The following is a 144,179-nucleotide window of genomic DNA, read 5'->3' on the forward strand; positions in this document are numbered from 1 at the left end:
TTCCATTGGCACCAAAGTCGCCCATTGTATTGATATATTTTTTTCCCTTTTTAAGGCCAAAGTGTTTTTAACAGACGTGTTTAGCTTTTGTGTCTGTGCTGTGATTGTGCACCGCTGCCGATGTAGCAGTTACATCGCAACGTGATTTGTCAACGTCGACAGACGTTAGCGTAGACGACCTTTTCACATTCGCCTATACACAGAGACTCGGCAACCCGCGGCTCTCTTAAAGGAGCTGCTTCGTGACGTCATTTATTAAGGACCCCCCCCCCCCCCACCGTCTCGTATTCACCACTTGCTTGCACCTTTGGAAATAATGAGTTTCTTTAAAACTTAATTCGAAAAAAATTTTCTTATTGTTATTTTAGTTGCTGAACCCTGGTCTATACGGTACCACAGTTTCTAGTGAATTGGACGTGCAAGTTTTGACTTAAAACTTTCGTGACTGCGGGAATTAATATGATTTGGTTCTTTCGGTAAAGTCACGTTGATAGAAAAATAACAACAAAAAAGAAAGTCATTTTAAAAAATGTAGACTGTAGCCTGGTTCTTAATCGGCGTGAGTGTACTGGCAATCTATAATGTAGACTGTAGCCTGGTTATTAATAACCATTGCTACAATTTACATTATAGACTACCAGTACACTCATTCCGATTAAGAACCAGTCTAAAGTCCACATTATAGACTGTATGTACACTCAATCCGATTAAGAACCAGGCTACAGTCTACATTATAGACTGCCAGTACACTCACCAAACGTAATAACCAGGCTACAGTCTACATAATAGACTGCCAGTACCCTCACCAAACTTAATAACCAGGCTACAGTCTACATTATAGACTGCCAGTACACTCACCAATCTTAATAACCAGGCTTCAGTCTACATTTTTTTATTCACTTTATTTTGTATTATTTCTCTATCTACGTGACTTTACCGAAAGAAACAAAGAATACGGATATCGGATCACTGTCAAATTACTGAATAGTGCACAACTTAAAAAAACACCAATTATATACCGTGTACATATCTTGAACTCTGACCAAGGTGAATGCATAAGACTGCCACAGCTGTGAGAGTTAAACGTGTTAATGTTTTACATAATCGCCGTTGTTCATGCAAATTGCATCTTGCACAATCGCTGGGGAAACTACAGATTATCTGGAAGGCCCCCAGGCGGTGAGCTGGCGTGACCAACACTTTCCCCCAGCTCTGCAGTCCTCTATATATTATGATGTTTTCAGCCAATTAATGTGTCTATGCGTGTACGGAATGAGCGCATTGTCATAGCATCAAGAAAACAATGTGTCCCCTAAAAAAATGCGATCTGATAAACCGTATTCTTAGGTTTTTTCGGTAAAGTCACGTAGGTAAAAAAAATAAATTAATAAAAAGTTAAATAAAAATAAAATAAAAATAACGACGTTTTCAGGTGGAACCGTCACAGCACGATAGCTGTATCATTTGATATGAATCCTTGCAGTCACGAAAGCTTCAAATCTAGAACTGATAAACCGTGTTCCACACATTATGTTTTTTTTTGGGATGTTAAATCTGTAAGGAATTGAACAGAAACGTGTATACATTTGAAAGAGTAATGAAGCCCAGGAGTTGAAGGGGGCGCAGAGCAACAGCGTTGAATCGCTTGCCGGCTGCGTCTCCACGCTGTGTCAGCTGGAATGTCACCCGCCAGCGCAGATTCAGTCTTAGGGCCGCGCAGCAGTGCGGTGACCCTCGTTTTGTTTAGGGGGCCGTCCATAAATGACGTCACGCGATTTTGGACGATTTTTTACGCCCCCCCCCCCCTCGTCACACGGCGTCACAAAAAGTCAGACCCTCCCCCCCTCAAAAATGACGTCACAAAGCTCTGCCCCCCCCCCCCAATTTTTTTTAAAACATGCTTCAAATCGCTTTAAACTATTGTCATTGTAGTGCGTATTTAATGTGGCGCTGCACTCTGATGTTGTAGGAGAAAACATTTATTAAAAAGTCTATTTAAATAAGTAGAACGTGTTGTCTATATTTATTTAAAGTCACACATCGTCGCAAATGTCTGACCCCCTCCCCCTCTAGGTGCGTGACGTCATTTATGGACGGCCCCTTACTATTTTAAACAACAAACTCGTTAATACACGAAATGCTCAAGACAGTGAATCGCTATCTGCAGCCCTACCATTAAACAAGTGGTGGACCTAACAAAACATTCATCTCCGAGTCATTGACTGCGCGGCAGATACAGCGGCGCTATCGTTTTCATAAGTGCACGTTTTATTTTGAGATAAAAGTGCTCTTCAGCATCACAGAACGTACAGCTGCACCGATGATGAGATGTGTGGCTGGGCCTTGCTCGTACGATACAGCAAAGCACACAAAAAAACAAATCAACAAAAAGTTTAAAAGCTATTATAAAGTAATGGGAAACTGATAACTCTATAATGAAATTGTCGTTACATATGACATTGTAATAATCATTTCACCGCCCCGTATCTTATCACGAAAATTATGGCACCGCTGAAACTCTGCTTGAGAGCGTGTCTGGGTATTTCCGACCATCCAGACCTCGTGATTAACATTTCTGAGTGAAGACATTCAAATTTGCATGTGGGGACATTTCAGCTATGCCCAATTCATACGAAACAGTCAACAAAGTCGGACAAACACCCAAGTATTACGAAAGAGATATCGACAATGCCAATCTGTCTTCACATGTCCCAGAAACACCACGGCCACTTCCTGTTGGCCAGTCATTCGCAGTGTTCAATATGGGGGTATAAGGGTCCTGTCGTTTCGTTTTTTTCGAGGAAATAATTTGTATTTCTGTTTGGACACGTGGCAATGTGTCGATTCGTCGATGACAATGGAATCATCGCTCCAGTAAAACATAGTTACGCGTGCGAGAACATATTGCGTCTGATGAATGAACAGGATATGCAAATTACGTGCGACGTTTAGAATCGGGGTTTTATGAAGCGGAACAAAAGATAAAATGACTGCGCAGATGACAACTGCAACGCGAACAAGATCACGACGCTGCACCGTGATAGTTCATAGACTTTCCGAGGTGACGGAATAGTGACACCACGTGGTCGGAATGCTTCAAAAGTTTGAAGGGTTCAGGATCACCTACGATGGAAGTTGTGTCGCAAAGCTTGGTGGTGTCTACAATCCAGTCTAGGTACATTTAGCAACAAAATATGAAAGTACTTTTCCGGATCTGTATATTCAAAATGAAATGTTTCAGTCTTTGGCAAATTCTGGCTGCATATTTTAATCGTCGTAGACTTTCATTTGCGGGCAGTTGATCATCCAATGTTCGTGTGCTCATGTTGAGGTTGCCGGCTGAGCCAGTGGCCGTCTTCAGGAGAAGCCACGTGGTGACGATTTGACACACGGCTGTCGGCGAGCGATATATTCCGATGGAGATCCGGCGTCAAGGAGCATGAACCATCATCACGCGAACTCCGCTCATCCTCGCCGCAGCGGCTTTGGCCGGCCATCGAACAAAAACGGTGGTCACCGCATCGCGTGCTTTCAAATATGCTTCTGCGGCCGTCTGGAACGCTCTTCCTTCCGATATTAGGAAGTCAGTGGAGCTGTCCACTTTTAAATCATCTAGTTTGAAAACTATTTTTTTTAGAACTGCTTTATGTGTTTAGTTCGTTGCCCTTCCCCCGCGCCTCCAATGATCACAGTTGGCTACGTACGGTGGGAAAAAAATTCAACATACACATACATCATTCCGAGGTGATTCTGAGCAAGTGGGCGAGTACATACTCTTAGGTTTTGTCGGTAAAAGTCACGTAAGTAAAAAATAAAATAAAAGTTAATAAAAGTAATAATGGAAATAACATAAAATAATAAATCACGACGTTTCGGAGGCAACACAAGTCTCCGTCATCAGGTGGGACCGTCACAGCTAAAATTACTGCATCAAGTGAGGAAAATTCCAAAAGACCAGCCCTTAAATACAAGTTAAGGGGGGAGGGGCTTATCTGAATGTGGTAACCAGGGAATGGAATGTGGGGGTGGTGGGCGGAGCTACAAGAGAAATTGGCGAGTACTCCATGGCCAAGTCTTGAGCTGCCACCACTGGGATTTTTCGGGTTTGAGTCGGGGTTCGTCCGCACGTGATTAAGCTGGGTTCTCAAGTGTAGCGAGCTGATCGTCTCAACCCTGTCTGCAATGACTTTGCGCAACAAACACATCAGTAAAGTCACGTAGGTGAAAATGAAAATAATAATAAAAAATAATAAAACAATAAAAATAAAATACAAATTAAAATAACTTAATAAAATCACGACGAAATAATTTTCAAATGATTCCTTGCTGTGGCTGTCCTACCTGATGACGGAGGCTTGTGTTGCTTCCAAAACGTCGTGATTTAATTTAGTTATTTTCATTTAATTTTATTACTTTTTATTATTTTTTTTTATTTTCACCTACGTGACTTTATCGAAAGAACCAAAGAGTATGGATCATTGCGGTCACGAAGACTTAAAATCTAGAACAAACACATCGCCCAACATTTGGTTTTGCAAATAATTTGGATAAATCCCCAGCTCTAAAAATCAAGTGTGTAGGTTCGTCACGTGACGGGCGTTGCCCTTGATGGCAGAGCGGGTGGCAAAGATACTGCCCCATACTGCAGGGATTCTTCATCTCGTGAAGAGGAGACCGAGAGCACAATCGGTACACATTTGCGGAATGGATGATCGGTAAATGTTTGTGTGATAGAAAATCGGTACATGTTTGTGTAATAGAAAATCGGTACATGTTTGTGTGATAGAAAATCGGTACATGTTTGTGTAATAGATTATCGGTACACGTTTGTGAAATAGATAAGCGGTACATATTTGCGGAATAGATAATCGCTACACATTTGCGGATTAGATAATCGGTGCACATTTGCGGAATAGATAATCGGTACACATTTGCGGAATAGATAATCGGTACACATTTGCGGATTAGTTAATCGATACACATTTGCGGATTAGATAATCGGTACACTTTGTGGAGTTAAGTTTTTAAACGTAAAAAGAAAGAGCCGATGTTTGACGCCTCCTGTCCATGGCCACTGCCAACTGGGGCTGTGGCTCGTGGTGCCGGGACCAGTTGGAGCCCACGAGTCCACGTTTACCAGGGGCCATCCCTGGCACGGGCCAAATACGTAAATGTTGCAAATTAGTGGAGTAATGTAACGTAGGTGATACTTTCCAATTAACCGTGTCACATTCTGCTTAGATGCAAGTTACAAATAAGGATAGGGTTGCAATATATATGCCAATTACACACCTGATTAAATTACGTATTTTAATCACACGTAGTAATAGGTTTTTACCCTTTCAACTGGTACAAAAACTGACACCTTTATACAAGGCATCATGTTTGCAATAACCACAACACAAGCAGTCAAAATGCAAAAAAAACAACTCTGATGATGATAATGATATGCACTGTCCTTGAAGTTGATTGGTCCACACCCGAGACAGCTTTTCTTAGAGCCTAGTCTCCATCACACGTAATTTAGATACAAGCTACCAATTAATTTGAGGTGTGTAAGTTATATCAATTACCAATGTAATGAACTTCAACATTTAAATTACGTGTAAGGGGCCGTCCATAAATGACGTCACGCGATTTTGGACGATTTTGGACCCACCCCCCCCCCCTTCGTCACACGGCGTCACAAAAAGTCAGACCCTCCCTCAAATATGACGTCACAAAGCTCTGCCCCCCCCCAAACCATTTTTCCATTTTGTAAATAAAACATGCTTCAAATCGCTTTAAACGATTGTCATTGTAGTGCGTATTTAATATGGCGCTGCACTCTAATGTTGTAGGGGGAATCATTTATTATTTAATTAAGTAGAACGTGTTGTTAAAGTTGCGCATTTTTTTTCATGTGACGTCACATTTCTCACCCCCCCCCCCTCATCACACATCGTCACATTTCTCAACCCGCCCCCCTTAAGTGCGTGACGTCATTTATGGACGGTCCCTAATTTGAATATTGATGATCTCTCCAGGTCATGTCAGTTCTCCAGTGGTGAACCTATACGAAGCGAGGTTGACAGCTCAGCCCACGGGCACAGTTACCAAGCCGTGCCGTAGATCTTAACCTGGGCTGACTCCTGGAAGTCAGGGATCAGAGGTCATCGTTAAATGGGGATACATGTGCAACCGACGCATCGCCTCCAATTAGAAGTTCAACGTACATACGTCACACGCTCAGCTCCACCTCCCAAATGCTTTTGCGCGAAAAAAAACCAGGCTGCATGAAATAATTACGATTACAATAACAATTCGACACAATAGATTCTAACTTAGCCTTAAATAATAATAGGGGTTTTCCCATTTTTTTCTGGCAACAAAACTGAAACCTTTTTACAAGGATTCATCTCTGCATTAACCACAATACTTGCAGTCAAATGCAAACAAAAACACACTATGATAATAAATGCATTGTCCTTGAAACTGATTGGTCCACACCAGAGACAGCTTTCTTTTGAGCCTCGACCCAATTGGTGCTCGACCAGAGGACGCCAAAAGGCGTCCACAGCTCAAAGACAACGTCACTATCAAAGTAATGAGGGCTCGGGGTGAGCATCTACATCATTAGACCTCCTTTGCCAGTACCAAAATATAATAATAGGGTTTTCCCCATTTTTTCTGCCAAACAAAACTGAAACCTTTTTCACAAAGATTCATTAGCCTTACATGTACCTAATGTACCTAATTTGACCCGAGGGAAATGGAGCAACAAAAAATAAATCTGAAAAAGTGCACACACGATCACTGAGGGCCAGGAAGTGCAACAGGTGAGAACATACACCAGGTAGTGGCATCGTCCTGACAGCTACATACTATTAACACGCCTTCCCTTTATTAATGTTACCCCTATCCCCTCCCTTTGATGCTGCTAATCCTGCATAATGCACGGACATAATATGACTTTGAAACCCCCCGCACACCTCCTACGCATTTCACAAGTAGTGACTAATCCCATATCTGCATTGCCCATAAATATGCTAAATTCCTCTTGATATGCACATTCTTTTGTCAAGGCGCTCTTCCCCCTCCAACCCAGCTTAAATATACGCTCCAAGCCTGGGGTGTTTCATTCAGACGCTGTCTTCCCGACAAACCTGTTCTTCACCTGAGGACGGCTGCTTGCGTTGTGGCCGAAACGTCGTGATAATTATTTAATTATGTTTTATTTTTATTATTTTATTATTTCCCTTCTACGTGACTTTACCGAAAGAACCAAGAAGATCGTCCTGCCCGTCAAGGAAAGTGGGCTTGGGAATCATGTGGCACGAGAAGCGATGATCACCGGTGGTCAAGACTAACGGCAGAGTGGCGGTCGAAGGAGGGAAGGCCGTGATGGTGGTGATGACAATGATGGGGATGATGATGGTGATGATGATGACGATGAGATCAACTCGTGTGCCCAAGCCAGATGACTTCTTATATCGTGTGACACTGAGGGATGATGATGATGGCATGGGGAAGGATTTCATCAAGCGGTGGATAAAACAAAATAAACGCTGGTAATGATAGTGGTGAATATTTAAACTTCATAAATAAACACTTTTTTTTTTAAGATAGCTTGCTGACACGCAGGAGAGACCAAGAACACGGAGCCTCATCGCTCGTTAATAAGGCCACAGTTTTGTTGCAGTAATCTTTTGTAAAATTCACGAGGTACGTGAGAAAAAAACAAGAATTCACAAACAACGACAAAAAGTTGCTAATGTAACGTGTTGGTCTACAGCCATTTCTATGATTTTTAAATTCACGATTTCCATGACCTACATGGCTAAATCGTAGCTTTCCGCATTGCTCATGGAGCTTGTAGCTCACACAAACTGCGGTCAACCTCACAGCAGCGGCTTTTGGCTAACTATCGAACAAAGAAGGTCACTGCATCACATGCTTTGGAGATGGGTTTCTGCGGCGGTCTGGAATACCCTTCCGATATTAGGAAGCAACTGGCGTTATGCACTTTTAAATCTAGATTGAAAACTCATTTTTTTTGAACTGCTTTTTGTGTTAAGTTTGTTGTCTTTCCCCCCGCACCTACGATTAGCACCGTTGGCTACGTACGGTGCGAAATAAGTTCAACATACAGTACATCCAACCAGACCCAGGCGTTGGTGCTAATCCTAAGAACTGGGCTTTTCCGGGGGCCAGCAGAGCCTGGTGCCGAGCGATTGTCATCAGTCCGGCATGGTCTCCACGTGAGTGATCGGTCTGTCCACCCTTGGTCGGGAACGGGGGACAAAGTAGAGCAGGGGATTGAGCACACAGTTGAGGCTACAGAAGGGACGCGTGATCTTGTATGATTTGGAAACGATGGCGGCTTGGCAGTCTCCGTACATCCGGTCATATACAACGTAAACCAATTTGGTCGTGCTGTACGGCAGGTGGCAGATCACGAATATGGTGAGAACCACAACGATGGTGTAGACGGCCTTTCTCCGATTGATGGCCGACCCCGCTTGCACGTTCGACCCGGCAGCCCTCATGGACATTCTCAAGGTGTGGATGATCCTGGCATAGAACACCAAGATGGCAACGAACGGAATCAGAAAGCCCGTGAGAACAATTACGATTCCGTACGGCAGGTGCTGATTGGTGAGATCGGGCACGAAGTCAAAGCAGTCGGCCTGCCCGCCGGCGTGCTCCAAAGTTCCCGCGAAGTATAGGTACGGAGCCGTCTCGGCCAGCAGGCACAACCAGACGGTCATGCAGATGGCGAAGGTGACCCTACGCCTGTGCCAGCTACGCGTGGACAGCGGGTGGCAGATGCCCAGGTAGCGGTAGAGGCTCATGCACCCGAGGAACAGGATGCTGCCGTAGAGGTTGAAGTAGAAGAGAAAGCGCACGATGCGGCACATGAAGTCCCCGAATATCCAGACGTCTTCGTTCACGTAGCTGTGGACCAGGAACATTAGCGAGAGGGCGTAGAGGAAGTCTGCGACCGCCAAGTTGATCATGAATATCGAGGTGGAATTCCACTTTTTGGTTCTGAGTGTCAGTTTCCACAGCACAAAGCCGTTGAGGATTATCCCGCAGAAAGCGCAGATTGAGTAGGCAACCGGCAAGTAAATGTACTTGTATTGCTCGTCGACTACGCACGGGGAACTGACATTCGAACCGTTGGTGGAGTTATTCATCTTCCGTTGTTGGTGAGCGACGACGGAGTTGCACAGACATTTGCCACGACGAAACAACTGAAGGAGCTAATATCATTGAGCGGCGTTTTTCATGTCCTCGGGTCTCTGCAAGAAAGCACACCTCTTAACGATACAGCCGTGGTGTCATCTCTGGTAGTAATGGTACAGCCATTTGTCGGTTCCCTGTTAAGCACTACACCGTATTTCCCCACACTGGTCAATGTGGGTTGGTGAAGGGGGGTGGGGAGGGAGTCCTAGGACCAATTCAGATATCGCCCGCCGCCGCTGTTAGCCAGGTCGTATGGGAGTAGGGGGGGGGCAAGAAAAAAGTGATTGTGAATATGCTTTACCCTCCTGGCAATAACACGGGAGGTTTTAAGATGTTCAATCACCAAATAGATATCTTTTGCAAGGCACCGAGTCTGCATTAAACACATGTGCTTGTGGCAAAACATGCAAACAAGCATGCACTGATATTATATGAATTGTCCTTGAAACTGATTGACTTACACCAACTGCTGGAGCCGAGCTTTAAGTGTTGTGATACTTACATTGTCTTTGTACTCTTCGCTTTTCGGCGTTCTCTGGTCTAACACTGGCAGTGAGACAAGGCCACGAATAAGGCCGTCTCTGGTGTCGGCCAATCAGTTTGGTGGTTAATGCAGACTTGAGGCCTTGCAAACGGTTTCTATGTTGGTGTTTGGACATCTTAACACATGTTTTATTGCCAGGAAGGTTGAACCTATTCTTATTTTTTATCATTTTGGATACTGGCAAAATGGTCTCAGAGGTTAAATAAAAAAATATAAAAACTTACTTTAAAAAAAACACGCTTTAATGAAATGTACTGTCCGAGCTGCCCCTCCCCCTGCCCTCTTCCCCCATCGCCCCTCCCCTCCTTCCACATCCCCCGCTCCTGGGTGTGGCTCCCCTCGGCTTGCCGTAACATAAGGGACCGTGGTGATTTACAGCCAACGTGAGTTGAACGTGGATAATTATAGTCGTAAAAAATATTTTTTTAAATATATATTTTTAAATTTTAATGATAGAATATAGTATTGTCATCAGTATGACATACCTATACAAAGTTTGCATTCGATAGCATATTGGGAAGTTGGTAAAAATTGAATTACAAGATTTTTTGAGGATACGACAACAGACGGAGTGAGTGAAATAAAAGCGTCTAAAAAGTGATTCACCACCAAGGAGTGCAGGGTCAACACCACCGCTCCACCCCATATCACAAATCGATAGCAAAACAATTCGAGATGTGCTTTCTAATCGCGTATACTCGGATTGCCCATTTGCAATGGACATGAATGTGTTCAGTTTGTCGTCCTTCGCCCACACCTGCGTTGAGCACAGTTGGCTACAAAGGGCGCGAGATAAGTTCAACATACATATGGTAAATTGCGAGTTAAAGCTTTCGGGACTGCAGGGTTTCATCTTCTTGGTTCTTTCGGTAAAGTCACGTAGAAGGGAAATAATAAAATAATAATTTTTTTACATCATAAAATACAATTCTCACGACGTTTCGGCCACAACGCAAGCTGCCGTCATCAGGTGAAGAACAGGTCTGTCGGAAAGACAGCGTCTTATTAAAGACAGCGTCTTTCCGACAGATGTTTCGGCCACAACGCAAGCAGCCATCCTCAGGTGAAGAACAGGGCTGTCGGAAAGACAGCGTCTTATTAAAGACAGCGTCTTTCCGACAGATGTTTCGGCCACAACGCAAGCAGCCGTCCTCAGGTGAAGAACATGTCTGTCGGAAAGACAGCGTCTTATTAAAGACAGCGTCTTTCCGACAGATGTTTCGGCCACAACGCAAGCAGCCATCCTCAGGTGAAGAACAGGGCTGTCGGAAAGACAGCGTCTTATTAAAGACAGCGTCTTTCCGACAGATGTTTCGGCCACAACGCAAGCAGCCGTCCTCAGGTGAAGAACATGTCTGTCGGAAAGACAGCGTCTTATTAAAGACAGCGTCTTTCCGACAGATGTTTCGGCCACAACGCAAGCAGCCATCCTCAGGTGAAGAACAGGTCTGTCGGAAAGACGCGTCTGAATGGGACGCTGTTTTTCAGACAGACCTGTTCTTCACCTGAGGACGGCTGCTTGCGTTGTGGCCGAAACGTCGTGAGAATTGTATTTGATTATGTAAAATTTTTATTATTTTATTATTTCCCTTCTACGTGACTTTACCGAAATAACCAAGAAGATACATATGGTGCATACAAAAATGAGATATTAATCACTACGGAACGCTATACTACGTAAAATAATCATGCGTAGGTGAGCCCCACTTAATTTTCGTTTCATATATATAAATCTCAAGTTAAACATAGAAGTAGGATTTGACAAGATATAAAACAGGGATAATGAGACGAAATTTACGTGTAACTACTCACTTGCTACGAACGCGCGCCCGCAAACTTCCGAGTCTTTGACAATTGTAGAAACCAAGCCAGCGTATGATAGAACGACGGCACGGCTTGCAACCAAGCATCAGCCGTCGACCAGGATGCGAGCTGGACAAGAGAACGATGCAGAGTGCGGAGCGAGTCGAGTAAGAGAAGCAAATTAACAAGACCCTGACACCTCCAAAGAAGGATTTACATTTTTCACGCTGTCAAATGTTTTCCCGTGAAAGCCGAGAATCATCGCATTAGAATGTGCGTGTGTGCACCACAGCGGGGTAAAGGGACACATGAGGGCATCACTACAGCGCAGAGGTCGCAACCGGGTACCCGATACCCGTACCCTACCCGATACCCGGCTACCCGTACCCGGCCAGGTACGGGTACGGGTACCCGTTTGCGACCCTGGTGCGGCCCGGTACGGGTACGGGTAGGCCGTGAGTCACTGGTGAGTAGCCGTTTGTCACTCATTTCGGGTAGGGTACGGGTACGGGTAGGGAACGGGTACCCGTACTCGGCCGGGTACGGGTACGGGTACCCATTTGCGACCCTGGTGCGGCTGAGTACGGGTAAGGAATCAAAACCCGTTTGCGACCTCTGCTACAGCGAGCGCACACACACAAAAGCCCCCATAACATGAAAGCAAGCTTTGGTTTGCAAAGATGCACACGCCTGCATGGTGTAGCATGCGCTATATTTCACATGATGAAGTATTCTCCTCTTACACAAACCCATAGTCTCTATCCACCAAACTGAAGTTGTAAAGCACAAAGCTAAATCTGTCATCTGGGATTTTTTGATACCTGTAAATAGACAGGTTATCAAAACATGATGATGAAAATATATGATGATAAAATGTTACGCTTGGAGAATACCTGACACAACACATGATGCACTATGAATTGTACTTCACATGACGGTTTATACGGAGTCTAACTTTGGTCAACAGCAGTTACATCTGATGCAAAATATTTCCCAACGGTAATAAAATAAGTAAAGTCAATGTCTCCTCCATATATCCGTCTGTCCACGTAATATGTATATGTCTTACACACAACCCATTTGCCATATGGCCTTCTGGGAGTGCACCATTTTTAAATCCTTTATATTAAGTTCGCTTGCTTGCTTAGGACCGTGCAAATCTTTCGGTCGTTTTTTAACCCACTTCCCGTGATCCAATCGAGCTGACATTTTTCACACAGACTCGTTGTGCGTGACAATTAATGTTCATGAAAATGTTTTCCAAAATTTTACACTTTTTAGGACAAAAATATTATATTTAATTACCAATTGCTTAATGGTGCAATGCAATCATCTGACCCATAGGTGGCAGCCATCTCAAGCTAGAGGACGAGAGGACTCTAGCCGCCACGCATATAAAGGATTTATAGTGAAAAACTTAGTTTTTACGGGTTATACTTATTGCAGCATTTATTTTAAGACAGGCACACTCTGGACGATTTTAGACATCAACAGTGGTGAACTACCAGTCTTACAGACAAGGCCCCTCTCGTTATGATTTGCATGCTAGTTTGACGCAAAATTATATATCACTCAAAATAAATAATTGTGATAAGATGAGGCTGCAAAGATAAGAGGTCACAACCACAGTTGACGAGAGATGTCACAACTGCTGTTGACTAAAGATAAGCAGTCACAACCACGGTTGCCTAGAGATAAAAGGTCACAATCGCTGTTGACTAAAGCTAAGAGTTCACAACCGCTGTTGACTAGAGTTCGACTCCACTCCAGTGATTTGATATCAACATTCACATGCATTAAGCATCCATTGTGCACCGTGTACATTTCACAGTTAAACCAATATTTAAAATGATCAGATCTGAGATTTTTGATAAATTAAATGTAACACCAAATGTAATATTCTTGTTATTGTGCAGCCATCGATGCACAGAATGTAATTTATTGTTAGGGGGATTTTTATTTCAATCATTGCTGACTGGGCTAAAAGCATCAACTCACTACACTTGAATATCCAGTGTCATCATCAGTGACTCGCATCTAGAATACAACTCAGGATCTTGCTGCTTGGTGGTTCATTCTGATCTATAAGCCACTGCCAATTAAACATCATGCTATGGGCAAGAATATATGAACAAAAATCTATTTTTTTCACATATGACGTAATTTGTGTGTTTTGGATAATCGGCTATCCAGACCAATATCATCCGGCAGCATTTGTTTAAGCAAGAAACTTCTGGGCTGGATTCAACTGTCTTGGTCTCATCAGTGGCCAGGCTGCTGAAACAAATGCTGCTTGATTGCAGATGTTATTCTGGCACAATTTAAATGCAAACATCAGCATTGTACACGAACTTACGAAGCGTTGTTGTGGGGGATTATGGGTAAGCATGATAGAACCTTCTTCTTCTTTAGTGCTGTCTAACGGCGTGTGCGACTTCACGATGATATTGGTCCCGGTCTAGCACGGCGTGTAGAGTTTGTGCTGTTGTTAATTGTAGCCATGTTTTGATGTTACTGAGCCATGTCGTTTTTGGCCGTCCTGGTCGTTTTTTCCCTTCGATTTTTCCTTCCAGGATTTGCTTTAATAGCTGGTATTTGTGGTCGTTTCGGGCAATGTGGCCTAGGTAGTAACACTTCCTGCTAACGATTGTCTTCAGCAGTTGCCTTGCCAACAACATCTGGCAATCCAGCAGCATTTTTGGAACAAGCCTGATTCTGGGGGTGAGACCCAGAGGGTTGAAACCAGTCCACCCCCTCTCCTCCCCCCTCAACTCGCTTTTGAGGGATTACATCTTGAATCATTGCCTCACTTGATGCAGCTGATCTGGCTGTGACTGTCCCACCTGATGACGGAGACTTGTGTTGCCTCCGAAACGTCGTGATCTTTATTTTATTTTATTATTTTTATTAATTTTGATGTTTTACCTACGTGACTTTACCGAAAACACCTAAGAATACGTTTAATATGCTTTAAAAAGAAATTGCCGCTGGACAATTATGTGTCAATACCAATACCCACCATTCGCCACTAAGTGGCGGTTACATCAACACGGCGCCTGTGCCAGGCAAGGTGCACTTTGAGGTCACCTCGAGTGTCGAAGGCTCGCTGACAGGTGCCATGGGTTGTCTGACTGAGATGACTGGCACCAGCTGTACCCGCAAGGGGGTGCACTTGTACCACGCCCCTCCTGACACGTGAGCTGGGATGGGCGTGGCCAGACACAGCCAAACACCGCGTCTGATTGGGAGACGTGAAGCGTCACAGCACGATTGCTATATCAAGTAAAGATAAATGATCAAGTAAAGATAAATTATCTTTACTTGATACAGCAATCGTGCTGTGACGGTTCCACCTGAAGACGGAAGCTTGTGTTGCCTCCGAAACGTCGTGATTTTTATTTTTATTTTGTGACTTTACCGAAAAAAACTAAGAGTATGAATCCTTGCAGTCACGAAAGCTTCAAATCTAGAACGCTACCAAACATAAGCGGTCGACGAGGATTTGCGAACGGGACAGGAGCGCACTGCAGAGTGCGGAACGAGCCGGGTAGATACATCAACAAGGCCCTGACACCTTCACGTTATCAGGTCTTTCCCCGTGAATTCCAGAATGAGTACATTTGAATGTGCGTGCACATACCGCAGCAAGGCACCGGAACATATGAGGGCAAGTTTGCATATACTGTATAGACATACGGTGTGCATCGTGTGGCATATACAGGGTGCGTCAAAAAATTGATACAACTTCTGAGAATTTGCAACAATGCCACGAGAAATGTACCTCTGGGTTTGAAGTTTTCGTGACTGCAAGGATCCATACTCTTTGGTTCTTTCGGTAAAGTCACGTAGGTAAAAACAAGTAAATTAAATCACGACGTTTCGATTGCAACACAAGCAATCATCATCAGGTGTGGAAATCACAGCTAGAAATGTTCACACCTGATGATGATTGCTAGTGTTGCAATCGAAACGTCGTGATTTAATCGACTTTTATTTATTATTTATTTATGTTTGTATTTATTATACATATTTTTTTCATTAGTTTTGTTTATTTACATTTTTTACCTACGTGACTTTACCGAAAGAACCAAAGAGCATGTGCCTCTGGGCTCTGGAGACCACCTGGATTCCAGGCACGTGTTGACAATGATGGCGACCAAGTGGAGGCTCTTTGATTTTTTGAAGATATTAACATGCATTTGTTACCATGTTAAAGTGTATATCCGTTCTTTTTCCATTAAAAACGATAGTCCCATAACACTGGTCAACACACTTTTTCTGGCATAAGGTATTCCAAGGGGTTTAAGGTAATTTTGGGGTGTTGATTCCAAATCTGGCATCAGTTTTTGAGAAATCAAATATTGAATTTTCAATTAAAACTGCAGAAGAAAACTATTAAATAAATGTGGATATCTACATAAAATGATATTATAAACACACTATCCTAAAAATACAGCACCATATTTTAACACTAAAGCAGTCACTGACTCGCAACAACTTGCAATCATAAGTGACAGGGTTAATTTCGGGTAAAATCAATGAAAATGGGGTATGCCGGTAGCATAAAAATTTGGAATCAGCACCCTGAAATTAGTCTAGAACAGCTGCAAAATTCCAGGCCAGAAAAAAATGTTTTTTTGTTGTTGACCAGTGTAATAAGTGTTAACATGTTTTTGAAGCACCCTGTATATGATGAAGTATTCTCCTCTTACACAAACCGTTAGTTTCTATCCGCCAAACTTGAAGTTCTCTAGTCAGGACTCAATGTCGGAACTCGGTATTGTTTTTCATTGAAAGTTTTGACCACAGATCCAGTGGACTATCAATGTCAATCATTCAGCTACTGTATGCTGATGTGGTTTGTTTGGAAGAAAGGCACTTGCAAAATATCGTTTTAATGCAGACATACGGCAGATTTGCACCACGTGGGCCTCATAAAAAAACTTGTAATCTCATAATCCGCGAGTTTATTGTGGATTAATTTTACCGCAAAAAGCAGTTCTACGATCTGCAGATGTTTCGTGGATTGATAGCATCACGCGGCTCTTTTTACCGGACATCTGTGAAAAAGATCTTCATAGCTCATCGGATTTTTCCAGTCTAAATTAAGATTCTGATTCCAATTTTTTTCTCCCATAATCCACGCCACAGCTTGGTGGCATGAAACTATTTTTGCCTGATTATTTTGGTGAGCCTTCGCGATGCACTACAGGTTACAGGATTCCCCGAGGAATTCCCCAAGGAAGTCCCCCCCCCATCCCCACAAACTCCTGCATATCAGGTGAGGTAGTAAACATTTCGCTCCAGCAAAACGAAGCTATCCGTGTCAATGGAGCAACAGCCCCAAATGCCTTAAACGTCCAGTAACACAAAACTAAGCACACAAAGACAAACGCGATGGCCGATTTCCACTCAAGTTACCTCCATGACTCAAAGGGGTAGACAGACAGCGTTATGATTCCGGGAAACTGCCGTCTCGTTTGTCTCTATGTTGAACTTCTTTCGCACCGTACGTAGCCAATCGCGTTATTCACTTCAATCACCTTGTGCTTACACAGGGCAAGAGAGTAACACGTTTTGGTTTTTCAGTTATTTGTCACTGTTCTCCAAGAGGGTCATACACACGCATATTTTTTTTGCGGAGTACATTTTTAAAGCGTCATCTACACCGAGACGATTGTTACATCATTCTTCTTTGCGGCAAAAAAGATCGTTTCCTTCACGGATATTCATTCGCATGTCCCTCTCCACTTCTCTCTGCCCGTTGCTACATCTTTTACGTGAGATGACGTGTCCAGACGACTTAACGCGTAGCAGGAGGCTTCCACAATCAATATTATTCGTAATAAAGGTTTTTGTTGGGTTAGATCTCGTAAATAACAGGTCCCTGCGGGGTGGGCTGGTAGAAACGAACAAATGAATGGCTATAATAAAATGAAATAGCGGGGGTACGATACGAAGGGAGAGTTTGGGGCCTAGTTCTAGGCTTTAGGCCTAGCTGTAGGCTTTAGGCCGTTGTGAGTAAATTTTTTATTTAAATGTTTTAATTAAAAACTATCTCAGGGAATTATAAGGGAATGTTACACTTGTTTAGCCAGGAAAGCCTCACTGAGTCTAAATGTTTTTGTAGGGTCCTGCCAAGTGTTTGCAGTAGGGGGCGATGTTGCTACACCTAATCGGACATCGGACGGACGGACGATATAATCTATTGTAGGCTGGTTCACTTCGTTCCTACCAGTATAAATGTATCGTTAACCCACCACCGCCCGACACAGCCAATTCGTCAGGTTTGTCACGTGAACAAAACGTGCCAATGAAGCTCTTCAGCACATCAGTGTGATGGCGAGTAAATTCACAATTGAGTACGACGTTTCGCTGGTGATTACAACCAGCTTCATCAGGCGAATTGCCAGAATTTTAGCGTTAAATTTCGATTTAAAGCTTTCGTGACTGCAGGGATTCGTCTTCTTGGTTCTTTCGGTAAATAATAATAATAAAATAAAACATAATAAAATAATTCTCACTATTGTGAGAATTATTTTATTATGTTTTATTTTTATTATTTTATTATTTCCCTTCTACGTGACTTTACCGAAAGAACCAAGAAGATTTAGCGGTAAAGTTCGACAGAAATTAGTTTTCTATCTAGATTATAAAGTGCATAGCTCCAGTGGCATAATGACGTGGTGGTGATGATGATGACCACGTGGTGATGATGATTAAGTGGTGATGGCAATCTTGATTTGAAGCTTTCGTGGCTGCAGGAATCCATACTCGTTGATTCTTTCGGTAAAGTCACGTAGGTAGAAAATAAAATAAATCACGACGTTTCGGGCGCAGCACAAGCGTCCGTCATCAGGTGGGAAAACGTGGTCTGCTGCTGAGGCAGACTGCGCCCGAAACATTGTGATTTTTTTTATTTTATTCCTACGTGACTTTACCGAAAGAACCAAAGAGTATGGTGATGACATGTGTGTTGAACTTCTTTCGCCCGGTACGTAGCCAACCGTGCTAATCGGAGGTGCGGGGGAAGGACAACGAACTAAACATAATGTGAGCCATGCACCTTGGGACGTCCACTCAAGTCTGGGAGCCCGCATTGATGACTGCACGTGAAGAACAATAAGCCACAGTCTTTCTCTCGCACTGGCCACGTTGCCCGTTGTGCAAGTGCTGATCTGATCAATTTGTTTGGAAAAGCACAACAGAAATTACGCGTTCGAATTTTTCTCAATTGCCTAGCCACGACTGCTACATTAGCCAAGTGTAGGAAATATTAAATTCCGCGATTGCAATGCTCTCTTGATCTAATTTGCTGCATTCAACTCGATGCATGGAATGGCACTATTTATCGCTTACTCCAATTATCCTTTTCTCATCACAAAAAAATAAAAAGTAAATATCTATATAGTATATATATTTACACTCATTTGTGACGTTCACTTTTTTGGTCTTATTCCGAGATATGGAAAACCCACAGGGCACGGTGGTTAAGAGATGTTAACTACCTCGCCTGGTGTACAGGAGGTCGTGGGTTCGATCTCGACTCTTACACCTGATGTATATTTGGAGTTTGCGTGTCTCTTTCTCTCTCTCTCATCATCAGTACGGTGGCTAGGGGATGTTAACTACCTCGCCTCGTATACAGGAGGTCGTGGGTTCGATCTCGACTCTTACACCTGATGTATATTTGGAGTTTGCGTGTCTCTTTCTCTCTCTCTCATCATCAGTACGGTGGCTAGGGGATGTTAACTACCTCGCCTCGTATACAGGAGGTCGTGGGTTCGATCCCGACCCTGACACCTGATGTATATTTGGAGTTTGCGTATCTCTCTCTCTCATCATCAGTACGGTGGCTACGAGATGTTAACTACCTCGCATCGTATACAGGTGGTCGTGGGTTGGATCCCGACCCTGACACCTGCTGTATATGTGGAGTTTGTGTGTGTCTCTCTCTCTCATCATCAGTACGGTTGCTAAGAGATGTTGACTCCCTCGCCTGGTGTACAGGAGGTCGTGGGTTCGATCCCGACCCTGACACCTGCTGTATATGTGGAGTTTGTGTGTGTCTCTCTCTCTCATCATCAGTACGGTTGCTAAGAGATGTTAACTCCCTCGCCTGGTATACAGGAGGTCGTGGGTTCGAGCCCGACCCTGACACCTGATGTATATTTGGAGTTTGCGTGTTTCTCTCTCTCATCATCAGTACGGTGGCTAAAAGATGTTAACTACCTCGCCTCGTATACAGGAGGTCGTGGGTTCGATCCCGACCCTGACACCTGTTGTATATTTGGAGTTTGCGTGTCTCTCTTTCTCTCATCATCAGTACGGTGGCTAGGAGATGTTAACTTCCTCGCCAGGTATACAGGAGATCGTGGGTTCGAGCCCGACCCTGATACCTGCGGTATATTTGGAGTTTGCGTGTCTCTCTCTCTCATCATCAGTACGGTGGCTAAAAGATGTTAACTACCTCGCCTCGTATACAGGAGGTCGTGGGTTCGAGCCCGACCCTGACACCTGATGTATATTTGGAGTTTGCGTATCTCTCTCTCATCATCAGTACGGTGGCTACGAGATGTTAACTCCCTCGCCTGGTATACAGGTGGTCGTGGGTTCGATCCCGACCCTGACACCTGCTGTATATTCGGAGTTTGCGTGTCTCTCTCTCTCTCATCATCAGTATGGTAGATAAGAGATGTTAACCACCTCGTCTGGTGTACAGGAGGTCGTGGGTTCGATCCCGACTCTAACACCTGATGTATATTTGGAGTTTGCGTGTCTCTTTTTCTCTCTCTCTCTCATCAGTACGGTGGCTAGGAGATGTTAACTACCTCGCCTCGTATACAGGAGGTCGTGGGTTCGATCCCGACCCTGACACCTGCTGTATATTTGTAGTTTGCGTGTCTCTCTCTCTCTCTCATCATCAGTACGGTGTATACGAGATGTTAATTCCCTCGCCTGGCATACAGGAGGTCGTTGGTTCGATCCCGACCCTGACACCTGCTGTATATGTGGAGTTTGCGTGTCTCTCTCCCCGTTGTCGCGCGGAGTTTTCTCCGGGCCCTCCAGTTTTTCCCTCCACATTTAGAATCACCGTCACGCGTTTCGAGCATTTTGGCTGCTATACATTTCCACGTGATGATAAGGAACTTCATTGAGCTATAATTTGTGTCTTCTTGTTTCTTTCGGTAAAGTCACGTAGAAGGGAAATAATAAAATAATAAAAATAGTAGGAGACTTGCAGCGGAGCAAAGGATCCATTCCCTGCGGAGTCAATGCCAGTGCCTTCCAATGATTGCTGAGAAGGAAATCAATCTTCTCGGTTGAAATTGTCTCTGTGTTTGTATATGTGGATCGCCTCATGAACGAATCTCTCATGGTAGCCGGATGGCTTGCAGAGAACCTCTGTCTTGGAGAAGTCAATGTCATGTGAGCCCACTGAATTGTAACTGTGATCTGCCACAATTCAGTGGGCTCACATGACATTGACTTTTCCAAGACAGAGGTTCTCTGCAAGCCATCCGGCTACCATGAGAGATTCGTTCATGAGGCGATCCACATATACAAACACAGAGAAAATTTCAACCGAGAAGATGGATTCTGGCTCAGCAATCATTGGAAGGCACTGGCATTGACTCCGCAGGGAATGGATCCTTTGCTCCGCTGCAAGTCTCCTACTATTTTTATTATTTTATTACTTCCCTTCTACGTGACTTTACCGAAAGAACCAAGAAGATGAATCCCTGCAGTCACGAAAGCTTTAAATCGAAAACTATAATTTGTGGTCGCCAGATCGCTTCTGAAAAAGAGCTACGTATCTCAGTGGGGCTTTGATGGTCAAATACAAATTGTTTAGTTAAACTTACGCCGCCAAGAATTGTCCAATCTCTGTGGGCCTACATTGGGATCTTTGGCGAACTGTATTAATAAGTTTCGATTTAAAGCTTTCGTGACTGCAGGGATTCATATTATTGGTTCTTTCGGTAAAGTCACGTAGAAGGGTAATAATAAAATAATTAAACGTCGTGAGAATTTAATTGTTTGATTAATATTATTTTATTATTTTCATTCTACGTGACTTTACCGAAAGAACCAATAATATGTATTAATAAGTGTTTAGGAGCCGTCCATAAATGACGTCACACAGCGGGGGGGGGGGGGAGGTCAGACATTTGTGACGATATGTGATGAGGGGGGTAGGGGGGGGGTTTGAGAAATGTGACGTCACATCAAAATGCGCAGCTTCAAATAAATATAAACAATATAATTGTTATAACAACACTAATTTGGATTAATTTTCATTATTAACTATTTGATTATTTAATTTTACTAAGGTCACCTTTATTTATTCCATGAAGGAGTATTTTGCTTCTCCATGGGATAATGGAGAAGCATACATTTTGTAATTTTTTTGAATGATTGTTTTTAAACATTTAGATTTTAATTATTCTACCAGGGCTTTTCATTCTGTGGAATGAATATGTGATTGTTATAATTGTACTCTCCATTTTGCTTCGTTCTACTACAAAGTTTAAAGTTTTTTTTATAGTTATAATTACGTTTAATATTTTATAAGAGAATTTCAATATAATATTCTGAACATCTGCAGTTTTAGTTAGACGTTTAATATTTTCAAGTGAATGTAATGCTCCATTTCAGCTTTCCAACGCCTCCTTTTTAATACGTGTTTTCTCCTACAACATCAGAATGCAGCACCACATTAAAAACGCACTACAATGACAATAGTTTAAAGCGATTTGAACCATGTTTTATTTTCAAAATGGAAATATGGTTTTGGGGGGGGGGGGGGGCAGAGCTTTGTGACGTCATATTTGAGGAGGGTCTGACTTTTTGTGACGCCGTGTGACGAGGGGGGGGGGGGTAAAAATCGGCAAAAATCGCGTGACGTCATTTATGGACGATCCCTTATACACGTAGGAGAAAACAGAAGTACCCAGAGAAAAACCCCATTGTTGCAGAGGAGAGAAATGCTCAAACCCCGCACAGATCAAATACGGATGGAAAAATAGATCAACTTTGCCGTACTGCAGTGTGCCCTGGCAAGCCAGGAGATGGCGTCCTCGCAGCCGGGAGGGCTCAAGATTCACGAGAATAGGTAGTGCTGTTGCAGTAGCGAGTGATGGTGCTACGTGGAGTGCCCGTTTATGTATACGGCCATGGGTAATACATGTTATAATGCAAAACACTGTGATTTCGTGAATGACGAAAAATAGTGTTGCCCGCTACAGTAATTGCTGTTTCTTGCTGTGGTTTTCCCACCTGATGACGGAAGCTCGTGTTGCTTCCGAAACGTCGTGATTTAGTTGAGTTATTTCTATTTTTTTATTCTTATTTTTTTTCACCTACGTGACTTTATCGAAATAACCTGGTGAGGACGGTCGCTTGTGTTGCGATCGAAACGTCGTGATCTATTAATAATTTTCTATCTACGTGACTTTACCGAAAGAACCAAAGAGTACATTATTAAGAGAGAGAGTTTGGAAATCAGACGATGGGGGAGTGAATCCAAAGTGGAGCCGTGCGAGGGATGAAGGCGAAAGAGAAATGTTTCGAGCTATTTGCGGATCGTTTTTCAGCATTAGGATGTTCGGCCAATACCATTCCCATCGAATATTGTTGTAGCTGTGCAAGGGAGCAGGGGAACCCGGAGGAATCCCTTGCGGAATAGAGGGAGATAAAAACAACAACTCCTGAGTCGACAATCGAGCCAAGGTCTTTCTTGCTGTGTGGCATAAGTGCAACCACTGTGCTGCCATTCCTGGCGCCCGTAAATTGAAATTTCAGACATTTACTGCTCACCTGTGTAGGGTGGCAAGGTGGCGAGATGTCAACTACCTCACCTGGTATACATGAGGTCGTGGAGTCGATCCCGACTCTGACGCCGGTACATGTGGAGTTGTTCTTCCCGTAGTCGCATGGATTTTTTTTTCCCGGTCCTCCCTCAACATTCAGAAATGTGCGTTTAGAGTAATTGGCTGCTATAAATTTCCACACGACAAGCCACTTCGTTGAGCTATCTTCTGTGGACAGATTTCTTCTGAAAGGGAGCTACCTAACTCAGTGGGGCCTTCACCTGGTGACGTAAAAAATAGTTAAGTTTACAAAGTGGCCGGAAACGTAGAATGCGTCATCAGTGTTTATTGTTTTTATTTTAATAACACGGTCACGTTGACACCACGTCGCAGACCCTCGATGATTGAGGAGCGCAATAACAATTATACCGGCGAGCGCGTTTAAATGCGAGCATGGGCACAGCTAATTGGCTACAAGAATAACTCTCAGAAAAATGTAGCTCAGTGGTCCTGGCCCTATACCAAAAAATGCCCTGAGATCGACACCAGCGGGCAAAAGGAAACCTGGGAGACCAAGACCAGGGCCAAATTAAGGTTTTTGTAGTCCCTCGGCACAGTGCCTACTGTGGATTATTGGATAATATGGTCTAGGTGGCTGGGTGAATGAGTGAGTTGGTGGCTGGGTGAATGAGTGAGTTGGTGGCTGGGTGAGTGTGTGGCTTGGTGAGTGGGTGGCTGGGTCATTGGGTGGCTGGGTGAGTGTGTGGCTGGGTGAGTGGGTGGCTGGGTGAATGAGTGAGTTGGTGGCTGGGTGAGTGTGTGGGTGGGTGAGTGGGTGGCTGGGTGAGTGGGTGGCTGGGTGAGTGGGTGGCTGGGTCATTGGGTGGCTGGGTGAGTGTGTGGCTTGGTGAGTGGGTGGCTGGGTGAATGAGTGAGTTGGTGGCTGGGTGAATGAGTGAGTTGGTGGCTGGGTGAGTGTGTGGCTTGGTGAGTGGGTGGCTGGGTCATTGGGTGGCTGGGTGAGTGTGTGGCTGGGTGAGTGGGTGGCTGGGTGAATGAGTGAGTTGGTGGCTGGGTGAATGAGTGAGTTGGTGGCTGGGTGAGTGTGTGGCTTGGTGAGTGGGTGGCTGGGTCATTGGGTGGCTGGGTGAGTGTGTGGCTGGGTGAGTGGGTGGCTGGGTGAATGAGTGAGTTGGTGGCTGGGTGAGTGTGTGAGTTGGTGAGTGGGTGGCTGGGTGAGTGGGTGGCTGGGTGAGTGGGTGGCTGGGTGAGTGGGTGGCTGGGTCAGTGGGTGGCTGGGTCAGAGGGTGGCTGGGTGAGTGGGTGAGTGAGTAGGCCCAAGGCAGATTGCCTACAGTGGCTTATTAGATACTAGGCCTTGCCCAAGGCCACGTGGCGCAAGACCGCGAAGGATGAGCTGCTACCAGCAGTCAACCTTTCTTGGGGCGAGGCTCAACATGTTGCTAAGGACGTGAAGAAGTGGAGGGAACTGATTGCGGCTTCATGTCCCATGGTGGGATGAATAAGATTAACTAACTAATGCGGAGCTATAATCACGCAACGTATATTTAATCCCAGTATTTTTTTACGTACTTTTTTTAAGACTCCACATATAAACGTCATTGTTGGTATTCTTTGGGTATTTCGGTAAAGTCACGTAGATAGGTTCAAAGAAAACAACAAAAAACGACGACGTTTCGATCGAAACACAAGCGGTTATCAACAGGAAAAGGGGGTTAGCTTCTCAAAGCAAACTGTTTATAAAGGTTTAAAATGGGCTACGCTATGCCCATTTTAAACCTTTATGACCAGTTTTTCGTTGAAGACGGAAGCTTGTGTTGCCTCCGAAACGTCGTGATTTTTATTTTATTTTTTATTTTACTTTTATTAATTTTTTTATTTTAAAATTTCACCTATCTACGTGACTTTACCGAAAGACCCAAAGAATATGAATTCCTGCAGTCACAAATGCTTTAATTCGAGTCATTGTTGACATTCTTTTTGTATGCCAATGATTTTTTAAATCAAAATTTAGATTCCAGAAACACGGCCAACGATAAATTACAGGCATGGCTACGGATAAAGTACATACTCCGGTTGAATTCACAACACGACCCAAACAAATATTCGTACGGCTTTTGTATATACATAAACATAATTGCACTTCGTTGGCCACACTCATAAAACGACACTAATCGGTCTTGGAAAGCAGCTTATTAAAACCACACGTAATTGCTATTGCTAAAATTTACAAACAAAGTTGGGAGAGCATTTCATGTGACGACTATGGTCCCGACGCCGTGTGCCAGGGATGCATCGCGGTGACAACACGCTTCCTTGCCGTGGCACAAAGCCAGATAAAGAAACCAGTTAAGGCTGACACTCAAGCTTTACACTCTTGAAATAATAAATATATATTTACACAGCGGTTTGGAAATTAGGCCGGCCAAGTACGCATGAACGTGCCCAGTGCCGGATTAAGCCAGTACGGGGCATGTAGCATATGTTATAAAGGAGCCCTAAATAAAAAAAAAACATAATATTAAAACACCCATTTTTAACTTGCATAGTAAAGTAAGTGTATACTTTTATTTGCTATACAGCCAGATAATACGAAAAATCGCTAACCTTAAAACACCCAGTCGTTCATAAAAGTTGAACGCAGTATAGTACTATAGTAATAGAGCAAGTGCAGAATCACTGAACCGGAATGAATAGCTTGAACGCATTTGTCGCGGGGCCCTTGAAAGTGCAGGGCCCGTCACATATGTAGCTACTTTTGCTACTAAGATAATCGGGCACTGAATGTACCCCTCTCTACAGGGAGCTCTGCAGAGCCCTTGATTTTATGACCAGACACCTTGTAACAGGTGGGAGTACCCGCACTCATTACACGCAAAGTGCTTTCCACAAATGAACCACGATACCTTGATGATCTTGTTAAGGAGCATAACACCATCACGCGAACTCCGCTCATCCACGCAGCAGTGGCGTTTGGCTAACCATCGAACAAAGGCGGGCACCGTATCGCATGCTTTCAGATGTGCTTCTGCGGCCGTCTGGAACGCTCTTCCTTCCGATATTAGGAAGCCACCGTAGACATGCACTTTTACATCATCATCTAGATTGACAAATTACTTTCTTGATCAGTGCTTTTTGTGTTAATTTGTTGTCCTTACCCCGCACCTCCGATTAGCGTAGTTGACTACGTACGGTGTGAAAGAAGTTCAACATACATGCATGCATGCGACCTGCCAATCAACTGTGGTTTATCATTTATACCACTGGGTGGACAGACGTGTGGGGGCGGGGTTGTTGGGGGGGGGGGGGGATTTAACAATCTTGCACCGTTGTTTCAGATTGATTCAAATCGAGCCGGCCACCTCTGCATTGCAAGTCGCAGTGTGCTGACCACTGCACCGCAGCAGGGACCAGTAACAACAAGAGCCAGTGGACATGAACACATTACGTAAAATTAAATGCAACCCTGTCTGCGGAGCGCAATGCTTTCTTTATTGGTGGTCAGTGCGCTAACCATGAGACCACACCAATAACAAAGATGAGTGCAGCAATCGATAATCCAGGTCAGATTGCACATACTACGCGCGCGTTCTCATTCTATGAGGCCTCGAATGGCAGGAATGCATTTCGGATCCCTCCACTGCATCAGCGCCGCATCGTTTGGCGGTTAAGGGGCACTGCGGGGCAGTCCTTAATCGTCGGTTCCCGGTGCTTGCGGACAATACCTGAGCCAGCAAGATATGCGGCAGATGCAACATTGCCATAGGTCAGGGGTCAGCAGGCTTTCAAAGAAGAGCCATTTAGTTTTTTTTTTCAGTCTTTGACCCAAATAGTCCGAGAGTCACATCACAAGCAGAGCTGCTTGTACACACACGCAGCAGGCGACGGACACAAGCGGGAAGCCAACGAGCCAGAATGTCGGCTGCTCCGGAGACGCAGGTTGGCCACCCCTCCGTGACGTAGGTGGCCCACGCAACGCGGCTCACAATTCAAGTGGCAGACCCACGTGAGGTGACCTGGGCGAGCTTAACCCGCCGCCTGCCTCTTTCACCTGTCGCCGATTGGAGAGGAAGATGTCTGGGTGTTATTTGGGATCGACGGAGTGTTCGAACCATAGTTGGCCCTGACAGTGGCCAAACACCGTGTGCGTCTGTTCCGATGCGATCTGAAGTAGCTCACAAAGTACAGAGTCGGGTTGAGGGCGCAGTTGAGGCTGGCCAGAGGACGCACCGCCTTGTAGGCCTTGGACACCACTTCGGCCCCGCATTCCACCACGCTGCCCTGGTACAGGAAGAAGATCAGCTTGTTGATGTTGTAGGGCAGGTGGCAGACGACGAAGATGGTGAACACCACCGCGATGGTGTAGATCGACTTCCTCCGCTTGGTCCTCATATGCGTTTGCGGGATGATGGCCTCGTTCAAGGACTTCTTCAGCGTGTGGATGATGCAGGAGTAGAAGACGAGGACGACGAAGAAGGGGATGATGAAGCCCAGCACGGTGAGAACGATGCCGTAGGGCAGATGCTGTGCCGCCTTGTCGGGCACGAAGTCCCAGCATTCGTCGTCGTTCGGGTTCAACTTGGTGACGCCGCCAAAGTAGAGGTACGGCACCGTCTCAAGCAACGTGACCACCCAGATGCCAGTGCAGATGGCAACGGCGAATCTCTGCCGCTGCCAGCCACGGGTCGAGATGGGGTGGCAGATGCCCAGGTATCGGTACATGCTTATGGCCGTGAGGAACAGGATGCTGCTGTAGAGGTTGAAGTAGAACAGGAACCGGATGAGGCGGCACATGACGTCGCCGAAAACCCAGACGTCTTGGATGATGTAGCTGTGGATCAGGAAGATGAGCGAGATGGCGTAGAAGAAGTCTGTCACAGCCAGGTTGAGGATGTAGATGGAGTTGCAGCTCAATGTCTTCGTCTTGAAAGCGAGGCGCCAGAAGACGAACCCGTTGAGCGTGAGCCCAAAGAAGGCGCAGATGGAGTAGGCGATCGGCAGGTAGATGAATTTGTACGACTCGTTCAACTTGCATACGGAGTTGTTGGAGATGTTAGAACTATTCATTGTGCCTGGGCGATGTCAGGACATTGGCTGTTTTATGGACACGAGCACGGGCAGTACCTGTTAGGGCACAAAAAAACAATATACAATGATTTAATCAATGATGATATTATATTCTTGGTTCTTTCGGTAAAGTCAAGTAGAAGGTAAATAATAAAATAATATAAATATAAAAAAATATCTATTATTGTTTAATATTTATATTATTTTATTATTTTCCTTCTATGTGACTTTACCGAAAGAACCAAGAATATGAATCCCTGCAGTCACGAGAGCTTTAAATAATGATGATATTGCTGTGCTTTGTAGTTGTAAAGTAAATACGCTTTGATATTCTTTGGGTCTTTTGTTAAAGTCACGTAGATAGTTCGCGTTATTTATAAATGTGTCGTAACCCTCCACTACCCGACACGGCCAATCAGCAAAAAAGTGTCACGTTGACAAATGACAAAATAGTTCACTGCTTTAGCCCAGCGGTATGTTGAAGAGTTAATTGCCCAATGATGCTGGATGTAATTACCAGCGAAACGTCGAACTCAAAAACTGTAAATTGTTGTGGTTTCACGCTTCAACACACCGGTGGGCTAAAGCAGTGAACTATTTGTCTTTTGTCAACGTGACACTTTTTTGCTGATTGGCCGTGTCGGGTGGTGGAGGGTTACGACACATTTATAAATCACGCGATCTAAATCCCAAACACGTTTATTATGAATAATATTGGTCACAAAAGCCTACGTGTTAAACTAACGTAGATAAGTTCAAATAAAATAAACAAAAAACTACGATGTTTCGATCACAACACAAGCGATAGCGTCATCGCTTGCGTTGCGATCGAAACGTCGTAGTTTTATGTAAATTTTATTTGAACCTATCTACGTGACTTTACCGAAAGACCCAACGAATATGTATTCCTGCAGTCACGAAAGCTTCAAGTCAAGATTTAAACACCCTTTGTCTTCAATCACAGTTGCTGAGCACAGGCCGAATGGCCGAAAATGTCGAGCAGAACTGAGCAAACAAACGGCACGCAACTCTGTCTGTCCGCCTGATGATGCTAGTTGAATTACCGGCGAAACGTCGTACTCGAATTGTACATGTAGTGGGTTTACTCTCCAACACACCGGTGTGCTGAACTAGTCACGAATGATCACGTTTTGTTTACGTGCTAATTCTTGTTACTAATACAGCACACCGGTGGGTGTGTTGCAGAGCAAATCCACATGGTTGTTGGGGATTTGACAAACTTTACTGATTGGCTCTGTCGGGCGGTTGCGCAATTAACAACACATTTATATTTCGATTTAAAGCTTTCGTGACTGCAGGGATTCATCTTCTTGGTTCTTTCGGTAAAGTCACGTAGAAGGGAAGTAATAAAATAATAAAAATAAAACATAATAAAATAATTCTCACGTCGTTTCGGCCACAACGCAAGTAGCCGTCCTCAGATGAAGACAGGTCTGTCGAGGCGACAGCGTCTAAAAGAAAGCGTGGTGGTGTGGCCGAAACGTCGTGAGAATTATTTTATTATGTTTTATTTTTATTATTTTATTACTTCCCTTCTACGTGACTTTACCGAAAGAACCAAGAAGACACATTTATATTTACGCAATCTAACCCAATTTTTCTTTTTTATTTTGGACGATTGAAGTTGTAACGGATGAACGTGAACACGTTTCGTGACCCGAGCAAGGTTATTGAAAAACTCAGAAACGTGGGAAAACGGACGGATGGCAGCAGAGCCGGCCCAGCCACTAAGCGACCCTTGCAATTGCAAAGGGCCCCGTGGCCAGCAGAGGGCCCCCTAGAGTCACTGCTAGCTAGTGGGTGAAAAAAATCATACATCAAAGGGGCCTCCAACCAAATTTTGCTTAGGGCCCCCAAAGGTCTAGGGCCGGTTCTGGATGGCAGTGAATCCAAAGCGGAGCAGCGCGGGGGAGAATAAAAAGAGGAAGCAGAAAAAGAAGTGTTCTCGATTGAGCGATTTGCGGGTTCTTTTTGTTTTAAATTTTGCGGCGTTTGGCCAATACCGGTTGCATCGCGTGGCTTATAGCTGTGGCCGAGAGGAACCCAGTTAACCCGGAGGAAACTCACAGCAGAAGAGGGGGAGAACAATCTTGATTTGAAGCTTTCGTGACTGCAGGAATCTACGTAGGTAGGACATGTGAGCATGAGAGTGCAATCCAAAGGACACGTGAGCATGAGGGTGCAATGGATTGCATTCTCATGCTTCAAATCGCTTTAAACTATTGTCAGTGGTGTGCGTATTTAATGTGGCGCTGCACTCTTGACATTTATTAAAAAGTCTATTTAATTAACGTGTTGTCTATATTTATTTAAAGTTGTGCATTCTGATGTGACGTAACATTTCTCAACGCCCCCCCCCCTCGTCACACATCGTCACAAATGTCTGACCCCCCTTCCCCATAGATGCGTGATGTCATTTATGGACGGCCCCCATCCATTACGTTAACACAGTTCTGTTTAACCACGAGCAGGTGACCAGCCATCTGCTGCCTCTGTATTTGGGTGGGCAAAAAAAGTGGGCTACTTTAACACATTCCTGCGGAGGGAGCTGGTAGGAACGTTGGGTTGTTCGGTCAATGGCCAGGGTCAACGGCGGCGTGGTGTATTCCGCAAATATGGCCGACTGTGAGGGCGGGCACAAGCCGGCGTGAGTAGGTTAAACGTTGAGCTTTATAAGGGCACCACGGGGTGACCAGCCCCTCCCCACCCAGCCCCACCCCTCCCACTTCCCACCCAGCCCCTCCCCACCCAGCCACTCCTCACCCTCCCCACCCAGCCCCACCCTCCCCACCCAGCCCCTCCCCACCCTCCCCACCCAGCCCCTCCCCACCCTCCCCTCCCCACCCAGCCCCACCCTCCCCACCCAGCCTCTCCCTCCTCACCCAGCCCCTCCCTGCACGACGGACGGACACAATAATCCCCTGTGGGCTGGTGTAACCAGGAGGTTCTTACCAGTAAAAGTTGACGGTGACACGACGCGTTGGTGGCGTCACAAGTGGACGCGATTGTTTCTGCTTTACGTTTAATGAGCACATCCAATCTGGGCCCTCTCTCTCTCCATGTTTTATAAAACCGCGGCGTGTGGTCTGTGGGCTCGTTGTCTCGCCATTATGTCGAGGGACTGCTGCTGCTGCTGCTGTGGTGTTGTTATCTTGTTGTTGTTTTTTCTGCTGCCTTTCCCAATCTGGATAAATCGCACGCATATAATTAGTTATTACTTATTTATATTTAGTGACCTGCTTACCATTTTCTCTATTTTGCACTCCTATCGTTGTTGTTGTTGTATCGTTTGCTGTTTGTAACTTTGCTCACCCCCCCCCCCCCCCCCGTGGCCCATAATGGGGACATCTGTGCAAAAAAGAGCTTCATAGCTCATCAGATTCCACCTCCGCCTGTCTAAACAAAGATTCCGATTCTCCACGCTGCGTGGGCTTCACCGCAGCCATCACGCCCCCCCCCTCCGCACACTTTCCCGGCACCTCCCTGCCTGTTTTTCAAAAATCTGCCGTCGTCCAGAATTTTTTGCCTCGGGGCTTCCATTTCGATCGAGAGGGGGGCGCGTCGCTCTTGTTGACGAACGAGTCGGCCTTTGCCGGCGGCGGCGTGCGAACGCCTCCCCCCGCCCCCCCCCTTCTCCTCGCAGTGGCAAACGAGTAGACAAGCTCGACGGTGGCACTCGAAGCTTGGTGCATTCTGGCAAACAACGTACAAAATGGCGACGAGCACGTGCAAGCGTGCGCGCACGTGCTCGTCGCCATTGTGTGTGTGTGTGCGTGTGTGGAGTGATTGGAGGGCATTGGCCAGATCAGCTCAATAACAACGGTTAGGAGGCTGCTAGATTGTTGTGCAGCCCATGGGCTTGTAATTACCAACACGCTGTTCCGGCATTGGCGCATCCACACAACATCATGGATGCATGCCGGGTCCAAGCAAGAACATCTGCTGGACTACATAGTGACGGACCAGTGGATGCGAGCCCATGTCCTTGACACCAGGACCTATCCTGGAGCTGATCTGCCCTCTGACCTTCGACTGTAAGATGCGCCTGCCATTCTTCCACTCCGGTGGTGGGTGTACACCCAGGACCCCATTCCAACCTAAAGTGGCCTCGTTTCAGTTAGCTGATGAAAGTTACAAGCGAGAATTTCATCATCGCTTGGGGCTGGGGTTGGCATCGTCCCCCCACTCCTCCTGATGTCGAGCGTAAATAGGCGAGGTTTAGGACTGTGACTCATGCAGCTGCAATGGCTGCTTTGGGTACGCGGTCCAGACCTCCCCAGAGACCCTGGCTTCTAGAGGAGGTGTTCAGGATAGTTGAGAAAAAGCGACAGGTCCATTCTCATCGGCTATAGCAGCCCACGTCAGAGAACGGCACTTTCCCCAACAGTCTGCTAAGGCTACACGGGGGATCTTTGTTGCTTACAAACGCGTTGAATGTTAAATGTCAACCCCGGGGTTATCCGTGCGGAGGAAAGCGATTGCTCGAGTAACTTTCGGCGACTTGAATTACGTCTGCTTTCATTGCGCTAGTCATTGTGCCCTTCCGCCTTCGGACATTGGGAGCGATGCCCCGACCCTCGTGAGTTTGAAACACCTTGGGGCGCGCTTGTTCGGGGGGGGGGGGGGGGTGAAAGAGAGTCAGAGGCACCCCGTCGTCCCCGTGTCAACATTGCAGCAAGCTCCGGCCTAAAAATAAATAAATGGGGATTGGGGGGGGATTCCTGCGGTAATACAAAACCCTAAGCACACGGTTTTCTCTTTGGTGTCAATTAAACAAAACAATTGTGTTCCAGTTTACTCTCCACTCAAGTTTCCTTTCTCGGATCCAGCAATTGTGTCAAGGTGATTGTGGATCGTGAGCCGTGGACGTGTGCGCCGGGAGACTGACTTCTGGTTGTGAAGCGCCCACGACAACAATTCGCTTTCTAGGCCGAATGCATCCAGGCCGCGCGGTTTGTGCGCTCATGATAATAATAATACTTGATAATAATTTAAGCGTCTAGATTTGAAGCTTTCGTGACTGCAAGGATTCATATTCTTGGGTTGTTTTGGTGAAGTCACGTAGGTAAATTTTTTTATTAATAAAAGTTAAATAAAATAAAAAATAAAATAAAAATAAAATCACGACGTTTCGGAGGTAACACAAGCTTCCGTCTTCAGGTGGAACCGTCACAGCACGATTGATGTATCAAGTAAATGAAGTGGCTTACTTGATACAGCAAGCGTGCTGTGACGGTTCCACCTGAAGACGGAAGCTTGTGTTGCCTCCGAAACGTCGTGATTTTTATTTTATTTTTACTTTTATTAATATTAATTTTTTACCTACGTGACTTTACCGAAAAAAAACAAGAATAATTTAAGCGTCATTCATGCCGACAGTATTCCCACAACGCTGTACTTTAATTACACTGTGTAACAAAATTTTTTTTTTCTTGGTAGTAAGTGTTATTTCCTAATTGCTTATGCCTCAAAAGTACAGAAACTGGCTATTAATCCCCAAAAACTTTGCTTTTGTGATCAGGACAGCGATATTTTTTTATTTGCCTGTTTTCAATGCGAAAACGTGTGCATTTGTGTCATTCCTTCACAAAGTCCTGGTCACAAAAGCAAAGTTAGTGAGGAATAATATCCATTTTATATCCTTTTTAGGCATAAGCAATACAAGTATAACAATTAGTACCCAGGAACAAAAATTGTGTTACATCGTGTTAAATATAAGGGCCACATTCCATGTACGTGGTTGGCAACGCACACTAAACGAAACGTTTTCGATTTAAAGCTTTCGTGACTGCAGGGATTCATCTTCTTGGTTCTTTCGGTAAAGTCACGTAGAAGGGAAATAATAAAATAATTAAAATAAAACCTAATAAAATATTTTATTATGTTTTATTTAAAAAAAAGTTTCGTTTATCTTCTTGGTTCTTTCGGTAAAGTCACGTAGAAGGGAAATAATAAAATAATAAAAAAACAATAAAAAACATAATAAAATATTTTATTACGTTGAATTTTGATTATGTTATTATTTCCCTTCTACGTGACTTTACCGATAAAATATTTTATAATGTTTTATTTTTATTATTTTATTATTTCCCTTCTACGTGACTTTACCGAAAGAACCAAGAAGATAAACGAAACTTGTTTTTTTATTTTTCCAGCTAAGGCCCACTGAGCGTGTCGAGCTCTTTTCCAGAAGCGACCTGGCCACAAATGACAGCTCAACGAAGTGGCTTATCGCGTGGAAATGTATCGCAGCCAAACAATGTGGAGGGAAAAACCGGAAGACCCGAAAGAAACATCCACACGACCACGGGGAGAGAGACACGCAAACTCCAAATATACAGCAAGCGTCAGGGTCGGGATCGAACCCACGACCTCCTGCGTACTAGGCGAGGCAGTTATACCGTTTTTTTTTGTATTTAACACTTATTTATAAAAAATATCATTCTCCCTGTTGGCAATACGTTCTGGCGTGGGAACGTGTTAATCATTGTTGTGATTGCTGCTCTGATAAGTTTGCACATTCCCACCCTTTGATGTCATGCAGCTGCCCATGGTCTTGGGCTGTGAGTCTCTGAGTCACTGTGCAACTCTATGGGTCTCTATGGAACTCTATCGATGGCGATGTTGCTCTATTCATCTCTATGTAACTCTATGGATCTCTACAGAACTATGTGTCACTGTGTAACTCTATGGGTCTCTATAGGAACTCTATCGATGTTGCTCTATTCATCTCTATGTAACTCTATGGATTTCTACAGAAATATGTGTCACTGTGTAACTCTATGCATTCTAGCAAGTAGGCTTTCGCGACCAATATCATCCATAACAGAGGTTTTTGGGTTAGATCGCGTAAATATATAAATGTGTCGTTAAAACCCGCCACCACCCGACACAGCTAACTAGTAAGGGTTGTCATGTAAAGAGAACGTGGCCAATTCGTCACGAGTACAGCAACACCGGTGTGTTGGAGAGCCAAGCCACAACATTAACAATCTGAGTACGACGTTTCGCCAGTAGTTACAACTTGCTTCATCAGGTGATAGCCAGATTTATGGAGAAGTCTACCTGTTTCGTTCCTTATATAGAGGCGTAGATGTGGTGACCACGCTTCTGCGCTCTTGCACAATGTGGGGGGAGGGGGGGGGATTACTGAGGCAACGTACATCAGGTTTGTGAATTTTTGGTTGCCCATAAAGTCTTGGTGGTTGTGATGCCCTTGGTTTGATCAGGTATTGCTCTTCCTTGGGAATTGATGACTTGGCAATGATTGGCGTTGTTTTACGTTCCAACAAGGACGCTCAATTGATTTTGATAATGTTGAAGTGTTGTGCAAAACTAGCTACGACTGGCCAAGACTAATTCGAGAATCTATCGAAATTGACAGACCTGTTCTTGACCTGAGGACGGCTTGCGTGCGTTGTGGCCGAGACGTCGTGAGAATTATTTTATTATGTTTTATTGTTTATTATTTTATTATTTCCCTTCTACGTGACTTTACCGAAAGAACCAAGAGGATGAATCCCTGCAGTCACGAAAGCTTAAAATCGAAATAAAAATAACTTTAACTGTTCAGATAGCTACCGCCTTAGTGCTGCGTGGAAGCGAATCATCAACTAATACATTATTTAAATGCATGCCTACAAAGGGCAGCGCACTTCAATATGGATTGCCGTTGGTAGGGCTATTTTAATAAACACAATAGACAGGAAGGAAAAGTTAAAAGTGCCTGCATAATGCACATGCAAATTTACGTTGCCCCAGTAATTCCCCTCTCCACAAATCTGGCTGTCACCTGATGAAGCTGGTTGTAACTACTGGCGAAACGTCCTACTCAGATTGTAACTGTTGTGGTTTGGCTCTCTAACACACCGGTGTGCTGTACTCGTGACGAATTGGCACGTTCTGTTAACGTGACAACCCTTACTAGTTGGCTGTGTCGGATGGTGGTGGGTTTTAACGACACATTTATATATTTACGCGATTCAACCCAAAAACGTCTAATATGAACTCTATGCATCTCTACATAACGCTATGGGTCTCAATGTAACTTCATGGGTCTCGATGTAATTCGATGTAACTGCGATCTCCTGCAACTGCCAACACTCCCCATGGTCGTGGCATGTGGTCGTCCTTGTTAAACACCTGCCTGCCTTAATGCTTCAACTCCACCGTGGCCTTGAAAGACAAAAATCCCCCGTATAGCCTTAACAGACAGTTGGGGCAAGTGCTGTTAGCGAGTCGCACCTATGAAGGCCGGCACGGTACACGAGGGGTGGGTGGTCAGCACCACGCCCGACCGCCTTGGTCTCCCCAGATATTTACACACCGCACCAGGTACTCATTTGAGGCTGAGTCAACCTAGGGGAGGAGGCCAAGGACCGGTTCAGATAATCGTCATAGCGCAGTGTGCTAACCACTACCTACCATTCCGCGGCCTTGAAAGAGAACATATATACTCACATATAATAGGTGACGTTTCAGTCAATGGCCCTTCACAGCATGTGTCAATAATAGGAGAGCAATAGCTCTTATTCTTGGTTATTTCGGTAAAGTCATGTAGATATAAAAAATAAAAATGTAAATTTTTAATAATATATATTTTTAAATAATAAAAGCAAAAAAACACAATAAAAAAAGCGTAATTTGTTTTAAAATAATAAAAGCAAAACACCCACGACGTTTCGATCGCAGGCGGAAAGAAATATCTCTTATTCTTATTATTCGTGTGGCTGATGTGGGTGTAGAGCAAAGCCTACCGTTATACTTTGGAGCGCATCGCTTCGATGGCTTCTTCATATTCACCACGAAAGGTCATCATTGCCTTATTATACCGTGCATATATTTCCCTTTTTGTGGCGCAGTGTGTTATCGACGAATGGATTGAATATTGTTGTTATTTATGCTTGTGCACCGGTGCCTATTGCACGGACCACCAAATCATTAGTAAACAACAAAACAACATCAAGAAAGTGTTAGGTTCATGCTCCGATTGCGTCGACGCTAACGGGGGTCTGGCGGATTGTGAGTTAACCGGCGGAGCTCCGAGCAAATTTTGCGCGACATTGACGACGCAGTAGTGTAACGCTCTGCAGACTTTACCGAAAGCAAAAAAATGTACAAAAGTTATTGGAACGTCCAACGGGGAGCAAAGTGCGGCACAGAAAACGCCAGGAGAGATTAACGCAGTAAATACGGCCGCAGCGTTGCGCTTAAACATAAATATGGAGCCAAAGGCGAAATATACGAACGGGCTTTGCGCACAAGCAAGCCAGAGATGTCTGGCAGAGAGACGCAACTGGAAGACACAGCAGAGGATATTTCGGAAGGACACATTGTGGATAATATTGGTCGCGAAAGTCCACGTGTTAAACTTCGGAAGGAGAGAAATTATAAAATAATACAAATAAAACGTAATATAATACAATTTTCACGACGTTTCGGCCACAACGCAAGCAGCCGTCCTCAGGTGAAGAAACTTGAGCTGTTGGAAAGACAGCGTCTTAATGAATTTCATTGCTTGCGTTGTGGCCGAAACGTCGTGAGAATTTTATTATATTCTGTTTTATTTTTATTATTTTACTATTTCCCTTCTACGTGACTTATGAATATGAACCCCTGCAGTCACGAAAGCTTTAAATCGAAATTTCGGAAGGAGAGTTCGGAAACAAGATGAGGATGGTAATAAATCAAGAGGTAATAAAGATGTCTTAGAGTGGTTTGAAGAACCTCTTTTGGAAAAAGTGACTTTTGTCAATGCGAATCAGCGTGCCAATTTGTCTTAGGAATACAGATGTTTTGTTGTTGTCATGACCATGCACCACCTGCAATTTCATGGACGAGGACGCTGTCGCTGATGCTCCAAAGTTCTAAAGTTTACAAAATAATTCACAGGGCGGAGGTCTGCCGCATGCGGTGGCTCTTTAAAGGGCTACGGTGCAGCGCTTGAAATAAAATAAAACGTGGTTCTTCTTGTTCATTTTTTTTGCCCATCCCTGGCCGTGGGAGTCCAGTTCACTATGAAAGTTTTTTTGGGTTTGATCGCGCTAAGGTTTGTCACGTAAGCAAAACGTGCACCAATGAGTTTACTACTTCATACTCTTAGGTTTTTTCGGTAAAGTCACGTAGGTAAAAATACATAATAATTATTGCCACTTTATACAGTAAATTGATACAGTAAATTTAGCTGTGACGGTCCCACCTGATGACGGAGACTTGTGTTGTCTCCGAAACGTCGTGATTTATTATTTTATTTCTATTATTGTTTCTACTATTTATATTATTTTATTTTACCTACGTGACATTACCGAAAAAACCTAAGAGTATGAATCCTTGCAGTCACGAAAGCTTCAAATCTAGAATTTACTACTTCCGCCCACCGGTGTGTTGGAGAGTAAATCCACAACATTTACAATTCGAGTACCGTGACATTTCGCTGGTAATTACATCCAGCATCATCGGGCGATTTCGCCAGAACTGTTTTTTTGTGTTGAGGTTGTTGTCCTTCCACCCGCATTTCCGATTGGCACGGTTGGCTACGTACGGCGCAAAAGAAGTTCAACACGCAGGAATACGACTGTGAAAAATAAGTAAATGGGAGTGAGCATAACACGTCTCCACAAGGGACAATGGTGACAAGGAAAAGCCAGTGGCAACCGAAGGTGGCAATGCAGAGATGGAGCCATGAAATCGGCACCTTTTTGAGGTGCCAGGTCGATTGCTACGTTGCAAGATCATGAAAGCGGACGGCGGATTGGAGAGGCCTTCATCCAACAGTGGATTGATTACTTAGCGTATATTAGCAGAGCATTTATGTTTGCAGGTTCACCACAAGTACGTGTGATTAATGCAGACTTTGAACATCTTAACACATGTTGTATTGCCAGAAAGGGTAAAAACCTATTCTTATTTTCCATACCCAAGAGAGTACATTAGTCGACGCTTGCAACACATAGCCCACACAATACAAACAACCTTCACAGCAGACCCATCGTGACGCCACTTAACGGATCTGAATTCTCCAATCGATCTAAGACACAGCCGATGTTTCGGTGAAGAACCCCCCCCCCCTTCACCAGACAGCGGCAAAGTAGAATGAAGCGAAAAAAAACCCATCTCTTACCACCGTTTTTGTTTCGCGAAGACTTCGAGACACACCGCCGCTGCCGCTGCTGCTGCTGCTGCGGTGTTGCCTTCACGTGGCTACGTTACCACAATGGGCCCATCGGCTCCTACCTGCTCAGGAGGGGGAGCCGCCGCTGCCACCCACCCCCCCTCCCCCCGTGCCAGCACGCGCACCCGTTCTCGACCGGACGATCTCCCGTCGGACAGCGTCCCCCGTTCAGCGAGCTCCCCGCGTTGGGTTTGACCGCAGTCCTTCTTCTTCTTAGTGTGATGGAGGCGGTGAGGTTTCGGCGGGGGGGGGGGGGGGTCGGTGATGTACGTCGAGTCACCGGTCAGAATCCAGCCGGGGCCCCCTCGGGGCGCATTCTGTCGTATAAATACACGCGTGCCACACTTCGACAAAAAACTCGTATTTCTCGTCCAGCGCCGTCGCAATTGATTCACGGAGTAGCCGCGGTGTCTCCGAGCGGCGTGGCTGTCCCACCACAGGGTTTGAACGTCGACGATTTAGTCGTCCTTGGTTTTGTAATCTCGACGAGCGAGCTTTTAAAGAAAACGCACGAAAGAAACTAATTGGTATTCTGTCTTCGCGATGAGAACGAGCGCAGAGCCAAATTGAGATGCATACCTCCCTGCCCGGCTGCTGCTGCTGCTGCTGCCAGAGTTTTATGTAACCGGTTTATTGCTAATTTCTTTGACAGACGCTTATGTTAATTGGATACATTTTTGGACCGAGACGCTTAAACACGAGAAGGCTCGCCGACACGCATAGCTGGTGAGATCATCCTGCAGTGTTAAGTCACCTGGCCCATGTCACTTGGCCCACTTCATCAACATTCGCTGTCAGAATTCTCGGCAGCGGTAAGGGATATTTTTCGCATGTGTGTGTTTTTACCGTGCGCCTGGTCGTTTTATCCCGAGATATCGTCGATTGTTGCTCATCGATTCACCGTTTCGTGGAGATGGATCGCAGCAGAGGCGGTGCAGCGGGTGGCACGGTGGTCAGCGCACTGCGTCATCGATCGAGTTGGATTATTATCGGCAGTGGCTAATACCAGCGGAGAGTGACATCTGAAGATGTTCGTTTGCAGGTCTAAACAAAATAGTAGTCGTAAATGAGGAATAACATCATTGGATCGATTCCCAACGTTGGTCGCTGACTAAATAAATTAAAATGTTAACACTGTACACATGGTCACTGTTGACAAAAACTCAACACGTTCATCAGTAACAACTGCAGCCTTCAAAAGACACCCTCATGTCCCAGGAAGACTGACTTAAACAGCGGACACTCCTGGGAAAACGACTGCAGGTGGCAAGACGAGGAATAACTGCTTCCTTACGCCACCCAGCAAAGCGCTGCGGTGGCGAGATGTTAATTACCTTGCCTAGTATACAGGAGGTTCTGGGTTTCATCTCGACCCTGACGCCTGCTGTAGTTTCGATTTAAAGCTTTCGTGACTGCAGGGATTCATCTTCTTGGTTCTTTCGGTAAAGTCACGTAGAAGGGAAATAATAAAATAATAAAAATAAAACATAAAAGTCATCAGGACGGCTGCTTGCGTTGTGGCCGAAACGTCGTGAGAATTATTTTATTATGTTTTATTTTTATTATTCTATTACTTCCCTTCTACGTGACTTTACCGAAAGAACCAAGAAGACGAAGCCTGCTGTAGTTTTGGCGTTTGCACGTTCTCCCTCCGAGGTCGCGTGGGTTTTTCTCCGGGTCCTCCGATTATTTCCCCTCCACAATTTGGAATCAACGTGCGTTTGCAACATACTCGTCTGCTACAAAATTTCCACGTGATAAGCCACCTAATTGCACCAGGTCGCTTCAGAAATAGAGATACAGCTCAGTGGGGCCTTACCTGCTAATAAAGAAACAAGTTTTGTTTTAAATAGGTCTCGTGTCGATTTAAAGCTTTCGTGACTACAGGGATTCATCTTCTTGGTTCTTTCGGTAAAGTCACGTAGAAGGGAAATGATACAATAATTAAAATAAAACACAATAAAATACAATTTTTATTAATTTTAATTTCATTTTTACCTACGTGACTTTACCGAAAGAAATAAGAGTATGAATCCTTGCAGTCACGAAAGCTTCAAATCTAGAATGAATTCTCACGACGTTTCGGCCACAACGCTGTCTGAACAGCGTTCAGACGCTGTCTTTCCGACAGACCTGTTCTTCATCTGAGGACGGCTGCTTGCGTTATAGCCGAAACGTGGTGACAATTGTATTTAATTATGTTTAATTGTTATTATTTTATTATTTCCCTTCTACGTGACTTTACCGAAAGAACCAAGAAGATAGGTCTCGTGTTTCAGAGACGAGGGAAGGAGACACAGGGAGCCAGTGACAACTTTCCACGTACGCGGCCCTGATGACATTGTTGTGTGAGAGCGAGGCCAGGGGCCGGCAAACAAAAGTAACAAGAGGAGACATTTGTTTTTGTATTTACGGGCAGTCCTCGGGTTACGAGCCGAATTCGTTCCCGAGACGCGTTCGTAAGTCGAACGGGATCGTAATTCGGAACACAATAGTTCACCGTGTTTAAATGGCCATATACGGTCGGTATTATGAAATGTGTTACGGTTCAACAAAAAGGGAAGCAATGTTAAACTCATAAATAAGAATAAATATTGGGCATTTACATGTAACACTGTCAAAAAATACTCCATAGTAAATAAAAGAAAGTAACAAATAGTAAAAAAAAACTTACATTTTCACTTACCTTGAACTCTGATGATAGTTTGTAGGCGGAAAGGGGGTAATGAGTCACTGCAATTGCACACACACGGACACACACACGGGACACGCACACACACATACACAGGCAGACACTCACCCCAACGATACGACCCCCCGTGTAGCCTTTAACAGGGCGTATGAAGGCCAGCACGGCACACGAGGGGGTGGGTGGACAGCATGACGCCCGACCGCCTTTGTCTCCCCAGTGGCGATGTTTACACACCACACCAGCTATTCATTTGAGGCGGAGTCTACCTAGGAGAGGCCCAGGACCGGTTCAGATAATCGTCACTTGTGTTGGCCGTGAGCGGGAATCGAACTCGGGCCGCCGGTTTCGTAGCGCAGCGCGCTAACTGCTACAATACGTACACACACACACACGTGTACGACGTTTCGTGTGTTTTTTTGCTTTTAATTTAGATTTTAGTTTTCTATCTACGTGACTTTACCGAAAGAACCAAGAATATGAATTCCTGCAGTCACGAAAGTTTTAAGTCAAAATTTGGACTCCACCTGTTCCGTCAGTATGGGATATAGTGTTAGCAGCAGCAGCATCCAAAGCACCATCATTCACCCTCCTAGCAGACACGTGTATCTCTCTCTCTCGACCACTGCAGAACACGCGAAGCAGCAGCAGCATCCAAAGCACCATCATCCACCCTCCAAGCAGCAGCTCAAGGCTCTCGCCCGTTCAATGCGTCACCCATCCAGCCTCTCATCTGGTCCAGCTCCTACCTGCTTGAGGCTCTCACCTGGTTGAGGATATCACCTGGTTCAGACTCTGACCTAGCCCAGGTTCTCACCTGGTCCAGGCTTTGACCTGGTCGAGGTTTTCACCTGGTCTAGACTCTCACCTGGTCTAGACTCTCACCTGGTCGAGGATCTCACCTGGTTCAGGCTCTCACCTGGTTCAGACTCTCACCTGGTTCAGACTCTCACCTGGTTCAAACTCTCACCGGGTTCAGGCTGTCATCTTATTCAGGCCTTCACCTGTTGAGGCTCTCACCTGTTCATTCTCTCAGCTGTTCATGCCGGCATACGAGGGACTTTGAGCTTTGTCTGGCTCCCCGCCTCCCGAGTTTTCAATCGAACAATTGCGTCAGCTTCATGTGACATGCGCGCGTTAAAATGTGTGTTATTATCAGCATGTTCTGCACCTACAAATTAACTGTCACCATCACTATCACGATACATGGGCAAGATAGCCCGTAGGTGACCACTGCACGTGTAGTCAATTTGTTTCCACTTCCTTCTGTTTTGTGCCAATATGCTCAAGTAGTGGCCACATGTGTGTGTATGTTGAACTTCTTTCACACCGTAAGTAGCCAACCGTGCTAATCGGAGATGCGGAGGGGGAAGACAACAATGGGTCTCTGTGTGAGTCTATTGGTCTCTGTGTGAGTCTATGGGTATCTGTGTGAGTCTATGGGTCTCTGTGTGAGTCTATGGGTATCTGTGTGAGTCTATGGGTCTCTGTGTGAGTCTATGGGTATCTGTGTGAGTCTATGGGTCTCTGTGTGAGTCTATGGGTATCTGTGTGAGTCTATGGGTCTCTGTGTGAGTCTATGGGTCTCTGTGTGAGTATATGGGTATCTGTGTGAGTCTATGGGTCTCTGTGTGAGTCTATGGGTCTTTGTGTGATTATATGGGTCTCTGTGTGAGTCGATGGGTCTCTGTGTGAGTCTATGGGTCTCTGTGTCAGTCTATGGGGCTCTGTGTGAGTCTATGGGTCTCTGTGTGATTCTATGGGTCTCTGTGTGATTCTATGGGTCTCTGTGCGAGTCTATGGGTCTCTGTGTGAGTCTATGGGTCTCTGTGTGAGTCTATGGGTCTCTGTGTGAGTCTATGGGTCTCTGTGTGATTCTCTGTGTCTTTGTGTGAGTCTATGGATCTCTGTGTGAGCCTATGGGTCTCTGTGTCAGTCTATGGGTCTCTGTGTGAGTCTATGGGTCTCTGTGGGAGTGTATGGGTATCTGTGTGAGTCTTTGGGTCTCTGTGTGAGTGTATGGGTCTCTGTGTGAGTCTATGGGTCTCTTTGTGAGTCTATGGGTCTTTGTGTGATTCTATGGGTCTCTGTGTGAGTCTATGGGTCTCTGTGTGAGTCTATGGGTCTCTGTGTGATTCTCTGTGTCTTTGTGTGAGTCTATGGATCTCTGTGTGAGCCTATGGGTCTCTGTGTCAGTCTATGGGTCTCTGTGTGAGTCTATGGGTCTCTGTGGGAGTGTATGGGTATCTGTGTGAGTCTTTGGGTCTCTGTGTGAGTGTATGGGTCTCTGTGTGAGTCTATGGGTCTCTTTGTGAGTCTATGGGTCTTTGTGTGATTCTATGGGTCTCTGTGTGAGTCTATTGGTATCTGTGAGAATATATGGGTCTCTGTGCGATTCTATGGGTCTCTGTGTGAGTGTATGGGACTCTGTGTGAGTCTATGGGTTTCTGTGTGAGTCTATGAACTCCAAGATTGATATTGTCATGGGGAGGCCTTCATCCAGCGGTGGATTGACAGGGGGCTGCACATCATGATCTAATCACAACAGTAAATAAGCTGCCAGGTTACGATACAATCGATACCTTTTATTTCAGAAAACGTCATCACTCCTTATCTCATAAAATGTTACTTCTCGTACGAAGGTTTCTTAAAGGTTCTCTGAGAATCTAAGAGAGGCTCGTGCGACGCATACAATTTAGGCGGTGGTGGTTGGTGCACGCCTGTAACCCAGCGCTGGAGGTGATGGTTGCTGGATCACCGCACAGATGGTGTGTAAACCCGTGGATATTGAGGAGGAGAAATACGCTGTGCTCACCAGGATAAGGCGGTACGGCGGAAATGTGGACTCCACCTTATTCCTGGTTCTTTCAGTAACGTCACGTAGATAGAAAAGAAAAATCTAAATTCAAAGCAAAAAACCCCACGACGTTTCGATCACAAGACCGCTTGTGTTGGGATCGAAACGTCGTGTGTTTTTTTGCTTTTAATTTAGATTTTTGTTTTCTATCTACGTGACTTTAGCGAAAGAACCAAGAATTTGAATTCCTGCAGTCACGAAAGTTTGAAGTCTAAATTTGGACTCCACCTGTTCCGTCAGTATGGGATATAGTGTTACCCCCTCGCATGTGCGGGTTGCCTCTGGGCTAGGAGATGTTAACTCCCCTGCCTGGTATACAGAAGATTCGTGGGTTCGATCTCGAACCCTGACGCCTGCTGTATATTCGGAGTTTGCGTGTCTCTCTCCCCGTGGTCGCGTGGATTTTTCTCCGGTTTTTCACTCTAAATTTAGAGTATTTGCCTGCTCTACATTTCCACACGATGAGCCACTTCGTTGAGCTTTCATTTGTGATAGCCAGGTTTCTTCCGAGAAAAAGCCATTTAACTCAGCGGGCCTTACCTGGTAAAATACAAACAAATAGTTTACTCCCCTATATAAACACACTTCATATATAGAGGACCGCAGAGCTTGGGAACTTGTTGGCGCTGGCTCATCGTGTGGCTGCCTTCCCGCTTGTCTGTGGTTCCCTGCGCCTCTGAATAATTTTCCTGAATCATTGGAGAGTGGACGAATACCGCGCAGCATGTTACAAGCTAAAACATTATAATAACACTGGTCAACAAAAAAAAAAAATTCTGGCCTGGACTTTTGCAGCTGTTCTAGACTAATTTCAGGGTACTGATTCCAAATCTGATCTCAGATTTGCTCTATCACATCATTTTTATGCTATCGGCATACCCCATTTTCATTGATTTTACCCGAAATTAACTCTGTCACTTATGATTGCAAGTTGTTGCGAGTCAGTGACTGCTTTAGTGTTAAAATATGGTGCTGTATTTTAAGGATAGTGTGTTTATAATATCATTTAATGTAGATATCCACATTTATTTAATATTTTTCTTCTGCAGTTTTTATTGAAAATGCAATATTTGATATCTCAAAAACCTGATGTGATAGACAAAAACTGATGCCAGATTTGGAATCAGCACCCCAAAATTACATTAAACCCGTTGGAATATCTTATGCCAGAAAAAGTGTGTTGACCAGTGTAATCAATATTTATTTGAAGCTTTCGTGACTGCAGGCATCCATACTCTTCGGTTCTTTCGGTGAAGCCACGTGGGTAGAAACAATAATAGATGACGACGTTTCGATCGCAACACAAGCAATCGTCATCAGGTGGGACAACCACAGCAAGAAACAACTTCTTTACGTGACTTTACCGAAATAAACAATGAGTATCATCATAATCACAGCGAGTACGAGAGAAGCCCTCTTAACGACGGTAATTGGTTCCACGAAACCGATCGTCAAGTGATTTGGTCATCAAGCGAGTCTAGGAAACACACGGTAGCATCAAAAGTTACCTTTTTCTCCCCCAAAAACGTACTTTATAATATTTTAACAATGGATATTAATACATAAATATACTAACAACATTATAAAAATAACATCACAATTAACATGGTTAATCAATGCATTCATTAATATTTAGTGTACCTACAACAGCCCATCGTTAACAGGGGAATAGTCGGTAAGCGAACATATTGGGCTCTATGGAGGCACAGCACCACTATACACTGCTATACACTACGCTATAGACTACACTACTATACACTGCACTACTATACACTACTCTATACACTACACTACTATACACTACACTACTATACACTACACTACTATACACTACACTATAGACTACACTACTATACACTACACTACTATACACTACACTATAGACTACACTACTATACACTACACTACTTATCACTACACTATACACTACACTACTATACACTACACTATAGACTACACTGCTATACACTACACTACCATACACTACACTATACACTACACTACTATACACTACACTATACACTACACTACTATACACTACACAATGGGCTCTCTGGAGGCCCGTTGTTAAGCGAATAATCGTTAACAGGGGTGGTCATTAAGAGGGGTTCTTCTGTAATGCTTTTTTTTACTCATGCAGGGGGTCACAATGAACGTGGCAGATGCAGAAAACAAAATAATAGCAATTTATTTAATCGCGAATGTCCTTTCAGGTTATAAACGGCACATGGAGCGAAACGTCGGACACAATTGCCGACGAACATCCCAGAGAGCCACAAAGCACGACCGCCATAAACCTACGCAGCAGCAGTAGTAGTCGTGAAATAAAGTCTTTTGCTTGGCCTCCGATACCTCTTTTCATTTCAATTTGCACATCCGAACTGTGCCGGGGCCATGTGAAGCACCCGTCAGGATCCACGGGTTTTTGTTTTGTTTCCACTACTCAAGCCGGGGCCGTTCCGTGAGCGCTGACGCGGCTTGGACCCGAGTCGGATTCAGATGTCTTGTGGGGCCGGTAAACCATGGTTCGCTTCCAAGCTCGCCATGGTAAAATGCCAGGTAAAAACTGGCATTTTTACCATGGCGAGCCTTGGTAAAACTATTAACTATTTTTTATTGTACCAGGTAAAGTCCTACTGAGCTACATAGCTCTTTTTCAGACGCGACCTAGCGACAGTGGCTTATCATGGGAGAACTTATAGTAGCCAAATACTCTGAACGCATGACGTTGATTCCAAAATGTGGGGGGAAAAATTGTTGAACCCGGAGAAAAGTCCGCGCGACAACGGGGAGAACATGCAAACTCCAAATATAAGCAGGCGTCAGGGTCGGGATCGAACCTACGACCTCCTGCATACAAGACGAGGTTCCGTTCGGGAATAGCCACCGTGGGGCATACGTGTGTGCCGGCCACGTGCTGGCACGGACCGGATGTGCGAGTGGAAAAGGGGTATCAGGGGGTGAACCGAGGAAGTACGATCTGTGACGGGTGAAGTTGAGAGGTTAATGAAGGCAATGCTGATGATGAAGATTGCATAAAATTGTCATAATTGAGATCAAAGTACACTGTAATCCACGCGTTTCTAAGGAGGCGCTTTAGCACAGGGTAATCTATATTTAGATACCCCACTGATTGAAAATGGGCATCTCAATTCTTCTCAACAGCTGTTTGAATGCTGTGAAAGCGACGGATCCATATCTCACGGAGGAGAGCGTTGAAATATTGAATGCAGTGTGCGTGTGTTTTGGTGGGGTATCTATAAATGGATCGCCATTCATTTTGCATAGAGTTGTGGTAACATTGTCAGCAGAGGTAGTTGTAAAATTAACCAAAACACTAAATGCATTAAAAATAGAACGTATAAAAATCTAAATTGGTTATAATCAGCAATAAAATATAAAAGCATTTTTCTATACCTATTGATTTCTAATGCCACTTTTCAGTCTTTGGCACATTCTGGTGGGCACATTTAGATCTTCGTAGACTTTCATTTGCGGGCAGTTGATCATCCAATGTTCGTGTGCTCATGTCGAGGTTGCCGAGTGAGCCAGTGGCCGTCTTCAGGAGAAGCCACGTGGTGACGATTTGACACACGATGGAGACCCGGCGTCAAGGAGCATGAACCATCATCACGCGAACTCCGCTCATCATCGCAGAAGCGGCGGCCATCGAACAAAAACGGCAGTCACCGCATTACGCACTTTCAGATGCGCTTCTGTGGACGTCTGGAAGGTTCTTGCTTCTGATGTGAGGAAGCCACTGGAGCTATGCACTTTTAAATCTAGATTGAAAACTAATTTTATAAGAACTACTTTTTGCGTTTGCTTTGTTGTCCTTCCGCTGCACCTCCGATTAACACGGTTGACTAGTCGGAGGTACTGTGCGAAAGAAGTTGAACATACATACATACATACTGTACTTACATAGATACCCATAGACTCACAGAGAGATCCATAGGTTCACACGCACACACACGGCGAATATCTGAACATCTGTAGGCGAATGATCGACGCAGCCAGTGGCATTAACTGTCTGCTCCTTGATTTTGAGATTGCCGCCCATAAGTCGTTCCCTGGGCTAGTGCGGGATACAGGCACAGCATCTGCCGTACGATGCTCAGCTGGTGCAGTTCAACAGAGACCATTGCGCTTGCAAAGCGCTGCTGCGGTGGCCGCACGTGTCAACCTTGAAAGCAAAAGCCACTTTTAGGCCAATTGCTCGACAATTCCCCTCCCCCCCTCAGTCAAAAAAAAACCCAATGGACCCATTACTAACAAACACAACTGACCCATCAATAAAACCGCACGTAGGTGGACACGACGTCGCTTCCCAGCGCGTTGCTGGCGACGCACTTGTAGAAGCCCGATTGCTCGTACCCGGACGTCTGAACGTACAGCGTCCCTGCGGGGTGCAAGTAGACACCACCGCCGCCGCCGGCCGCGTGCGCTCCAGCGCTCGCCGTCGACAGCTTGGCGCCGCTCGGCAGCTCCCACGCCACGTCGGCCTTGGGCACGCCGATGGCGGCGCATCGCAGCCGCAGCCTGGCGCCGCGCTGCGCCAGCACGGTCCGGGGCGGGCCCCGCGTGATTCGCGGCGGGTACGCCACCACGATGACGGGCACGGCCGCCGACGCGTGCCCGGCTGTGTTCTCGGCGTGGCACACGTACATGCCGCGGTCGTGCGGGGTCGCCGCGCTCAGCGCCAGCGTGCCATTGGCTAGCAGTGTCGCACGCCCGCCGGCGGCGGCAGAGGCGCGGGACGCGCCGTCGACGCTCGCGCCGTTGGGCAGCACCCAGCGGACCGTGGGCTTGGGGTTACCGCTGACGACGCAGTGCAGGAAAAGCGGCTCGCCGCTGGTGCTGCGCACCAGGCCCCTGTGGCGCAGCGCGATCACGGGCTTCTGGCCGACCTCCAGCGTCACCGCTTTCTCCACGAAGCCCACGGCGTTCTTGGCCGTGCATCGGTAGGTGCCGGCGTCCCGCTGCGCAGGACGGAGGATCACCAGGGCGCCGTCCTTGCCGTGCCGGAAGTTTTCCATCTTCTGCCACTTGGTGACGAGGGTTCCGTTCGGGAACAGCCAAGTTGTTTCTGGCGTCGGCACACCGGTTGCCGAGCAATTCAGCGTGACCGCCCTGCCTTCTTTGGTGATGATTTTCTCGTTTTTTGGGTTCTTTAAAACCGGCTTTTCCAACGTGTCTGTCACGACCAGCTTCACGCGCAGCGTCGCCTCTCCTGCTTCGCTGCGAGCGACGCACAGGAACTCCCCAGCGTCCGAGCGCCGCACGTTTTTGATTTCCAGCGTCCCGTTCTCGAGCACGGATATCCGGCTGCCCTCGTAGGGCGTCGTCAGCACGACGTTGCCGGGCATGACCCATGCCACCCGCGGCTGGGGCAAGCCGTCCGCCCTGCAGTTGATCCGCTTGCGCGAGAACTTGACGGCCGAGTCGCCGGTGACCACGTGCCTGTCCTGGATTCCCGTTTATGACGGGCTTGACGAGCACCACCTCGAGGCTGATCGCCTTCGAGTCTTCCCCGAGTGCGTTACGGGCGATGCAGGTATAGACGCCGGCGTCGGCCTTCCCGACGCGCTCTATGATCAGCGAGCCGTCCCTCTGGACGCGCGGCCCGTCCGCAGACGTGAGCGGGGCCCGCGTAGACGGCAGCACCCACGCGACGCTTGGCTTCGGCTCGCCGGCAGCGTCGCAGCTGAGCCGGGCCGCGTCGCCGCCCCGGACCTGCAGGGGCACGGCGGCGGCGGCCTTCCTGGCGTGGCCCTCGATCTTGGGCGGCCTCGCCCTCGGCGGCACGCTCAGGCGCACCGTCGCCTCGTCGCCTCCGGCCGCATTGCGTGCCACGCACGTGTAGACGCCCTCGTCCCCCCGCGCCACGTTCCGCACGAGCAGCGTGCCGTTCCTGAGGACGGCGCGCCGCCCGCCGTCCTTCTGCTCGCCATCGCCGTCCGCCGTCGTGCCGTCGGGCAGGCTCCACGAGACGTCAGGCCGCGGGAGGCCCGAGGCGACGCAGTCGAGCCACGCCGTGCCGCCGGCGCTGACGACGAGGTCCGTCCCGCTCGCGCCCGCCGCGCGCTTATCGATCCTCGCCGCCTCCAGGGTCACGTTCATTGTGACCCCCTGCATGTCGTAGCCGAGGCTGTTGCGCGCCACGCACAGGTAGTCGCCCGCGTCGCCCTCGATTACCGTGCCCACGCTCAATGAGCCGTTTTCGTGCACCGAGACTCGGTTGTCGGGGCTGCAAGTGCATGATGGGGGGGGGGGGGGGGGGAAATGAAATAAATCACCACCACGGCGGTTGATATTCGAAAGTATGTTGACCTTCTTTCTCACCGTACGTAGCCAACCGTGCGAATCGAAGGTGCGGGGGAAGGACAAGCAACTAAACACAAAAGTCAGTTCTAAAGAAAATCTAGATGATTTTAAAGTGCAGAGCTCCAGTGGTCTCCTAATATCGGAAGCATTCCAGATGGCCGCAGAAGTGCATCTGAAAGCGCGCGACGTGGTGACCATCTTTGTTCGATTGCTCACCAAAAGCTGCTGATGCGAGCGTGACTGGAGTTCACATGGTGGTTTATGCACCTTGACGAGATCAGCAGCAAGGTGTTGTGGTTCACTTGACGTTTCAAGGTGTCACATGGGGTGGCACGTCATTCTCGCTTGTTTATTTTTTTGTCTGAAACGGATGCCCACTGGCGTATGCCGCTTCTCCAACGTCGTCCTGATCGTGCGTCATTGTCATCAGACGAAGAACTCATTCACAACTCTCATCGCGAAGCGGTTGCAGCCCTTCGTTGCAGAGGGCAGCTCGCGGAAGGCAATAATTACATTTAAAACAGTTCTTTGTCACATGACGGTCAAACTGCTATTTTCAATTAACTCTTTCCCGTTCCGATTCGCCTACAAGTCGCAGGGTGTGGGGGTTCCCGTTCACCGCGGAATCTCGGAACGCACGAGCGGCGTAGCGCCATTGTTTTAAAAGACGTCGTTACACGCCACAGAGAACCGCGGTGACACGATCGCCGCCACTCTACGATAGCTGGCGGCAAACCTTGCCTCGCAGTCGAGCAATGTTCCTGAGGTGCCGACCCCACACGACATCTGAATCCGATGGGCCACCGACGTGCACATTGCGTGTGACATCAGGCGGTGCACCTCGAGATCCGGTTGTCACCGCATCACAGAGGTCGCAACCGGGTACCCGATACCCGTACCCTACCCGATACCTGGCTACCCGTACCCGGCCTGGTACGCGTACCCGTTTGCGACACTGGTGCAGCCGGGTACGGGTAGGCCGTGAGTCACTGGTGAGTAACTGTTTGTCACTCATTTCCCAACGTCTTGTCTCTTCTCACAATTCAAGTTCCTAGAATCAACCCACCCGCGCCTGCAACATGGCTTCATCCCAGAGGTCGCAATCAGGTACCTGATACCCGTACCCTACCCGATACCCGGCCGGGTACGGGTAGAGTATGGGTACGGCCGGGTACGGGTACGGGTACCCGTTTGCGACCCTGGTGCGACCGGGTACGGGTAAGGAATCAAAACCCGTTTGCGACCTCTGCCGCATCAACGCGTGTGACGTCAGCATTCACGGCACGGCCCTGCTTCTGCAGTGAAAAGGAAAACGCGTGCATCCCGCATAGCCTTGTGGGTGCCTCGGTACCGACAACGTAATTGTACGTGATTGCAACAGAACCGGAAGAAAAACCGATGACGTACACGCGCACGTCATCAGAATGGGGAGAGGGTTAAGAGGAAAAAAGTTTACCGTCACGTTTTTCTTTTCGTGTCGTCACTGGTGATGAGACTGAGACCATCAGCTCACTGCAATTGAGAAGCCAGTTTACTCTCGGGCAGCTTCCAGGATACCAACTCAAGATCTCAGCGGTGCCAACTCAGGCCTTTTGAGTTTTCCGGACACCTTTGCCTCCCCTGCTCTCGCACATTCCTCTACCCTCCTTCTACCCGAATGCAGCTCTTCACTTTTGTCGAGGCTAATTGAGATGAGGTTGCAGTTGATTTAGGAGCCACCAAACAAAAAAGATTGAGAACCCACCGATTTAGGTGCTAGAAATATTTAAAAAATCATTGTTTTACGACCTAACCAGACGTGATCTCAGCACGTAAGCGGAGGTATGGATCGGCAGAACGTAACGAACTCGGTCCATTCCTGGTTGAGCATTGGCTTCAGTCAACGAATGGTAACTGTTTTGCACAGTACTGCGTGGAGGCTGGGTTTATTCATACATTTGGACTCGCACACTAAATTGAAGTCACTTCTTTAGAATTGCTTTGTTTCGTTTGTTGTCCTTCCCCCAAACCTCCGGTTGGCTACATATGGTGCAAAATAATTTCAACATACATACACAGACTCACACCAATACACTCGCACAGAGACCCATAGAGTCACACAGAGACCCATAGACTCACACAGAGACCCATAGATCACACAGACACCCATGGACTCACACAGAGACCAATAGACTCACACAGAGACCCATAGACTCACACATAGACTCATGGACTCACATAGACACCCATCGACTCATCACACAGAGCCATGGACTCACACAGAGACCAATAGACTCACACAGAGACCAATAGACTCACACAGAGACCCATAGACTCACACAGAGACCCATAGACTCACACAGAGACCCATAGACTCACACAGCGACTCATGGGCTCACATAGACACCCATTGACTCATCACACAGAGACCAATAGACTCACACAGAGACCAATAGACTCACGCATGTACCAGTCTTGGAACGTGAATGGCAGCATGAATCTCTTTGTTCACCTGTACAGAGTATCGATCACGATCTTGGAGGGCAGCCTCCAAATGACTTTCGGCTGGGGGTCACCGGAGGACACGCAGTTCAGGAGCGCGACCTCGCCGTACCGCACGTCCACCGCGGCCCGCTGCTTGTTGCGGGCGATCTTGGCCGGCGAGAGGGGGCTGCTCACGCTGAGGCTGACCACCCTCCTGTCCACGCCCATGGCGTTGGTCGCAACGCACTCATAGCTGCCGCTGTCGGCCGTCGCCAGCCGGGCGATGTGGAGCGTGCCGTTGGGGAAGACGAACAGCTTGCCCTTGAGAAACTGCGACGGCCTCACAACCGACCCGTCGGACAGCAACCAGCGGACGCTCGGTGTTGGAAAGCCGCCGGCGCTGCAGTGGATCACGAGGCTCTGGCCCACGATGCCAGGGAGATCCTCTGTCTTTTGCTGCGCAATCTCGGGCGGCGCGGAGATCACGTCGAGCTGAAAGCCGACCGTGTCCGTCCCGGCGGGGTTGCTCGCGATGCACTTGTAGCTGCCGCGGTCGGACGCCGCCACCCGCCGGATGTGCAGGGTCCCGTCGGGCGCCAGCGTCACCCGGCCCTCGCCCAGGCTGGCCGTACGCAGGAACGAGCGGTCCGGCAGCAGCCACGACACCTGCGGCTTGGGCCGCCCCTCGGCCGGGCAGCGCAGCTCCACCGGCTCGCCTTGGTGTGCCGTGAGGTTCTGGAAGCGCGGCTGGCGCACCCGTGGCCGGTAGGCGAGGACCGTGAGAGTCACGGTGTAGTGGTCGGAGCCCCGGTCATTCGCGGCCGTGCACAGGTACTGCCCGCGGTCCTGCAGGTGGCCACTGCGGACGAGGAAAGTGCCGTTGGGCAGCACCTCGAACCGGCTGCCCAGTCTGGAGCCAGCCCTGATGGTGGCGCCTGGGAAAACCAAAGCCGCAGCTGTTCATTAGCACTGGACGAGTGATTCTTGTTTGCAACGTGTTTATCCACTAAACAAGGGATGCTGCCGTGTTGTGATGGATAGCACACTGTACTTTCCAACCAGAGGCCTCCAGATCAACTCGATCTCCTGGCACAGCAGTTTCCACGTGATAAGCCAATTTGCTGAGCTATCATTTGTGATAGCCAAGTCACTTTTGAAATAGACATATATGGCTCAGTGGGCCTTACCTGGTAAAATGTATTAGTTTATGGAAATAATTGGCTGTCCGTACAACAAAACAAGCACGTGAATTCTGCAAAATGTCACCTGTGGCCACTTTCGTCCAGCTGATGGTTGGCGGAGGATTGCCAATCGCAGGGCAATGTATTGCGACGTCCGAGTCGGCCACGATCGCGATCATCGTGCTCGCCTTGTCCACGATCACCGGCGCGCCACGCAGGCTATCTTCGTCGGCATCGCCGTGGGGCCGCACGGCGTTGGACGAATCCGAGCCGCTCTCTTCCCTCCACGTGGTGGTCTTCTCGTCACCGTGGTTGTGCTGGTTTTTCGGTGGAGGCCCCTCGGCAGATTCTGCCGAAGCTTCCCCCTGTCGGTCGTGAGCCTGATCCGTTTGCAGCACGGTCGTTGGGGCCGTCATCGCCGCCGCCGCCGCCCTGTTGGGAAACGCTCTCTTGACGTTGCGTGTGGTCGGAGCCGTGGGCAACGGCCGTGTCTTGGTCGAGTGGGCGCCCTTTGGGACTAACCTTGTGTCGGACACGGCGGGACGTTGCAACCCATCCCAGGGAAGTGGCGCTTCGTATCCCTCCGTCACCGGCGGTCCGGTGAACGTGTTCTGCCAATGAGACGGAGGCGAACCAGCCGCCGTGTCGGATCCCGTAGCCGAGCGCGATTGTGCCCGGGCTGCTCTCGATGTGGACGTGGCCCCTTCCCTCTGGTCCGTCACGCCTGAGGGACGCCTCGTCATGCTGCGGGGTCGCTCGGAGCCCTCTGAGGACGACGTCGACGACGACCCATGCGCGGGCCCCGTCGGCGTTTGAACCTGCGACTCCAGCTCCGGGTCGGCGGTGGCGGAGACGGCCGCCCGCACCGTCGGGTCCCCGTCCGTGGTGTGGAATTTCCCCCACGTGACCGGAAGGAGCGCCTCGGGCTGGAGGAAAGGCAAGAGGCTTGCGGCCGGAGTGCCCACGGCCGAGGCCCACTGCAACTTCTCGTGCCAGCGTCCGTACGTGCTTCGCGGAGGACTCGGAGGGAGGAGAGCGCTGGGCACGGTCGTCGTGCTGGATATCCGGTGCCAGGAACGCTGCGCTTCTCTTGCGTGCTCCTGCACCTGCGGGCGCGATGGCAGCCTCGTGAAGGAGTTGTCGGGACCCCAACCTGAGTGCTCTGGGTCCGCGTTCGCGGGAAGCGCCCCCGCGCGGTCTCCCGCCGCCGAAGTCCGTCGAGTCAAGGCGACGTCCGATTTCTCGGTTGTCGCCGACGTGGTGGGGAAAGGGCTCAGGATCGTTTCCGAAACTCCGTAGTCGGTGTCTGCCATGCTCGTGTGAACGGCCGCCCGCGTGCCGAGCGTGTACGTCTCGGTGTACGCGGCCTCATACGCCGGCGTCATGCGCTCGTCGGAGGAGACCGTTTCCACGATGGCGGAGTGGTCGTCGGAGAGCTCCACCAACCCACCGGAAAATGTGCTCGCCCACTCCAGATCACGGCCACCAGAATACCCCACGGTGACCCCGCGGCTCACGGCGCTCCCTTCAGCGCTTGTCTCAGTCTCGCCAGCAGCCGATGCCCCGGGCGAAGGGGCGAGGTCATGTCCGGCCGGAGTCGCGGCCGCTGCCGTGACGGCGAGGCTGTCATTGTGGCCCCCCCGGCGGCTCCACTCTCTGTGCCGCCGCCTCACCTCCTCCAGCACTTGGGCCCACCGCTGAGGGTCGCGCTCTTTCACCGACACATTGTCGATCCTGCGTGGGCCCGCAGGTCCAGCGGGCCTTCTCCCGTGTGGCCCACTCTTCAGAGCATGCCCGCTTTCCTCACCCTCCTCGTCGTCCTCCTCCTCCTCCTCATCTTCCTCCTCTTGCTTCTCATCCTTCTCCGTCACCACTCTGGCCTCGCCCGCCACGCTGTTCCCGTGCTGCTTCGCGCTTGGGGGACGCGTCAAGGAGGAATCGTTTCGCGTGGCGTTGTAAAGGTCCACGCGGGGCAGTCCGTCGTTTCCCGAGGGGAAATACGAATTCTCATTGTTTGGCTGGGAGCTCGGCCTCCACCCTCCACTCGCGTCGCCACCATTGGCGTCCGGCGACGCGACGGTGACGTTCACGGACAGCACCTTGGCTCCGAGCCGATTCATGGCCACGCACCTGTAGAGGCCGCCGTCCCCAGCGCCGATGCCCTTTATGTTCAGAGTGCCATTCACGGTGGCCGAACGTTCCCCACGTGAAGGCAGGTCCACGGAGACCGAGCCGTCGGGGAAGACCCAGACCACTGATGGGTCCGGCGAGCCAAGCGCCCTGCAGGGGAGCCCCAGGTCTCCGCCAACCAGCACTGACAAATCCTTGCCCGCTGCCCCCTCCGCGATTGCCGGCAGCACCTCGAGCCTGAACTCCATCGCATCCGCGTCGTCTCTCGTCGAAGCGACGCACGCGTACACGCCCGAGTCTGCCACCTGCGCCGACTTGATGAGCAGCTGCCCGCCGCGGGCTGCTGTCACGCGGTTGTCGGTGCTCTCGTAGGGCTCCCGCACCCGCGTGCCATCGGCGAGGGTCCAGTGGAGCGCGGCCGGCGCCCCCGGGGCGGCATCGACGCCGCACAGCATCTGGACGGGTGCCCCCTCCACCACCGCCTGGTTGAGCCGTGCGTCGCCGTCACCGTCGTTGCCACCGCCACGGATGAGCACCCACTCGGAGGTGCCGTGGTCCCCGGCTCCACGGTACCCTGACATCGCCGTGGTGAGCGTCAGGTCCAGGCCGTCCTCCGCGCCAGGGGGGCCGATGCCGCCGCTCAGCGAGACGCCGATCGTCGGCTGCAGGAGCCAGTCGGCCTCCGTGGAGACGCTCGCCACGAGGGCCGCGCCGTCGCTCGACGGCTCCCCCCGCTCCGCCACGACGGTGTAGAGGCTAGCGCTCGCCTCGCCGTGAACCTCGGGCAGCCTCGTCAAGCGGAGCTCGCGCTGCCGCGGGCCGCCTCCCCCCGCCGCGTCGCCGCCCACCCTCGCCGCCGCCTCCCCGCCCATCGCGCTCAGCAGCTGCCGCCGGCCGTCTCCGAGGCTCGAGTCGCACGCCAGGCGCGTCTCGAACGCGCCGTCCACGAGCACTGTCCCGTCATCCAGCCGCCGCACGGCGACCGGCGTGGTGGCGCGCGGTGCGCCCACGCGGTACCGCAGCATCGCGGCCCGCCCCGGCCCGGCCGTCAGGTTGAGGCCGAGCGTGGCCCACGACGCGCGCGCCCGCAGGAGGTGCCGCAGGGGCAGCTCGCCGGTGCCGTCATCGTCGTCGGGTTTCCTCGGCGTCCCGGGAGCGGCGACGGACGGCGCGGTGCAGGCGAGCCGCCGTGCGGGGATGGAGAGCAGGTGGCGCCCCTTGTAGCGCGCGGGGCTCGCGCAGCGGGGACACCGCGAGTCTCCGTCTCGGCTCCCTCCTTCCACCGCCGTGCACTTGAGAACGTCTGCGGCGCGAGGGGAGACGCACACGGAGAGGTAACGGGTGAAGGCGCAGGCCCCGTTGAGCCGGTCGCTTGCGCCACTGCTAGCGGAAGGGCCCTCCTCTGGCGGGAGCTCTAGCGGGTGTTTGGCCTACTCGTCCGCACTGGCGAGATGTCTTGGAAGAGATGGCAGTACCCATATTTTACCCCACCACACGCGACCTGCGGTTGTACCCAAAGAGACTGCCGAGGCCAGGGCGTGGATTTAATAAACTAGCCCCGTTGTTTCATCCGCCGCGCCGGGAGATCGAATCGAAGCGGTGACCCCTGTATTGCAGGTCACAGCGTTCTGACCGTCACACCACGGCAGGGACCGTTGAGGCTAAAAAGGGCCAGTAGACATGCACATGCATGAAAATGAAAAAAATGTGCTCACAAGTAAAAAAAATTGTGCCTCTGTATAGATGAACGGTGCGTAGCGCTCTTCTCTATTGGTTGGCCTTGAGCCAGTCGTGTGACTTGTGCCTTCTCCAACATGAGATCTAGATTATCACCTTCATTTAAACGCAGGCGAGAGGTCGCTCAACCAAAGAGCGTAATTGTTAAAGGGAGATATGGGTTACAAATGCAGTCAAGCAAGCAAGTGGAACACAGACTCAGGCATAACACAGGCTCATGCATAACACGGGCTCGGGTCTAACACGGGCTCGGGTCTAACACGTGCTCGGGTCTAACACAGGTTCAGGTGTAACACGGGCTCAATGCGAATGTAGAGCAACACGCATACAACCCCGTGCGATCTCTGCGATGTGATTAGAAGTTTCCATCCCAGTGGGCCACTGTGAGCTGAACAGTTTGTCCAGCTCATCGGAGTCCTCCTGCAGTCTAAATGAAGATCCTCAATCACACATCAGGTGAGGTAATTAACATCTCGCCACCGTGCCGAGATGTTAACTAACCTCGCCTAACTTCGCGTGATCAAACCCGAAACACAAAAACCGTGAAAAACACTGGTCAACATACTTTTTTCTGGCATAAGGTATTCCAACGGTTTTAAGGTAATTCCAAATCTGGCATCAGTTTTTGTATATCACATCAGGTTCTTGAGATATCAAATATTGCATTTTCAATAAAAACTGCACAAGAAAAATATTAAATAAATGTGGATATCTACATAAAATGATATTATGAACACACTATCCTAAAAATAGAGCACCATGTTTTAACACTAAAGCAGTCACTGACTCACAACAACTTGCAATCATGAGTGACAGTTAATTTCGGGTAAAATCAATGAAAATGGGGTATGCCGATAGCATAAAATGAGATGTGATAGAGCAAATCAGATTTGGAATCAGCACCCTGAAATTAGTCTAAAACAGCTGCAAAAGTCCAGGGCAGATTTTTCTTTTGACCAGTGTAATCTCGATCACGCGAAAAAGCCTCCGCACGACATCTCGAAAATCCCAAACAAAAAAGTAATCCCACGGCGACTCCGAGCCAAGGGGCGCGGACTCACCGGCGGCATTCCCCGCGGCCCACTCGCGCAAGGGCCTCAGCGCGCAGTCGCACGCCCAGGGGTTTCCCTGCAGCGTGAGGCTCTCCAGCGCCGGCATGGAGGTCAGCAGGGAGGGCGGCAGCGAGCGGAGGCGGTTGTCGGCGAGCGAGAGGTGTGCCAGCGTCGACACGACTGCGCCCCGCGCCACGAACGCCGTGGCGAACGCGTCGGCGTGCAGCGAGCGCAGCTGGTTGCCCTCGAGCTGGAGGAGCCGCAGCGACGTGAGGCCCACGAAGGCATCCGGGTCGAGGCGCTCCAGGAGGTTGCGGTCGAGGTGCAGCCGCTCGAGCGAGCGCAGGCCCCTCAGCGCCGGCCTTCGCAGCGAGCGCAGCTTGTTGTAGCTGAGCTTCAGCACCTGGACGGAGGGCACGCGGCGCGATAGAGGTGTCACCGTTGTGGCAGCCTGGAGCTACGTAGTGAACGCCGCTTCTGATACGCGCGACCGGGTTTGTCGATGTCAAATGGTGGGCCGCGTCGAAACGCCGCTGTCCACCACCGATGAGATGCTGGGTTCGAAACTGGGGCGGCCGCCCGTGACCAAACCAAGTTTGTCGCTTTAAAGCTTTCGTGACTGCGGGGATTAATCTTCTTGGTTCTTTCGGGAAAGTCACGTAGAAGGGAAATAATAAAATAATAAAAATAAAACATTATATTTTAATGAAACATAATATTTTGTTACGTTTTATTTTTATTATTTTATTATTTCCCTTCTACGTGACTTTACCGAAAGAACCAAGAAGACAAGTTTGTCGCGTTGAATGAGCCGCATTTTTTTTCAGCGTCGACAAAACAGAGGCGGTGGGGGGGGGACATCAGCGCCGCGCCGCGAAGCGTCGTTCATTCACGCCATCACTTGTTCGCGATGGGACACGAGGCTTTAAACAACAACAACAACACACATAAACTCCCGTGCTCGCGTCGAGTGACCGAGGTGCTCGCAATGGGGGGGTCACGGAGGGTCACCGTGTCGCGCACCTGCAGCGCCCGCAGTTGGCCGAACACGCCGTCTGGCAGGAATCGCATCTCGTTACCGTGCAGCATGAGGATTTCCAGCTTCGCCAGGTCGGCGAACGATCCCTCGTCTAGCGCCGTCAGGCTGTTGTACCTGGCGCGCACACAGCAAGACGCAAGCAACGGCGGTCACGCGACGTCGTGGGCGAGACGACAAAGTCGCCGCTCCGTCGACGCTTCTCAACCGGTGCCCCCCACCTTTCTAGCTACCCCCCCCCACCAATGACGTTCACTGGTTACCCCCCTTCCCACCATCTCCTGATACCCCCCCCCTCCACCCCAGCATCGCCCATGGTACTTTAACAAACATTCTCGTCAACACTATTGAGACCTCATTTACCAGTGGCAAAATATCGTAATAGGTTTTTACCCTTTCAACTGGTACAAAACTGACACCTTTGTACAAGGCATCATGTTTGCGATAACCACAACACAAGCAGTCAAAATGCAAAAAAAAAAAGAAACAACTCTGATAATGATAATGATATGCAGTGTCCTTGAAGTTGATTGGTCCACTGTCTTGGGTGGGTTCATCCGGAGAGGGGGTGCGAAGGCGCTGAGGGGTGGGGTGGAGGGTTGGAAGGCTTTTTATTACTTGCGCCAGGGCTCATTGCCAACCACGCAATGCCACCAGATCATCATCAAGACGCCCTTGAGAGACCCCTCTCGACGGCCAATCTCAATGTGGAACACGTGGGAGGAAGATGTCAGGATCATTCGTAAAGCGGTGGAGGAGCGGCTGCTGCTGCAGCCGACTCGGTCAAGAGGCTTGAAGAAACTTTTTTTTTTTATCAGAATCAACAGCAGCGGTACAAAAACACGAATTCCATCCAGCAGACGACCAACAACTTTTGCCCACAGTGCGGACGATGCTTTCGCTCAAGGGGCTGGTGCCTTTCATCCCACCGGCGTTCAGGAAAATGCTGCTGCTTGCTGTTCTCCACAACCATCATCGTTCGCGATGGACAGCCGAAAAGAAGGACTCAACACCGGACGATGATCATCACCCAAGCGAGCGAGGGCTGTGGCTGGGCTGACTCTCAGACGATGATCACCGTACGATGATCATCACGCAAGCGAGTGCTGTGGCTGGGCTGACTCTCAGACGATGATCACCGTATGATGATCATCACCCAAACGAGTGCTATGGCTGAGCTGACTTTTAGACGATGATCACCGTACGATGATCATCACCCAAGCGAGTGCTGTGGCTGGGCTGACTCTCAGACGAACGCGGTTTCTGAGAGCACGTGTTTTCGCGGTTCGTGCCCCGTGTCGTTCCTCGCGATGTCCGATATTTAGTCTCGCGTGCGTGCGGGCGGGAGGGGTTGGGGGGTAGGGGGAACTTCTTCGGGTAAACTGAATCCAGAGTGGCGTGGGTCCTGGTGCCGAGAGAGAATTCGCTTTTGAAGAAAGCTCTCACTCGGGCACGTGGAGCGAAACGTCGCAACATCGTGTCGAACAAGACAGGGGACGGATGCGCTGCAGAAGCTCCCAGCGCGTGAAGCGTCGTGATGCCCAACGTCCCGTCCCATGTGTCGACGTTCTGAGAGCTTCTTCAGGAACTGAACTCTGCAGGAACTGAATGCAAACTGAATTTGGTTCGATAATTGTTTTTTTACACTTCTATCTGGCAACAAAACTGACACCTTTTTTACAAGGAGTCATGTTTGCATAGATTACAATACCTGCAGCCATAATGCAAACAAAACACATAACTCTGATAATATATGCACTGTCCTTGAAGTTGATTGGTCCACACCCGAGACAGCTTTCCTTAGAGCCTAGTCTTTGTTTGCATTATGGCTGCAGGTATCGTGGTCTATGCAAACATGACTCCTTGTAAAAAAAGGTGTCAGTTTTGTTGCCAGATAAAAGGGTAAAAAAACTGTTATCATATTTTTACTGGCAAATGAGGTTCCAATGATGAATTTGGTTCATGAAGAAACTCCCAGGAACTGAGCTCTCAAGGGGCCGTACATAAATGACGTCACGCGATTTTGGAAGATTTTTTACCCCCCCCCCTCGTCACACGGCGTCACAAATAATCAGACCTCCCCTCAAATATGACGTCACGAATCTCTGCCCTCCCCCCCCCAAAACCATTTTTCCATTTTGAAAATAAAAGATGCTTCAAATCGCTTTAAATTATTGTCATTGTAGTGCGTATTTAATGTGTGTTGTAGGAGTGTTGTTATAACAATTAGTGTTGTTATAACAATTCTATATTTATTTTAAGTTTCGCATTTTGATGTGACGTCACATTTCTCAAACACCCCCCCCCCCCTCGTCACACATCGTCACAAATGTCTGACCCCCCCCCCAGGTGCGTGACGTCATTTATGGACGGCCCCCAAGGAACTGAATGCAAACAAAATGTTGTTCCTGAAGAAGCTTCCAACACGCGTGGAACGAAACGTCGGACAATCCTGCCGAATAGCTCACGCTCGTTACGATACTGATCATCAACAATAATCATCATCATCATCAATAATCATCATCAACAATAATCATCAATACTCATCATCAACAATAAGCATCATCAATAATCATCATCAATAATCATCATCATCAACAATAATCATCATCAATAATCATCATCATCAACAATAATCATCATCAATAATCATCATCATCATCTCGACGATCATCATGAAAGCAGCGAGGAGCTGCCGTGCCCTCGGAGCTGGCGCGCGCGCACGCAACGCAACCCACGCAAACTTCAAATCAAGATTCAACCCACGCAACGCACGCAACCCACGCAAACTCACGCAACTCACGCCACGCACCCACCCCATGTTGATTCGCAGCGCGTCTCGCGGCAGCCCGGCCGGCACGGCGTTCAGGTAGCGGAAGGTGCAGTGCACCTCTTCACGGTGGTAGCAGGTGCACGCCCGCGGGCAGTCCCTCCCCGCTCGCTGCGCAGAGGCGACGCCGCCGCCACTGCCGGGCAGCGGGAAGGGCAGCAGGAGCAGCAGCAGGAGGAGGAGGAGGTGGTGGACGAGGTGGTGGTGGAGGTGGAGTATCGTTGCTCCAGAGAGGGAGACACGTTGCGTGAGTCCAGCCATCGCGAGGAGAGGAGGCCGGCCCTCTTACACAGCGGCCCGTGCTGGCGAGCTCCTGTGATAGCGTGTGCGTGTGTGTGCGTGCGTGTGCGTGTATGCGTGTGTGTGTGCGTGTGTGCGTGCGTGTGTGTGTGCGTGTGTGTGCGTGCGTGTGCGTGTATGCGTGTGTGTGTGCGTGTGTGTGCGTGCGTGTGTGTGCGTGTGTGTGTGCGTGTGTGTGCGTGCGTGTGTGTGCGTGTGTGTGTGCGTGTGTGTGCGTGCGTGTGTGCGTGTGTGGCACATGTTAGGTGCATGTGGGGAGCGGTGGCGTTGCGGTTAGCGGGCTGCGCTACGAAACCCGGAGAGCCGAGTTCGATTGCCGCGCATTGCAAACACCGGTAGCGATTGTCTGAACCGGTTCTGGGCCTCGCCTAGGTCGACTCAGCCTCAAATGAGTACCTGGTGCGGTGTGCAAACTGCAAACATCGCCACTGGGGAGGCAAAGGCGGCCGGACGTGGTGCTGGCCACCCACCCCCTCGTGTGCCGTGTCGGCCTTCATAGGTGCTCGCTAACAGCACTTGCCCCTACAGTCTGCTAAGGCTATACGGGGGATCTTCGTCTTTGTGGTGGCACACACAAGCATTGGCACACTTGTGTGTACCCGTGCCATGACATTGACATGCTTGTGCGAGGTTGTCTCTGAACTGACACCACTATGTGAGTGCGTTCCTGTGACACTGATTGTGTGTTGTGTTACACTTACATGGGGAGCGGTGAGGTAGCGGTTAGCGCACCGCCCTCCGAACCCAGCGACCCGGGTTCGATTCCCGCTCACGGCCAACACCAGTGGCGATCTGAACCGGTCCTGGGCCTCCCCTAGGTCGACTCAGTGCGGTGTGTAAAAACATCGCCACTAGGGAGACAAAGGCGGTCGGGCGTGGTTCTGGCCACCCACCCCCTCGTGTACCGTGCCGGCCTTCATTGGTCCTACTCGCTAACAGCACTGTTAAGGCTACATGGGGGATCTTTGTGGCCGTCCATAAATGATGTCACGCAATTTTGGACGATTTTTGACTCCCCCCCCCCCTCGTCAAACGGCGTCACAAAAAGTCAGACCCCCCCCCCCTCAAAAATGACGTCATAAAGCTCTGCCCCCCCCCCCCCCAAATAAAACATGCTCCAAATCGCTTTAAACTATTGTCATTATAGTGCGTATTTAATGTGGCGCTGCACTTTGATGTTGTAGAGGAAAACATTTATTAAAAAGTATATTTAATTAAGTAGAACGCGTTGTCTATATTTATTTAAAATTGCGCATTTTGATGTCACGTCACATTTCTCAAACCCCCCCCCCCCTCGTCACACATCGTTACAAATGTCTGACCCCCCCCCCCCCCCCAGGTGCGTGACGTCAATTATGGACGGCTCCTTTGTCTTTGTTCCACTGACAATGACACACCTCTGTACAATAGACTCACTGCCAACTCGCGCAATGCATTTCTCGCTGGGATCTCGCACGGTTCAAGTACAACACTTCGATTCATTATTAGACGATACCGTGTGATCATCGATACTCATTGCGATGTGTACTCACCGCGGCTGTTGTTTGATGGCTGGCCATCAAACGAAGACGATCACAGACGCGCTTCTGTGGCCGTCTGGAACGCTCCTCCTTCCGATGTTCGGAAGCCAATGGGAGCTATATGCACTTTTAAATCTTTCAGATTGAAAATAATTTCTTTAGAACTGCTCTTTGTGTTTAGTTTGTTGTCCTGTCCCCTTCCCCCATCTCCGGTTAGCACGGTTGGCTACGTACGGTGCGAAAGAAGTTAAACATACATAGATTCACACAGAGACCCATATACTCACACAGAGACATATAGACTCACAAAGAGACTCGTATACTCACACAGATCCATAGACTCTTCACAGAGAGACCCATAAACTTACACAGACCCATAGACTCACACAGAGACCCATAGACTCACACAGACCCGTAGACTCACACAGAGACCCATAGGCTCACACAGAGACCCATAGGCTTACACAGAGACCTATACACTTACACATACCCATAGACTCACAGAGATACCCATAGGCTCACACAGAGACCCATAAACTTACACAGACCCATAAACTCACAGAGATACCGATAGACTCACACAGAGACGCATAGACTCACACAGAGACCCAATGACTTACACAGATACCCATAGGCTCACACAGAGACCCATAGACTCACACAGAGACCCATAGACTCACACAGAGACCCATAGACTCACACAGAGACCCACAGACTCACACAGATACCCATAGGCTCACACAGAGACCCATAGACTCACACAGAGACCCATAGACTCACACAGAGACCCATAGACTCACACAGAGACCCACAGACTCACACAGAGACCTATAGACTCACACAGAGACCTATAGACTCACACAGAGACTTATAGACTCATACAGAGACCCATAGACTCACACAGACATGTAGTTTGTTGTCCTTCCCCCGCACCTCCGGTTAGCACGGTTGGCTCCGTACGGTGCGAAATAAGTTCAAGTTTTAACGTTCACGTTGAAATCTGTATCCAGGCATGACGACTCAATGAGTGTTCAATAATTTACAGAATTTATGGTGCTGGCTAGCAACAGACATACAACTGTATCAAACGTGGTCGTCTGTGGTTTGAGAAGAGCGACCGTCTGACCAATCCGTTGCTCATGAAATTCCATAAAGTCTCGAGCGTATACATCCACGTGTCTGTTCCAAAGCAGCGTTCGGTTTCTTTTAGACACGAATCCAATCGCACCTCTGTTTGAGTACGCTTGGCTAAGTACTGGTGCGAAAGAAGTTCAACATACATACCTACATAGACTCACACAGAGACCCATGGACTCACAAAAGACACATAGACTCACAAAAGACACATAGACTCCTCACACAGAGACCCATCGACTCACACAGACTCATAGGTTCACACAGAGATCCATAAACTTACACAGACCCATAGACTCACACAGAGACTCATAGACTCACACAGAGACCCATAGACTCACACAGAGACCCATATACTCACACAGAGACCCATAGACTCACACAGAGACCCATATACTCACACAGAGACCCATAGACTCACAAAGAGACCTATAGACTCACACAGAGACCCATAGACTCACACAGAGACCCATAGACTCACACAGAGACCCATAGATTCACACAGAGACCCATAGGCTCACACAGAGACCCATAGACTCACACAGAGACCCATAGACTCACACCGAGACCCATAGACTCACACAGAGACCCATAGACTCACACAGATACACATAGACTCACACCGAGACCCATAGACTCACACAGATACCCATAGACATACACCGAAACCCATAGACTCACACCGTGACCCATATACACTCACACAGAGACCCATAGACTCACAGAGAGGACTTGGTTGAACGCGACACCAGCCTCCTGTCGACCGAGACTCACAGAGCACCTTTCTCATCCGCTCGCGTGAACGCATCCAGACTTCTGCTCATTCTACAAGCTATTTGAAATGCCTTGTCGAGCTCTCTTAATTTACCTTTTCATGACGGCCGATGTCCAATTCGCTTATTTTCTTGTTTGTTTGTCCACTCGCCTCTTTTAAACGAAAGGCCGACGCTTTGCAGAGTATCCACGGGAATGTTGTCGAGATTTCGCGTGGTTATGCCTGCGCGCGCGCGTGTGTGTCTGTGCGCAAGTAGATGTGTGTGTGTGTGCACAAGTAGATGTGTGTGTGTGTGCGCCTGCGTGTGCGCGCGCGCGTGTCTCCGTGAGCGTGTGTGTCTGTGCGCGCGTGTGTATGTGTGTCTGTGCACACGTGTGTGTCCGCATGTGTGTTTATTCTGTGCGCGCGTGTGTGTCTCTGTGCACGTGTGTGTGTGTCTGTGTGTGCGTTTGTGTCTGTGCGCACGTGCGTATGTGTGTCTGTGCACGTGTGTGTGTGTGTCTGTGCGCGCGCGCGTGTGTGTGTACGCGCGTGTGTGTTTGTAAGTGTGTGCGCGTATGTGTGTCTGTGCACGTGTGTGTGTGTGTCTGTGCGCGCGCGCGTGTGTGTGTGTACGCGCGTGTATGTATATAAGTGTGTGCGCTATTCCCAAACACACGTCAGCAAAGTTGCTCGCTCGGAACCCTCCCAGCCGATCCGTGAAGTCGGCGTGAGCGGCGTGCAGAGGGCAGAGCGAGAGGGAAGCTGGTGGGGGTGGGTGGGGGGGGGGGGGTGAGCTCACAGGGTGAGCTTGTGTGTGTGTGAGTGGGGGGTTTTGGGGTATGGAGGTTGGAGGGGGGGGGGGGTCTATTTGGTGGGGGGAGGGGGGGATAGTGGAGGGGGGGTATCGGGTGGATTTGTGAATGGGGGGGGGGGCAGAGGTCGCAAACGGGTTTTGATTCCTTACCCGTACCCGGCCGCACCAGGGTCGCAATCGGGTACCCGTACCTTACCCGATACCCGTACCCTACCCGTACCCGGCCGGGTATCGGGTAGGGTACGGGTACGGGTACCCGATTGCGACCTCTGGGATAAAGCCATGTTGCAAGCGCGGGTGGGTTGATTCTAGGAACTTGAATTGTGAGAAGAGACAAGACGTTGGGAAATGAGTGACAAACAGTTACTCACCAGTGACTCACGGCCTACCCGTACCCGGCCGCACCAGGGTAGCAAACGGGTACCCGTACCCGGGTATCGGGTTGGGTACGGGTATCGGGTACCCGATTGCGAACTCTGGGATGAAACCATGTTGCAGGAGCGGGTGGGTTGATTCTAGGAACTTGAATTGTGAGAAGAGACAAGACGTTGGGAAATGAGTGACAAACAGTTACTCACCAGTGACTCACGGCCTACCCGTACCCGGCCGCACCAGGGTAGCAAACGGGTACCCGTACCCGGGTATCGGGTAGGGTACGGGTATCGGGTACCCGATTGCGACCTCTTGGGGAGGGGGGGTAGTGGGGGGTATCGGTGTGCTTGTGAGTCGTACGTGTGTGTGCTCAGCCGTGTTGGGGACAAGTGCTGTAGCACCTCGAAAGGGCGGCACGGCACGCGAAGGGAGTGCATGGCCCTCGCCACGCCCGGCCACCTTTGTATCCCCAGTGGCGATGTTCACACGCCTCGCCGCCGGGTACTCATTTAAGTCCGAGTCGACCTAGGGGAGGCCCAGCAACGGGTACCAATATTCGCTGCCACCGTTGTTGGCCGTGAACAGGAATGTAACTGGGCCCTTGCCCGGGTTCGTGGTGGCGCACTGCGGTGTGACCTCGCCAAGAGGGCAACAGACATTCAGTGGAAGCGTTGAATTCATTTCCTTCAGGGACGTACAAAGACAAAGATCCCCCGTATAGCCTCAATGCACTATTGGGGACAAGTCAAGGCCGTAATTATAATATAAATTTGGGGACACACATCCCCCCCAATATTCAAATATGCTCAAAATGCCCCCCCCCCCCCCAATATATTGCTATAAAATAGATTTATGTTTATATGATTGTGGTTATGGTTGTACTTTATTAATCCCTAATCTCTGCCGTTATATACAATGAAACAAGAAAAGGTACAAAAGAAAAAAACAGAGCAATGTAATACAATACCCTATGAGACGTTGTATTTTTTTTTAAATAAAAAGTCCATCCTATGTGTTAGTGCATTTTTTTATATTTTAGGCAGGGAATGAGTTTTAAAATTTAGTTTTTTTTTCTGGGGGGGACCCCAGACCCCCTGGAAGATTTGGTCCCCCCCAATGTTGATTTCATGGCTACGGCCTTGGGGCAAGTGCTGTTTAGCGTTCAGCATCGATGAAGGCCGGCACAGCACACGAGGGGGTGGGTGAACCAGCACTACGCCCGGCCGCCTTTGTCTCCCCAGTGGCGATGTTTACACACCGCACCAGGTACTCACTTGATGCTGAGTCGACCTAGGGGAAGCCCAGGACCAGTTCAAATAATCGTCACTGGCGTTGGCCGTGATCAGGAAATTAACTCGGAACGCCGGTTTCGTAGCGCAGTGCGCTAACCGCTACACTACCGCTCCCCACTATAACACCACTCACCCACTCAATAACCTACCGACCCACTCAATCACCTCCTTCCTCACCCACTCTTTAACTCACTAGCCCACGAACCACTCACTTGCTCTCTCACCCACTCTTTAAATCAATGAATCACTCACCCACCTACTCACCCAACAACTCACTCACGAACTCCCTCACCGACTTTTTTACTCACCCACCCACCAATCTCTCAATCACATACTCTCTCTCCCACCCACGCACCCACGCACTCAATCACCAAACCACTCCCTCACTCACCCACCTACCTAGCTATCCACTCACCAAACTCCCTCGCCCACTCACCCACTCTGTCACTCCATGAGTGACGGAGGCAACACAAGCTTCCGTCTTCAGGTGGAGCCATCACAGCAAAATTACTGTATCAAGAAACATCGTGATTTAATTCATTTTTATTTTATTTTTTTACCTACGTGACTTTACCGAAAAAACCAAAGAGAATTGAGGGCTCACCAAAAAAACAATAATAGCCCTGGGCCCCCTCCCCCTCCCCTCCCCCTCCCCTCCCCTCCCCCTCCCCTCCCCCTCCCCCTCCCCTCCCCCTCCCCTCCCCTCCCCCTCACAGCTAATCCGACTCTGTTCACTCCCAGTTATATAACGTCGCTTCGCGGTCCGCTGCAACGGGGTCGTTGTACACCACAGACGGAAGCCGCAGAACGTTACGGCCGCCAAAGTGAAACGGACTCGTAATCCTCGTAAAAGGAGTGAGATGTCGAATGTTTACACGCGCCTGTCGGGATCACACGTGGTGCCTCCCCTCCCCACCACAACCACCACCACAACCACCACCACCTTCTCGTCGTGCCAAATAAGCGGATGAAATGTCTTGGCCCACCTCCGCGCGCACTTCGCAGCCGTCAAAAGTGGGCGTTTGGCAAACGTCTCGGCTCATCCACTCTCACTCACTCCTCTCTCTGGCAGCGCGTTCGACAAATCGTTCCAAATGTATAAATAGCGTCCGCACGGAAGCGACGTGGCTGTTGCTGCTGTTTGGGCTTCTTCTTATTCCTAGCGTTGTTCCCGCTGTGACACAGGGTCCGCTTTTCGGCATTGTCTTCTCAATTTGGCTCGGTCCAGGGCATCTTCGGGGGATGCGTTGCCGCAGTTTTGGCACGGCGGTGAAATAGTCTCAGGCCTCGCGATAAATTTCCCACGTGGATTATGATCCACGGTGGCTAGCAGATGTTCACTGCCTCGTCTAGTATGCAGGAGGATCGTGGGTTCGATCCTGACCCCGACGCCCGCATATTTGGAGTTTGTATGTTCGCTCTCCCCGTGGTGGCGTGGATTTTTTCTGCAGGTCCTCCGGTTTTTCCCCTCCACATTTAAAAACACGCGTTTAACGTATTTGGCTGCTTTAATAATATCATAAGCCACTTCATTGAGCTATCATTCGTCGCCAGGTCGCTTCTAAAAAAGAGCTGCATAGCCCTTGGCCTTACCTGCTAAAATAAAAAGTCGTTCAAGTCGTAGAACCCGGAGAAAACTTCACCTTGCCAACTTACAGGATGACACCGACTAACTGCCGCCTCCTGGCAATACCTCCCTGTTCAACACCTACACCACCTGGCAAGCCCTGGTGGTGGTCACTTATCCAAGCACTCACCAGGCTCAACTTTGCTTAGATTCTAAGATCTGACGAGATCAGGCACATATGTGGCGATTTGGTTCTAGCTTTCTGTATGCGGTGACCCATGTTCAAATCAAAGTTATTCTCATTTACCGATAACCCCACTACCCCCCCCCCCCCACTCACAAATCCACCGATACCCCCACTACCCCCCCCACTCACAAACCCACCAATACCCCCCACTACCCCCCCCCACTCACAAACCCACCGATACCCCCACTACCCCCCCCCCACTCACAAACCCACCGATACCCCCACTACCCCCCCCCCACTCACAAACCCACCAATACCCCCCACTACCCCCCCCCCCCCACTCACAAATCCACCGATACCCCCACTACCCCCCCCCCACTCACAAACCCACCGATACCCCCACTACCCCCCCCCCCACTCACAAACCCACCGATACCCCCACTACCCCCCCCCCACTCACAAACCCACCGATACCCCCACTACCCCCCCCCCACTCACAAACCCACCGATACCCCCACTACCCCCCCCCCCACTCACAAACCCACCAACCCCCCCCACTACCCCCCCCCCACTCACAAATCCACCGATACCCCCATTACCCCCCCCCACTCACAAACCCACCGATACCCCCACTACCCCCCCCCCACTCACAAACCCACCGATACCCCCACTACCCCCCCCCACTCACAAACCCACCGATACCCCCACTACCCCCCCCCACTCACAAACCCACCGATACCCCCACTACCACCCCCCCCCCCCCACTCACAAACCCACCGATACCCCCACTACCCCCCCCCACTCACAAACCCACCGATACCCCACTACCCCCCCCACTACCCCCCCCCCCACTCACAAACCCACCAATACCCCCACTACCCCCCCCCCACTCACAAATCCACCGATACCCCCACTACCCCCCCCCCCCCACTCACAAACCCACCGATACCCCCACTACCCCCCCCCCACTCACAAACCCACCGATACCCCCACTACCCCCCCCCACTCACAAACCCACCGATACCCCCACTACCCCCCCCCCCCCACTCACAAACCCACCATTACCCCCACTACCCCCCCCCCACTCACAAACCCACCGATACCCCCACTACCCCCCCCCCCCCACTCACAAACCCACCGATACCCCCACTACCCCCCCCCACTCACAAACCCACCGATACCCCCACTACCCCCCCCCCCACTCACAAACCCACCGATACCCCCACTACCCCCCCCCCACTCACAAACCCACCGATACCCCCACTACCCCCCCCCCCACTCACAAACCCACCGATACCCCCACTACCCCCCCCCCCCACTCACAAACCCACCGATACCTTCACTACCCCCCCCACTCACAAACCCACCGATACCCCCCATTACTCACCCCCCACTTACAAACCCACCAATACCCCCCACTAACTGGATCTTCACCACCTTCAACGTCATCGTAAGCCATTGATCAATCCACTGCTGGACGAAGGCTGAGCCACGCCGTCACCATCTCACACGGTCCTGCGATGCCACACGCTGCGTCCATCGCTCCATCTCCGCACTGGATGCCCTCTCGAGGAATGCTCCCTCCTTCGGCTGCCACTCCGTCGCTAGTCTCGACACAAGCTGCTCATTGTCCATTCAAGCAACGCGTTCTGCCCGGAGCTCGCCATCAATCCTTTTCTAAATAAAATGACAACTGGGGTGGAATTTATCAAAAGTATTTTATTGTTCATTTCTAGCAAGGCATGTAAGCACACGGCACAAACCAGGCGACAATGGTGATGTCTGTAAACATATTCGCTCGTTATCAACGCGACAGGCATTGTCTCGTGAGCACGAACCCACAGACCTTTGCAATGCGATGCTGTACAATAACACATGCGCATAATTAATTTACAACGTAAAATTTATTTAATTTGTGTGTGTGGGCTCAAGCGATATGGCACGAAGGGTATCCGCGTTATAACGTTTTTTACGATATAATGATACAGCGATTATCGCGATATAATTTACCCATAAGTCTGCATTATTGTTTTCGGAATTGTTATTGTTGTTGTATTGCTTTTGTGTTTCGATGTACTTAAAGTACAAATAAAGTTCTCAACTGCATGATAATTGTTTTTTTACCCTTTTATCTGCCAACAAAACTGACGCCTTTTTTTTTACAAGGAGTCATGTTTGCATTGACCACAATACCTGCGGTCGGAATGCAAACAATAAACACAACTCTGATAATGTATGCACTGTGTTTGAAATTGATTGGTCCACACCTGAGACAGCTTTTCGCCAAAAGGCGCATTTTGGCGTCATCTGGTCCAATACCATGTGAGACTAGGCTCTAAGAAAAGCTCCAGGGACATGACACGCAAGAGTAGGGCCACCGCCCAAATACGGCGTGCTTCAAAAAAATGTTAACGCTTCTTAGAATTTTCAACAATACCCACAAAAGAAATGTGCCTCCGGGCTCTGTAGACCACCTGGAGAAGATTCCAGGCACGCGTTGACAACGATGGCGAACAAGTGGAGACTCTTAGACTTTTTGAAGCTATTAACATACTTTTGTTATCGTGTTACAGCGTTGTATTATCCGTTCTTTTTCCATTAAAAACGACAGTCCCATGTAAGTGTTACCATGTTTTTGAAGCACCACGTATAATCAGAGTTTAGAAAACAAACAAAACATCTCGATCGTCGTCTCCTTCTGTCAAAAAACAAAAAAAAACAACTTTGCAGGACAACTCCTGAACATCAGTGACCTAGACTCAGAGGCGGGGGGCTGTCCCGGGTCGATCGAGGAGAAATGTCGCGACAAAACCCTCCGTGCCAAAACGTCACAATGCATGCGACGTTGACCAATTGTGCGCCGTAAAGGAGCTCTGCGAGAGTTGAAAACTCAAGAGGCTGTGCGGTCGAGAACCATCATCATTCAGGACCCTGTTAAAGCAAAAAAAACCAACAGAGAATAGTCTCAGTTTGTGCTGGACGTTGACGTTAAACACGTCTCCAGGCCACAGGGAATTAAATAAGCAGCCGCAAACACAAAGGCATCTTTGCTCGAAGCCTCGCGCGCGCGCGCGCGTGTTTCTTGAAATGTGCGAGAAATATTCGCCGTGCCGCGCGAAGATTTATTAGCCTTACAAAAAAATAAATAAAAGAAACGTGGAAAATACGAGCACGCGATTAATAAAATGGAGGTCAATGAACACATTACGTTCAAATACTGTTATAAATCAGCGGTATTCGGACATGACAGCAACATTGCATGGGAGGTCAAGCCTACTTTGAGACTGGAATAATGATTCTAAGGCCCGCTACATTAATAACTCTGAGTTTGTGAATGACGCCCAGTATGATTTTTCTATTTGGCGAGTTGGTGGTTCGCGCCTGGCGGTCTGAACTCGGCGGCATGAGAGTTTGATTCCCGCCAGTCACCACCCTCCCTGCCTCCGCCACGACACCATCACACCATCACACACGGGCCAGCATGGTGAAGTATGCTCAAATACTCCCCCACGACTGGCACGGCATGGGGAGGGCCTTCGACGCAGCAGTACACTCCAAGCGCCGCGCACTGCGCACTGCAATCAGCACTTGAAACGTTTCCACGTTGAGAGTTACATCATGGAAAATAATAATACAGAAAAATTAAATACCCACAGATCTTGACAAGGAGGAGGGAAAAAACGATTACATAGGAGCACCTATTTGTTAAAATATTAACAATGTGTCAAAACGTAGGTGGATAATGTATCCCTGGTACGTTTAACATGTAGGCTGTAGCGACCAATATCACCCATAACAGGTTTTTTTGGGGGGGTTAGATCGCGTAAATATAAATGTGTCGTTAAACCCGCCACCACCCGACACAGCCAACTAGTAAGGTTTGTCAAATCCACAACAACCATGTATTGTTCTTCTTGGTTCTTTCGGTAAAGTCACGTAGAAGGGAAATAATAAAATAACAAAAATAAAACATAATAAAATATTTCTCACGACGTTTCGGCCACAATGCAAGCAGCCGTCCTCAGGTGAAGAACAGGTCTGTCGGAAAGACGCTGTTGTGGCCGAAACGTCGTGAGAATTATTTTATTATGTTTCATTATTTTATTATTTCCCTTCTACGTGACTTCACCGAAAGAACCAAGAAGACGAATCCCTGCAGTCACGAAAGCTTTAAATCGAAATTTAACCATGTATTGTATTAGTAACAAGAATTGGCACGTTCTGTTTACGTGACAAACCTTTACTAACTTGCCGTGTCAGGTAGTGGCGGGTTTAGCGACGCTTTTATATTTACGCCGTATAACCGAAACCCCCCCCCCCCTTCTCTGTAATGTATCCCTGGTAGTCGACCAAGTCAAAGTACAGCGGCGCACACTGCACCCACTGTGTTGCGAGTCTTTGGCAGCTGTCGTTGATGGAACATTTTTAGTGCGTGCGTGTGTTTAGTTTGCCGTCCTTCCCCCGCACCTCCGAACGAGTACAGTGCCAAAGAAGTTCAACATACGTGCATCAACTCGTTTCTGTAGAAATGCTTTTTTTGTCGCGTGCGTTTCGTTTGCCGTCCTTCCCCCGCGCACTTTCCGATGAGCACAGTTGGCTGTGTGCTGTGCGAAAGAAGTTCAACATACGTCAGCTCATTTCTTTAGCGCTGCTTTTCGTGCGTCTGGTTTGTTGTCCTGGCCCCGATTAGCACAGTTGACTACGTACGGTGCCAAGCCCAAGAAGTACAACATACATGTACATACATTTCGGAAGAAAGTGTAGTGTACTATGAGACATCTCCTTTACCAGTGGCAAAATATAGTAATAGGGTTTAACCCTTTCAACTGGTACAAAAACTGACACCTTTATACAAGGCATCATGTTTGCAATAACCACAACACAAGCAGTCAAAATGCAAACAAAAAGAAACAACTCTGATAATGATAATGATATGCACTGTATTTGAAGTTGATTGGTCCACACCCGAGACAGCTTTTCTTAGAGCCTAGTCTCCATTGGTGTTGGACCAGATGACGCCAAAAAGGCGTACAACTCAAAAACAGTGCACTATCACAGTATTGAGAGCTCTGGGTAAGCATTTACACTGAGACATCTCCTTTACCAGTGGCAAAATATAGTAATATAGGTAAAAACCTTATTACTATATTTTGCCACTGGTAAAGGTAAGCATTTACACTATGAGACATCTCCTTTACCAGTGGCAAAATATAGTAATATAGGTAAAAACCTATTACTATAAGTGTAGTGTAGCAGAACGACACGACTCTATTGGTTCGATATGGGGGCTTGTAGGCAGGTGTCACGGGGGTCGTGTCAGGCCGTGACACTTTACGTGAACCCAACAGGATACGTGACCGGATAAAGGGGGGCCAGGGGCCCCAGGGGGGGTCACGTGGTTGGGGTTCGGGCCTTCCTGATCTAAGGATCGGGAGCGGGGCCTGGCGCGGAGCCACGCCGGAGTGGTCATGAGCAGGGCGTGGACGTAGAGCGGGGCTGTTCTGGGCTGTGCTGGGCTGTTCTGCTGGGTCATCTCTGTGATGAAGCTCTCTGGTCTCCGCTAGTGGACCAGGCAGCGTGTTGGGCTGTCCTGGTCCAGTGATGTAGTTCCCCCCGTAGGTTAGCTAAGTTAGGAACGGTGGCTACCCCCTTAAGTCGTTATGTTAAGTGTGACCTGTTGTGTTAGCTAATAAATAGTGTTGCCTCCAAAGTCCAGTGTGCACCTGAATTTAACCCACGATAAAAGTAGTGCGTCACATGCTGCGGTAGAGTGCCAGCCCATTCGGGTGGAGGGCCGCCTGACCGCAACACAGCTGTGGGTGGCATCCACACTGACAACCCCAATGTTGTAATGCCACACAAGCGACGGCACCTATTGACGTCTCACTTCACTCTGCGCACGAGGAGGGCCTCCTCCATCCGACAACGCCTCCCACGCGCCATCGACCTTCGTCGTTGCCACGTGGGTGAGGAGGTCGCCTCCGTTCTCGGCTGCACCACTTCAGGCGGCCGTCTGGAATGCTCTCCGTGTCTTGAAATCGCCTTCGCGAGACTCAGCTGCTGCTGCCCTTGTTCGAGTCAAGACTTAAGATTTCCCACTCAATTTGTTTGCACGTGCGTTGGAGCTTCTGGAGATAGACGGTTGCATTTAGACGCTATATAGACAGATGTAAATGGTGTTGTGTTTCATGGCTGTGTAAAATAATTAAGTTGGTAGGCAAGTTGATCGTTTAAGTGACATTTGGTGGTGCTGTTTTAGATTCATGAGCTGTTCGTGCCGATTAGGACCTTAGCTCAAGCTGGTATTTTTGTTTTAGCAGGTAAGGCCCACTGAGCTATGAAGCTCTTTTTCAGAAGCACCGTGGCCACAAACGATAGCCCAACGAAGTGGCTTATCACATGGAAATGTACAGCAGCCAAATACTCGAAACGCACGTTGAAAAACCGGAGGACCCGGAGAAAAATCCCCGTGACCACGAGGAGGGAGAACATGCAAACTCCAAATATACAGGTGTCGGTGGTCAGGATTCAACACACGACGTCCAGTATACCAGGCGAGGTAGTTAACATCTCGCCACCGTGGCACCCCCTGCTTGACGGTAACCGTCATTTTCCGTGGATGTGCACACATCCGGCCGTTTGAACATGCTGTACCGCAGTCACATTGCCAGTCGGACATCATATATACGCGACGTTTCGCCGCACGTTGATTTCGACCGCCGTTCGAAAACCGCGTCGGGCGAAAGAAAAAAAGTAAAATCCCAAAAGAGACGGCGGCGAGCGTTGTCAGAAGTCGCGGAACGGCTCTCTGTCCTTCGCCGGGATGACGGCGGCGTCCTTCCAGTCCTCCTCGGGGTACGACTCGAAGTTGGAAATGTCCCCGGCGTGCGACACCTTGGGGATTATGGGAGGCTTCGACGGACGACAGACAACAGACGACAACAGGCACACACAATGCAAATATAAATAAAAATCAAACGAAGATTCCTCCGTTGGGGAAAGTGCCGTTCAGCGAGCAGCACCTACGAAGGCCGGCACGGCACACGAGGGGGGTGGGGTGGCCAGCCCCATGCCCGGCCGCCGTTGTATGTATGTTGAACTTCTTTTTCACCGTACGTAGCCAACCGTGCTGATCGGAGGTGCGGGTGGAGAAACAAAGATCCAGGACTTAAGAGTTGACAGCGCCGAGGGGTTGGGAGAAGGGAGTTTCAGGGCAGCATAGAGGAATGAGGGACTTCCCACTGAGCGAAGGCTGACTGATGTTTACACATCACACCAGGTACTCATTTGAGAAGGGGACCACCAGGGCATCCTTCCAATCCTGCAGAATCCGTCCAGTGGTCCAAACTGTTGTTATGATGTCATATAGGGCAGTTTGTGCACAAACGCCACCCTCCCTCAGCATTTCGCTTGGGAGATCATCTCTGCCCGGTGCCTTTCCTGGTCTCAGACTCTGGATCACCTTCAATACTTCCTCAACAGATGGCACCTCAGCCAGCCACTCACAGGGGGTGACTTCTTCCAATATTTGAGGCACCGCAGCCTCAGCAGGGTCATCCCCACTTTGTGTCATGATGTTTTCCTGGCTGAGGGATTTCCCCTCCCCCAGGACCTCACAGAAATGCTCAGCAAATCTGCAAACCTCTTCCTGGGGGTCGGAGATCGGATCACCGTTTTTTCCCCTAATGATGGTAATAGGTGTGGCGCTGCAGGTTACTTTTGTGATGGAGTTATATAGTGATTTGTGATCGCGGGCCACTGAGGCAGACTCCATCTCCTCAGCAACCCAAGACCACCACCCATCATTGCAGCGCCTTACGGCTCTCCGAACCTCCGAGCGTGTAAGCCTCCTCGCGCAGATGCGCACACACACGCACACACGTGGCACGAGGCGCGCGAGAGGAAACGGGAGCAAGTCGAGCGGGTACAAAAAAAAACACATCGTGCGAGCATTCCAACTGCGCGTGTTCATTATGCCACACAGTTCGGGTGCTTGTCTGTGTCTAGCGGTGTGTCTGCGCGCAGAGAGACCGCGCGTGTCCACGCTGCTGCAAGCAACGGGGAATTTCCTTCACTGGCTGCGGCCCTGGGGCCACCAGCGTAGACGGGCGTTGCTGAAAGATATTCGGGGCGTGACTTCTTCACGCTCCACTCCTGGCTCTTTTCTTTCCTCCGCCCTTGACAAATGGGCAGTGCAGACTGCCAGAGGAAGAAGGGACCTTAAGAACGTTATTCCTGACGTTCACCAAAACTATTGGTGTTTGTTGGATTATTTGGGAGATTGTGATGGGAGATCCCGATGGGAGATTTAGATGGGAAATCGTGATGGGAGATAATGATGGGCGATTACAATGGGAGATTGTGATTGGAGATTACGCTGGGAGATTGTGATTGGAGATTACAATGGGAGATTGTGATGGGAGATTGTGATTGGAGATTACGCTGGGAGATTACAATGGGAGATTGTGATGGGAGATCGCGTTAGGAGACAGTCTTACCTTCAGCTTGCGCTGTGGAACCAGCGCCCAGTCGATGTGTTTAAACCACCGGTGCCTCTTAACATCTTCCGCCCCATCCTGAATAACCAAACCACACCGCACATGGCTCCTCCATATCAATCGCAAATCCATTTTTTGCCACGGAGCAATAAATGACCACTCCAATGAAGGAAATCGTCCAAGTTTTTTTTTTATGGGAGCCGATAGGTTACACGGTTGCTACGTCTGCAAAAAATGAATTTCGAAGGAAACCTTACAAGTTTTTCGCGAAGAAACAAACACGCTACAAAATATCGACAACCAATCGCAGTCACACTTGCCCCCCAACTTCCCATTGTCAATGCCCAGAGCGGTGTCGTCTTTAATAATAATAATAATAGTTCAATTTGTAACGCGCGCAAATTTGCAGACGTAGTGGCCGCAACTCAGAGGCGCGGAGCCAAGCTCAGAGTCGCTCAAAAGCATGATTGTAGAGGTGAGTTTTTAAGTGTCTCTTGAAGGAGGCGATTGAGGTGATGCTGCGAATGTGCAGAGGGATATCGTTCCAGACTGTTGGGGCTGCCACCGAGAAGCGGCGCATAGACACGAGTGCCATTAAATCTCTTTCAAAAATACATTTTCTAAAAAACAATCATAACAGTCTTCTTGGTTCTTTCGGTAAAGTCACGTAGAATGGAAATAAAAAAATTATAAAAATAAAACATAATAAAATAATTCTCACGACGTTTCGGCCACAACGCAAGCAGCCGTCCTCCGGTGAAGAACAGGCCTATTCTTCACCTGAGGACGGCCATTCTACGTGACTTTACCGAAAGAACCAAGAAGATGAATCCCTGCAGTCACGAAAGCTTTAAATCGAAACAGAACAGTATCTATGTGCAAAGCTATCGCTTAAGAACACAAATGATACCAATGCGGATAAGACTATATTTTTTACACTTCATATAAAATTGGGGAAATAAATGATGGGGTCGGCTGATCGGGATGATGCCAGTTGACCATCTATCTCAGTTGAGCCTCCCAGATATTTGGTAGCCTTTGGTGCTTTGAGGATCCGTTGATGTCTACACCTTTGCCCAGGGTCTGGTTGCCACCTGTCCTGCTTATACCAGGAAACATTGTTGATGTAGCTGTCCTCAGAAACGTGTGAGATATTAACTGCCTCGCCTGGAATACAGAAGGTCGTGGGTTCGATCCCGACGCCGATGCCTATATATTTGGAGTTTGCTTGTCTGTCTCCCCGCGTGGTCCCGTGGATTTTCCTCCAGGTCCTCCGGTTTTTATCCTCACATTTAGAATCAACATCACGCGTTTGGAGTATTTGGCTGCTATGAATGTCCACGCGATGACAAGCCACTTGGCCGAGCTATTATTTGTGGCCAGGTCACTTAAGATCTGCAAAGAGGAGTGGGACAAAATCCCTCCTGAGATGTGTGCAAACCTGGTGGCCAACTACAAGAAACGTCTGACCTCTGTGATTGCCAACAAGGGTTGTGCCACCAAGTACTAAGTCATGTTTTGCAGAGGGGTCAAATACTTATTTCCCTCTTTAAATGCAAATCAATTTATAACATTTTTGACATGCGTTTTTCTGGATTTTGTTGTTGTTATTCTGTCTCTCACTGTTAAAATAAACCTACCATTAAAATTATAGACTGATTATTTCTTTGTCAGTGGGCAAACGTACAAAATCAGCAGGGGATCAAATACTTTTTAAATCCTTTATATTAAGTTCGCTTGCTTGCTTGCGCGCTTATGACCGTGCAAATCTTTCGGTCGTTTTTTAACTCGCTCCCCGTGATCCAATCGAGCTGACATTTTGCACACAGACTCGTTGTGCGTGACAATTTATTTTCGTGAAAAAATGTTTCCAAAATTTTCCACTTTTTAGGAAAAAAAATTTCATATTTAATTTAAAATACCAATGTGATAAAAATGAAACTCTTACTCAAGAAAAACAGAAATGAATAATAAAATCAAACCGATGCCACGCATATAAAGGATTTATAGTGAAAAACTTTGTTTTTACGGGTTAATTTTTTTCCCTCACTGTATGAAAAAGAGCTAAACAGCTCAGTAGGCTTTACCTGGTAGAATAACATTTAGTTTTATAATAGTTTAGTTTAAATTCTTCCTGGGACATTAACAGTCCTGGTTTTTGTCTGCTGTGTAACAATACGCTTCTCAATTCAATACAATAAAATTCGATGCAGATCTCCCCTCTTCCGGTATTGTGAGGTGTGCTCTCCTTTTTTCTCAATTAAAGTAGAATAACAAATAAATACAAATGTTATATGCACAGTTTTTCATTCGCTCTCACAGCAGAGAGAGAGAGAGAATTGAATCAGAGGTTTGGGAAATCACAGACAAGCAGGAACAACAGCCAGACCCTGCGCCAATAATTGCCCAAGAGCTGTGGTCCTACATTTGTATTTCTTTCACCAACTCCATCAACTGATCTTTGTTCATGTGGGAGGAGTGCCTGGCAGAAAAAAACCCCACGCGTGCCAAGGCAGGGTAGGAACACTCGATCCCCTTACAGACGGAAACCAACCCACTTGCTGCACTACCACCGTGACCTCTCGATAAGCCAGGGGGTGGCTTAGGGTAAGGTTGTCTCTGGTATAGGCCAATCAGTTTCAAAGGCACATAATATCAGAACATCATTGGAACCTCATTTGCCAGTAGAAAAATATGATAATTGTTTTTTTTTTACCCTTTTTTCTGGCAACAAAACTGACACCTTTTTTTTACAAGGAGTCATGTTTGCATAGATCACAATACCTGCAGTCGGAATGCAAACAAAAAAATATAACTCTGACAGTGCATAAATTATCAGAGTTATGTTTTTTTGTTTGCATTCAGACTGCAGGTATTGTGGTCTATGCAAATATGACTCCTTGTAAAAAAGGTGTTAGTTTTGTTGCCAGATAAAAGGGTAAAAAAAAACAATTATCATATCAGAGCATGTTTGCTTGCATGTTTTACCACAAGTACGTGTGGTTGATGCAGATTTGACGGACTTGCAATAGGTATCCATTTGGCGTTTGAACACCTGAACACCTCCTGTTTTATTGTCATCAAGGTTCAAGCATATTCATTTTTTTTATATAATTTTTATGCTGCTAAAAAATTAAATGTCCCGTGGATATAGAGGGAGGGCGTTTCACGAACGAGCGCCCACGATTAACTACGACCCTCGCCGCTTCCTCCACGGCGCTGGAGGATGACGAGCAGCACCGCGGCTCAGCCAACCGGCACCTGGATTTTTTGACACCTCGGAGGTTGCAACATTAGCCGAGCGGTTGGAAACCGAAACGGGGGCGGCGTTCGAGATCCGCCACAGAGACAAAGATCCCCCCTCGTGTAGCCTTAACGGAATCTTTTCACGCGATCTAACCTAAAAAAAACCACCTGTATTATGGATGATATTGGTTGTGAAAGCCTTCGTGTTAAACTTAACTTGGGGCAAGTGCTGTTCGCGAATAGCAGCACCTGTGAAGGCCGGCACTGTGGCACACGAGGCGGTGGGTGGCCGTCTCCCCACCAGCAATGATTTTACACGCTACACCAGGTACTCATTTGAGGCCGAGCCGACCTAGGGGAGGACCAGGACCAGTTCAGATAATCATCACCGGCGGTTGGCGTTGGCCGCGAGCGGGAATTGAACTCGTGCGGCCGGGGGTTGGTAGCACAGCGCATTGAGCGCTACTACACGACCGCTCCACCCCACACGGATGGCGCATGTCCACGGGCACACACACACGCACACCTGTGCTGACTTTGCGATGCGGCCGCATACCGTACCTTCATGTTGCCCAGTCGTCTCGTGCGGTCCGAAGCCAGGAGCTTCTTAATCAGGTCCCTGTGATTTTCGCAGGGAGTTGGGAGTGTACGTGGAAGGAGGGGGGGGGGGAAAGAGGTGTAAAAGTCAAAACGGCGGTGCGTGCCAGGTCAGTGTACGGGCGGTCTCGCTCCCTGCCGCGCATTCCTCCGCGTGTTTGTCCGGGGTAGCCTCGGATCAGCTCCGGCTGCTGTACGCGTGTACACGCACACACGGTGCGACCCCTGGATGAGGGCTGCCCCCCTTCTCCTCCCCCTATAAAACAAGCTTGGGAATTAATGTACTTGTGCAATTTTTACTTTTATACTTTTTATTTAAGGGGCGCCATGGTGGCGTGATTTTTTTTCTACCTCGCCTGGTATGCAAAAGGTCAGGGGTTCGATCCCAACCCCGACGCCTGCTGCTGTATACCACCTGGAGTTCGCGTGTTCTCCCCGCGGCCGCGTGGAGCTATCATTTGTGTCCAGGTGGCTTTTGAAAAAGAAGCTATTAGCCCAGTGGGCTTTACGTGGTAAAATAAAAATAAAAAGTTATTTTTTATATCTTTTAGTTTGCACTCCGATCGTGTTTAAGTATTTGTTGTTGTAACTTTCGCACCCTCTCCTACTGGCCGTGATCATTTCCGTTGATTTCCGAGTCTGATTTTGCGCGAGCAAAAAATGTGTGTCGTGCACCCACCCCCCCTCCCCCACACTTTTTTAGTCGCTCGATCCGACCCAAAAATCATGCTGGTGGTCGCGAGAGACTCCGCGTTTAATTGTTCGACCATACTTCACCACGACGGTCAGTGTGGGTTCGGTGAAGGGACGGAGGGGTTCTCAGGACTGGTTACAAATATCACTCTGAATTAACGTTGAGCTTGGGGGGGGGGGCTTTTTAGGGGACGATGGCCATCGGTGTTTTTGACTGCTTCGGAAGTGCTTGATCCAGCGGTGGATTAATTGTGCATGATTCCATGTGAAGGTGATGAACATTTCTGAAGCAGTGGTGATGGTGGTAGCCTGGTGTTTTTTTTTATAACATTAACATCTCGCAACAGTGGGGAGATGCCAACTCCCTCCCTCGGCTAGTATGCAGTAGCTCGTAGGTTCGATCCCGATCCTGACGCCTGCACATTTGGAGTTTGCGTGTTCTCTCTCTCCCCATAGCTGCCTGGATTTTTCTCTGGGTCCTCCGGTTTTTCTCTCCACATTTACATTCAACACTCGCACATCCGATTGGCACGGCCGGCAGCGACCGACGGTGCGAAATAAGTTCAGCGTACGTAGACGCATACGCACAATTGACTGCTGTAAATGTCCACATAATAAGCTACTTCGTTGGGCTATCATTTGTGATAGCAAAGTCGCTTCTGAGAAACAGTTACACAGCTCTGTGAGCATGACATGGTAAAATACAAAAACTTTTCTTGGTTCTTTCGGTAAAGTCCTGGTTTTCACCTGAGGACGGCTGCTTGCGTTGTGGCCAAAACGTCGTGAGAATTATTTTATTATGTTTTATTTTTATTATTTTATTACTTCCCTTCTACGTGACTTTGCCGAAAGAACCAAGAACATGAATCCCTGCAGTCACGAACGCTTTAAATTGAAATACAAAAACGTTGTTTAGTTTATGGCTTTTCGATTTAAAGCTTTCGTGACTGCAGGAATTCATCTTCTTGGTTCTTTCGGTAAAGTCACGTAGAAGGGAAATAATAAAATAATAAAAATAAAACATAATATTATTTAATTTTATGATGTTTTATTTTTATTATTTTATTATTTCCCTTCTACGTGACTTCACCGAAAGAACCAAGAAGATAGTTTATGGCTTTCAACTGGATACCTGACCTGCTGCAGCCTGCGACTGTTTAATATTATCCTCAGGTGGAAAATAAGTAAATCCATTTCATGGTCTTTCTCGGGGGTTTATGATGCGGTAAATCTGTTGCCAGCCGGTAACGTTGAGCGCCACCGTGGTTCACGTGCAATACAAACAGATATTTTATCGCCCGTCTGGGAATTACGCAGCTACCAGAACTGTTTTATTTCGTTTCGTCTTGAAAACGTTTATAATTTGTCACCGTGTGCCTGCGCTCAGAGCAGAAATGCAATTCTGATTTTTTTTTTACCGTTTCAGAGTCTCAATATGAATACGGCCTTGATGCAATTGCACGGCACTACCGGATGATGCTATTCACCGTACTTATTCATGATAATAATTTATATCTATGGCATATCAACATCGTTATCATCAATCCATCAGCATCATCCTCATAACTATCATGCTCATCACGATTGTCAATTCATCATTAATCCAGTGGAATGTAAGCATATGCTGCTTCTGTCAGAATTGTGCAAATACAAGTTGAGCTAACATCCAAACCAGTCACGTGTCTCAGTGGGAGATTGGGCGGCTAGCAATGGAACGGGTTGAGAGTTCAAATCCTGTTTGAGAACCAGTTTGCGGGGAAGTTGACAGAAGTTGCCCTATGGATAGACTCGCTCGCCACGACTGCAATGTGGAATTTCCACCACCGGCTCAGCAAGGGGGAGGGCGGGGGGGGCGGAGTGCTGTACGCAGGAGATGAATATCTCCCCAATAAATCACTCAGACTTTTTAATGGATTACATCCAACTTGTATCGTTTAAAATATAATTTCTCTCCCCCCGCCACCACCACCACCACACCGCACCCACCCACCCACCCACGCCGCCACGGCAATCGAATTAAACCAAACAAAGTCAGCGTGACACGTACACGGAGCCGGCGCTGTTGCGACCGTGCCAACGTTCCCGTGGCCTCATTGCGTCGGTGATGGACGGGCAGTTTGGCCGTCGAAGAGTGCGACGGCATCAATGGCCGCGCGCGTCTCAACGACTCGGAGCCCGGGTGATGGCACTGTGGCACAGGTGGTCGGGCGGGTGGGCCAACGTCACCCACGCCCGGCCGCTTTCGTCAGGTGCGTATGCTCGGCCCTGCCGGGCGCAAGTGCTGTTAGCGAGTAGCACCGGTAGAGCCCGGCACTTTGGCACGCGAACTCGGGTCGGCCGCAAGATGCCCTGCCCGCCCACCCCCCCCCCCCCCCCCAGTGCCGATCTTTACACGCCTCGCTGGATATACTCATTTAAGTCCGAGTCGACCTCGGGGAGGCCCACGACCGGTTCAGATATTCGTCACTGGGGGTCATGAGCGGGAATCGTACTCGGGTGTGCAGTCCAGTTGCGCGTTAAACGCCGCTACTCAGACATGCCCCCCAAACCCCCCCCCTTCCCCCCCATAGTTCAGACCGATACACAGAGCCTCTCTCTATCTCTCTTGAGAGTTGGGCACATCTGTCGGGCACATGCGGGAGGAGGCGGGATTTGTGTTTGGCAGTTTTCTCACGAGCTGTGCACCCCTCGCAGTGACGTCATAATGCTGGCGGGGGGCGGGGGGTGGGGGGCGGGCGATATTATTCACGAATTCCTTCTGTTTGACTTGTGCAGTAGCCCGTGGCTCGTTTCTAATGCTCATCTTGTTTGTTCCGTCCTCATTGCTCTATTGTCTGCCTCGTTTGTATTGTCTCGTCTATTCACTATTGTCCGTCTCGTTTGTGTTGTTTGTCTATTTAATGTTACCACTCTCGTTTGTAATGTCCATCTCGTTACTGGGCAATGGACCCCCTGGTGTAATGGAACAGAAATCGGCTAATGCAGTTGTTCATCACTCATTTTCAGAGGAGGAGGGGGGTGTCACTTTCGCCGATAAGACATCATCAGTGAGAGGGCCGCTACGCATTTGAAACCAGCGGGGGTTTGACATCACGACGATGATGATGATGGGGGGGGGGGGGGGGGTGGCGTACGTCAGGGGCCGCACTGAAGGCCACCAACGGCTGCCCGTGGCCCAAGGTGGCCTTGCAACGAAGAGCGCCTGGGTCATGGGGCACAAGAGAGCGAACCACCATTGGTCAACGATCCGCCGTGTGCAAACGAGGGCACGGTTCCACCCCCGCGTTCAGTTTGTAGCGAAGGTCAGCACCCCCCCACCCCCCGCGGAACATACCGTCCCGCGCGTGCATTATTTATTATAGTAATTTTCATGATTTTTATTTTTAAACCGCCCTGTCCAAACATCCACTTAAGTTGGTATTATGTTTCTTGCTATGGCTGGCGCATTGCCAAGAGCCCTCTGGGGGTGAATCGCGGTGATCGCTGCCTGATGTACAAGAACGCATTAATTGCCATGGCACATTATATTATTATTACCGCGCGGTTTTTCAGTGCTATATATTTGTTTAAAGTCTCGGGCTTTGCGAATGACGACGGCGGAGCATCACTCTGTGCCAGAGTGTACGGTGGGCTGTCTCGGCAAGCGGCGGGCCAACACTCACAGCCTCCCTTGCTCAACACACGGGGAGACAAAGGGAAAAAAATTAACCCGTAAAAACAAAGTTTTTCACTATAAATTCTTTATATGCGTGGCGGCTAGAGTCCTCTCGTCCTCTGGCTTGAGATGGCTGCCACCTATGGGTCAGATGATTGCCTGCCACCATTAAGCAATTGGTAATTAAATATAATTTATTTTTTCCTATAAAGTGGAAAATTTTGGAAATTTTTTTTCAGGAAAATTAATTGTCACGCACAACGAGTCTGTGTGCAAAATGTCAGCTCGATTGGATCACGGGAAGTGGGTTAAAAAACGACCGAAAGATTTGCACGGTCGTAAGCAAGCAAGCAAGCACGCAAGTGAACTTAATATAAAGGATTTTAAAAAGGACTGCCCTCACTGCTCCTCCAGAGTTTCGCCTCCCACTTCCCACCTCAGCCCGTTGATTGGCTCTCAAAGCGCCACTTTCAAGCTACAACTATTTCAGCTATTTGTTTAATTTAAATTGAATATCTTAAGCCAGAAGGACTGAATGAACACCTCCCTCATCTTAATTTAAACACAACTTTGTTCTCTTAGGTTATTTCGGTAAAGTCACGTAGGTAAAAATGAAAAATAATAGAAATAATAAATGTATTTCTATTATTTTTATTATTATTATTTTTATTATTATTTTTACTTACGTGACTTTACCGAAAAAACTTAAGAGTATGAATCCTTGCAGTCACGAAAGCTTCAAATCTCGAACAAATGTATTCTTCAGTGGACTAAACTGTATGCCTTATTAGTTTAAAACTAAACGATTAAACTAAACTTTTATTTTGTATTTTATCAGCCAAGGTCCATCGAGCTCTATAGTTCTGTTTCAGGAAGTGACCTGGCCACAAATGATAGCTCATTGAAGTGGCTTGTCACGTGGACATTTACAGCAGCAAAATACTCGACGCGCACGTTCATTCTAGATGTGGAATAAAAAACCGGTGGAACCAGAGAAAAATCCACGCGACCACGGGGAGAGAGAGAGAGAGAGAGAGACGCAAACTCCAAATATAAAGGTGTCAGGGTCGGGATCAAACCCACGACCTCCTGCATATCAGGTGAGGGAGTTAACACCTCACCACCCCCCCCCCCCCCAGGAACACCTCTGCTCGCTTCCATCCTTTGCCGGCAGTGTTGCAGATATTCACCACAGGAGGCCGCTTCTGAAGCCATGACTCTGGGAAGAGACGCGAATAACGAGGGAAAGGATGGGGCCCTAAGGAAATGGGCCGTACACTTGGGGCCAGCCAAGCGAAGGACAGGCAGGCGCGACGCACGAGCAGGGTGGGAACAGGCGGGCAGCCCGCGACGAGGCTGCGTCCATCGGCCAGGGATGGAGGCCCTTGCGGGTGCCGTGGGTGTCTCGCAGAGGTCGCAAACGGGTTTTGATTCCTTACCCGTACCCGGAACCCGGCCGCACAAGGGTCGCAAATGGGTACCCGTTGCCGTACCCGGACGCACCAGGGTCGCAAACGGGTACCCGTACCCTGTCCAGGTACGGGTAGCCGAGTATCGGGTAGGGTACGGGTATCGGGTACCCGGTTGCGACCTCTGGTGTCCCGGCACCACCAGCGACGTTCAGGCCAAGAGACACCCACAACGAAACGCGGATATTTTTTTTGTTGGGATTGTGCGTCTTGCCTCTCTTCAACACGGAGACGCGGATGCCGGTTACGCCGAAGACGGACCATTTGAATACTGTACACAGCAGCAGCAGCGTCGCTCACAGTGAAGCTCAGCAGTGATAGCCAGTGGTTGGGTAATGTTATATTTACATCGGCACAAGAGAACTCGTCTTTATCTGCAAGGAAGTTAGAAGGGTGGTTGGGGGTGGATGGGCGAACTTGACGGATCTTGTTTGCATTCTAGCCAATGACCACAGGGATCTGATCACTATTGGGACAGCTCCCAACTACCACTATCGGCACACACAGCCAGGGCCCCGTCCATGGGGGCAGGGAAAGGTTTAGAATCATAATGTTTATTTATACTGCAGGAGGAATCCGATGAGCTATAAAGCTCTTCTTTCACAGATGTCCAGTAGGGGCACGGGGTCAGAACGTTACAACAACTCACAATATGTAAAAAAAATACCCGATAGGAGTGGAAAGTATAGAAAAGGTAAACAAATCATTTAAAAATACTGTATATACAAATAAAACTAAACACATTTTTCTTTATCTTACCAGGTAAGGTCCACTGAGCCAGTATCTGGGGACCGGAGCAGATCACACCGTGTGAGCCACCCTCGCCCGATGCCTTCAAACTGAACCAGAAGTAGGACATCTAACACCGTGATATTGACCCGTGAGTCCCCCCCCCCCCACCACCAAAGCGCGGGGCCCGGGGCAGTCGCCCCAATTTCACCGCTGTCCACCCCGAGGGACGTGGCACTCGGGGAGAGGAGGGGCCGAGAGTGGCAATGAGCGGAGGCACTGACTTCGAGAAAAGGTCCAGCTGGGGCTGTCTTGGGAACTCCACTTTGCCGTCCAAGATCTTCTTGTAGATGTTGATGGGCACCTCGTCGTAAAACGGGGGGTACCTGCCAAGCACGTACACGCACGCCAATGAGGACAAACATTCCTCCTCGTTAGTCTACACAGGCTGCGTGACGTCATTTATGGACGGCCCCTAATGATGTGATTAGACAAGTGAAGCCACGATATATAACAGCCGAGGTGCGACCGTGGGAAACAAATCAAACATTGGGACCCAATTGCGGAGCCAGGATTTTCAGGTAAGGGGGGAGGGCAACCCCTCCAGCAATGAAACATGATAGAGGAGTTGTTAGTAAGTGAGGACTTGTCCCTTGCTTTTTGTTCGACGCGTGTGCGGCGAAGGCGCAGCCATCGATCGAGGGTCGAATTCGAACCGCGTTGTGTGATCGGCATCGCGCTCACTTCAGGGAAGTCGTGTGCTGTATACAAAACTGCGCACAATTCTGTGAGTCACTTAGAACTGCTTTGCCATTACTTATTGCCAATTATGGACTCAGACTATTGTCCTACACAATGGCAGTGGGGGTCGCCGAATGCCGATTTATGTCTAATATAAACCCCAATGATCCGACCGAAAATAGGGATTTCGATCGGATCATTGGGGGGGGGGGGGGGGCACGTGCCATCCCCCCCCTCACTGGTGTTGGGACCCCACCTGATCAATTGCCGCACCCCCTGAGCTGATGATGTCGTTACTGCGCCACTGGAACCGATCCTGGAACTCTGATCACCAACCTGCAGTGGCTCGCATGGCTCAAAGTAATCTCAAGCAAACTCCTCCCACACGGCTTCACACGGCTTGGGGAGGGGCCTTTGTCCAGCAGTGGGCTGACACACGGGCTGTCAACGGATCCCAATTGGTCCACCTGACACTCTGGTTCATTGTATGCGTGCATGTGAGGCACATTAGGAATGGATCAAACCAGCCACATGGTTAATGGCGTCTCGGAAGAATTGCTGCGTGTAACACACGTGTTGTTGCATTTTACAGAGTGACGGTGCTGTTCTTCACAAGATTAATATTAACCACAATCAATAAATGTGCTTGCCCTCGATTTGGAGCACCTGCCCACGTCCTTCATTTCGAGTGTGCAACACATGTATGTTGAACTCTTTTTTTGCACCGTACGTAGCCAAACCGTGCTGATCGGAGGTGCGAAACATTACATTTCAAAAGCGCTTCATTCAACCCCGCAATTGCAAAGGCCATCGCTGCGATGAAGAAGACCCCATTAAGCTCAAAATATCATATATCCACACATATATATTTTTATTATCTTCAGGCCAGTGGTTTGGGTCGACGTACAAGCGGCGGTATTAAGCGACTAACTTTGTTGTTGGATTCGAATTCTTTTTCGGGATGAGCAAAAACCGCCCGCTCTGACCCCGGGAATATAGATTTTTTGTAGGAACGCACGGGCGGCCGGCTGGTCGTCAGGTGACGGCTGGGCGAGACTTCAAACGATGGCATGAAAAGCTTTCGAACAGCGGGGGGTCGGGGGGGGAGGTTGTCTAGCCATTGGGGGTTTGGGGGATAGCAGGCGGAGGAACCGCTCAGGTCGCGACGCTTTGGGGTTGCCTGCGTCACCGGACGTCTGTAAAGATAAAAAAGTGCTTCATAGCTCATCGGATTCATGGAATCCAGTCTAAATACAGATTCCGATTGATTCTAACAATCTGTGGTGCCCATCGCCCCCACACAAAGACAAATATTCCCCGTATTGCCTGTAACAGTGTTGGGGCAAATGCTGTTCGCGAGTAACTCCTATGAAGATTGGGGGTGGGTGGCAAGCACCACGCCCGGCCGCCTTTGTCTCCCCAGTGCCGATGTTTACACACCGCACAAGGTACTCATTTGAGGCCGAGTCGACCTAGGGGAGGCCCATGACCGGTTCAGATAATCGTCACTGGTGTTGGCCGTGAGTGGGAATCAAACTCGGGCCACCGGGGTTCGCTACCGCTCCCCAAAGACAAAGATCCCCGCATCAGCCTCCACAACTGCTAGGGAGCACCTGTGAAGGCCGACACTGAACGTGAGGGTGCAGTGTCGTCAGGACCGTGCACGGCCGCCGCCTTTGTTTTCCCCTCCAGTGCCGAGATGTTTGCACACGGCACCAGGAAACACTCACGTCAGGCTGAGCCGGCCCAAGAGCGGTTCAGATATTCGCCAAAACGATCATTGGCCAACGATCATTGGCCGTGAGCGGCGGTCGAACGGAGGACGGTGGGCAGTGCAGCTCGCCTAACCGCTGCACGAACCAGCTCCCCAGACAGACAGACAGGCCACGGGACATGTGGGTTAAGCGGGCAGTGGGTCCCTATGCGTTCGCAGGTGCGGGATGTTGACCCTGCGCTGTGTTTATTTGCTCGGGCGCTGTTTGGTCCGCACCCTGTAAACATGGCCGCCGCTACACACGTGGGGGGGGGGGGGGGGGGGTTGCTGGAACGTGCCGAGAGCCCGTGCACAGTCGCGCGATTGTGCACGGGCTCTTTGGTATTACCCTCGCTGCTCGTTTTCCAGTCTCTCTGCGATGACCCGCCCGCACCAGTCTGGTGGCGACTTTTTCATCGCACACGGAAGAAAGTGCTGCGCCTGGTGTCTAGTTTCGCTCAGGCAGTGCCAAACCGTCCGCGCAATTTATATACTTCACGACGCTCAAAGTCACGTACGTATGCATGTATGTTGAAATTCTTTCGCACCGCAGGAAGCCAAGCACGCTAATCGGAGGTGCGGGGGAAGGGCAACAAACTAAACACGAAAGCAGTTCTAAAAAAAAAAAAAATGCGTTTTCAATCTAGATTTGAAAGCGCATAGCTCCAGCGGCTTCCTAATATCGGAAGGAAGAGCGTTCCAGACGGCCGCAGAAGCGCATCTGAAAGTAAGCGCGTTGCCGTGTACAATGTCGCGTCGAACTGGCGAAGGATGGTGCTCGCACGGACGCAAAAAGTTTTTTGGTTTGGCCATGTTTGTTTGTTGTAGTACAGAGTTAGACTGATGGCCTTAATCTAAGTTGTCTTGTGGTTGCTGTTGTTGTTTGACTTGCATCCCACTGGGATTTTTGCACACAGCGTTGGTGTACGGTGCTTTTTCTGCAATATTTTGCTGTCTTTTCTTGGATTTTCTGTTTGCACAGTCAATTTAAGATGTTTTCTTGTTCATGTTTTTGCTTTCTTTTTTTTGCGGTTGCACCCGATTCAAGAGCCGAATGGCTCACAGGGCTATACCTAATAAATTAACATCTTTATCTCCCTGCGCGAGATATTTTGTTACGCCTTCCTAGCGAGGGCGGCAAACATTGCGAAATCTGGCAGCGTAGTGCCACTTAATCGCCGCGGAATATTCACGCGCACTCGCCCAGCAACGGCCGCGGACCCAGGGATAAGAAAACCGAGCGAACCGAGAAAACCGAGCAAACCGAGGCGAATGCGTTGGGCCCCGAGCAGAGCAAAGGGGCCCTAGGGTTTCACAACAAAATCAATAAATAATCGACGGGTGCATCGAATATCAGTTGGGACTCGAATCTAATCAACACAACGAGAAACGTAAAGCACAACAGCCAATCAAACTCTCTCATCCTCCACCTTGTCTGGGTCTCTTTTCACCGCGTTACATCTCGATCTTTACACCCCGATGCACTCCGCTACTCTCAGCGCGGTTGCCTGGATTGACCACCCAAACGTGAAATTGCAGTTGTTGCTCTGTATCTCTGCCGCTGTCATCCCGACGAAGATTTCCTGTCGGAAGGGGGTGGGTCGCCCTCCTCCGCCCCCCAAAAAGTTCACTGCTGAGTTCTACCAAATGGGGCCAGAACCCTCCAACGTGCCCCCCCCCCAGCTCCAATCGTCACAAGGTGCCCAAACATCACGGGGCGCCCGCGCTCACACGCAGCGAGGGAATTTGTCGACCCGTCCCCTCGAACGCGTGCCAAGAAAGTGAAAAACCGCTCTCCCGAACAACGCTCGCCTCTCAGCGATGAGCTTCCCGAGAGCTGCGGACGTTTACGGCGGTTGGGGCTGGACCTCGTGTATGTGTGTATGATGTCGAACCTCTTTTGCACCGTACGTAGCCAACCGCGTGAATCGGAGGAATGACCACAAACTAAACACTAAAAAGAAATTCGAAAAAAATGTGTTTTAAAAAGTGCGCAGCTTTCAGTGAGTTCCTAATATCAGAAGGAAGAGCGTTCCAGACGGCCGTAGAAGCGCATCTGAGAGCACGCGATGCGGTGACCGTCTTTATTCGACGGTTAGCGAAAAGCCACTGCGAGGATGACCGGAGTTCGCCAAATGGTGGTTCATGCTCCTTGACGGGATCGGCGAAGTATTCGGGTTCATTTGTGGCAGGCACTTTGTGTGCAATTGAGTTGCGACCTCGCAACGCATTCGTTCGGCAACCCGAAGCCAATCCAGCTCGACGAGCAACTGGACGGACACGGTCGCTTCTTGCGGTAACCTCGTCAACGACACGTGCCGGAGAAAATCTTGTACAACACTCGACGGCCGCCGATTCGGTGGCACAGCCTCATTTGTACAATTACTTTGACGCACACTGCAGTCAATTAATTTCCATCTGTGCAGGGATCGAGTGTTAATCTGCCCTCCCCCTCCTCACTCTCACACGTGTGTTTTCATTCGGGTACCCTGGCATGCACCCACATATATAAAATTAATCAATGGAGTTGGCCAAACATCCTAATAGAGGATCACAGAGCTTGGGCAATTGTTAGCACCTTTTCCGCCTGTGTGTGGTTTCCCACGTCTCTGAATCATTCGCTCTACGTCTCTGCGAGTGAATGAAAACTACGCAGCGCGTTACAGATGACGGTAAAAATGTATTTATTTATTATTATTAATATTACTTGGCCGTGGGCCGAGAGGCAATTAGAAAAATCATCTCTGCTCACGCGCCCGGAATAATCAATGCTGAAAAGCACAGCGGTCGTTTGGGGTTAAAAAACACGTGGGAGAATGAAATCCCGGAGTCTGCATTCACTTTTATCACATTATCCCAGCCGCCTAAAGTCTCGGAATCCTTTCGAAGGCGCATGCCTCCAACACTTTTTATAGCCAAAAAAGACACGGGGAGCCGATGGACGGAGGATACGTGGTCATCCTGCAATGTCCGTGATGGAAGTAAAGTATAAAAGAAAATAAATCACGACGTTTCGGGCGCAACACAAGCGTCCGTCATCAGGTGGGACAGCATGGTCTGCTGCTGATGCAGACTGTTTTAAAAAGGTTTGATATGGGTGTAGCCCAAGGGTCATAAAGAAGTGGCCGGGGCTAGTGATGTTAATGTGAGAGATTAGCATGATGTTAATGTGAGAGATTAGCATGATGTTAATGTGAGAGATTAGCATGCAACTGTAAGATAGGAGGAGAGCGGCCTCCTCGACAAGGGCACGGAAGTGGCTATGTTAATGTGAGAGATTAGCATGTTAATGTGAAATCGAAGAGTGGTGCAATCCAAAGTGGCCTCCTAGATGAGGGCACGGAAGTGACGCTTGTGTTGCGCCCGAAACGTCGTGATTTATTTTATTTTATACCCACGTGACTTTACCGAAAGAACCAAAGAGTATGGATTCCTGCAGTCACGAAAGCTTCAAATCTAGATGGAAGTCAAGCACCGACTTGTCCAACCGAGAAACTACCCGGCTCCCCCTGATACAAGGACACTTAGCCACGACAGAGATGGACGTGGGAGCTGCAGCTGCCTCCTCTGACTGGGGAGACAAAATTTGGCCGGGCCGTGCTGCTTACCACACCGCCCCCACTCATGAACCGTGCCGGTCTTCATCGGTGCTCGCAAATTGGCACTTACCCCAAGAAGTCTATTACACGGGGGATCTTTGTGAACATCGCACACAGTTCACAAGCCTTCTGCGGCGATTAAACGGTGCCATCAAATAAACATTTTAATCTCTCGTGCTTCAGCGCAGGCAGGTTTTTTTAAATCCTTTATATTAAGTTTGCTTGCTTGCTTGCATGCTTGCGAGCTTGCTTGCTTGCTTACGACCGTGCAAATCTTTCGGTCGTTTTTTAACCCACTTCCCGTGATCCAATCGAGCTGACATTTTGCACACAGACTCGTTGTGCGAGACAATTAATGTTCGTGAAATTTTTTTTCCAAAATGTTACACTGTTTAGGGAAAACAAATTAAATATTTAATTACCAATTGCTTAATACTGGCAGACAATCATCTGACCCATAGGTGGCAGCCATCTCAAGCCAGAGGACGAGAGGACTCTAGCCGCCACGCATATAAAGGATTTATAGTGATAAACTTTGTTTTTACGGGTTATACTTGTTAATACGTGTGAACTTATTTACGGCACAACCTGTGCGCGGTATAAAAAATAAAATAAAAATCGCAATCATTATTTATTTTCCCACTATTCGCAAACCCGGTCAGAAAATCTCGCAGCGTGGTGGCGGTGCGTCAAAGTCGGTTCTCGTGATATCTAGGCAGTGGGAATGTTATGAGCAGCTAAACACGAAGCTTCACAGTCCGTTGCTGTATAGCAGCCAGCCGGATGGCGATTGGTTGGCTCCATGTTCCAAACGCAGATTTGACTCGTGCCTTTTCACTTGGTGGGACGGTTCCCTGAATCTTCTTCTTCCTAGAGTTGTTCCCGCTGTGGCGCAGGGTCCGCTTTTCGGCATTGTCTTCTCCATTTGGCTCGGTCCAGGGCATCTTCAGGGGATGCGTTGACCGTCTTCATGTCTTCCTTTATTCGGTCCATCCATCGCTTCTTCGGACGTCCGCGTGGACGGCGGCCCTCTGACTCAATACGCACGGCAGTCTTGGCCACTGATGACTCTTCACTTCGCATCACATGGCCGTACCACCGAAGCCTTGCCTCAAGCATCTTGTCCGCAATGGGGGCCACACCAAGTCGCTTCCGAACGTCTTCGTTCCTGACACGATCCCATCGAGTGAGCCCGAGGCTCCATCTGAGCATCCTCATCTCCATGGTGTGGAGAGCTTGTTCGTGTACAGTTGTGGCTGGCCAGCACTCGGATCCATAGAGTGCCACCGGTCGGACGATGGTCTTGTAAATTTTTCCCTTCAGCCTATCCGGCATTTTCCGATCACAGAGGACTCCGGTGACTTGCCTCCATTTCATCCACGCCGCATTGACTCGTGACCTCACATCAGTCGTGATGCTACCATCTGAGCTGATGGTGGACGGTTCCCTGAATCAACGGACCCAAATCAACATTCAATATCGACCTTTTTTTTAGCAACCCACCCTCGACTGAATAAACCCTCCAATAGATAGTCAATCTAAGAATAATAAACATATTTGCCAATTAAAAAAAAAATTTCAGACTGTTTTACGAGGACCGCTGTGTTATGCTGCACCGGTGTTACTGCCGAGTCAACATTAGGAGGTCAGCTGTTTTCTTACGACTGTCGCTTGCATTCTGGCGGTGAGTCACACGGCACCCACCGGCGCAGCCACGCGCAGGGGACATGGGCCTCGGCTAAAGCACACGCGGGACCAATTTGAAAGTGCCGCGAGCAAATATTTAAACCTCAAAACAATGTAACCTTTCAACCTGTGCTGAAACGAGGTTTTTCAAATGTCGTGAAACTGTGGCCCCAACCCGGTCACCAAGGGCTGCACTCTAAAATGAAAACACGAAACAATGTTAATATTCTTGGTTCTTCCGGTCAAGTCACGTAGATCGAAAACAAAAATCAAAATTCAAAGCAAAAAACCCACGACGTTTCGATCGTCTGAAGAAGACCGCTTGTGTTGCGATGGAAACGACGTGGGTTTTTTGCTTTTAGTTTAGAGTTTTATTTTCTATCGACGTGACTTTACCGAAAGGACCAAGAATATTAATTCCTGCAGTCACGAAAGTTTTAAGTCTAAACTAAACTATTTTTTCTTACCAGGCAAGGGTCCAGTGAGCTATGTGGCTCTTTTTCAGAAACGACCTGGCGATCACAAACTATCGCTTATTTAAAGTTGCGCATTTTGATGTGACGTCACATTTCTCAAACCCCTCCTCCCCCCTCGTCACACATCGTCGCAAATGTTTGACCCCCCTCACCCCCCTAGGTGTGTGATGTCATTTATGGACGGCCCCTAAACACTTATTAATACAGTTCGCCAAAGATCCCAATGTAGGCCCACAGAGATTGGATAATTCTTGGCGGCGTAAGTTTAACTTAACAATTTGTATTTGACCATCAAAGCCCCACTGAGCTACGTAGCTCTTTTTCAGAAGGGACCTGGCGACCACAAATTATCGCTCAACGAAGTGGCTTATCGTCACGTGGAAATGTTACTGCGGCGAAACTCTGAACGCGTGATGTTGATTCCAATTGTGGGGGGACAGACCAGAGGCCACCAAAGAAAAATCTACGCGACTTACGGTGAGAGAGAGAAACACGCACACGTCCAAATATACAGCAGGCGTCATGGTCGGGATCGAACCCACGACCTCCCGTATATCAGGCGAGGTAGTTAACATCTCGCCACCGTGGCTCCCCCACTTGATTGGGAAACATAGCGATCATCGACTGAGTGCGACAGCTTCGCAAGACCCTCTTGCAAAGGAGTCTTGAGACCCAATTATGATTTCTTGGGTAAACAAGCAGAATCACAACAAAGATAATACATTAAAGTAGAGTATACTATCTTACAGTTACATGCTAATCTCTCACGTTAACATCACTAGCCACGGCCACTTCTTTATAACCCTTGAGCTACATCCATTTCAAACCTTTTAAAACAGTCTGCCTCAGCAGCAGACCGTGCTTTCCCACCTCATGACGGACGCTTGTGTTGCGCCTGAAACGTCGTGATTTAATTTATTTTATACCTACGTGACTTTACCGAAAGAACCAAAGAGTATGGATTCCTGCAGTCACGAAAGCTTCGAATCAAGATTAGGGTATACGAAACACATAATAGCTGACTGCGGTCACTCTGCGGGATACGGGGCTCTTCATAGCTCTCGATTGGACCAAGCCACAACAGAAAGTGACCTCTTAAATGCACGCGGCAACGAACACAGATGCGCGCGTGTCCATTTACGACAGTGCCATTAGCGCGATGAGCAACGGATGCCGTGCACCTGACCCGAGACAACCCCATGTGTGACCGCTCTCCTATGCGTTGTCTGGGAGTCGTTCCACGCGGCGTGTTGCCCGACGTTTCGCTCCACGTGCAGGGAGCTTATTCAGGACCTGAAGTCAGTCCGAGCTCTTATAGAGCACATGGCAGTCACTGCCGACAGTCTTGGGCTGTTTATTTATAAAAAATACCTCCTTATCTCAGTGGGCCTTATGTAACTCAGTGTACTCCATGTATCTTAATGCAACTCTACGTGACTCTATGCGTCTCTGTGAATTTTTCTCCAGGTCGGGTGGTGGAGGGTGGCGACACATTTATAAATAACGCTTTCTCACCCAAAAACCTTTATTATGAATAATATTGGTCGCGAAAGTCTACGTGTTAAACTGATCATTTTTATTATCACTATCATAGTAATAATAATAGTTCAATTTGTAACGCGCGCAAATTTGCGGACGTAGTGGCCGCAACTCAGAGGCGCGGAGCCAAGCTCAGAGTCGCTCGAAAGCACGTGTTTGTAGAGGTGAGTTTTTAAGTGTCTCTTGAAAGAGGCGATTGAGGTGATGCTGCGAATGTGCAGAGGGATATCATTCCAGACTGTTGGGGCTGCCACCGAGAAGCGGCGCATAGACACGATGACCATCTTGGATCTTGGTATCAAGAGGAGGTCGTGAGTCGCGCTGCGCAGGCATCTGCCGTGTGCTGCGCTGCAAGTTGTCAATAATGAAGAAAGGTACGGCGGGCCGGCGGATATGAAGGCGTTGTGGCAGAGGCAGGCGGTCTTGTATGTGACCCTACTGGCGATGGGTAGCCAGTTGAGAGCACGGAGACTTGTTCTATACAATCGATTAACAGGGCACGGATGTCACCGTCGGGAGGGGGTGGGGGGGGGGGGGTCGCTCACCCGCACAGCATCTCGAAGATGAGCACTCCAAGCGCCCACCAGTCCACACCCTTCCCGTAGCCCTTGCTCTGAATGATCTCGGGGGCCAGGTACTCCGGGGTGCCGCACATCGTCCAGGTCCTGTATGGCACGCAGGGTGGCGGCGGCGGGGGGCAGATGAAGGGAGGTGAGATGCTGCTAAATTGAATTGGGCACGTTGGAAATCGTTACATAAATCCATGAGTTTTGCACACATTTTCCTAGCCTTACTGTTAGAATTGTTTTAATATTGTTTGTAGCGTGTCTCGTTTATTTGATGTCTCATTCCAACAGTTTCCTTTTGCTCCGTTAACCTAAATGTAACGTTGAACTCAACTCGCCTAAATTAGGCGCAATGAGTTGTCTCGCACACGATACCATGCCTGTCTCCTGAGCAAATTATAACCAATTTCTTATTCGTGAATCTACGCATCGTGTCGTTTAGGCATTCAGGTCTGGTAGGTCTGGCCTGAACATACATGAATATCTGAGATTTTTTTCTTTTCGTGAGTATGTTGAACTTCTTTCGCACCCTACGAAGCCAACCGTGCAAATCGGAAGTGGCCGCCCCTGCATGCGTTGCTGCTTCAATGGATCAAACAAATTCCGTACAGAAGGGTTAACATTTTTTTTTTTTTAAACGTAACCTTTTGGCTGACACAGCCTTCATCATCATGCGACATTTCCCATCGGCAAAATAAACAGACATTCACCACTTGTGTAACCATGGCATTCAACAAACTGCCAAATTATTAGCAAGTGCATATTGTCAAATTAGTGTATTAAGTTGCATTTCCTTTGAAAAATGCCAGTCGGTAATACAAATTAACCGAGGGTTCACTGCATACTTCTGAAAATCCATTCGCAGACTTGTGAACATGTACAATATTTCAGCCTATATTTAACCTGTAAAATACCCAATCTACGACTTAAGACTTTATTTCAATAGGTAAGGCGCCATTGAGCTAATTAGTCTACGTTACAAGGATGACAACAGCCCAAGGCCATCAGCAGTGGTGGCAGTTACAGGGCATCGCAAGACCGCAATGTGCCATCTAAGAAGAGCAACCAAATATTTATGAGATCTTGAAAGTCAAGTAGAGTTGATCCTGGTTAGTACCAGTGTAGAGGAGTAGAGGAGAGTAGTGGAGTCGTGTGCACTGTCCAGTGCGATGACGTCACGGGACGTGGGGTCACGCGTGCTGGACAGAGCACATGACGTCACGTCTCCTCGGGTACTTAAGGGATACCCTGTGACGTAAGCGGGGTCACTGTGGTAACGGGTAGAGTAAGCAGGGTGAAGAGGGAACCAGGGGTAGAGAGAGGGATCGAATAGGGAGTCTGGGGAGAAGCCGGTGGTAGCCGTAGAGGTGCTTCTCCCTCCGCTCGGTGGAGTCGGCAGAGTCCCCGATCCGACACGAGAGAGAGAGAGACCGGAGCTGGCCGGCTGGGACCCGGACTCAGAGTAGGACCCCCCTAGCCCCTGGGAGTTGTGTACCCTGCTGTGTATTATTGATAAGCTTTAATAAACCCTGGCGGAAGCCGTTAACTTACCTCCGTCCACGAGTACGTACGTCAAGAACTACTCAACACCAGGATGGGCGACCACCATAAATAGAAACAGGTGCTCTTGAAAAGAGCTTTATAGCTCATCGGATTCTTCTAGTATCAATAGACATTCTGATTACGATTCATGTTGTGGTCAGAAGCGGGCAGTACGTTGTTGTACAGTACTACGATACAATATATATACCCCCCCCTCGCCACGGCTGTCTTTAAAAAAACCTTACTGACCAATGTAAGATAACCTCATAATGGCGTAGGGTTGCCCTCATCCAGCAGCGGATTGATAAAAGGACTGGACATGCACACGCCTGCTTAGTTTGACCTACTAGCATTCTGTGTGTTCGTGACAAGCGCACTGCAAACAATAATGATGTCTAAGTGTAGATGTCAACTGGAAGTGTCAACATTCTCTTATTCTGTCAACTTTACAAAGGTCCTATTATGCTATCACTGTCAACTAGAAAGTTAATTGACATACGCTGACATTCTATCGGCCTGCGTACACGTACAGCCCTCTGTCAATCCCCTGGTAGGATGTAGCCCTTGTCAGCAACGTGCGGTGCATGGGGATTATTTGACCATGGTTTGCCAACGCTGGGCAACCCAATGGTTTTTGATTCTCAGAGCTCGCTTTAAGCCAAATTGTGCGACAAAGCCACATTTTTTCGCGTGACCTTTATTTTTTGTGCAGTCGTCGGTGACCGGGTTGCGGCTATCCACTCGCTACGCTTGAGGATCTGGCTTATCCACGGGGCAACCGAAACCTGGATTCGAAGCAAAGGATCTCAGCAGTGAAGTCGTGGGCAGCATGACATGAAGTTGCATGATACAAAGTCGTGGGTTGTATGAAATTACGTTGAATGGAATTAATTCACGAGCCATATGAAGTGAAGTTGCATAAAATGAAGTCGTGGGTTGTATGAAATGGAGTTGCATGCAATTATTTAATGATCCATATGAAACGAAGTTGCATGAAAGTTAAGTCGTATGAAATTAATTCATAGGCCGTCTGAAACGACGTTGCATGAAACAAAGTCGTGGGCCCCATGGAACAAAGTTGCGTGAAAATGAAGTTACGTGAAATGCATTTACAAGCCACGTAAAATGAAGGAGTATTCAATGAATCCGCTTTGCCCACCCACCCCCCAACCCCCGGTCCACGCGCGCACGCGAATCTGTCGCCCCCACGGCAAGCCACGCCACACCACGCCACGCCACGCCACTCGCCTGTCCTGGAGGATCTTGGCGAAGCCGAAGTCGGTGAGCTTGACGTGCCCGTCGCGGTCGAGCAGCACGTTTTCGGGCTTGAGGTCGCGGTAGACGACGGCGCGCGAGTGCAGGTAGGCGAGCGCGCACGTGATCTCGGCGGCGAAGAAAGCGGCGCGCGACGCCGCGAAGCGCCCGTCCGTGCGCAGGTAGGAGAAGAGCTCCCCGCCCGACACGAACTCCATGAGCATGTAGAGGAAACGCTCGTCATGGTGGGTCCAGAACCTGCGGCCGCCGGGGGAGCCGACGCGGAAAACTGCTCGGTTAACGGTGCTCTCGCACCAGCGGTACGTTGGACTTCTTTGGCTCCGTACGTAGCCGGCTGCGCTAATCGTCGGAGGTGCGGGAGAAGGACGATGGACACTAAGCACACGCCAAAAATCAGTTCTGAAGAAATTAGTTTTCAATCGAGATTTAAAACACAAAAAATGACTTTAACCAACCGGTTGTCTGACCAGCCTGGCGAATTATGGTCAAATGGTCCTCATGGACCATGTGTGGTGTGCGAAGGCCCTCTACCAACAGTAAATTGACAGTGCACTTTGTTAGATTACTTTTTTTGTCTGACCTGCCCCTGACTGGACATCTGTGAAAAAGAGCCTCATAGCTCAACGGATTCCTCCAGTCTAGATAAGATTCTGATTCCAATTCTATACGCGGGATCTTTGTCTGCGTGTGTGTGTGTGTGTATTATTGGGGAGCGGTAGTGTAGCGGTTAGTGCGCTGCGCTATGAACCCGGCGTCCCGAGTTCGATATCCCGCCAACACCAGAGACGATTATCTGAACCGGTCCTGGGCATCCCCTAGGTCGACTCAGCCTCAAATGAGTACCTGGTGCGGTGTGTAAACATTTCCACTGGGGAGACAAAGGCGGCCGGGCGTGGTGTTGGCCACCCATCCCCTCGTGTGCCGTACCGGCCTTTATAGGTGCTCGCTAACAGCAGTTGCCCCTACAGTCTGTTCAGGCTACACGGGTGATCTTTATCTGATCTTTATCGGAGGAAGTAGCCGCTCCCTGTCAGTGCCTTGGGCCGATGTGCCATCTGTTGAGGAAGTGCGAAGGGAGACAAAAGAGGCCGAGGACCTCTTGGCGTGCCGTGCCAGCCTGCAAAGGTGCTTGCTAACAGCACTTGCCACAACAGTCTCGTAAAGGCTTAGCGGGGGGATGTTTGTCATCATACCGTACAATAGAGATTTATTCGTAATATAAAACTACCACATTTCTGGGAGGCTCCACCGGGACACATGGTCCCCCATCAGCCATGCCCAGTTGTACATAGCCACGCCCACTCAATCACTAGCCCCGCTCACACAGTGGCCTCCTGGCTCCGTTCTGACATTGGCCCTGACCACTGTTCAAGGCTCCACCAACTACGCCAGCCCCACCCACCAGAGGTCGCAATCGGGTACCCGATACCCGTACCCTACCCGATACCCGGCCGGGTACGGGTACCCGATTGCGACCCCTGGTGCGGCCGGGTACGGGTAGGCCATGAGTCACTGGTGAGTAACCGTTTGTCACTCATTTCCCAACGTCTTGTCTCTTCTCACAATTCAAGTTCCTAGAATCAACCCAGCCGCGCCTGCAACATGGCTTCATCCCAGAGGTCGCAATCGGGTACCCGTACCCTACCCGATACCCGGCCGGGTACGGGTAGCCGGATATCGGGTAGGGTACGGGTACCCGTTTGCGACCCTGGTGCGGCCGGGTACGGGTACGGGTAAGGAATCAAAACCCATTTGCGTCCTCTGCCACCCACCCCTTGAGCGCGAGTCCGGGAAATGCTAATCTGGGAAAAACATTTTTTTTTTCCCTCTCAAGCTTTGAGACACGACCGCAGACGTTTCTGTAGCTATTAGGGTTGTCCTGGTCAAACCAGCATGTTTGGTAGTTTTACCACGAAGCATTGCCCTGGCATTAGCATTAACCTCTGACTTTGGTAGAATGTTGACCAATGTTTTTTTTTTATTTCAAGTTCAATTTCAAGTACGCCGATGTGGGTTTTCACAACTCGATGGATGACACATTCTCATGAAAGTTGCTCCTTCGGGATGAAAAAAGTGGCGTTTTTTTCTGTAAGGCCCACTTTATCTTCTTGGTTCTTTCGGTAAAGTCACGTAGAATGGAAATAATAAAATAATAAAAATAAAACGTAATAAAATAATTCTCACGACGTTTCGGCCACAACGCAAGCAGCCGTCCTCAGGTGGAGAGTAGCTCTTTTATTCTGAAGCAACACGAGCCACAAATGATAGCTCAACGAAGTAGCTTGTCACGTGGAAATGTATAACAGCCAAGCAGCACCCTAAACGCGTGCCGATTCTAAACGTGGAGGGGAAAAACCGGACGGACCCGGAGAAAGATCCACGTGACCATGGGGAAAACACGCAAACTGAAAATATACAGCAGGCCATCAAAATCGGGATCGGGTCCACGACCTCCGACATACCAGACGAGGCAGTTAACATCTCGCCACCGCGGCGTCGAATAAAACCCTGAACACCGGGTACACCATAGCGTCCCAGTGCGACCGCCCCAACGCCCGTGTTAAAGAACAACGAATCACCAAGCAGCCAAGCAGCACGTAGGTCTGGGGTGTAAATGATTCACCCCCCCCCCCTCGGGTGACGGGCGCACGGCACGCGATGTCGTCGCGATGGGCCAAGGTGCCCGCCTATTCAACGAGAGTTTTATATTCCCCCATCGCCGAGTGGTGGGCGACCCGTTGATAGCTTCGCCCTCGATAGCAACCAGAGGTCGCAAACGGGTTTTGATTCCTTACCCGTACCCGGCCGCACCAGGGTCGCAAATGGGTACCCGTACCCGTACCCGGCCGGGTAAGGGTAGCCGTTCCCTATCTGTACCCTACCCGAAATGAGCGACAAACGGTTACTCACCAGTGACTCACGGCCTACCCGTACCCGGCCGCACCAGGGTCGCAAACGGGTACCCGTATCCGTACCTGGCCGGGTACGGGTAGCCGGGTATCGGGTAGGGTACGGGTATCGGGTACCCGGTTGCGACCACTGATAGCAACCCATCTTTGTGCTTGTGGGTTAGTTCGCGTTCGATATTTCTTTCGAGAGTTATCGTGCCCCCCCCAGTACAGGCGGATGGACAGAAGGAAGGGCAGGAGACACACGGACACATGACAAACGAACCGACAGACAGAGGGACGGACAGGCGGATAGGACAAACGACAGATGGACGTACGCCGACAGGACGCCGGACAGAGCTGACGCGTCGGTGCTTGCGAGTGGCTCACAGCTGGATGATGAACGGGTGGGGCTGCACGTCGCGAAGGATGTCCTTCTCGCTCTGGACGTGTCGCTCCTGCTTGAGCCGCAGCACGTCCGCGATGCTCATCACCTTGAGCGCGTAGAACGCCGCGCTGTGCCTGTGGCGCACGAGCAGCACGCGGCCAAACGTGCCCGTTCCTGCGGGGTGACACGGGCACAGACACACACGGCGACACCGCGTCACCGGCATCGTGGTCCGCACCTCCGATTTGCACGGTCGGCTCGGTACGGTGCGAAAGAAGTTCAACATACATACGTACATGGTCCAAATTTGGCGAATGCGATAACATTACTTACATTACTCGCAATTAACGTCCGAAATAGACAGCGGCACTCCACTCCCGTGGCTTCCCATGCTGTTGAACACCGCCCGAGCCAACATCTGACGCGATGGAGTCACGACCCGGGGACTAATACAATACTATGGACAACATCACTCTGACGTTACAACAAGACCTCGAGAAAACCCCCACGCCATCGGCCGAAATCCAGGAAACATTTTCTATGGACGTGGCAATAAACAAGAATGTCATTGAGCCACCCGCTGTGGAAGCTCCATTGCTTCTTGCCCCAGGACAACCGTGGACCTCTCTACACTGCGCTCGAACAGTGTGGGAGACGCGCGTCCGTCCACCTTCCACAAATGGAAGATCAAATGAGAATCTTCACTGCCTTGCTGATCTCGTCAAGGAGCATAAACCATCACTCGAACTCTGGTCATCCTCGAGGTGGATTTCGGCTGGCCATCAACCAAAGGGGGTCGCCGCATCGCACGCTTTCAGATTCGCTTCTGCGGCCGTCTGGAACGCTCTTCCTCCACTGGAGCTATGCACCTTTAAATATAGATTAAAAACTCATTTCTCTAGAACTGCTTTTTGCCTTTAGTTTGTTGTCCTACGTATGGTGTGAAACAAGTTAAACATACACACGTCAAAGAATCGCTGACCCTGCGAGTGCGGTGAAACCCAAGCCATCAAACAACACAACACCGGCGAATGCACGATCCATGTACATTCTGGTGTTGTCGCTGCGATGCGCACAACATCTACAGCTACCCCTTTTGGATTGGTAGAAAAAACCTAGGATTCAACGAAAAGCTGTTGCTTTTCCCTCGCGCTATAAGCAAGGAAATAGTTAATTGCTGAAAGCAGCCATGTGCTGAATGGCGCTGCATTCATGTTGTAAGGCACAGGGACAGCTGGCTACCTCTGTAATGGCCCCTCTGTGGTTAGAATGCCGTAGGGTGCCTTGATTACTGCATGGGAGGTCCATTGTAAATAATGTGATGACGATGATGATGACGTCGACAGGGACACGTGGACATCCGGGCACAAAATACTATCCAGGCACGAACTTGCTTAGCCTTTAGAATTAGACGAGATCTGGGCACGCATTCCAAGCGGTTTGGCGAGTGACAGACGTGCTGCTACAGAACAAACACGATCTACCGCTGACGTCTGCCTCTCCAACCAGAAAGCACAAGGCCGGCTTAGCAGAGGCCATAAAAACATGCACACTTAAAGTATACACGTAGGGTGCATTCAAATCACAAACTGTCCATTAAGAAAATGTGTGAATCATAGCCGAGGGTCAGGGGATCGGGGTAGGCAGGCTGGGACATGCGTTTCGTCTACTCTGGTATCGTGCAGTCTACGATCGCTCTTCCTATCACTCTCCTTGCAGAAAATCGAGCAAAAAAATTGTTGCAACAATTTTCTCGCAGAAACATTTCTGCGAGTATTTGGCGATGCTGCTGCCGCTGCTGCTGCTGCATTGGGAGCGGTGCACAAGCACAGATGATGAAGTAAAGCTCACATTCCTCAATCAGAATCAGAGTTTATCGCCCCGAGTTAAGCCCATTGTGCCAAGAAGCGCTTTTTAATGGCGCGAGTCGGCCGGCAGACAACATCAAAGCATGCCACAAGTTCAATAATACTGAAGCCTTGCAAGTATAAACTATAGAATAGACAAAGTGTCAGGCAAATGGTCCCTTTTCACACGACATAATCTATTAAGTTCATGCCACTGCGGTCGAAAACTTTACAGAGTACGATGCCCGATTTTAACAGTGTTGGTGACAACCAATCTTTCAAGTTCCTGAAGACTACGAATAAATATTCGATTAAAATATTTAGTCGATTAATCGACGTAACCAAAGAATCATCCCAGCTGTAAAAAACCGCCACTTTTTTTCCAAAATTTCTTGCTGTGGTTTTCAAACCTGATGATGATTGCTTGTGTTGCAATCGAAACGTCGTGATAATTTTATTGTTGTATTTTTATTATTTTATTATTTCCCTTATACGTGACTTTACCAAAAGAACAAAGAATATGAATCCCTGCAGTCACGAAAGCTTTAAATCAAAATATAACTTTAGTTTGAGCAAAATATTCTTACATTTGTAATATACTGATGGCACGTGTTGAAATATCAGAATCGGATTTTTTTTATTTATCCTGGGAAAAATCCGAGGAGCTATGCTTGTTTTCACAGATTCCCAGGGAGGGCCAGGTCAGAAAAAAAAACCATCGACTATTTGATCATACTTCGCCAGGCTGGTTAGAAACCGGTTGGTTAAATTGCGAAGCAAAGACATGGGGGGGGGGGGGGGGGAGCATGGAAGTATAGTACAATCAGTGGGTTTAATATGTTGCTTGGGGTGGGTTGGATGTGGTTACTGATCTTTCCTTCCTCCACATCTCCGATCGGCACGGTTGTCTACGTGGGGTGGGAAAAAGTTCAACATACAAAGATCCCCCGTAGAGGTTTACCAGACTGTTAGCGAGCAGCTACGAAGGCCGGCACGGCACACGAGGGGTTGGATGGCCAACAGCACGCCCGGCCGCCTTTGTCTGCCCAGTAGCGATGTTTACGCACAGTACCAGCTCCTCATGAGGCCGAGTCGACCTAGGGGAGGCCCAGGACCGGATCAAATAATCGTCACCGGTGTTGTCCGTGAGCGGGAATCGAACTTGGGTCGTTGGATTCGTGGCGTAGCGCGCTAACCGCGACACTACCGCTCCCCACATACACACACACAAAGACAAAGATCCCCCGTATAGCCTTAACATACTGTAGGGGCAAGTGCTGTTAGCGAGCACCTATGAAGGCCGGAACGGTACACGAGGGGGTGGGTGGCCAGCACCACGCCCGACCGCCTTTGTCTCCCCAGTGGCGATATTTACACACCGCACCAGGTACTCATTTAAGGCTGAGTCGACCTAGGGGAGGCCCAGGACCGGTTCAGATAATCGTCACTGGTGTTGGCCGTGAGTGGGAATCGAACCCGGGTCGCCAGGATCATAGCGCAGCGCGCTAACCACTACACTACCGCTCCCCACATACACACACACATACGCACACACACACACAATGAGCAGGTTCATATTTTGAGGGTTATTTCTTCAGCTTCACGAGTGGAACCCGGCCTCACGACCAGCAGCCACTGCAGAGGACAACGGATTTTTTTGCTGCACGATCCCTCCGATGTCAACCACGGATCCCGTGAACAAATAACTTGCAGGCAGTGCCGGGCGGACAGGATGCCCTGCACTTGCTGGGAGAAGAAGCGGCAAATTGGCTCTGTGGGCTGACGTCCACTCAAAGAACTGTCTTTTATTCATCTACGTTTCGTCAATGTATCTGGCGTTTTGACGGTGGGAAGTCGCGTGAAATAGCATTGCACTAAAAAAGTTACAAAAAAGCTGTTCAGAGCAATGGGGGTCGACAATGCAAATTAATGTACCACAATAAACACCCCGGATTAAGGCGGCTGGCTATGTACGGTGCAAAAGAAGTTCAAAATACATAAACACACACTAGAGCAAAGATGCCCAGTCCAGTGATGTGATGCCAGGGACTCCTAGTGGACGATATGTGGATGTGGCCCAAGCTAAACAAATATTAAGAGTTCATAACAACATAGCCACGTTTTATATACCACTGCGAAATCTTCGGAGTCCAGCTGATTCTGGTCTCCTCATCATTACAAAGACTGTGATGATTTCGTTTTACGGCAGACGGATCTTCCAGCAGCCAAGCTCCGTGATTGTAGAAACTCCTTTCTCGGTCCGTTCGAGGGTTCTGAGTCGGTGTCACTTTTTTAATTACTATCTTAAAACTCACCTATTTGTACTTACTTCCCTGTAACCTGAGCTTTAAAAAAAATCACTCTACTGTTGTCTGATTGAATTACTCTGCTATTATTAATATCTCTTTTATCATAGTTCTTCTTGTTATTGGAATTTCGAGTCGCCATTTATATTGTTATTAACACATTTCCTGCGGAGGGAGCTGGTTGGAACGTTGGGTTGCTCGGTCAATGGCCAGGGTCAACGGCGGCGTGGTGTATTCCGCAAATATGCCTGACTGTGAGGGCGGGCACAAGCCGGCGTGAGTAGGTTAAACGTTGAGTTTTAGAAGGGCACCACGGGGTGAGCAGCCCCTCCCCACCCTCCCTCTCCACCCAGCCCCACGCCTCCCATTTTAGGATGCACGACGGACGGACACAATAATCCCGTGGGCTGGTGTAACCAGGAGGTTCCTACGAGTATCAGCTATTTCACTTAGATTGTATCTATAATTGTGAGTGTAGTTGTATTTTTACGTCCAGCGCGCCGAGATGCTTCAATATGAAAAGGCGATTTATAAAAAAGGTTATTATAATAATACGTATTTCCAAATATGAGCCCATTTTATGACCGGATCACAAAGAATATATGCGCCTCATCTCATCAAATCTTGGAAGCTAAACAGCTTTCAGCTTGGATAATGCTTGGATGGATGGACCGCCACGCCTAAAGTGATTGTCACCCAACAAACTCACCCTCGTTAACGTACAAAAAACGCGCTATGAAGAAGGACCATTGCCCTGAAACGTCCCCAATTACATGTGCTTATTTTAAGGCCGCACAGTATTGGTGACGAGTTAATTGAGCTTTTTTTAATTTTCATTTTGCCTGTGTACCACTGCCAGCGCATCACCACCACCGCCACACAATATGCCCTACCCAGGGTCGCCCTCGAAAGAAACAACGTCACAACGGGACACTTACCAACGACGGTGAGCATCTCGATCTGCTCCAAGCTGTACGCGGCATCTTCGCTCGCCCCGGGGCTGTCAGCGCGTTGCTCCGATGTCGTCCCTCCTGCCACCTTCTCGTCCGTCTCGCCCGCTCCTCCCGTCTTGTCCACCGCCGTCTCCGCCATCGTGCCCGTCTCCTTTCGGCTCGAACCGCACCAGCCGTGAAGTCCGCCCCCCACAGCGTCGTTGCCCACGGAACCCGCCCTCGATCAAACGCTTCGCCCTCCTGGTCGCTCTCAATGGCAAAGCTTGACAATTATGGAGCAAGTCTGCTCCCCAATTCATTCAGCTGCACGGCACCCGGCTATGCCGCGAGTGTGCCACACGACCTTCTACGCCGACAGTCGGAGTGGAGGCCCGCTACTGCGGTCGCATATCCACCTGCCCTGCCTGGATGTTCATAGTTGAGGCTTATTGCTCAGGTGAGAGAGTGACTAAAAATTGCGATCAATGAGATTATTACAAGCGCCACAACAAACAACAACTCAGTCGAATTGCTTCGTCGTTGCAACGGCATGCACACATTCTAAGTCCGTGTGACACACTTCTCTAAAGCAAGCGCGAGCATCGTCGGTGCGCTGTAACCTTGGCGTCAGTCACTCCTACACATACACACCGCCGCCGCCAGGACTGTTGTTAGTAACAGTTTTATTGCTAATGATCAACGTGAGAGAGCGAGAGAGCAAAGGGGGGAAAGGCAAGAGAGCGGGGAAGAGAAGCAAAATAAATAAAGCGGGCTGAGGTCATAGACCGCAACGTTGTGTTGTGGCTTTTTATTGGCCCACCTGAAGTCCCCCTTTCTATGGAATACCGCGAAAAAACAAGCCTCGTCAATCGGAGGCCACCCACTGCCTCCCTTAAAAGGTCACCGGGAGATCACACGCAGCCTATATAAAAAGGCTCGGCATGAACGTCTCCATGTGCTTTCATTCATTAATTCTTTAAAGGGGTCCTTTAATAGCGCTGTCCAGCCAAGTTTGAAAGCGTCGACGCATTATCTGTCTCTCACAAATTAATTGATTATTTATTAGTATAAAAAAAAATATTAAAGTCGTATTAAAAAAAAAATTCGACCGATATTGAAAGCATGCACACATAGTGTTACCTGGTAAAATAAAAATGGTTAAAGAGTTTAAACAGCTTTTAAATAAAATTCAAGTGATTTACGGGAGCCTTTGGTCGATCTAGAGATAAAGATTGTCCGAGTTTCCAACAGCAGATCGAGACAAAGGGAACTGAATCGCGACATCCGGTGGAACATCTCAATCAGGTTTTAATGCAACGCAAGAACGTACGGTGGGACAAGAGGATGGGTGTTCAGTTCACGTGAAACAAAACACAAACCCATTAACCCGCAACGGTGCTTAAGACTTCAGAAACAAACGATCTCATTATGATGCAGAGGTGGGATTATTGCAACTTTACCCTTCGAGAATATAAATCTCAGAGCCTTAAAAAAAACACAAAAATGCTCCCTCTTCCAGAGTTACGTATGTCAGATTTTCAACCTCACCAGAGAGGGAAAATAACAACAATTCGATACAGCCTTTTGTTAATCCACTTCTGGATCAACGCCTCCCCATGCCGTGTGAGGCATGAGGGTTATTACCGCGTATTGGTGGGGGGGCGCACGTTGTTCTGGACGCTGCCATTTTTCCTCCACGAAACGTCAGACATCGTTAAGAACTGTACGACGCGGTATACCCCCCCAAAACAAAAATCATATCGACGAAGACCTAAGTGGTGGAGTGTTCTTTTTTCTCCCATAATATTACACAAAGCTGGTAATTGTGGATTGGTGAAGTGGAGAGGGGAGAGATTTCAGATCAATCCCAACCGATGTCATTTGCTAGCTGAGAGTCGAACTCGAACAGGCTTCCGAAAACAACGCGCGGAATAAACTGCACCACTTCGTTCCAACATCATCATCATCATTGTTATTTTGGTGACAATTCATTTTTGTCCACGATTCTGTACAATGGAATAACGTGTTCTTAAAATTAAATACGAGCTAAATGTTGAGTCAGTCGTAAAAAAGTACAAAAATGTGAGCTAATAAGAATAATAATTTAGCTTTGGGTCACTACCATTAGTAAAAAAAAAAACCCGTCATTACTTTTGATAGTATCATAAAGGTGATACCCAAGTTAATTCCACCCAAACAATTACATTCAAGCGAGACGCAAATTGGCATCAACAAAGTGCAGCAAATTGAGAAAATATGCACTGCTATTTCCTCTTCAGTGTCTCTTCACACCAAAACAGAAGCGTGCAAAAAAGTGCATTTAGCCATCAATAAATATACGTCACGTCACCAAAAGCAAATCTCAAAACGGAACACCGTCGTCTAGTAATGCACCCATTAAATACATTAAACGAGGATGGTGCTCACAACATATTGCACTGGTTTGGTTATAACAGCCCTGCTCCTCTTACCCCAATTCACAGCCGTCTCGGGCTACTGTCAGTTTTCATTTGAACGATACCACTCAGTACACACGGTACACTCTGCATTCGGTGCGAGCATTTTAACCTTTTCTTTGTTGCTGCCAAGGACTTTTTCTTTTGGTTACAGGAGGCTGCCGAAACAATACGTGGCAGGGAGGAAAAAAGGCAGCTTCACAAGACGGCATTATACTGAAAAGTGGTAATTCTTAAGTACATTTTTCCCCCCACCCCCTTCTCGGTTTTCTTTAAGTTTGCAAAACAACTGCAGGCAAGAAACAAACAACAATCAAGCCAGGTCCAAAAAGCACAGTGGTATGGGAGTGGGGATGGGGGGGGGGGTAGCACATGTGCCGAATGTATGCTACTCACCGTGGCCAGGCACGATACAGAAATCAGCTTCCGCGAGCTGTAACCGTTCATAAGTGAAATGGGCACTCAAGGGTTGCACGACGTACATTTTTTGCACGTTAGGGTCCGCACGATATAAATTTCGTCGTGACGACAACTTGCCGGTCAGCTTCGCACATTTTGCTTCACAAATTCACGAGTGCAAGTTTGCTCTCCGCTCAACTCCCAGTACGAATTGAGATCTGCTTAAAAATTATGCCTCCGGCTGCAGTTCGCACAACGTAACCCTCGCCGCAAAGTATTTTCAAATCGCTGGATGTTGACAACCTATAAGACGCCAGTAATGCACTCTAACAGTTACGCAATAAATAAATAAATACACGTATAACCACATTCATGCTGTCGTTTACTTCGGGAAAACGTTTTTGCAAAAGCACTAACGTGATGGATAATAGCAACCACGGCATTGTATCGTGCCTCTTCCAACATTCACCGTTCCTTCGCACGGCTCCCTTGCGCCCCCCCCCCCCCCCCCCAACGTAGCCAACAAAAACAAATACAATTCAGCCCGTCTGCCCATACCAATAAAGACAAAAAGAACGCTCACCCGCACCGCAACCTCTTCAGGCTTTTGGGAGGCGGTGCTAGGTGGGGGGGGGGGGGGGCAAACGCTGTTAAGCGAGCACTTATGAAGGAGACCGGCAAGGCGCAAGACGAGGTGAGCGGTGTTGAGTTAGAGGAGAGTTGATTTCGGCACCCACCCCACAAACACCACCACCACAATTGCACCTCGCGCACTTCCCCCCCCCCCCAACCGTTAGCACCGGTCAATGGAGGATGCGATGGCCAGGGTGTTATTCTCGGCAAACAGCCGGGCGACCTCCTTGCTGAAGAAGAGGCCATCTTTGTCGGCGATGACCCTCGCGATGCCGTCCCTCAGAGGCCGTGGCGTCGCCTCGTAACTCATCCTGCGGCGACGGGAAACGGTGGGCGGGCGAGTGAGCACGAGGTCAACCGGTTGGGACTCCACGTTGTTAATTGTGACCCGTGCCCACTGTGCCTCGATGTTTGCTGGCCGTGATCGTTTTTCGAGGACACAGGGAAGTCAGTCATCAATAAATGATAAAATCAAAGTTTTTTTGGAGCACTCCTACGTTGTTTTCCTTGGTTACACTGCCTGATCCTCCCTTTCGTTGGCTGCGACACGACTCGCTTTCTCTCCCAAACACGGCCACGTGCACACAAGAACTTTCTACGGGGGTGACGAGGTTCTGTTTATTCGTACGGCTCCCAGCATATAGATACGCCAACGGACCTGTAATATCGATGTGTTGGCGTCACGATTGGTTCCCGATACAGGCCTCCCTCTCTTCAAGATCCCAAGGGAATCTTGTCCAGTGGTCCACGTGGCTCTGGCAATCGAATCACGTGTCTGACTAACCTGCATTTGACGAAGGGCATGACCTAACGTACTGGCCCATCTATCCTAAACCAACAGTGACCCGGCAACATTGACAAGGTTTAACACCCACAAATTATACTGTAGTGTGAAAATATTCACCATTTATTAGGGACTCTTAAAGTTAGGGGGGGTGACGTTTTACATTAATGTGCAAAGGGACAGAAAATAATATTAAATTGTTTTAGTTTTTTTCTAAATAATGGGAGAAGTATTGGTGAAAAAAAAAGGTTTCAATAACAAGAGTTTTTGCTATTCCCCACTCCCCAACCTTTACGGACCGATGGACAAAGCCACCAAAGCGTTCATGCGCTCAACCCAAGGTGCAAAGCGCTAGAAAAGTGAATAAAGTAGGTTTACTGCCAACCGGCAGCTTAAATCGATGCCCACCTGCGGTGATGCGAGCTGCCAAGCTCCACACGGTACGTGAAGGATGGAGCCAGGTGGCCAGGCCCCACAAGCAGCAGGGAGATCGCAAATCGAACCTCCTGCGACACAGTGCGTTTCTCGAGGACCAGGAGGAATTGGTGGCCCAGGCACACCTCGAACCAAGAGGGGGGGGGGGGGGGGACGAGGCACAAAAGCATCTTGTATTTCAGTTTCAGTACTGGGGTTTCAATGAGGCAGGAGAATATATTTTTTTTTGCTTTGACCCAAAAACGTCTGGCTTTGTGTGCTACGATTATGCATTGATTTTTAAGTAGCCTTACCAAGATGTGTGCTTGGGTGGGGAAGAAGGCAGCAATACATCTGGATTTCATTTACAGTACTGGGTTTTCAATATCAGGAATCAGAATATGTATTTATACTGGACGAATGCAATGCCCCTTCTGGACACCTACAGATGTCCAGAAGAAGAGGCACAGGATCAGACTGTTACAACGACAAATAACAAACAATACACAAACAGGAGTTAAAAGTCGAGGAGAGGTAATCAAATCACTTGAAAAATAAATCGTAATTGTTTTTATTTTACCAGGAAAAGCCCACCGAGCTACGTAGCTCTTTTTCAGCCACGACCTGGCCACAAATGACAGCTCAACGAAGTAGCTTATCACGTGGAAATGTATAGCAGCCAAATATAATCTAAAACAAATGTCGCATTTTGACTCAAAAATTGTCTGCCTTTGTTTCGGCCACTAATGGCAGCGTGCACTACAATGTATGCATTTTCTTGGTTCTTTCGGTAAAGTCACGTAGAAGGGAAATAATAAAATAATACAAATAAAATAATTCTCACGACGCTTCGGCCACAACGCAAGCAGCCGTCCTCAGGTGAAGGACCAGGTCTGTCGGGGAAGACGTAATTGTTTTTATTTTACCAGGAAAAGCCCACCGAGCTACGTAGCTCTTCTTCAGCCACAACCTGACAGACCTGTTCTTCACCTGAGGACGGCTGCTTGCGTTGTGGCCGAAACGTCGTGAGAATTATTTAAAGTTTTATTTTATTATTTTATTATTTCCCTTCTACGTGACTTTACCGAAAGAACCAAGCAGATGAATCCCTGCAGTCACGAAAGCTTTAAATCTAAATGTATGCATTGATTTAAAGTTGCTTTCCAATTATAAGGGTATGGAACCCAACACACGTAGATTATTTAACAGTAGCATTTGGAGAATAAAATGATTGGCTAGAATACAATGTGGTGGCTCACACAAACTAAAAATGGGGACGAAGCCACAATATACTGGATCTGGATTTTAGACTTGCTGGGTGTCCAATAAGTGGGATAAAATTTCAGTTTACTGGAATCAAAATGTGTTCGTGAAACTCGGAGTAACTTGACTGTTTTTCGGAAATGTAATCGTGTTTCTATAGCATCATGAATGTACTCATCCGACAATACAGAGAACACTTGATTTCTTATGTACAAGTAGGATAATAACACAAAAAAAATGTTGAAAACAAATACATTTCATTCGTATAAAAGTCTGTTCCGAAGATGGCTAGACGACCAGAGCACAGCGATATTAGGAAACCACTGGGGCTCTGCACTTGTAAATCCAGATTGAAAACTCATTTCTTCAACAGCTTTGTGATTCATCTTCTTGGTTCTTTCGATAAAGTCACGTAGAAGGGAAGTAATAAAATAATAAAAATAAAACATAACAAAATAATTCTCACGACGTTTCGGGCTACAACGCAAGCAGCCGTCTTCAGGGTGAAGAATGAGACACTGCCAAGCTAGGAGCTTGTATATAAGCTGGGTTGGAGGTGGAAGAAGAGCGCCTTAACAAAAGAATGTGCATATCAAGAGTAATTTAGCATATTTATTTAAATCGAAATTTAGCTTTGTGATTATATTGTGGTCCTTCCCGCCGCGCCTCCGATTAGGACTGTAGGCTATGTATGTGCGAAAGAAGTTCAATATACATACATAAATACGTAAGAAATGAAGCAAATCGGGATATGGGCCTTGTGGCTGGACTAATAATTCCCAGTAGCATTTGCTTAAGATGCCAAACTCTTGTTGGAACTGTTGCGATGTTCAGATAATTATCAGCCTGTTAAACATTTCTATAATATTCAACAGGACTGCTTCTCGTAAAACTACACTATTAACTAAACTACACTATTAAAGTGCAACATACAGTAGAACCTCTGGTCACGACCATAATTCGTTCCATAACTTTGGTCGAAACCCGATTTGGTCATGACTCGAACCTAATTTCCCCATTAGATTGTATGTAAATACGATTAATCCATTCCAGACTCTTACGAACTGTATATAAATAGTTTTTTAAAGGGTTTTAAGCACAAAAATTGTTAATTATGCCATAAAATTCACAGTGTAATAGTAAACTAAATGTAAAAACATTGAATAACACTGAGAAAACCTTGAACAGAGAAAACTAACATTGCCAGCGTCAAGGTTTAGAATCGTTCAACAAGATGATTGTTTCGTCTGCTACATCAGTCGGTCGATTCTGAGAGAGAGAATATTCGCATGAGCATTTCAGGTTTCTATTGAAAGTAAGTTAACAGTAATATTTGGGTACAGTATTGTTTTTGGAAGCATTCACCGTAATATCGTATGAACGTTTACTTCACCGCATCATCGTATTAATGATGCGAGAAGAGATTAACGGGTTCTTATGCTAGCAATTTATGTACTCAGCGCTTTCGATCTCTAAATTACGGCTTGAATGAGGGGGGAGGGGTATGAATACACTCACAAAATCAATATCTTACTAGGAATTTTATATAACAAAAGTTATATATATAATTTGGCGCTTACAAAAAAAATGGCGCGGAAGGGGAAATCGGCTGCGGCCGTGTTTTATCGTCACCCGAGTTTGCGTTCGTGACCAGATTACATTTTTTTGTGATTTTTTGGTCGTAACTGCAACACAGGCAATCATCATCAGGTGTGAAATCCACAGACCAGAATCAGAATGTGTGGATTTCACACCGGATGACGATTGCTTGTGTTGCAGTCGAAACGTCGTGATAATTTTTACTGTATTATATTAATATTATTTTATTATTTCCCTTCTACGTGACTTTACCCAAAGAACCAAGAATATACACACGTACGTACACCCGCCGACCCAAGGACCATCCGTCGGGCCAATACCTGGACCATGAGCCAGAATGTGGGCGGCGGTTTCTCGAGGTTGGTCGCCTGGAAGAGGACGTCTGTGCCACACAGCTTGGGCACGCTGGGATGAGCCTTCGCCAGTGTGGAAGCACACCACGCAGGGAGCCCTGCCAGGGGCAGGCGGTACGGCCAGGGCACGGGCACCGGTAGGGCCTGAAGATGCACCGATCATCGTGGGGCCTCCGGTGGCACATGGCGAACGTCGGAGGGCGAGCCGTTCTGGAAAACTGCCCAGGGAAAAGCAGCGTCATGATCAGAATGTGTATTTCTACTGGAAGAGGAATCCAATGAGCATTCAAAGCTCTTTTTCAGATTTCAAGTAGGGCCACGGGGTCAGAGCGTTATAACAAATAATACAAATACAAGAGAGTGCAGAGTATAGGCAAGGTAAACAAAATCACTTCCAAATAAAAACACAAATAAAGTAAGCTGTGATAATTGTTTTGTTACCCTTTTATCTGGCAACAAAACTGACACCTTTTTTTTACAAGGAGTCATGTTTGCATAGACCACAATACCTGCAGTCGTAATGCAAACAAAAAACATAACCCTGAGTACACATGCACGTTTACCAATGCACCACATTTGCACGTCATCATCATAATCATCAGCCATGGTCAATCCACTGTTTGGTGTCCTCTTCAAGCCTTGGCCATCTCATGATGCTGCAATGTTAAAATCCATGGGCACATAGGTGGCCAGATGTTAACTACCTCACCTGGTTTGCAGGAGGTCCTGGGTTCGATACCTACCCTAACGGCTGTATATATTTGGAGTTTGCATGTTCTCCCCGTTTTTCTGTATTTTTCTCCGAGTCCTCCGGTTTTTCACGCCACATTTAGAATCGACATGCATCGAGGGTAATTTGGCTGCCAACACGTTCCTTCGGAGTGGGCAGGTAGGAACTTGGTTGGACAGCGCGGCGTTCGGGGGGGGGGGGGGCAGTTGGATGAGTGGGCGTGTTTACCCTTCCCCCCCACCCTCCCCGACATCGTCAACCAATCGCGGCGTTGCTCGGTGTTCGGTGGGGAGGGGATTGCATGAGTGGGCGTGTTTACAACCCACCTCTACCAATGGCGGCCCCGCTCGGCGTTTGGGGGGGGGGGGGGGGGGGAGTTGGATGAATGGGCGTGTTTACCATCCCCCACCCTCCCCGACATCCTCAACCAATCGCGGCTTTGCTCGGCGTTCGGGGGGGGAGGTGTATGGGTGGGCTGCATTCCGATGCACAACAGACAAACAATCCCTGGTAGGCAGTGTGGAACCTGTTGTTCCTTACCTGTATATATTTCCACGTGACAAACCACTTTCGTTGAGCTGTCATTTGTGATGGACAGGTCGTTTGTGAATAAGTATAACCCGTAAAAACAAAGTTTTTCACTATAAATCCTTTATATGCGTGGCAGCTAGAGTCCTCTCGTCCTCTGGCTTGAGATGGCTGCCACCTATGGGTCAGATGATTGTCTGCCAGTATTAAGCAATTGGTAATTAAATATTTAATTTGTTTTCCCTAAACAGTGTAACATTTTGGAAATTATTTTTTCACGAAAATTAATTGTCTCGCACAACGAGTCTGTGTGCAAAATGTCAGCTCGATTGGATCACGGGAAGTGGGTTAAAAAACGACCGAAAGATTTGCACGGTCGTAAGCAAGCATGCAAGCACGCAAGCAAGCAAGCGAACTTAATATAAAGGATTTAAAAAGAGCTAAATAGCTCAATTGGGCTTTACCTGCCAAACTAAAAATATAGTTTAGTTTATTGATGTTATTGCCATGGTGGATATCATTAGTGCATAACTTGCAATTCAAACAGTACAGGGTGTCTAAAATATACGGATACCATTAGGTTATACAAGATTGTGTTCCTGTATTGTATACTTATTTTGCAGGTAATGAGCAGTTATGAGCATTGTACGAGAAATCCGCCAACACTAGTTTGATTAGACGTTACCCTTTTTGGCAATAAAACAGGTTAAGATGTTCAAACACCAAATAGAAACCCTTTGCAAGGAATCAAGTCTGCGTTAACACTGGTCAACAAAAAAAACATGTTTTTCTGGCCTGGGCTTTTGCAGCTGTTTTAGACTAATTTCAGGGTGCTGATTCCAAATCTGATCTCAGATTTGCTCCATCACATCTCATTGTATGCTATCGGCATACCCCATTTTCATTGATTTGACCCGAAATTAACTCTGTCACTTATGATTGCAAGTTGTTGCGAGTCAGTGACTGCTTTAGTGTTAAAATATGGTGCTGTATTTTTAGGATAGTGTGTTTATAATATAACTTTATGTAGATATCCACATTTATTTAATATTTTTCTTCTGCAGTTTTTATTGAAAATGCCATATTTGATATCTCAAAAATCTGATGTGATAGGCAAAAACTGATGCCAGATTTGGAATCAGCACCCCAAAATTACCTTAAAACCGTTGGAATACCTTATGCCAGAAAAAGTGTGTTGACCAGTGTAATATATGCATCGTCTTTGAAACAAATTGGTCAGTAACAAAATACGTTTGATGGCGTTTCAATTCCTTTCCACGAGCCGTTTCAAGAATATTTATTTATTTATTCAAGATAAGCCTGCCTTGTCCAAGACTTTCATGATAATCCAGAACGAAGATATTTTGGCCAATCCAAATGATAAAGTCCACTACCTCTCTGCATGGCTTATGTGCTGTGAAGGAGGGCCATTGCCCGAACCGTCGCCAAATAATGTTGTCATTTCAAGGTGGCGTTATTGACGGTTTATCAATACAAGTTCAAGTTCATTCATTAGGTATAGCCCTGTGAGCCATTCAGCTCTTGAATCGGGTGCAACCGCAACAAACAAAAAACAAAAACATGAACAAAAAACATCTTAAAGTGAATATGTGACTAAGTGCAAACAGAAAATCCAAGAAAAGACAGCAAAATATTGCAGAAAAAACACCGTACACCAACGCTGTGTGCAAAAATCCCAGTGGGATGCAAGCCAAACAACAACAACCACAAGACAGCTTAGATTAAGGCCATCAGTCTAACTGTACTACAACAAACAAACATGGCTAAACCAATAACTTTTCGATATCACCAAAATAAAGCCATGAAAGCAATGAAAAAACAATCATAGGAACTGTGACGGAATTTTCACAATAAATGGCATAAACAACATGTACTACCAAGACCCTGCAGCAGCATGCCACCACCACGCTGTTGCTGCCGTTCCTGCTTGGGTACAACACTGCCAATGCATGATCACCAATGCATTGAAATATTGTAGAGTATTGCCCTCCTCTGGCGAAAGGGCTACACTTATTTAACAATTCTATTGACACAAACTGGGGCAGGGCGAGGCAGCCAGTGAAACAGCAAGAAACATCACCTTGCACGAGAAATCAGGTCCGCCGAGGCAGGTTGCGACGGCAGCGGCGGTTGTTGTTGTTGCTGCTGTGGTGGTGGTTGTTGCTGTTGTGGTGGTGGTTGTGGCGCACCATAAGGCAACGCTTAAATTGAATTTCCCGCGTTGCTGCTGCTGCCACCACCACGCTGCTGCTGCTGTTGCTGCCACCACCACGCTGCTGCTGCTGTTGCTGCTGTTGCTGATGCTGCTGCTGCTGTTGCTGCTGATGCTGCTGCTGCTGCTGTTGCTTCTGCTGCTGTTGCTCTGCTGCTGTTGCTTCTGCTGCTGTTGCTTCTGCTGCTGTTGCTTCTGCTGCTGTTGCTGCTGCTGTTGCTGCTGCTGCTGTTGCTGCTGCTGCTGTTGCTGCTGCTGCTGTTGCTGCTGCTGCTGTTGCTGCTGCTGCTGTTGCTGCCACCACCAGTGCGCTGCTGCCACCACCAGCGCGCTGCTGCCACTGCCGCTGCTGCCACTGCCACTGCTGCCACTGCCACTGCTGCCACTGCCGCACCTGCCACTGCCGCTGCTGCCACTGCCGCACCTGCCACTGCCGCTGCTGCCACTGCCGCACCTGCCGCCACTGTTGCCACTGCCACCGCTGCCGCCACTGCCGCCACCGCCTCCCACCTGGCATTGCTGACGTCACTCACAGGTGCGCGCCCGGTGGGATGCGGGAGGTCTCTTAATAAAGGCGACTGTGGCCAATCAGCGACGAGAACGAGCATGCGTGTGTCTGTATGTGTGTCTGTATGTCTGTTTGCAGCTGGTGTTGGCATCGTCCCCCACTCCACCTGATGTCGAGGGTAAATGGGCGAGGTTTAAGACTGTGACTCATGCAGCTGCAATGGCTGCTTTGGGTACGCGGTCCAGACCTCCCCAGAAACCCTGGCTGACAGAGGAGGTGTTCAGGTTAATTGAGAAAAAGCGACAGGCCCACTCTCATCGCCTACAGCATCCCACGTCAGAGAATGAGGAGGTTTACCGCAGCCTTCGCTCGGAAGTTCGGAGAACCGTAAGGCGCTGTAAGGATGGGTGGTGGTCGCGGGTTGCTGAGGAGATGGAGTCTGCCTCAGTGGCCCGTGATCACAAATCACTATTTAACTCCATCAAAAAAGTAACCTGCAGCGCCACACCTATTACCATCATTAGAGGAAAAAACGGTGATCCAATCTCCGACCCCCAGGAACAGGTTTGCAGATTTGCTGAGCATTTCTGTGAGGTCCTGGGGGAGGGAAATTCTCTCAGCCAGGAAAACATCATGGCACAAAGTGGTGATAACCCTGCTGAGGCTGCGGTGCCTCAAATATTGGAAGAGGTCACCCCCTGTGAGTGGCTGGCTGAGGTGCCAGCTGTTGAGGAAGTACTGAGGGCGATCCGGAGTCTGAGACCAGGGAAGGCATCGGGCAGAGATGATCTCCCAAGCGAAATGCTGAGGGATGGTGGCGTGTGTGCACAGACTGCCCTATATGACATCATAACAACAGTCTGGACCACTGGACGGGTTCCGCAGGACTGGAAGGATGCCCTGGTGGTCCCCCTCTTTAAAAAGGGGGACCGTACCGACTGTAACAACTACAGGGGCATCTCACTCCTCAGTGTGCCGGGTAAGGTCCTGGCAAGGATTATTCAACATCGCTTTGCTAGGCACGCTGAGGAGAGGCTTGCGGAGCCCCAATGCGGTTTCAGGAAAGGGCGGTCCTGCACAGATGCCATATTTTCTGTCCGTCTGCTACAGCAGAGGTGTAGGGAATTCCAAAAAGACCTACATCTCTGCTTTATTGACCTGGTCAAGGCCTATGATACCATCAGTAGGACTGGGCTCTGGGTTGTTCTTCGTGCTTTCGGAGTCGCTGACCCTCTGCTCACGATCATTAAGGACCTTCATGATGGTGAGCGGGCCCGGGTAAAACTACGTGGCCGGGAGTCGGAGCCTTTCCCTGTACACCTTGGGGTGCGACAGGGATGTCTTCTGGCTCCCACATTATTTAACATCTATTTTGACCGCGTAGTTCGTGAAGCCTTCAATAGCTGTACCGGGGGAATTTCCATTTGGTACAGATATAATGGGAGGCTGATCGATGCCCGGGTGCGATCAAGGGATGGCTCCCTATTGGTCAACCACGTTATGTATGCCGATGATTTGGTAATAGCTGCTCATTCAGAAGAGGAGTTGGAGACGCTGCTGCTGAGACTGGAGCGTGCCACTAAGAGGTGGGGCCTTACCATCAGCCCCACCAAAACTAAGCACCTGCCTGGGTATTTTGTACCATCGGACACTCCACCCCCACAACTCCCAATTGGTGATGGGGCAGTTGTGGAGAGAGTGGAGAGTTTCCCATACCTGGGCAGTGTGCTTATGACCGGCTCCAGTTTATCAGCAGAGGTCTCACTCCGAATCAGTCGAGCGGCAATATCTTTTCATCGGTTACGTAACGCTGTGTGGAAGCTACCTGGTCTGTCGCTCCGCACGAAGCTTCAGGTCTTCTCGGCCACGGTCATTCCCTCCCTTCTCTACGCTTGCGAAACGTGGACCCCCCTAGTGGAGCATCTTCGCCGGTTGGAAACATTTAGGCTGGCCTGCCTACGATCCATCCTGGGTTTAACCAGGCTGGATTGTGTGAGGAGCTCACAAGTCCTTGAAAGATCTGGGCAAAGTCCCATCAGTGAACTCCTCCGGCAGGCAAGGCTGCATTGGCTGGGTCATGTAGCCCGCACGCCCAGCCACCGCATGCCTAAACAGCTTTTGTTCGGCCGGATCGAGGGGGCTAAACGGGCGCGGCACGGGCTGGAGAAGAGATGGAGTGATGTGGTACAGGAGGACGTGGAGCTGAGTGGACTTGCCGATGACTGGTACCAGCGGTGTCAAGATCGGCCTCTGTGGAGGAGGCTCGTGAAGGACGCTACTGGGCAGTTGGAGGCAGTCGCCCTCCAACAACAACGCAGGGCGGAGGAGCAACGCTCACAACAACGAGCGGAGCGCCGGGTGGCTAAAGCACAGCAAGTTGGTACAGTAGGGGGCACAGGTGGTGCATCAGCCAGTCATCTCGGTCATCTCGGTCAGTCGACCCGTGGCACCTGGGTCTGCCCCGTGACCTCCTGCCAGCGGGCGTTCGACATTTCACGTGGCCTCAAGGTGCACTTGGCCTGGCACAAGCGTCGTGGTGACGTCACCGCCACTTAGTGGCGAATGGCGGTTGTTGTTGTTGTTGTCTGTATGTGTGTCTGTATGTACGTGTGTGTCTGTATGTATGTACGTGTGTCTGTCTGTGTTGTTGTATATAAATAGGGCTTTTTCCAAAAATTTATATTAAAATTAATTCTGTCAATTTTTTAAAATAATAATAATCAATAAAAAAAACACCCTCAAACCCGCTACCTCCCACAAGCACCAAGCATCTGGAGGTCGTAAAAGGCCATTACATAATAAACTCCGGGGAAAAGGAAGGTTAACGACGATCTGCAAAATCTCCAGATTGTCAAAGGACCATATGACATGACCCCAACGGACGTTTAGGAGAGTTCACAAACAAATTTCCAGAGCCATAAAACACCAACGGACATTATAACTGATATTTTTTTATACGGTAAAAGTTTGAAGCTTAGCTATGAGAATAAGTCGACATTTTTGACTGCAGTATTACTTATTTTATTTTGTATTGTATCTTTCTATCTATGTGACTTCACCAAGAGAACCACGGAATATGAATTCCGGCAGTCAAGAAAGCTTAAGTGGAAACTTAGTTACATATCCAATCTCGGGAAATCAAAATAGAACTCTAGAATTAAATACTCCGATCCCTGGTGACACAGACTAATAACAAAGCTTGGCAAACCCTCGGAATAATGGTGGTAACAACAAGGGGCATTACGAATCTTGGTTAAACATAAATCAAATAATAACCACGAGCAGTGGCGGCTCCTGCAAAATCTCTCAGGGGGGGCAAATGTCTGGATGATTGATAAGGATAAGGTCCACCCATGCAATGAATAAATTAACAGCTTAAGCATGTAAAGGCAAACTTCACTTCTTTAATATTAATGAAAAATAAAGTGACTCTTACAATACATCTTGTTTGTTTCTATACTCACTATTAAAACAAACCACTCAAGTTTATTTTATTAAAGATTCCACTCGGTGGCAACAAATTATATTGTTGGATGAAACGTGCTTACGTATGATGACGTAAGCACGTATGATGACGTAAGCACGTTAGGGCGAGCCCTTCCGGAAGCCATAGAGAATGCATTGCAGCGCCCCCGTTCGAAAAAAAACATCTTTGAATGTAAGTCTATGGGGCCACTCGGGGCGATTCTCAGCCGGAGTGAAATCGCCCAAAAAGAGGCGGTACTCCACAGAACGTGACATGACGCTGATTGGACTATATCCAGAGGCACAGTGACGGCTAGCGTGACTCTGTGGTTGAATGACATTGGTGGTGCGTCGCCCAATCGCCCTAATGAAGAAACCGCCCCTGACCACGAGATATTTGACCGGGGGTAACTCATAAGAGATATAAGAAAATAGGTAAAACACACAAGACTAGATAATATGTATTCCATGAAATCAGAGCCTCCCCGTCCACCTTTGTCTTCCAACAATTTGACACAAACACATGGTAGCCATAAAATACGTATGGAGGGTGTCTGGCCTCGAGATAACAAACACTATGAAGAAGGGGGGGGGGGTGCAAACAAAAACATAGCCAGTCAAAGGTCAAAAAGGGGGGGGGGGCAGCCAGGCCGCTGCGGCCACGGGATAAAACGAGAAAGAGGGCATCTGTTTTTTTTCCCGCAAGAGACGCGCAAAGACGGGAGAGAATTTCACATTTAAGCACGGACACAGATCATGCAATTCAGTCTTGCAAAGGGGCAGGCTCCGGGGCATGGCCTCTAGATCAACCATGGGTGTCGTGTCTCGCAGAGAGAAGGGACGATGTGTTGTTAAGAGCCGAGTTCGGCATGAACCGACAGAGTATCGCTGAAAGTTTTATTCTACATTTATCCTGATGTTTTGAGTCACTTTGCGGAATCGAGGATTGCAATAAGTTGTATTGTACTAAGCTATCAGAGTTGTGTAAGAGGTGTGCTAATACAATTTTCAAGTTTGGAGAGTGAGCAGGGGCGGTTTCTTCATTAGGGCGATTGGGCGACGCACCACCAATGTCATTGAACCACAGAGTCACGCTAGCCATCACTGCAGCCTCTGGATATAGTCCAATCAGCGTCATGTCACGTTCTGTGGAGTACCGCCTCTTTTTGGGCGATTTCACTCCGGCTGAGAATCGCCCCGAGTGGCCCCATAGACTTACATTCAAAGATGTTTTTTTTCGAATGGGGGCGCTGCAATGCATTCTCTATGGCTTCCGGGAGGGCTCGCACTAACGTGCTTACGTCATCATACGTGCTTACGTCATCATACGTAAGCACGTTTCATCCAACAATATAATTTGTGGCCACCTCGTGGAATCTTTAATAAAATAAACTTGAGTGGTTTGTTTTAATAGTGAGTATAGAAACAAACAAGATGTATTGTAAGAGTCACTTTATTTTTCATTAATATTAAAGAAGTGAAGTTGCCTTTACATGCTTAAGCTGTTAATTTATCCATTGCATGGGTGGACCTTATCCTTATCAATCATCCAGACATTTGCCCCCCCTGAGAGATTTTGCAGGAGCCGCCACTGAGAGTGAGTGATCCAGCCAGCGACGAGCAGCTCACAGCAAGAGCCCTCTTGGAAGAAGGGCGGAGAGCACGAAAGTTGACCAACGACACAAGGCGAAGCCCTGATGGAAGGGTGGAAGAGGCAACACTGAACGCCAGTGCAAAACTGGCAGCTGAGAAAGAGTGACGAGCGACAACAAGCAATCAACATGGAGAAAGGGCGGAAAGCGCCAAGCATCGACCAAGCGAGCATCGCAGAGAAGCAGCAGCAGTGGATGAGCGACGAGAGCCATCGTTCATCACCAGAGAGAACGGAGCAGTGGAAAGAGCCTGAGCCAAACGCAGCCCTGAAGTGAGGGCGGGTGTCCGTGTGAAGCTGGCAGCTGCACGATCAAGGAGAGAGAACGGAGCAGTGGAAAGAGCCTGAGCCAAGCGCAGCCCTGAAGTGAGGGCGGGTGTCCGTGTGAAGCTGGCAGCTGCACGATCAAGAAGAGAGCACGGAGCAGGGGAAAGAGCCTGACCAGCCGCCCATGAGCAAGAGTGTCAGAGCCAGCGAGAGCGCCGTGGGTTCAACCCACACACACACCGACCAGCACCAGCTGGGAACCACGACAAGAGTGAGGAACGGCGACCAGCGGACGAGCTGCGCGCTATCTAACGACGGAATCATCGCGCACCGCCGACGGCGAGCATCGCGCCAACTCAACCAGCAGTGGAGAGAGCTGGCAACGCCAAGAGGAAGAGTGTTGGCGCAGGCAGGAGCGCCGTGTGTTTAATACACACACACACGACGTCCCAGCGGCCCTGCTGGGAACCCGAGGTGTTTTCAGCACAAGGAAGGCCGTACCGCGTAAGTCGCCAAGTCAACAAGTGGCAAAGAAGACACACGCACACAACACGCATATCGGGACTAATAAGATTGTTCCAAAAAGTTATCTTTGTGTTTCAAGAAGGGTTGCCATTCCAAGGTGGTGCGTTAAATATCAACTGATCGTGAAAAGCAGTTGCTGCCCGTCGAGTTACATGAATACGATTGTTAGAAGTATTTTAGTCATTCGTTTTTGTTAATTGCATACTCTTGCCAATTAATTAATTGATAACTACGTTTGCCTTCGGGATATGTTTCTTTATTACCGCTCGTATGAATATCGTCATATTCATTTTTAAGGATTTTTTCCTATCGCCGTGGATGCTCGCTTTACGCCGAGGAATAATCGATTGTTCTATTACCCAGTTTAACAAACGTAATCATCGAGGGTTAAATGTACGGATCAATGAGGAGAACATCTCCAGGAGTCCTGTGTTGCCAATTCCAAGCATAAGAGTTCGCATATTAGAGTGTTATGTTTTTAATCTTAATTTTGGAGCTTTCGTGACTGCAGGAATTATTATTTGGTTCTTTCGGTTAAGTCACGTCTAAAGATAAAATAATAAATTAAATAATAGCATATTACGACGTTTCGATTTTTTTAGATTAAAGTTGCTTAACACAGAAATGTCTGATTGGTGCGGTGAGATTTGAGTTTGCAGACCTGACATAAACACACTAAGACATAATCAGTAAAATGTTAAAGCGAGAAGCAGAGTATTATAACGATTGATAATTAGTATAAATTCTGACAATTGACTTTTTCAAGACCCGGCATATACAACAGTGTGTTCGTGTGAAAGCGGAGCGGTTACGAACCCGGCGTCCCGGGTTCGAGTCCCGCTCAAGGCTACCAATGCCAGTGATTGTCTGCACCGGTCCTGGGCCTCCCTTAGGTCGACTCGGCCTCACATGAGTACCTGGGGTGGTGTGTTAACGTCACCGCTGGTGAGACAAAGGCGGCCGGACGTGGTGCTGGCCACCCACCCCCTTGTGTGCCGTGCCCGCCTTCGTAGATGCTCGCTAACAGCACTTGCCCCAACAGTCTGTTAAGGCTATACGGAGGATCTTCGTCTTTGGTGTGTGCGCGCATGGGGCCGTACACAAATGACGTCACGCGATTTTGGACTATTTTTGACCCCCCACCCCCCCTTCGTCAGAAAAAGTCAGACCCCCCCCCTCAAAAATGACGTCACAAAGCTCTGCCTCCCCCCCCCCCAAAATAAAACATGGTTCAAATCGCTTTAAACTATTGTCATTGTAGTGCGTATTTAATGTGGCGCTGCACTCTGATTTTGTAGGAGAAAACCTTTATAAAAAAAAAGTCTATTTGAACACATTCCTGTAGAGGGAGCTGGTAGGAACGTTGGGTTGCTCGGTCAATGGCCAGGGTCAACGGCGGCGTGGTGTATTCCGCAAATATGCCCGACTGTGAGGGCGGGCACAACCGGCGTGAGTAGGTTAAACGTTGAGTTTTATAAGGGCACCACGGGGTGACCAGCCCCTCCCCACCCAGCCCCACCCCTCCCACCCACCACCCAGCCCCACACCTCCCACCCCCCAGCCCCTCCCCACCCTCCCCACCCAGCCCCTCCCCTCCCCACCCAGCCCCACCCTCCCCACCCAGCCCCCCACCCTCCCCTCTCCACCCAGCCCCACCCTCCCCACCCAGCCCCACCCAGCCCAGCCCCGCCCCACCCTCCCAGCCCCACCCTCCCCTCCCCACCCAGCCCCACCCTCCCCACCAAAGCCCCTCCCTGCATGACGGACGGACACAATAATCCCCTGTGGGCTGGTGTAAAGTTGCGCATTTTTAAGTGACGTCACATTTCTCAAACCCCCCCCCCCTCGTCACACATCGTCACAAATGTCTGACCCCCCCCCCCGCCAGGTACGTGACGTCATTTATGGACGCCCCCTATGTGCCTCGTGCCAGCAGTGTCAAGATCGGCCTCTGTGTAGGAGGTTCGTGAAGAACGCTGCCGAGGAGTTGGAGGCAGTCGCCCTCCAGCAACAACGGAGGTTATAGAGGAGCGACGCTCACAACAACGAGCAGAGCGCCGGGCGGATAAGACGCAGCTGGGCACAGTGGGGAAGCACAGTCGGGGGCATCTGCCAGTTATCTCAGTCAACCCACGGCTACCTGGGTCTGTTTCGTGGGCCTTCGATACTGCACGTGGCGTCAAAGTGCACCTAGCCTGGCACAAGCGCCGTCGTGACGTCACCGCCACGTGTGGTGAACGGCGGTTGTTGTTATTGCTGCTTACGTGTGTATGATTTTTCAGTTCATGATTGTGTGCGTCATGGTATGTATAGGCATGTCGGTGTGTGCTTTTTCTAGTATCTGCCTTCATGCCATTGTGTGTGTTTGCGTGTGTACGTGTTTGTGTACATTATTTGGCAACTGACATCAGGATTTTTGCTGGGTCTCCGCTGGGTCGACTCAGTCTTGAATGGTGTGTACCTGGTGCGGTGTGTAAACATCAGCACTGGGGAGACAAAGGCGGCCGGGCATGATTTTCTGGCTACACCACCCCTTCGTGTGCCGTTTCTTAGGGGCAGTCCATAAATGACATTACGCGATTTTGGACGATTTTCTACCCCCCCCCCTCGTCACACGGCGTCACAAAAAGTCAGACCCCCCCTCAAATATGACGTCACAAAGCTCTGCCCGCCCCCCCCCCCCCAAAAAGATTAAACATGCTTCAAATCGCTTTAAACTATTGCCATTGTAGTGCGTATTTAATGTGACGCTGCACTCTGATGTTGTAGGAGAAGACATTTATTGAAAAGTCTATTTAATTAAGTAGAACGTGTTGTCTATATTTATTTAAAGTTGCGCATTTTAATGTGACGTCACATTTCTCAACCCCCCCCCCCCTCGTCACGCATCGTCACATATGTCTGACCCCCCCCCCCAGGTGCGTGACGTCATTTATGGACGGCCCCTTAGGTGCTCGCTAACAGCACTTGCCCCAGTTGAACACGTGTGAGGCTTTCGCGACCAATATTATTCATAATAAAGGTTTTTGGGTTAGATCGCGTTATTTATAAATGGGTCGTAACCTCCACCACCCGACACGGCCAAACAGTAAAAAAATGCGTCACTTTTCAAAGAACAAAAATTTCACTACCTTAGCCCACCTGGTGTGTTGAAGAGTGAATCAACATCATTTTAAATTTGAAGTACGACGTTTCGCTGGTAATTACATCCAGCTTGGCATCGAGCAATTTTCCAGAATGAGCACCTGCCCCAACAGTTTATTCAAATCAACACGGGGTATCTTTGTCTCTGTGTGTATTCGGATGTTTTTGTAAATGAGACCACCCAATGGCACAATTACATGGCGTGTTGCAGAGATTAATTGATCACGATACATGAATCTAGCGGAGACAAAATTGTAAATGAGACAAAACCGAGCAGTACATTAGGGGACAAAGCAAGACCGGGAAATAATAATATCGATTATCATCGGATCGATTGAACTTGAAGCCATACACGTGACACAAGCGAGGGCTCCTTACATTAGACATGGGTCGGCAGTTGATGCGGGTGGGGGCCTTTTGCAATCAGTGAACCAACTTCACCAATTAACTGGGGGCACATTTCACACCACACGAAACCAGCTTCTGTGGAATTGTAAATAATCCGGCTACACCTCACGGTTTAAGCATTCCAGGTGGTCGGGGTTTGGGAGAGGGCGCTGTTTCCATAAATAACACTGGTCAACACACTTTTTTTAAAATCCTTTATATTAAGTTCACTTGCTTGCTTGCTTGCGCGCTTACGACCGTGCAAATCTTTCGGTCGTTTTTTAACCCACTTCCCGTGATCCAATCGAGCTGACATCTTGCACACAGACTCGTTGTGCGTGACAATTTATTTTCGTGAAAATTTTTTTCCAAAATTTTCAACATTTTAGGAAAAATATATATATTTAATTACCAATTGCTTAATGGTGGCAGGCAATCATCTGACCCATAGGTGGCAGCCATCTCAAGCCAGAGGACGAGAGGACTCTAGCCGCCACGCATATAACGGATTTATAGTGAAAAATTTTGTTTTTACAGGTTATACTTGTCTGGCATAAGGTATTCCAATGGTTTTAAGGTGATTTTGGGGTGCCGATTCCAAATCTGGCATCAGCTTTTGTCTATCACATCAGGTTTTGAGAAATCAAATATTGCATTTTCAATAAAAACTGCAGAAGAAAAATATTAAATAAATGTGGATATCTACATAAAATGATATTATAAACACACTATCCTAAAAATACAGCACCATATGTTAACACTAAAGCAGTCACTGACTCGCAACAACTTGCAATCATAAGTGACAGAGTTAATTTCGGGTAAAATCAATGAAAATGGGGTATGCCGATAGCATAAAATGAGATGTGATAGAGCAAATCTGAGATCAGATTTGGAATCAGTACCTTGAAATTAGTCTAGAACAGCTGCAAAAGTCCAGGCCAGAATTTGTTTTTGTTGACCAGTGTAATTGATCACGTCCAGTATTTATTAAACATCCACAAACTTCGCTTGGTTGGCGCGCGTATCTTTTTCCGATCGGAATTTGCCGAAACCGGATCGAGCAGGTTTCGGCGTAAGAAGTTGAATTCCTGGGACCGAAGATTTGGAAAAAGAATGCGATGGTCAGCGAACTCTGCTGAAGTCATACCCATGGGCGTATCCCCCCTATAACCACTTGTACACACATACACACGCGCGGACATGAAACCCAGTCGAACAAGAAAAACCGGTCAATGCATCCTGCCACACACACGCACGTGGTCCTGCAATGGCACAGCACAAAGAAGAAGAAAAGCCACTTAACACATTCGTTAATAATAGTGGCCTTAAATGCCTGCGGCGACCCCCAACAGACTGGTCAAGCAAATCCTTACGATCCACTCCCACAGCGTGCGGGCGGGCCTTCATCCAGCAGTGGATTTAAGCCCCAAAAAACCCCCAGTACTAATGTAATGGACCGAGCACGGCTCTGCCTCAGGGAAGCAGTGGAGAGAGCGCGGCTCTCCCTCATTCTCATTCACCCGGCTACTTTGCTCGCGGTCACGCGACGCACTTCAACCAATCCGGGGGCGTATAAGTTTGGGAGGGCCGCACCTCTGGTTGGCTATCTGCTCGCGGTCACGTGACGCACTTCAACCAATCCGTGGCGCGTTAATAACAGAATGACAGAGTCACAGAGTGAATTTTTGATTTAAAGCCCTGCGGTTTGACGTCACGTGTCGGATGTAATGTTTCCGGTGTAATTTGAAGGCGTCGGGGGAGACAAAGGTGCTGCCACGGTGGCGAGATGTTAGCTGCCTCGCCTGGTGTGGGTTCGATCCCGACCCTGACGCCTGCTGTATATTTGGAATCTGCGTGTGTTCCTTTCCCGTGGTCGCGTGGATTTTTTTTGTCGGGTCCACCGGTGTTTCCCTCCACATTTCGAAGCACGCGTTTAGAGTATTCGGTTGCTGCTCTTAGGTTTTTACGGTAAAGTCACGTAGGTGAAAAAAGAATGATAAAATAATAATAAATGAAAATAACTCAATTAAATCACGACGTTTCGGAGGCAACACAATCTTCCTTTATCAGGTGTGAAAAAGGCACAGCAAAATAACTGTAGCGAGCGAGTTATTTTGCTGTCCCTTTTTTACACCTGATGAAGGAAGCTTGTGTTGCCTCCGAAACGTCGTGATTTAATTTAGTTATTTTCATTTATTATTATTTTTATTTTTTCTACCTACGTGACTTTACAGAAAACACCTAAGAGTATGAATCCTTGCAGTCACGAAAGCTTCAAATCGAGAATATTCGGTTGCTATAAATAAGCACGTGAGCCACTTCGTTGAGCTATCATTTGTGTGCCAGGTCGCTTCTGAATAAGTATAACCCGTAAAAACAAAGTTTTTCACTATAAATCCTTTATATGCGTGGCGGCTAGAGTCCTCTCGTCCTCTGGCTTGAGATGGCTGCCACCTATGGGTCAGATGATTGTCTGCCAGTATTAAGCAATTGGTAATTAAATATTTAATTTGTTTTCCCTAAACAGTGCTAAAATTTTGGAAAAACATTTTCACGAACATTAATTGTCTCGCACAACGAGTCTGTGTGCAAAATGTCAGCTCGATTGGATCACGGGAAGTGGGTTAAAAACGACCGAAAGATTTGCACGGTCGTAAGCAAGCAAGCAAGCAAGCACGCAAGCAAGTGAACTTAATATAAAGGCATTTAAAAAAGGTCATATAGCTCAGTTTAGGGGCCTTACCTGGTACAATAAAAAATAGTTATGGACGGCCCCATCTACATCATGAACATGTTTACAGGTGGCGGTTCAACATTTTAATGCTATGCTTAATATATATATTTTTAAAAACAGTATTACATTTACGGCCCAGTATACAGCAGCACACGACGGATTTACAGGGCCAACTCACCACGCCACTCCACTGGGTTAAGTTTAAATTACTACGTTCATAAGAGCCAGCAGCTATCAAAGAGTCCAGTGTTAATTTCTGTTTCATGAATCCGCAATTACCTATCACCGCTAATAGGATTTTAGCGGCACAAAGAGGCTGATATAAAAACCTTCCACGTGCCACTACAAAGACAAAGATCCCCCATATAGCCTTAACAGACTGTAGGGGCAAGTGCTGTTAGCGAGCACCTATGAAGGCCGGAACGGTACACGAGGGGGTGGGTTGCCAGCACCACGCCCGACCGCCTTTGTCTCCCTAGTGGTGATGTTTACACACCGCACCAGGTACTCATTTGAGGCTGAGTCGACCTAGGGGAGGCCCGGGACCGGTTCAGATAATCGTCACTGGTCTTGGCCGTGAGCGGGAATCGAACCCGGGTCGTCAGGTTCATAGCGCAGCGTAGCGCTAACCACTACACTACCGCTCCCCTACACACACACACAGACACACATTCCTTACACGTGCGTGTGTGCAGTTGCATGCGATGTGTGTTTTAACGCGTCTGAGCACATGACATGCTTGTGCCGACAGAGTAAGCAACACGGATGGAGGAAAGCTGACTCATTGTCGCGTGAGTGAGTTAACGCAGCGTGTGCTACTACGTCTTCAATGGCACTGCGATCGTTATCAGCTATGGCTTACGTGATAAGATAAGGCAGGCATTAGTCATCGCAGAGTCACGAGCAAATCCACTGCTGGATGAAGGCCTCCCAAATCCGACCACGACATCTCGCAATCCTTTGATGTAATTGCAATACAAAGGGTCCCCGTATAGCCTTGACATACTCTGGGGCAAGTGCTGTTAGCGAACACCTATGAAGGCCAGAACGACACACGAAGGGGTGGGTGGCCAGCACCACGTCCGGCCGCCTTTGTCTCCCCAGCGGCGATGTTTGCACACCGCACCAGGTGCTCATTTGAGGCTGAGTCGACCTATGGGGAGGCCCAGGACCGGTTCAGATAATCGCCACTTGGTGTTGGTCACGAGCGGGAATCGAACTCGGGTGGCCGGGTTCGGCGCGCGCGGCGCTAACCGCAGCACCACCGCTCCCCACATTGATGTAATAATACACGGAGCACCTGCTAATTTAATGTACTTTAGTAGCGTTTCATTCTTTGGGAATTCACATATCTCTCCCCAATGGTGTCAGTATCAAGAACGTTTATTTATTTTTCTGTCAATCACTGCTGGATGGGGGGGGGGGGTCTTCCCATGCCGTGTTAGTCGTGTAAGATGTTGACCATACTTCACCACGCTGGTAATTATAAGTTGAACTAGGGGTGGCTGGCTGGGGGGGTGGGGGCACTGATGTTAACCGGAGTCAAAGATTTCAATGAAGTCGACGAGTTCAGAGCTCAGCGCGCCAATCACTGCGCCACCGCTCCAACCGGATTAGGTTGCGATAGGGTAATCCGTTTATAGACATGTTTTTTTATTAGGACTCACTTCCTTTCTCAACAAGCGTCTGCTGAACATTGTGAAAGCGATGACTCGAAATCGAGCAGAGGGATGAGTGTTGGAGCGAGATCGGGCTGGTGAGACGCGTGCAATGGTTTTCATGTTAAAGCGTTATCGTCTTCATAATTGTCTCGCAATTACTCTTTGGTTCTTTCGGTAAAGTCACGTATAAAGATAAAATAATAAATTAAATACTAGCATACGACGTTTCGATTGCAACACAAGCAATCATCATCAGGTATAAATTAAATAGAAACACAAATCTAGTATACTTAGAAATGGAATGTAATACAACAGAGAGTCGGATAACATAACAGTCAACACCCTACCTGGTTGATTTCGTTCTTCCTGAGAATGCTAAATTTGAGAGAGAGATAAAGCACAGAACCACAACTCACCCACCCACCCACAACTCACCCACCAACCCACAACTCACCCACCCACCCACAACTCACCCACCCACCTACAACTCACTCACCCACCCACAACTCACCCACCCACAACTCACTCACCCACCCACAACTCACTCACCCACAACTCACTCACCCACCCACAACTCACTCACCCACCCACAACTCACCCACCCACAACTCACTCACCCACCCACAACTCACTCACCCACCCACCCACAACTCACTCACCCACCCACCCACAACTCACTCACCCACCCACCCACAACTCACTCACCCACTCACCCACAACTCACTCACCCGCCCACCCACAACTCACTCACCCACCCACAACTCACTCACCCACAACTCATCCACCCACAACTCACTAACCCACCCACAACTCACTCACCCACCCACCCACAACTCACCCACCCACCCACAACTCACTCACCCACCCACAAATCACTCACCCACCCACAACTCACTCACCCACCCACAACTCACTCACCCACAACTCATCCACCCACAACTCACTCACCCACCCACAATTCACTCACTCACCCACCCACCCACAACTCACCCACCCACCCACAACTCACCCACCCACCCACAACTCACTCACCCACCCACAACTCACTCACCCACAACTCACTCACTCACCCACCCACCCACCCACAACTCACCCACCCACCCACAACTCACTCACCCACCCAACCCCGGTCGCGACGTCACATGAGAGAGTGGCGTATGGACAATGCACCTGCACGCCAAAGCCAAGCCAAGCCGTCTCTTGCTGCTGTTTTTTCGGTTTGGCCATGTTTGTTTGTTGTAGTAGTACAGAGTTAGACTGATGGCCTTAATCGAAGTTGTCTTGTGGTTGTTGTTGTTTGACTTGCATCCCACTGCGATTTTTGCACACAGTGTTGGTGTACGGTGCTTTTTCTGCAATATTTTGCTGTCTTTTCTTGGATTTTCTGTTTGCACATAGTCACATTAAGATGTTTTCTTGTTCATGTTTTTTGTTTGTTGCGGTTGCACCCGATTCAAGAGCCGAATGGCTCACAGGGCTATACCTAATAAATGAAACGTGTCTCCTCCCACCGTGCCGACCTCCCCACCCCACCGTGCCAACATAGCTTCGGGCTAAGACCTCCCTCCTCATCATCCCCCTTCACACACAGGCACACACACACAGAGAGAGACACACACACTCGCTCACGTTGAGCGGACAGGACGCTTACCTGCGCAGTTCACAGCAACAGCGGAGGCGAGCACCATCGGCGTCTCGTTGCGTTTCAACGCGGCCAAGTCAAGGCGTAAGTATTGAGACGCACTTCAGAGAGAAAGAGAGATATCCTTCAGCAATGAAGACGATATGTTAAGTACTGTAGTGTGGAAGTGTGTGTGTGTGTGTACCTCGACTGCTACAATTGCGAGGGAGCGGTGGAGCGCGATTCGCTTATACAAGAGCTATAACTCGATGCTGTATTCTATGTCAGTTTAACACGTAGGCTTTCGCGAACAATATCTATAATATGGTTTTTTTTTTGGGGGGGGGGGGTGAGATCGCGTAAATATGAGTGTCTCGTTAAACCCGCCACCACCGACAGCAAATTAGTAAGGGGTTGTCACGTAAACAGAAAGTGCCAGAACAGTACTAGTGTGTAGTGTAGTGCACAGTGTAGTATACTAGTACAGCACTAGTGTTTAGTGTAATATGTAGTGTAGTATACTAGTACAGCACTAGTGTGTAGTGTAGTGTATAGTGTAGTATACTAGTACAGCACTAGTGTTTAGTGTAGTGTATAGTGTAGTGTATAGTGTAGTGTATAAGTGTAGTGTATAGTGTAGTGTATAGTGTAGTATACTAGTGTATAGTGTAGTGTATAGTGTAGTGTATAGTGTAGTATACTAGTACAGCACTAGTATATAGTGTAGTGTATAGTGTAGTGTATAATGTAGTATACTTGTACAGCACTAGTGTATAGTGTAGTATACTAGTACAGCACTAGTGTGTAGTGTATAGTGTATTACACTAGTACAGCACTAGTGTATATGTAGTGTATAGTGTAGTATACTAGTACATCACTAGTGTATAGTGTAGTGTATAGTGTAGTGTATAGTGTAGTATACTAGTACAGCACTAGTGTATAGTATAGTGTATAGTGTAGTGTATAGTGTAGTATACTAGTACAGCACTAGTGTATAGTGTAGTGTATAGTGTAGTATACTAGTACAGCACTAGTGTATAGTGTAGTGTATAGTGTAGTATACTAGTACAGCACTAGTGTATAGTGTAGTGTATAGTGTAGTATACTAGTACAGCACTAGTGTATAGTGTAGTGTATAGTGTAGTATACTAGTACAGCACTAGTGTATAGTGTAGTGTATAGTGCAGTATACTAGTACATCACTAGTGTGTAGTGTATAGTGTAGTGTATAGTGTAGTATACTAGTACAGCACTAGTGTATAGTGTAGTGTATAGTGCAGTATACTAGTACAGCACTAGTGTATAGTGTAGTGTATAGTGCAGTATACTAGTACAGCACTAGTGTATAGTGTAGTGTATAGTGCAGTATACTAGTACAGCACTAGTGTGTAGTGTATAGTGTAGTGTATAGTGTAGTATACTAGTACAGCACTAGTGTGTAATGTAGTGTATAGTGTAGTATACTAGTACAGCACTAGTGTGTAGTGTATAGTGTAGTGTATAGTGTAGTATACTAGTACAGTAGTAGTGTATAGTGTAGTGTATAGTGTAGTATACTAATACAGCACTAGTGTATAGTGTAGTGTATAGTGTAGTATACTAGTACAGCACTAGTGTATAGTGTAGTGTATAGTGTAGTGTATAGTGTAGTATACTAGTACAGCACTAGTGTATAGTGTAGTGTATAGTGTAGTGTATAGTGTAGTATACTAGTACAGCACTAGTTTATAGTGTAGTGTATAGTGCAGTGTATAAGTGTAGTGTATAAGTGTAGTGTATAGTGTAGTATACTAGTACAGCACTAATGTATAGTGTAGCGTATAGTGTAGTGTATAGTGTAGTATACTAGTACAGCACACCGGTTGTGTGTTGGAGAGCCAAGCCACAACATTTACAATCCGAGTCCGACGTTTCGTCAGTAATCACAGCCGGCATCATCAGGTGTACAGCCAGAGATTGTTGTTCTCTGCTCTGAGACTGATGTAAACTCAGCCATCAAGACACAAGGCTGTCTCTGGTACAATACGTCAATAATGATCGGACCACGTTGGTTTGCCTGTTCACCACAGGTACTGTGTATGGTTAAATGCAGACTTGATTCCTTGCCAACGTTTTCTTATTTGTTGTTTGAACATCTTAACAGTTCCCGTGTTATTGCCGGAAAGGGTTAAACCCATTCTTATTTTTCATACCACCACCACCACCACCACCACAACAACCACCGCTCTGCAATTGATGGGGTGGATGGGTGGTCAAGCCCAGACAAGCCGGCAAACAGAGTCGTCGTCGTCGTCGCTACGATGTCTCCTGCTACGTCTTTGTGAATTGAGGCGTTGCGTCATTACACGTTGATGTACACACACACACACACACGGTCTGTTCTGGATGACCACAGTCGCACCTAGGCCTCGGCAAGGTATGGTAATTTGCCCTTTTTACCGGGTAAAAGGGTAAAGGTAAAGGTGTCGACATGCCAAGGGGTAAGGGTAAAAGGTAGGGTAAAGGTAGGCTCGTTGCTTTTTTACCTTACCTGCTAAAGGGTAAAAGGTAGGGTAGAGTGATTGTATTGTTGTAAGGTAAAAGGTAGGGTAAAGGTAGGCTCGTTGTTTTTACCTTTTACCTTACCTGCTAAAGGGTACAAGGTAGGGTAGAGTGATTGTATTGTGGTAAGGTAAAAGGTAGGGTAAAGGTAGGCTCGTTGTTTTTACACTTTTACCTTGCCGAGGCCTAGGCTCGCACCACTACGACTGGAGCGTTTTTAATCTTCCATCTGTGCATCAGGTTGTCGGCATCTACTGCTCTGCCATGGTTTGTGCAGTGGGTGATGCGATTTAGGGTGGACCATGAGCAGAATGGCTCACAGGGCTGATACTCCGACTGATGCTCCTGCTGTTGTGGAGTGACTCGTGCAGCCAGCTATGGCTGCAGAGTTTGGTAGTACAAGCTTTTATGGCTTTATTTTGGTGATTTTCGAAAAGTTTTTTGCTTTGGCCATGTTTGTTTGTTGTTGTAGTACAGAGTTAGAATGATGGCCTTAATCTAAGTTGTCTTGTGGTTGTTGTTGTTTGACTTGCATCCCACTGGGATTTTTGCACACAGTGTTGGTGTACGGTGCTTATTCTGCAATATTTTGCTGTCTTTTCTTGGATTTTCTCTTTGCACTCAGTCACATATTCACTTGAAGATGTTTTTTGTTCATGTTTTTGTTTTTTGTTTGTTGCGGTTGCACCCGATTCAAAAGCCGAATGGCTCACAGGGCTACACCTAATACATCAACTTGAACTTGAGTTGTGTGGAAGATAAAAACCGAGAGATCATCTGAGTTTAATGGATGATGCATACCTGTCAAACCCTTATCAGTGCCCTACCTTATTACAGACGAATTCAGACCTTTTTGATCATCCCGTGCCCCTTATACATCTCAACGTTCATCCTACAAAGTCCCATCACAAGGGAGAAACACAAACGAATGGACACATACTATTTTTTTTATTAGTACACGCTTTTATTTAACTCACTCCGTCTGTTGTCGTAGCCTTAAAAAATATTGTAACTAAAAATGTACCCACTTCCCAATGTGCTATCGACTGCAAACTTGGTATAGGTATGTCATACTCATGACAATACTATATTCTATCATTTAACAAAAATATAGATGTTTAAACATTTAACACGCTTTTATTTAACTCACTCTGTCTATTGTCATATCCTCAAATCTTGTAACTCTATTTCAACCGTCTTCCCAATGTATCGACTGCAAACTTGGTATAGGTATGTCATACTGATGACCATACTATATTATATCGTGAAAAATTAAAATATATTTTTAAACAATCCTTTTTACGGGTCTAATTGTCCACGCTCAATCACCACGGCCCCTTACGTTATGGAAAGCTGCGGGCCACTTTCTGGAGTCGTGGAGTTTTGCCATTACGAGTACGGTAAATTTAATTAAAGCGTGTTTAAAAAATATATATTTTTAAATATTTTATTTAGGCCCGTATTGAAACGGGCTGTACGCCGTACGGACCTGAAAACAACATTTTCTCTGTACAAGCACACGGGGTCAACCGAGTGAGTTGACACGGTATGATGATGGGTGGGGAACCGGTGCTTTGGGGACGGACGACATTCATCCATCAGTGGAATGATCGTGACTCATGCTCACTAACGTTTGTAGATTCGTTGTTATAAATCTATCAAAACAAAGCCGTATAACTCGGAGGCAACTAAGACTCGCATGAGAGCTCTTAAGGACCGGCTCCTGCTCGACGTTATTCACACCCATCGTGGCTCTTTAAATATTTGCGTTTATTTTTGTTTAATACCGAATTCGGATGTTTTTTTGCCTCGTTAATTTGGTTGCCCACCCCTGAACTAGTGTGCTCAGAACGCCTCTCTGCAACGTACAGCCCGGTAAACATGCCAACGTTGAGGGTAACGTTGTCCCAGCGTTGTGGTAACGTTGCCCCAGTGTTGTGGCAACG

At 48.3% G+C, this 144,179-nt stretch overlaps 6 protein-coding genes across 7 annotated transcripts in view; 1 reads left to right on the top strand and 5 right to left on the bottom strand.

The window, feature by feature from the left end:
- Positions 1–8,219: 8,219 nt before the first annotated feature.
- On the bottom strand, positions 8,220–9,179 carry LOC133357453 (P2Y purinoceptor 3-like). The gene has a single exon (XM_061575399.1). The coding sequence runs from the start codon at positions 9,177–9,179 to the stop codon at positions 8,220–8,222; it is 960 nt and encodes a 319-aa protein (XP_061431383.1).
- A 14,585-nt stretch (positions 9,180–23,764) lies between these two features.
- On the bottom strand, positions 23,765–39,868 carry LOC133357578 (P2Y purinoceptor 4-like). 2 transcript variants are annotated; one of them, XM_061575566.1, is made up of 2 exons: positions 39,617–39,868; positions 23,765–28,533 (listed from the first exon to the last, which is right to left on the bottom strand). In XM_061575566.1, the coding sequence occupies exon 2, from the start codon at positions 28,474–28,476 to the stop codon at positions 27,457–27,459; it is 1,020 nt and encodes a 339-aa protein (XP_061431550.1). In that variant the 5' UTR covers positions 28,477–28,533; positions 39,617–39,868; the 3' UTR covers positions 23,765–27,456. The 2 variants fall into 2 exon arrangements, with proteins under 2 accessions (XP_061431550.1, XP_061431551.1); XM_061575567.1 differs by lacking the exon at positions 39,617–39,868 and adding an exon at positions 31,450–31,477.
- A 5,168-nt stretch (positions 39,869–45,036) lies between these two features.
- Positions 45,037–67,935, bottom strand: LOC133357454 (immunoglobulin superfamily member 10-like). The gene is given in 8 exon segments (XM_061575400.1): positions 45,037–50,690; positions 50,692–51,463; positions 54,032–54,938; positions 55,270–58,617; positions 60,113–60,506; positions 61,127–61,256; positions 63,956–64,282; positions 67,792–67,935. Coding segments are annotated over 7 exon segments (7,011 nt in total). The 5' UTR covers positions 64,231–64,282; positions 67,792–67,935; the 3' UTR covers positions 45,037–49,505.
- Positions 67,936–77,169: 9,234 nt separating this feature from the next.
- PRKX (protein kinase cAMP-dependent X-linked catalytic subunit) lies at positions 77,170–112,588 on the bottom strand. Its single transcript, XM_061575324.1, has 8 exons — positions 112,344–112,588; positions 107,255–107,426; positions 103,941–104,213; positions 101,139–101,258; positions 91,084–91,185; positions 84,218–84,275; positions 80,411–80,488; positions 77,170–78,824 (listed from the first exon to the last, which is right to left on the bottom strand). Exons 1-8 carry the CDS (start codon positions 112,495–112,497, stop codon positions 78,699–78,701), a joined length of 1,083 nt encoding a protein of 360 aa, XP_061431308.1. The 5' UTR covers positions 112,498–112,588; the 3' UTR covers positions 77,170–78,698.
- Positions 112,589–115,985: 3,397 nt separating this feature from the next.
- LOC133357455 (E3 ubiquitin-protein ligase SIAH2-like) lies at positions 115,986–129,944 on the bottom strand. Its single transcript, XM_061575401.1, is given in 6 exon segments — positions 115,986–116,136; positions 117,018–117,169; positions 120,206–120,309; positions 120,312–120,456; positions 123,598–123,718; positions 129,796–129,944. Coding segments are annotated over 6 exon segments (822 nt in total).
- A 9,694-nt stretch (positions 129,945–139,638) lies between these two features.
- The window catches only part of LOC133357538 (claudin-1-like), a 19,502-nt gene continuing 14,961 nt past the window's right edge, over positions 139,639–144,179 (top strand). Inside the window, exon 1 of the mRNA XM_061575511.1 lies at positions 139,639–139,797. The gene's annotated coding sequence lies outside the window, so the exon portion shown is untranslated. The remainder of the gene's footprint in view (positions 139,798–144,179) is intronic.

The sequence above is a fragment of the Lethenteron reissneri genome, chromosome 58 (genome assembly GCF_015708825.2).
Source record: "Lethenteron reissneri isolate LAM-NWPU_2019-01 chromosome 58, ASM1570882v1, whole genome shotgun sequence".
Classification (NCBI taxonomy): Eukaryota; Metazoa; Chordata; class Hyperoartia; order Petromyzontiformes; family Petromyzontidae; genus Lethenteron; species Lethenteron reissneri.

What these genes read in the sequence shown, in the direction of transcription:
- LOC133357578 (XM_061575566.1), bottom strand. Translation starts at nt 28,476, where the DNA reads ATGAATAGTTCTAACATCTCCAACAACTCCGTATGCAAGTTGAACGAG.
- LOC133357453 (XM_061575399.1), bottom strand. Translation starts at nt 9,179, where the DNA reads ATGAATAACTCCACCAACGGTTCGAATGTCAGTTCCCCGTGCGTAGTC.
- PRKX (XM_061575324.1), bottom strand. Translation starts at nt 112,497, where the DNA reads ATGGCGGAGACGGCGGTGGACAAGACGGGAGGAGCGGGCGAGACGGAC. An exon ending in CACCCGTTCATCATCCAGCT is followed by an intron (nt 104,214 to 107,254) that starts GTGAGCCACTCG and finishes CGGCGGCCGCAG; the next exon opens with GTTCTGGACCCACCATGACG. An exon ending in GACGACTGGGCAACATGAAG is followed by an intron (nt 80,489 to 84,217) that starts GTACGGTATGCG and finishes TTGGTTATTCAG; the next exon opens with GATGGGGCGGAAGATGTTAA.